The following is a 143,653-nucleotide window of genomic DNA, read 5'->3' on the forward strand; positions in this document are numbered from 1 at the left end:
AGAGCCAACCCCCCGTGGCCAACTCTCAGGTGCGCGACATTCACATTCGTGTTCTTAAATCTCCTTGATATATCTTGTGTGTTTGGACAATCTCTCCATATGAAGATCTGGCCTAGGGTAGTGGCCACAAAGCAAGGTCAGCACTGGCCTACTTGAGAACTCCAAAGCACTGATTTTTTTTTCTCATGGGTGAAGTAAAGTTTGACCGCTTGTTGATCCGTCTTAAGACGGTCGGAGCAAAGCTACTCCAAGTAACGTATCATTAACAGATATGTTTATTGACCGCGGCACATTGTGGATTGAATTGGCGGGGCACAATGGTGGGGTAGTTAAAGGGGCAGGGACACACAAAAAACCCCACTGGGAGAATACAGCCCCCGCTGATCAATGACCTCATCTGAAGTCAGTCGCTCCTTTCAAAGGCGGCGAGACCAAAGAGCAGAGGGAGTCCTTTCAGGGCACCGATAACAAACCAACACCAGACACCCAATAAAGAGACTTCCACTTCATTTAAAAGCAATTAATATTCTTGGCTGGCCGGCGTGATCCCTTTGGTGTGGCAGGTCCGTACACGCCCTCACCACGCCCTCCCCCACCACCACCACCACGCACTCCCCCCTGCACCTCCACCCCGCCCCCGCCCGCACTGTAATGGAGTTGACTGGTTAACTCTAAACTCCGTGGCCGGCGCGGCTGCCTGGGTGAGAGCGTTGATGCGCGGTGGGACACGGCACTTAGATCAGGCTGAATGGACCTGTCTCACAGCCCACTGCACCCCAAAGGAGCCCCCTCTCCGGCCCTTATAAATGTGTCTTTCCCCCTGCCTCTCTCTCTCTCTCTCTCTCTCTCTCTCTCTCTCTCTCTCTCTCTCTCGCTCTATCTCTATCTCTCGGCCCTTTACTTTCTCTGGCTATCTACCTCAGCTTTTGTGTCTCTCTCTCTCTCTCTCTCTCTCGCTCTTCTTTTTGGGATTCCCTTTCGCTCTCGTTTTTTGGTCCTCCTCTCGTCCTGTCGGTATGAATCGCCTTTGAATGTAAGCAAGGTGTTGAGATAGTTATCCTTTGTGATGTTTGGTAATGATTGTCTCATGAGGATGCTATCCTTGAAATCTATGAAACACCGGCTTTCGGGCATGCGGGGGGGGGGGCAGATTTTGTTCCTTCGAGCACTGACTGACGGGAGATTTAGAAAAACAATGCAATGATTTTGTTTTATGTGTATTAGAAGGCATCACTTTTGAAGAAAAGGGATTATTTAATAACCTGGTTAAAACTTTGACTGATCGCACAGACAAACCTATCAAGCAAGTATTTTCATTTCACTTTTGTCTCCAGGCAGTGGCTTAAATGGGAGGGAAAAAAAAGCTGCCTTTCCCAATTGAACAGCAAGAGAAAAAAGTAAAAAGGTGACATGGCAATGACATTGAGACTGGCAGACATAATACAACGCCCATGCACACACACACAACACACAAACACACACACACACACACACACACACACACACATACACACACACACACACACACACACACACACATACACAAACACAAAAAAAAATTCATGTCATTTTCTGTCTTTGAAAAGAAAAAAAAGCCTTGAGCATTTCCATATTAGCAGCCAAAGTTGAATGACCATGGTTGTTTATGGCATTATCATGTGTTGGAATTGTAGAGCAGTGTTTGTCAATGCAGCAACACACGTTACCCAAAGGCTTGCAAAGATGCTCTTTCCATAGTGAGTATTTACTTATTCTACCTTGGTTTTATTCCCATGTATATATAGCAATTCTTGGGGAATGTTGAGGGAAGTTGGTCTCTGGAGACCTTCTCTCTGGCCAGATAGAATAGTAATGACGAGTGCATTAGCAGTCCCCTGGTTGTTTAGTAGGCTGAGCGTAATGAGGAAATCAATGGGCCGCATTCAACACATCTTTAGCCACTGACGCAGCCAAAAAGGACAGAGAGCTCTCCATGCTGCCACGGCAGAGCTACCAGGCACACTGCTGGCCACACATTAAAGTCAAAGCGCCGGATTATGCAAATAAAAGCCTCACATATAACCCTAATAGATCACTAAAAACAACCCCACAATAGCGATGTGTCGACCAGTTAACCGTTACATCCATTTAGAGCGGCGCAAGCAGGCTGTCGATAGCAGCTTGGTGCAGCCTGTAGGCTCCAATTAAATCTATGCTTAAACCCACTGGCCGTTCGATGAGAAGTGGACCTGCTAATGCCTTTGTGTCTTTTAATCTTTTTTTTGTTCAATGTTTTTTGTTCCTCTTTCGGGAACTCCTTCACTTCCTGTGATACTGTTGCACCCTGCCATGAGACAGGTAGCGACCAGTCCCTTAAGCATAAGTGTCTGATTTAATTGTGTGATATTTCTCATATTTGTCTGACCAGATGTGTGTATTGTGTTAAGTGTACCAGCACTGGGCTCCTGGTCTACCTAGGGCGACCGTGCGTCTCTGTGACATGTTGAGACGCTGAGCTCGGCGTGTCGCCCTCTTTGTTTTGGTGCAGCGGAACACCTCGCTCCGATTGGAGCCGCGAGACGCGGTTTGAGACGTTGTTTTGTCCAACTCTGAGGAGACGCGTCCGATACGACCCGGGGAAGCCGCTTGCTATTTGCCTACCTTACCTTGAGTTATTATACACCTCAGCACAAAGACCTGACTAGGGATCTGGCTTGCAGGACAAACAACACACATTAGGGGTTTTCAGAAAACCGCGCAAATGAAAATTCATGCTCATTATTTGCCACATCAAACGGTGGCAGCGCAGGGGCCCGAAGCGGGCTCATTTGCAGCTGAATGGGGGGGCGGCAAGGACGATCGGCCTGTTTAGCATGTGTTTATGTTGCAGAGGTGCGGCGGGGACGGAGGGCATACCAGTAGGCCACAGCTGGTGTGCCACAGTGTCCTCCCTACTTGGCCCTGAACCTGAGAGGCCGGCTCCGGTCCGGCTCAGTCTCGGTTATGGTTCCACGCCACATCCTGTTACAGAACAAATTCGCAGCTCGCACTTGGATGCCACCCCTTTCGGTTATTTAATCTGTGGGAAACTTGTCAGGCCGTCTGTTCTGAGGCGTGGAACCCCATTTCAGTCTTTTTAGCGGCTGCTAGACTGCTAAAGAGTGAATGATGCAAGGCGTTTGTTTGGTCTGGTCCTTAATTAATATCCATAGCTATCATATGTCCTTATAGAAAGTATTTTTCCTTCTTTTACTGTACCGTTAAGAAAAACAAGTTGCCTTTCACACTCTCTGAATAGAAAAATGACAGAAGCAGAATGTTGAGATGAGATAGCAGACCCATGTACAGCACATGCCTGTCTGTCAACCTATACGTCTTTACCTCCTAGTAGACAATGATATTTCTTCCCTTTATTAGTGTGTTTTTATTTGTGTGGAGGCCAGGCACATAAACGTGTCTGCATCGTTATCTCTGTGCAGGTACCGTGTATCCAAATTCATGTTGGCTTACAATCAGTAGAACTGTATTTTCTGGTGCCTCCTGCCATGTTTGTGTGCAGATACAGTGTGTGTGTGTGTGTGTGTGTGTGTGAGACCAGTTGTGTATTGTGTTTAGTGTACCTGCGCTCAGCTCATGGTTTACCTGCACTGGTAGATCAAGCTGCCTGCAGCACGGCGGGCCCTTCACATCCACTGTCCCAGATGTCCATCACCATGAGCACATGTCTCCGTGAGATGGATGGTACCTCATTTAGGTCCTGGGATGCTGGAGCTCCCGCTTCACTAAGAAAGTCAACATTGGTTTGGAAAGGCAGTGATTTGATCAGAAGGGGTGGCTTGGCTGCTCGTGTGCCACTACGCGTGCTCATGCATCTGTGTGGGTTCTTGCCCTTTTCCAAGCTCTGTGCGACCAGTCGTGTGTTTATTTGCGTCACCTGCCCTCCTCTCCTAGTTCCCCTGATCTGTGAGAGCGCGTCGCCCACAGCGCAGCAGTTGCTTCCGATCCACTGTCCCCAAAAAGAAAAGATACTGAGGGACAGAGGTACTGAAACCAAAATATAGAATCTGAAACAGGCTTCAGTTCCTACAGGATACAGTAAAGTGAAAAAAATGCATACACATACAGTGAAAGTAAAAAATATATCCACTAAGTAGGGTCTATAATAATACACAGTATATAAAATAAGTGCAACAGGCAAACAGCATATGTAGGCTCTTTTTCACAGACATTCATCTTCTACATCGTATTCAAGCTCAATATCTACACAGCCAATCAAATTTTTCAACTGTTCAGACACAAACTGGGCGATGCGTTGATTTTCTTGTGCTAGTTCTGTCTTGGGTCTTGTAATTTTACTTAAATTAAAATGTGGTGGAGGCAGAATGTGGATGCTGGCCTTGAACAGACATTATGTTTAGTAGCGTAGGATCGTGCCGTTCTTGCCTCATTGTGGAGGGAGCAGGTGTTGCTTTATGTAGAACAGGTAATGATGGTACTGAACAGAGTCATCACCTCCCTGTTTCCATCTCCCATCATTCCATCAACAGGCCTTCACCAAAATGCGAGGCTAAGGAAATGATTTGGAAACAAAATTCCAAATAACTAGTAATTTTGCTCGTTATAAAGTTACATTTATTGTATATTTATATTGGTCAGTAAGGTGACGGCCACGCCACCCCTCCAATCAGCCCCCTGCAACAGCCAAGCCCGGCTACTCCTCCACCAGTCAGCACAGAAGCCCCACACTCTGGAGGGGAGGAGGGGGTAGTCTGTTTCGTTGCCCTGGGGGAGGGTTGCTGATGGACCGTGCTGTTCCGGTTTTCCAGAAAACGGGACCGTTTTTGTTGGACGCTTTTGTTTGTTTGAGGTATGGGAACCCTGTTTCAGAGTCCAGGCTTTATTGAATTGTTTTCTTTTTTTCTCTGCTTTGTGGGGGGAGTAGGTTTATCTGGTTTTTCAGTTTGGTGGTAAGGTATGTGGTGTGGGGGTGCTGTGGTTTAAGCAGCTACACCTGTCTTGTCTAGTTAATTGGGCCTTGGATCAGGGGTGGCTGTACACCTGTTACTCACCAGAGCAATCAACGAGCACAGGTTAAATCACCCATCCCCACACACACACGGGGGGAGCCCTGGTCACGACATGTTCCCATCTGCTACGGGCTTGTTCCATCTCCTCCACTCTCTTCAATTCACCGTTATGTTTCAACACCATCACCTGTGTCCCTATGTCGGAGGGCCTTGAAAAAGCCGCTAGGGTGGGTGTGGCAGGCGGAACTGCCTGAACAATATTCCTATTACGTTTTCGAGGTGAAATTTTTTGATGTATCTGGATATTTATCTCAATATCAGAAAAATATATATACGATTTTTTTTACATGCGCTGCTATGTGACTGAGTTTCTATGGTATCAGATTTGCTGTATATTCACCCCCAGAAATCTATTACTTGTTCTCTAATTTTTCGAACCTCCATCCAGGCATGATTTCCACCCCATAGGATACCTCCCCACCCGAGCCTCTCAAAATCCAAGCAAATCCTTGCACCTGTTCTTTTCTCCAAATTGATTTTGTGTGTGTGTGTGTGTGTGTGTGTGTGTGTGTGTGTGTGTGTGTGTGTGTGTATTTTATCTCTGTACGTCTGTGCCTGTGCTATTCTGTCTGTCACAGGCCATGCCCATGATCTTTCAGGGAAAGCAATAAACAAATATTTTGGGGCCATGGTCCTCATAAAATTGCTCTCCAGCATTCTGCAGGTGAGCCTCGGCCGACATATCTTTTGGTGGCGACTGGGGAATGAGCAGAGGTGCTCTTCAACTTCCTTTAAGTGGTCCAAACTGGCCAAGTGGCACAGCTGTGAATATGAAACAATCCACTCTTTTCATCACTACCACTCTCTGCTTATGTGGTAAGGTTACGTGGTAATAAAAAAAAAAGTTTGTGTCATTATTTACTCTGGCAACCTTGGTTGGAGGTCAAATTTTATACCAGTATGCACTACACTTATTTATCTGCAATGTCACCTTTCTCCACAATGACCATTTGCCCATTGCCCCCTTTCTACCATTCCCCCATTATCTCTAGTCCTCATAGCGTGGTGCAGCTTTTCTGTAAAATACAGGATTTTGAGAGTATTGACACGTAGTGGTTTCAGTCTCCACGCTAATTAAAAAACTGTAACTTGTGGCAAGACACCAAATGGGTGATAAAGGGAGAGTGTGTGTCTGCCATAAAAGGACTCGAGTGACAATTGTCAGAGTGCCTTATAAGAGGCACTCATTCAGAAATTTTCAAATACTACCATAGATGCTGGAAAATAAGGCTTTCTGCATGTTTTTACTTTCTGGCCGTCATCATTACCTGTTTAGTAGCCAAAGCTTCTCCGACAATGACAACTTTGAAGTCCACCAGTTTTCTGTGCCGGTCCATGAATCTTTCAGAACAAACCTGTGTGGAAGCTGTTCCAACAGCGCGCTGTCCTTCCTTCTTGCAAGGCCTCTTGGCAGAGGAAGCAGCACAAAGGCACTGTGAACAATGTTCTAATCGTCCAGAGGATGAAGAATCCCAAGGAAAGACATTCCAGTTGCCCTGGAAAGGAAATGTCACAAACCAAAGCGCCAGCATTTCTGTTTGCTGGCATCACTGGGAATCACCATCAAAATGTATCAAAGTAGTACATTTCCAACACGCCGACACATGGACACAGACAGACACAGACAGGTGCACACACACACACACACACACACACACACACACACACACACACACACACTTTCACACAAACACACGCAATCACACATGCCCTGAGACCTGAAATTGTTCTACATTGTCCTTTTTTTTAAATTTTGTAATGCATCTTGGCAGTTACCTCCACAACTCTGCTTGGAATTCGTCAGCAGAAGACAAGAGTTAATGGACAGAAAAAAGATCTATTTTATCAGATTATTATTATTATATTTTTTTTGCACAATGTATCTCCATAGCAGAGAAGCTGAATTCCCAGTGGCAAAAAATTAAGATTTCCAATCTTCATTTGAGGTAGAGTCCATACTAAAGTGCATCTCATTCATTTTACCATAAAAAGATGATACATGTAGAGATAATTTCAAAGCGAATCGGCTGAATGGGCCTGACCTTATCTTTGAGCCAATACACCGCATTTGTGATCGTCTAAGTACATTTTGCACCAATCAAAGTGAAACGCATTGATGGCATTACATTCATCTACCATGTCATCACAATTCTTGCATTGATGGTGGAATGTGAATTCAGTGAAAGCTCGGCAGTAAATGGAGGAAGTTAAGATTCACCGTGAGCACAGACCAACCTAATTTAGAAACCCTCTGAGTGTTCTTCACGAGACCACGGATCTAAAAAGCAGAGCACCTAGCAGACATTAATAGCTTCCAGGCGCTGTTGAATGAAGCGAATTCTTCATAATAACATGGCATTCTCTTTTTATTCATCAGCTGCACCTGACTGTATTGATATAGCTATTTATTTGCGTGATTAAAAGATGCATAGATGAGAATGAAGCACTACAAATCCTAAGCTAGATATATACTGAAGATATACCATAACTCATTCTATAGTCCTCTTCTTTGTGGTTCTCCTCAGCCTTGCAACCAGTCTGGCTGTTGTCTTGGCTGACAGGGACTGTTGGTCGGGTTATCTGAAGAAGACGTGGTTGAATGTTGATTGAATATGGCTTTGTAATGGCATTTTTGAACCGACAAAAAAAAACATGTAATGTCTGCAACAAAGAGAACGTTCTGCCACAACCTATGAGGGGCCTAGTTACTTATATCCGTATGCCTATTGGGAGATTACTTTCTTTCATATAATTAATTCCTGTGATGATACAGACCACCTAGCGCCATCCGTGTTTATACTAAGAATAGTTCAAAGTCCATGTAAAGCAAGCGGTCATTAGGGCAAGGACATGGATGATTTTTATCTGGTGTTTTACTCCTTTATTGATTGTTGAGTCCAAATTAAAGAAAAATAAACTGTCTTGATAGTTCTTGGTTAGTTTAATCTCATCCCGAAGCCATTATGAACCAAGGATACCTGCCACAGCCCAGAAAAGAATGAATCACGGCCCGGGAAACAAGTTAGCCTGGGTGGCAGGCCAGCAGAGTAGCGTCCGATCCTGGAAAAAAAAATGTTCTCGGCTTGGAGTCAAACTCTTGATCAAACTGTTTTTTCCCCTCGGTGTCCTCTCTAATGAACGGCACTAATTGATTTAAAACGCTGGTGGGAGGGGAATGGTATGGGGTGGTGCAGGGGGCCAGCGTTTTAGTGTATGAGAGTGCAGGGAACCGGACCGGTCCAGACGGATCTGCTGGGGATTAGAGGATATCTCCTCAGTAGTCAATTCCATCCATCCTGAGCTCATTAGGTCTTTAATTTAATTGTATTTTATTTTATTTTATTTTAAATTATTTTATTTTATTTTACATTGTAGGTTAGAATGTATGTAATAATCACGAGTTTATTTGAAATTACGATTTAATGTGCAATGTCAATTGCATTTATTTTCTCTAAACAATAATAAATATCATACCAATTAAATTTCAATTAAGGAAGCTATTCTCAGAGTTGCAAGATTTATTTATTTGTTTGTTTAAACAACAAAATGAACAGTTAAAAGTGCAACAGCACGTTATTTCCTGCAAACGCAGGAGGAAACGCATTGTATACCAACAATGAAAAATAACCACATACAGAAAAGACAAAGGATTGTTATAAATAAATGTGTATATATATATATATATATATATATATATATATATATATATATACTGTTGTTGTTCAATCGAGGTAATTCATTTTCATCTGTTAGGCAATTTTTTTATCGTGTTTTGATTTTTATTTCTTGTTGTGTCTTTTGTTTTTTTTTATTCAATGTAGACAGATTGTTCAAAATACAGTTTATTATTATTGCTTATTATTCGGTTTCACAACTGGTAATGAAAGGGAATGAATGTGTCGGCATAATGTATGTTGTGTCTTTAGACTTTGCACAAATGTAAATTATATACACACTCTATTGATTCACTCTAATAATTGGTACAAGTGTTGTAAAAGCTGAAAACTGCGCATTGAGCCTCGTTTCAAAATATAGCAATGTCTCGGACGTGGATTGGCATACAAGCACCCTGAGTTGTACGCACAGCCTGCTCACAGCACAGCTTAGTAAAAAGAAAGTGGAACTTCATTTTTTTATTTAGTGTGTGATTGTCCTTGCTGCGTTTTGTTTTGATACAATTAAATTGACCGAATCCTCTGAATAGAAACTCTCTACATATGTCAAAATATTTCACATTTTCCATTGACGAAACTAATCTTGGATGTGTGTTTTATGTGTGTTGTACTTTCAAACTTCTGATCGGTTTACTGTCATAAAACGATACCTCTTACTCCCTTTGTCGGGGAAAACGAACAGTTTTAAATAAAAAAAAAAAAAAGCCTAAACTAAGGCCAGGAATGTGAATAAGAATTAAAGCGGAAATGGAATCAAAGCAATTTGGAGACCTTGTTTAAAGGTAGCGGTGTTTTTTTTTCTTCTTTTCGTTCAATATAGAAACGGAGCGGCACGGGGACGCACGGGCGCGCCGAGGACACGTCCCTAATGAATATGCATGTCTTGCACAGAAAATCCGTTACCGAGAAAACCGTTCCTGATGAAAAGGGCGCCAGGGACATGGAGGGGCAAAGGAGAAGGTGCCCGGGCTCGGGCCCCCACCTGCACGTGCCCAAATATATATATATATATATATATATATATATATATATATATATATATATATATCAAAGGGAAAAAGTTAAATAAAGATAAGATACATAAAGGAATTCATTAACTCAAGTCCCACCTTTGTATTTAAATTATGTTTATTCAAAAACGAACAACCCAAACAACCCAATCAACAGGAAGAAAATATTGTCAAGGGACAATACCACTTATATAAACAGAACATATACAGTACTTCTCCACTGAACTGTGAAATATCATACTGTACACTTTTTTTACATACGCTTTAATGTAATTATTACACCACCACCACCACCCCCCCCCCCCCCACCCCCCATCCCCCGAAGCAGGACATTAAATTAAACTGGTACTGCTGGCTACTTCTCGCCAAGAAAGTGCAAAAAAAATAAAGTATAATGCTATTCAATGCGGATATGGAGCAGAGTAGTTCTTAAATGCATGAATGAAATGTACAACTGAGCTTTAAGTGTGTTGAAAATGAAATGCCTTTGTTGATTTAAAGTGCAGCTGCCGCAGCTGAGAAATATGCCCCCTCGCTCGTAACTTCTGTGACGTCAGCGCGTCACGTCTGCTGGAATGCGCTCCGCCGACGTCATCGGACAGTCCGATGACGTCAACAAAGTGCTCCCCGCGTCAGGGCTCTTGATGGGACGTACAGGCCCTAAAAATGTTTTTTTCACGATGAAAAAGAGAGTTCCATGAGCGTCGTTTAAAAAAAAAAAAAAAGACATGTTATCAGTCTCGAACGGACATACAAAACATTAATCGTTGTTTTTGCACGACTCCTGGTCGCTCTGGTCGTCGGTGAAGCACACGTCGACGTCGCTGTCGTTGTCGTCGTCTTCGCCGCTCTTCTGGCCGGCGTCCTCGAACAGCCCCCCCGCCTTGTCCTCGTGCTTCTTGACGGTCTGGCCCGGGTGCCGGGACTTGACGTGGCGCTCCAGGTCCCTGCGGCGGACGAGCACCTTGCCGCAGAACTCGCACCTGTACGGCGTGTTGCCCTCCGCGTGCAGCCGGATGTGCTTGTTGAGGTTGCTGGGGTCGCCGAAGGGCCGGAAGCACACCTTGCACTTGAGCGGCTTGTAGCCCGTGTGCGTCCGCATGTGGATCTTCAGCCCGTACTTCCGGGAGTAGAGCTTGCCGCAGTACAGGCACAGGTGGCCCTTCTTGGGCTTCCCCGGGTGGCCCGGGGCGCTGGGCGGCATGGACTCCAGCCGCGCCCGGTTCTTCTCCACGGCGATCTCGGAAAGCTGCTGCGTGTGCATGGCGATCTCCCGGTCTATGTTGGTGATGGACCCCAGGTCTTGGTTGAGGGATGGCGCGCCGAAGTACGAAGACACCGACTCCGGGTACTTGAGGAGGTTGCTGAAGTGGAACTTCAGCGGGTAGTACGGGGAGCTGTAGAGGAGCTCTCCGTTGTAGACCGTGAAGGGCATGAGGGGGATGTTACAGTCCGCGCCGTACGGCTTGACCCCGTCGAACTGGGGCAGAGAGAACCTTTCGAAGTGGAGTCCCGGCGGCATCTGCGGGTACCGGGAGGGGGACAGGGCGGTGTGCATCCGACTCTCCACGTGCTTGAAAGCGGAGCCCTCCTCCAGGTGCGGCATTAAGGGGAAACCGCGGATGGCGTTGGAGCACGGCATGATGGGGGACGACGGCTCGATCGAAGGCGCGCACTTGGAAGGATGGCTGCCGCCGTTTAACGAGTCGTTCAAGCTGACGCTGCGCACGGACTTCATGCTCCCGACCAGCTTGCCGAACCCGAGTCCGTTGAGCTTCCCGGTGGTTTCCTCCGCAGCGGGGCCCTTGGAGACACCCATAGGTTTGAACGCGGAGCGCACGCCCGGATGGAAGCCCATGCTGCTGAGCACCGACGATGTGGCCCCGAGGCCGAGGAAGTGTCCGTGATTTCTCGCTGAGGTAACGCTCATGTCCAGGGCCCGGTCCTGTTCCTCGGAGTTCGTTTTCCTCGGCAGCCCCACTTTGGTGAGAAAGGGCGAAGAGGTAGACACGGCCCGCCTGCCGGAGTCCGAGATGGATGTGCTGTGGCCGCTCCTCGGAGAGGTCGAGGTGTTGGGGATGTCTCCGGACTTGGGCGACCTGCTGAAGGTCTCCGAGCCTCTGGCCTGCTCGCTGCTTACGAACCCCCGGCCGCTGCTCAGAGCACAGTGGAAGTGGACGTGGGCCTTGAGTGTGTTCGGGTACTTGAATATTCTCCAGCAGTACCAGCAGATATAACGCTCCTCACCTGGGGGAACGAGGAGGAAACGGGACTTTAGTGGCGTGAAAGATTTGAAATGTGGGACAGCATTTCCACATGATGTGCAGAGAGACAAAAAATAAAAAATAAAAACATATAGGTTATAGAGTTTATATACATGTAAAAGCTCTGACCATTGCCCCTCAAAAATATAATATTGCAGTCTATTATACAACTTGTTATTTAAAAAAAAAAACTGTAATTAGGGTGCTCACTGCACCCAGCCCAGATAATGGCCCTGGTTTAGCAGAGGTTAATATAGTTGTAATGATTTTGTAATCCTCATACGGGCCATTGTTAATTACTGCCATCAAAAGAGCAAACGCCCATCCCAATCTGGCGCTCGGAAAAACACGCATTGAACGCCGGACTTTCCCCTCTCTGCGCTCTTTCCCGTGGAAGTGACAGCAGCTGCGGCTTGAAATCGCAAGTCTCCAGAAACAATGGCCCTGGTCCATCTGTTGACGCCGCATAATAGCGGAGCGTATGTCAAGGAGCGCGATGTGAGCACAGGAGAGCGGCACACAAAGTGTTCCGCCGCAAATCAGGGCAATATACATCCCACATAAAAGTTAGTATTCATTAGGTAACAATACCTCGCGCACCCAGCTAATTTGCCGTGAAGCACTTGTTTTCGGATTTATTTGCTTTTGAATGCATGAATATTAATGACGCGGTGACATTTGTTCACCCCTGCATCACCATCATCTTCTGTCCAGTCTGTCTGCTTTTAGTTGCTGCTTTAAGCCACGTTTTCACCCAATGAGTGCTCATTATTGGAAATTGTTATTTTAATGCAATTTTAATAATATATATATGTATTAAAATAATATACAAATTTTCAATTTTCAATTTGGAGCAAATGTGTGTGTGTATATATATATATATATATATATATATATATATATATATATACACACCCACATATTCATACAGCAATGCATACATACATTATATGCTTGTCTATAAACAATTCTCTTTACGCAGGAATTTCGTGAAGTGTATCCGTTAATAGTAATCATGTTTAAACCCTCTTAGTGTTTTTGAGCTGGTGTCCGAATAGGATTATCATTTGTCCCATTAATCCCCAAGCAAAGCACAAACGCCAAAATATAACAGCGCAAATAATGAGACGTGTTAAAACGCCCCCCCACGGAATACTAAATTGATTAAAATACTTATTTAATTAAGGAATAAATTAATATTGATGTGTTTTCATTTTGGAATAAGAAGAAATTCAAACTGGCAAATACCAAATAATTTAGGGGGAGGATCAGTTGGCTGTTTTAACACGGTGTTGTTTTTTAAGAAAAACATTATAATAATCGTTTGAACAAGTTTTTATTATAACATTATTATAAAATTGATATTGATATTCCAACATAACAACGCCTATTTTTAATTGTACTCTTTTAATTTACAGGATGTTATCATGTTTGATGTTATCTTACGTTTATGTATAAATCGAAATATTTGGGCTGGCTATCAGAAAGCATTAATGCAGCCCTACAAAATAAACAACATTGATTTCCATCGGTGGAGCATCACTGTATTGACAGTCACTTAACCGAAATGATGGACTCTCAGAATGTCGATTATATATAGTCCCAGGCATCTGTGGCCTGTAGGGCCTTCTCAGCACCACTGTAAACCCATTAAGGCGTTTTTTTTTTTCCAAGTACTTGTGTTTTTACCTTTTTCGTCGTGCGTCGGGGTGGCAGTGGTTGGAATGTCGTACCACTGAGCCAGAGGGTTGGAGTACCACACACTGAGCTCCTCTCCTGCAGGGATCTCCCTCAGCACCCGGTAGAAGATCTAAAGGGGGAAGGTCAACGATTAATGTCGCAGAAAATTAAATACAAGTAAAATAAATACAAAATAAAATGAAAAAATGAAAATGTAAAAAAAAAAGTTAAATAAACAAATACATAGATAAATACATACATATGGAAAACAATATGATTTACCTGTCCACCAGGTAAATCCGTGACAGCTTCTAGGTTTTGTTCTTGGCTGTTCCTGGCGGCGCGTATGAAACCAATCCAGTCTGGCACAGGACAACCCGATTCATCCACAAACTCTCCCCGGACGATGCGAATCTAATGGAGAAAAAAAGACACAACATGAAATTTATGTTAAATTATGAAACATCAGAATCATTAGTAACCATCATAAATTTCACAAGTTAACCTCAAAAACAATTTCACAACGAACAAATAATGAAGCAACGAATAAACAAATACAAATTCTAGAACTAGAACTCGTTTTCTTATATTATATGTATTACTTCATATTATTCGTTCACAAATTATTTTAATATATGCAAAATGGTCGGATATTATTTCATATGATTGAATATTTAATATTTGTTCTTTGATTAATTCATAACCGCCGCGTCTACCTGGTGCGCCCGCATCCAAGACTCGGTTAGTGCGTCTTTATCCGCCCTGTTAGGCCCGCACTGATAATAATCTATTACAGGGGATGACAAACAGGCCTAATTGAGTTGATATGGGAAACTGATTTGAGGAGTGTCAGAGCGTTTCTAAGCTGTTCAGGGAAATTAAAGACTGAAGCGTGACATTTGACACAGAGATTGCACCTGATGAACGCGCATCGCCCCCAGCAATGCATTTAGACGCATCCATCACACTCCCTGACAGCTGGGACAATACCAGGGCGTATTTATACAGTTATATAGACTACAAATAATAGATTCAGATTTATGCCTTTACAATTCATTAACTAAAAGTCCGGAGTTTCAAAAAATTTTTTCTACGTTGAAAATTTCAATTGGGCCCGCTATGCTATTGACAAAACATTCTTAATTAAAAAATTGAAAATTATTTTAATTATATATAATATAATATAACTATACTATTATAAAATATTTGATTGTATTTTACTTAGCTAAAGGGTGGATAACGTTAAAAATAAAATGACTAATTGGAATAACTAGCTTGGAAGACAGTAATATTTATGACTTATATCCCGCAGCATCCCTGGTCGCCCATTAGGGCGGTGAAGCAGCAGCTCAGACTCACAGAATTCGCTTCTTCCTCGAAGAACTCAATTATTTCCAATCTGACAGCGCAAACCAATTTATGCACAAAAGGCCCATTCGGCGTTGACAGCTCAGCTTTAACAAAACCAAACTTTTTCTGTAAAGTGTGAAGCATATAAATAATAATAATAATTATTATTATTATTATTATTATTATTATTATATATATAGTTATTATTATTATTATTATTATGTTTGATCTGACTTTTTAAATTGATGTGATTCTATTTGGTATTGCAGATTTTTTGTTCATTGTTAAATCGGTGAATTTTGATTATTTTGTTCAATTTATTTATATAAAAATGTTCAGCCTTAATATTACACAGGATAAAACAAAACAGATTACATTAATAGAACGCAATAGATAATGGCAATTAAATGAACTACTCGGTGTGCCTGCTCCAGTCAAGTCACAAATTAATCTATCAACTAAAAATAAAAAAATCTCAAATCTTGATTTCAAATTTTATTGGGAACAGGGATGAGGAATGTGACCCCAATAAATCATATGCAATGCAAAAAAAGTTGTTGTTTTTTCCCCGTACCTTTTTCTTGGCTCCGACTTCCTTGCGGTCCGACACGTACTTTCCCAGTTTGAAGACGCCCGGCACCGGTCCAATCCGCAGGCCGGCCGGGATGCAGCAGTCCGCAGACACCGTGACGCTGGAGGCCCGTGTGGTTTGCATGGCTGGCTGTGCGTGCAGCGCTGGGACCAGAACCATGTAGACCCCGCGCTGACTCTACTGGCCCGACCGATGGACTGAAAGGTGGAGGCGAGCGGGGCGAGAAGAGGAGGAGGAGGAGGAGGAGGAGGCAGCGAGAAGATGAGGACAGGCCAGTCACCACCCGAGAAGTGACGCGCCGGCGTATGTGATCCTGCTTTTCTAATGGAGCCAGCGAGGTATCCCCCCTCGGCGCGTTGACGCGCAAGTTGGGAGCGCGCGGCTGCGTGTGAGAGAGTTTGGCTTTTTCAACAGCTGTGAGCGGAGGGGGGAAACAGGCCGATGGTCACATGGAGACTTTCCCTCACCCCTGCAACATAATGAATTGCTCCTAAACGGTGGAAAAGACAATGGGGCCGGCCGACCTTCCCATCCCCAAAATCCAATTTGTCAAGGGCGAAGAAAAGAGGGCGCAGAACCAAAGGTCTGGAGCCATCATTAATCCTCAGCATGTGGCTTTGTGCGCCAATATTTGAACTGACAAATCCACTGTATAATTCATCCATAAATCCCCACTCCCTTCACTCTTCCCTTTCAGAGCACTTCTTAAAAATCAGTGGCTACTTTAAATCTACTTGGCTGGCTTTCTTTCTTCTTCTTTTTTTCCTTTTTTTTTTGGTTTTATACACCTCAAAGCACTTTATCCTCCTCTTTGTGTTCTCATTTCAACAAAAGGAGCAGGAATGTTTAGTGGACTTGTTAACTTGTATTGACTCCCGGCGTGTGCCGGGTGGAGATCAGGCAGGTACTCAGAGGGAAGAACCACCCGAATAAAATAGCGGCAGCTTGAAAATAACCACCACCATCTTCCCATTTCACACACGTGGTTTTCTTGTCGTCCACTGCCCCCCCCTTCATTCAAGACGGGCTCATTCTGCTGTGATGGCACATGTCCGGGATAACATAACCTTTTAATTTACTTTCCTTTATTATTTTCTCTAAGTGGGCAATTTACACCTTCCCCTTTTGTAAAAAATAAAATGAATCACTTTCTTTGATGTTTAGATAAAAAAAAATATATGTATATAATAAATGTTTTATTCAAGTTGATACAAACGTTTCACAATTTGCTCGAATTATTTCGTGCATAAACTCGCGTTTTGATGCGTATAGTCTGAATAATGAAGTTATTTAATTGATTATAGACTTTCTAATATAGAGTAAAAAAAACCCGCCATTTTTACTATCATAATCTGCGATTAGTGTTAAACCCTGTGGTTTAACATTTAACATATAACTGACAAAACGTGTCAAATCGACAACAAAAACGCATGAGTGGTGCTGAGTACACATATTTCGTGGGAGAATAAATCACGTAAAACAAAAAGGAAAATACTAATAATTAAATGCTGCGGACCCTGCAATTCCGAATTTCCGTATGGGAACCCCTGGCACTGAACCCAGTAGCTACAGAGAGAATATAGAGACAAAACAACAAACAACGTCAGAAAAACCCGTGAGCGTTAAATGTAGGCCATGGACACGTCTTCTTAACCTTTGACGGACTCACGCACGCACGCACTCGCGCGCGCGCGCGCACACACACACACACACACACACACACACACACACACACACACACACACACGCACGCAATTTCTCTCACGGAAAGAAATAAAACAATAAATACAATTTAAAAATCCAAATTTGTAAAATATATATTTCTTAGGTCCTCTGAACTTGAAATGGGGGGGAAAAAAAAAATTGAGACCAGTGACTCCAAGCCATTGTGTGTGTCTCCCTCCTCATAATAAAAGCACCCACTCACCCACTCACCCACTGCTTCCTTCTGTCCCCGCTTCACCAGTCAAAGAGCGTGCACGACACGCGAACAATCTCGTCAATAGGCGCACGTTAATGCCGGCTGTGCACACGGTTATTTATTAACGTGTTTCCATTCGTGGCTGGTTCCCATCCACCAGGAAGAAGGAATCGTCGCCAAACCGCCCACACTAGTAGACTTTATCGTGTCTCGCTCCCGTCCTGAATTTCTTTCTTTGATTATTTTTTTTTTAATCCCACTGTTCTTCCAGTGAAATTAATTATGCTCCAAAAAAGGGAACGGGTAGACGTTTCCTTTCTCTTCCCACCCCCCCCCCCCCCCCCCCCCAAAAAAAAATAAAAGTTAAAGGGTGACTTTTCTCCTAAGAGCGTAGTGAAAAAGTCAAAAGCTGGGTGTCAGAGCAGAAAGCTGTGTTCGGGCCAAATGGGATGGAAAATTAAATGAGATTAAATGGCCTGACCGGCGGCATTGTCCCTGACTGTTTTAGGGGCCACATTAATTACATGGTCCGGTCTTTTATTGGAGAACAGTGTTGCGGAGTCAATCGAAAGCATTCCTCAAGTCCCATTCTCTCAGATGGACTTCCATCTCTTTAATGAACTTAAATAAAGACTCATGGGAGAAGAGCCCGAGCGCACCGGGTCTTTTGGGGGGCCCCTCCTCCTCCTCCTCCTCCAGCACTAGGGTTTTATGATCCAAACTGCAGGGCCCCGACTTAACTTGTCAGGCCCTTAATGAGCCATGAATATAGAAGAGCAACCTGTCCAATGTGCCCCACCAGGGAGGGATCTCCATTCAGGCATACTCCGCACTACTTGGGGCGCCAGCCAAGGGTCCACCACCGCCTCCACCACCACCTCCACCACCACCTCTCGCCTGGTTCCGACTCAAAAGGCCTCAAAAGAATTTCCCAAGCTCAATAGAGACAGAGACATTTTTTATCCTGACCCGTAACTTTTTTTTCTTTCTTTTATTTCTTTTCGACGGGCCAAGTCCTTAATTGTCCCACTGAGCAACAAGAGTCGTTTCTTCAGATGCTCACATTGTATTCCTGTAATTCAGATTGTAATTTATTGTTCTTTATACGAATACCTACGTTTTTTTAAATGCAAGAACAAAGAAAATACATAAGAATTTTGATATATATATTTTTAATTTTACATGTTATATATTTATATGATTTTTTTATTTGTTTACTTATTTATTTCGTCTTGGAACCTTCCATTTAAAAATGATATCGACCTATTTAAATAGCCTATTTAATATTATCTTATTCTATTTTTTAAGGAGAGGCGGGTGGTTCATTGCTGCTGCGTCTGAATGCTAATGGTGCTTGTATGAGACTCCCACCAGATGACATGATTGGGATTTTAACCTAGACTAATATTCAAAATCGCATTAGAGACTCGGCCAATAAATGGCACCCGATTCAACGCCGCTCATGCGTGGCCTTATTCCCAATGCTTTCTTCCTCATTTCACTATTCAAAGTCTCTGCAAAGTTCTCTGCGGCTTTTCAAGCGCGTTCCCCCCGCTTGACAGGACACGGATAAAGGCGTGTAAAGTCGTCTAAATTGATATGTTTCGGTGTACCTTATAAATTCATACCTTTTTTCACCCGACTGCCCCGGAAAGAAGCTGTCACTCCATTGGATCTTTAGTACCAGCACCAGATCCATTCGAGGGAGTTCATTCCTAGGCAAATGTATGCGGGAAGGACTGCGCGTGAATAGAGCAGCGTGTCAGCCGACCCTAATTGGGATTTAGGCGTATGCAGGGTGACAGAACACCACCAGGTTTCAAAGAAGTCACAACTCTTGCCCTTCTCGCTCAGTTGAAGGGAAGGGATCTTTCTTTCCCCGCAAAGAAAAAACAGCATTTCTCTCATAGGACGGAGGTGAGTGACCCGACCGGCTGCGCGCCGTGCTCCCGCAGGAAAGTGGGATCAAAACATCCCAGTTGTAACCCCCGAGTGAAAGAAAACACGGCTTTAGCTTTCCAAGTCAAAGTTATGCTTATTACAACGACACAGATGTGGGGTCCCTTGTTTTACTTAGACATTTGCGGTTTTTTTTTAAAGGTTCCATCATTTTTTTTCGCATAGCTCATGTGTTATTTGCCTTAATTTACCCCAAGGGATTAATAAAGTCCTATTTTATCTTCTCGTATATTATCTTTATCGGTGTGTTATTCAGTCATATCTTATCATATTGTTATACGCGGGCCTACACTGAAAAAAAAAATTGCTTTAATTTATCAAACCTACATATTTTTAGGTTTAGGCTCCAGTCATGCCTCAAGTTAAAATGCGCATCTTAATTCCTCAATTTCAAGTCGAGGGCACCTAAGAAATAACAAATTGAAGTTGACCCAATTGTTGACCAATGTTTTTTTCCATGTATGTGACGTCATTTTCTCAACTTAACCCCCACTTGGTCTGAACTTAAAAAAAATGCCACACACCATTTTAAGGAAATCCCCTGAGTAGGCCTACAATCATTTATTTCAGAGCATTTCTATAAAAAAAACAAAACGAATGCTGAATTACAGGCAATGCCATTTTGATTCCAGACAAAGCCTTTGAATTCAAATTCAACACAGGCTTCTCAATGGAAATGTGCCGTAGATACATTTGTTTCTATCGCGTATAACCTGGGTCTCGTTCTCGTCGTCTCGCAAGGCTTCGCTGCGGCGTGCGCGCCCCCGCGGTCCGGACCAGCACCGCGGACAGCTCCCGGCCGCGCGCAGTGTGTCTATTAATTGCGTTGATAATGAATTCCGTCCCATTAGATCGATGAGCGGCCTTCTTTCACCGATTTCGTGGCCGTGGCCGGACCTGGGCGCGCAGCCTTCAGGCCGGACGCACGTTAACGAGAAGCAAAGGGAGATCCAAACGCAGGGAGCAAGGGAGCGTCCGACGGATCCTCATTATTCGAAAGAGAGACTGACATTTCCACATTTGGATAATTGCGCCTGCGTGCTCGGGCGGGAGGGGAGCTTGTGGAACTGATGTGCAGGAAAAAAATATTGATTATTTCAATTTGTATTGAAATGATCAACAAAACCATTGACGTCCCTTTCACTAAACGATACAACTCTGTAGGCTGTTTATATTTAACAATGTCTGTACCGATGACTGTTTCAGTGTCAGGAATTTATCACGGATGGGGAGTTTGTTATCATAATTTATTAAGTGATTTAATTTTAGCTACAAATAAGAGCAATCGATAAATATATTTAAATGGCTTCATCTGAGCTACAGTGTTCATTTAAATGTTTTTACACTACTGTGCTAAATATGTAGTTCACAATAGCAAGGCACATTCAAAGAAGTCATCCAAAATCTTGTACAAGCTAAATTTGACATTTAAGTTTGTATTATTCAAAATAAAATAGGAACAATAATGCTGTTTATGAAATGTTCATTTTGCAGACACAGCTGCTGCATTTCCCCAAACTGTCAAAATAAACATTGAGCACATAATAAATCCCTAAAAAGGACATTTTTCTCTTTAATTGCACATTTGAGTGTCATATATGCCCCACTTTTATCGCTTCCTCCATATATCTATCTGAGAGTGGCCCCTTTTCTTATCATCTTTGTAGTGTTGGTGTTGCATGCCTTGGCTCAGCCCCCCGGTGTCACCCGTCCCGCCTCTCCTGCCTCTGCCTGGGATACTGAGCATGTTTGGCATCTGCTGGCGAGATCCAATCCCTCTCAATCAGTGGTTGGAGGAAAAGGTGTGGAAGTGGATGGAATGAGGACAGGAAACGGCTGTGTGCCATCACTTTGCTGCAGGAGAAGATCTGACTGATGCTTCTCCGGACCCTCTAGAAAGTGTCAAGGCATCCCAGTCAACCCCTAGGTGACTCCCTAGCTCTCCGCATTTCTTGTCCCCCCCCTTCACCGCATTCTCTTTCGTCACTCTCTACTCAGTTCCTCATCATTCTGGGTCAAACACGAACTCCCTCTCCTGGCAAGTGAAAATGCCAGGAGAGGGAGTGTGTTCCACTGGGTGGACTGTGATCAAATCTCAAAGAGCAGACAGACAATGTTATTGAATGCTGATAGCTTTATTTGCACTGCGTAGGGAAAAGGGGAGTGCAAGCCGCCAAACAAAGGTATAGGTAACCTATTCAATGTTCCTGTGGGACACACTCGAGCCCACTTTGAGGATTTAAACTTGGTTGCAAGGGTCTCATTCATGGTCCGCATGTCCAGGTCAAAAGGCAAAGGTCATGCTCCAGACACGGGATGTGGTCAGTGGGAAGCTCAGAGGGGCGTTGCCGTTTAAGGGGGACAGAAGGTCAAATGGTAAATCAAGCTTGGTCATCTTCAGAGTCGTCAGCTGCACCGCTGATAGTATAGGTCTGCTCCTGGTGGTCTGTCTCCAGCACATCATCCTCATTTTTAACGGTCCTGTGGCACGATGGATGCAGGCAAATCACATGGTTGGGGTTATAATATCAATGTAAGTTGTTGTTGATGATTGCATTGAGATTGCATTTAAACATTATTTATGCTGTGTTATTTTCCTGGAAAAAGAAGCCTTTACCTAATGAGTACTGTCCTTCTCTCAGTCAGCTCCACAGCTTGACCTGCGTAGGTCTTGATAGTGGCGTCATATCCATGTGGTCCATACCGCATTCCTCCAGCAATCCCACCCCTTCCTCCGTCAGCAGCCACTCCCGCGGGGCCTGAACCAGCACCATCTCGGAAATCTACAACCAATCTTCCACCACCCCTCATTCCACCGTCGATCCCTCCGCTGCCTTCCATACCGCCACTAGCTCTGGTATTAGCTCCTCCGTAGCCTGTGGATTTGCTACCACCTACCCCTGCACCAACTCCACTGTTGACTGTCCCGGCAGAGCCTACATCTCGAACGAGACCAACTCCCGTTCCTCCTACACATTTCCCTTCTCCTGAGCTGCCACTTCTGCTTCCAGCAGCGATGCCACCTAATCCTGCAGAACCAGCTTTCCCTATCCCGGCAGAATCACTGGTACCAACCCCAACTGACACTTTGCCAACTCCACCTCTATCACCAGACGCTGCTCGTGCACCCGCAGCGCTGCTTCCCAAGACTCCACCGATGCCTCCATGTCCAGCCCCATGAACACCACCGCCCATTTCTCCAGTTCCACCTAGGTCCGCTACATCTGCCATACCCACTGTGCCTCTCTCCTTACCAGAACCAGCAGGACCCATTCTACCTCCCATTCCACCAGCATTGCTATCAAGTCCTGCCCCTACAGTGCCTGCAAAACCCCCACCACATGCCACTCCACTCGCCATGACTCTCACGCCTCCGCCACCAGCCATGCTTCCAGCCATGCCTCCACCCTTCTCACCTGAAGCCCCCACCCCTCTTCCACCCATGCCTATGCTCATCCCGGCACCAATGGCGCTCACGCTGCTGCTGCTAAATACAGACATGCTTTGCATCATGCCAGAGAGCCGCAGGTCCTCTCCCTCAATCAGTTTTCTAAAAAAAAGAATATATTGAAAGTGGAACCACTGCACATTATGCAATTCACCAATGCACCTGACAGCAGCTGGTTGCCTCCTCACCTGTAAGTTGTGATCTCAATCTCTAGAGCCATCTTCATGTTCAGGAGTTCCTGGTACTTACGCAGGTGCAGTGCAATTTTCTCCTTGGTGGATTTCAACTCAAGCTGCAGGGCTTCGATACATGCCTGTTGTATAAATAGCGCCACAAAGGGACTGTAACGTTGTCTATTGTGTTTTTCGTCTCGTGTAGACATCTACCTGTGCATATCCATGTGCAAGCATGCAGTTGATTCATGGGTTGGCGTATGTGTGTACGTGCACATGGTGTTCCTGAAGTAGGCGGTATAACACAAGAGAAGAAATTACTTTATGAATGTAAACCAGAGGTGGGTGTCTGCATACTGGTGAAATGTTTGAGCTGGAGGTCGACACACACCACCACAGACACGCTCAAAGCTCAGCTGTTTTGTTCGTTTGTGGCCATAAACAATCCGCTATGCCCTATTAGCTCCTTCTTACTGTGAATACTCTTGATCTTTACCTGCAAGGCTTCCAGTTCCTTCTTGTACGTTTCCTGCTTCTCCCGGACCTGGGCCTGGAGAGCATCGTTCTTGGTACTCAGGGCATCAAGGTCTCGTTCTTTGTTTTGAATCTTGAGAGGTTACACTGGATTATTGATGATTGACTTGACATTTCCATATATGTCTTAAAATCATGGGCTATCCTTTTATTCAAATATGTACATTCTATTACACTCACATCTTTTTTGGCACCGGCTATCCCTTTTCTGATACTGCAAACCATGTCCACATGCCTTGTTTTCTTTGTCGTTAGATCTTCAAACTTGTTTTTGTACCATGAATCCATTTCCTTACAAATAAAGAACGAACAAACCGTCTTGTACAATCTGTGCATATTTTTTGTTTGATCATTTGTTCTATGATAAATGTTGATGTGACGTAGTTTGGCTACTGTACCTGGAGGTTTTTGGCGGCAATATCATCATACTGGGTTTGGATTTGTTTTAAGGCAGCCGCCAGGTCAGGCAGTGCGAAAGCACTCTGAGACGTGCGATGAGCTGCGTGTATCTGTTTCATTAGCTCTTCGATTTCCTGGGATAAAGGGAAATATACAGCGTGATGGGAAACAAGGGTGTTTATCAAAGCCGAAGCCATCTTTTCACAACTGGGTCCCACCTGTTGATGAACCCTTTTCAGAAATTCAATCTCCACTTCCAGATGTTCCAGGTGCTTCTCCAAGGCGATGCGTGAAGAAGTGGCTTTGTCAACATCCTGAGGGGAGCAAAAGTGTTTCTATTAGGTCCTTTTGGGATTAATTCCAGACGATAGGGGATTTATCTTTTGAACTTAATGCTTTTTGACATACGGGGCGGAAGGCCTCAATGTCCATCTCGGCTTTCCTCCTCAGCTCCACTGCCTCCTCGTACTTGATTTTCATCGCCTCCAATTGAGCAGCTGTAGACTCCTTAGCGGCACAGGCGATGTTCTGAAATCAAGAGAGCACAAGTAACACGGACATATTAGATGTTTTTAATGGTGTGGGTAAGGAAGTGTGCAAATTGTGATCAGCCTCTTTTGCATAATACCCTCGTACTTGTTCATGTGTGTTTGCATAATGTGTGCACACGCAAAATGTGTGTGTGTGTGTGTGTGTGTGTGTGTGTGTGCACGCGTGTGCGTGCGTGCGTGCGTGCGTGTGTGTGTGTAATCAAGCCGACTAATCCATGCATAAGTCATAGCAAAAGACAGCTGTACTCCGGCGCACCTTAACCAACTGAGGCACCTCTCAATTTGCCCGCTAGAAATAGGCGTGTTACCAGGTAAGAAACCTTGAAAACACCAAGTTGATGTCTTGTACCGGGGCTTGGGTAAATCTCCCGGAGCTCAGTCAAGTGTAAACTTTGCCAGAAACAAAGAATTCCGCCTTTTACGCTCTGCTGATCATTTGAAATGTAAAAATGAATGAAAAAAAAATACATGTATATATTTGGAAGTGACGTTTTAACCCGGCTTGTTCCGCCTCACCCGCTGAGCCCTCATCTGTTCAGCAATCTTTCTCAGCTCCTTCAGCTGCTCCTCATACAGGAGGCGCAGGCCTGCCGGTTTCTGGAAACGGTTCTTGTAGGCCTCTATCTCCGTCTCCAGCAGCGTGTTCTGCTGCTCCAGCGATCTGACCTGTGAAACGCAGGGAGGGAGCTCTAAATATCACTGTCCCCACTGTGATATTTTTCAGCATGTATGAAGCAGACAACCTCAATACGCTCTCTGTCAATGTGTTTATAGAGGTGGGAATGACTGTTTTTTTTGCCTACACTTTATGGCACATTCAAGCAGCGTCAGACAACATATTGTTAAATTCTGCTGATGGAGGAGATCAAATGGGGCACGTACCTTGTCAATGTACAAGGCCAGCCTGTCGTTGAGGACGATCATTTCCTGTCTCTCGCTGGTGCGAGTGCTGAGGAATTCCTGGTTCTCGGCAGCAGCTGCATCCAGATCCATGGCGGCCGTTCCATCCAACCCCACGCAGGCCACGGTGCCCGCGCTCACACTGCAACGACTAAGTCAACGGATGCCACTTTATCCCAGAGAGTGATAAGAATCAAATTGTTAGGAGGAGACAAGAGCCAGAGAGGTCAGGCTTGCTTGTGTGCGGAATGACCAATGGCCCAGTAATGTGAGATTCACACTGTACCGTCTCAATGTGAAGTCATATAATCGAAGGTTACCTACTGTTTTGGAATTTGTTGATTGGAATTTGTGTATTTGTTTTTAATGTTGTCTTTGTTATGTAATGAATGGCATACAGTACGAGGACATAAAAAATTTCCCTTTCACATACAGGTAGTAGGCTGAATTATTTTAGATTATAATGACCATACCATTTTATAATGATCGTAGTTATTTGTCATGGTTTGTTGATTGGCTTTTGGTAGCTGCTAGTTTAAGGAAAATCGAAAATGTAAATAGGTTTGCATTTGAAACAAAAAGGGATAAATTACCACAACGATGCATAAAATAATGAAAGAGGGAAACAATAAAAAAAGGTTATGAATGGGTTATTACTTTGTTATCATATTTAATAAAGAGGAAAAAATAAAGTAAAGATAAAGAGTTGCAAAAAAAATGAAGTTAAGAAACAAAAAGTAAAATGCAAAAAAAAAAATGCAATGCAACACTGTATCTTTGCTTCTATAGCTCATAAATCTTGTGAAAATATTCAAAGCAATGTCCATTAAAGAATATTATTTCCCCCTCTATATTCTTTCTTGCTTATTAGAAGCTACAAGGTACATACATTCCACTCACTGTTAAAATAGTTGAATGTATTGAGAACACATTTAAAACATACTGTATTATCTCTGACATTGGATATGCAAGCGCCAGCTATGCTTGTGGTTTGTGCAGTCTACCTGGTTCCAGCAAAGTGGGATTTTCGAGCGGCAGAGACGGTCCTTCTTCCCGTCATCTGGATGCGTGCGTTGCCAGCTCCCGCGCTGCGGGAGGAAGCGACTGAGGCATAGCGGCCATTTCCCCTGGTTGGGGAGGGGCTGGAAACCCTGACTTGGAAGGATAAACTCCCACTGCTCTCAAAGTGTCGACGGTAGGATGAGATCCTCTCTGGGCTGCGGCTCATCGTGGCCTCTTTTGCTCTGTAGGGATGATGATGGGTGGGTGCACCTTGGCCTCCACGTGAACTTGCTCTGAAGGTTCCAGCTGGTCTTCAGTCCCAGATTTTATACCACCCAAGGCAGCAGTGCCGTGCGGCATTGGCCTGCAGACCGGTCCCAAACATGAGCCCACACCGGTGGAATCTCTAACCTCTGCACCAATAAGGGCTTGACCTGCCCCTCAGATATCTGTCAGCCTCTTGTGAGGATTCTGAGTTAGGTTGATGAGGCAGTTAGTTATTCTCAGGTATACAGAGCCGGCCTTCCTTCCTTCTCCTGCAATCCTCTCAGTCCTAAATTCCCATGTGCGTGGTGTAACCATAATGGGGTTTGGCAGAGGTGCAGTATGCCCACTGCCGGGGCTCCTACATCAACCACTGGGAGGCAGGCAGGAGGCAGCCAGTAGGTGAGCCGCTGATGTGATGGGCTCTGATGGGACCAAGGACGTTGATTGCGTCCCGAGCAGAAGATAAAGGTTGACCTGATGAGGCCACAGAGAGACAAAGAACCCCAGTGGGATTTGACATGAATTAGTACTTATTAGTCTGGTCTCCTCAGAAAGGAAGAAAAAAGGGAATTAGTCTGAGGTTTACGGTTGACAGGTCACAGAGATATGAGGGGAAAATACAGTTTGGCCAGTCCAGAGAGATACTCCAATTGATGCCCACATGGCACTCGCGGTCTAGTTAAAACCGTGCATTGTTGATAATATTTACATGCATCTATTGCGAATATTAACTAGCCCCAACTCTCCTCTGAAATAAATCCTGAATATAAGGTTTAAGGAACATGCTACCAGCCAAACACAGAAGAGGACCAGACAAAGGGTTGCTTTCCGTTGACCTCACTTCTTGCAGCAGTGTGGAACTCTTGTGGGAGGAGATTAAATGATTCACTGATGCGGACGGAAATGACTTTACGCACTCGCCAGTTATTTCCAACAGGCAGGCAAATAATAAATCAGTCAGTATTTCCAGTCCCTTACGATGTTCATACGACCCAACACACAAACAAAACCCTCTCTCAGTTCAATACCAGTCATTTGACCGGTATAAGAACTGGGAAACACTTTAAATGAAGTCCAAGGAAACTCTACAAGGCAAACAAGAGACACTTTTATTTCTTGTACAATTTGAATGAAAAAGAGCCAGCATTCTAAACACTTCCATTGATAATGGAAACAAATCCAGGAATCTGTGCTGTGATTTGTTTATTTTTAAAAGATTCTAAATGAATAATAACTCGTAAATTACTGAGGGTGAACTTAATATGACTTAATTAGAAATAGACTTGTCACATTCCTCAACGTGGATAACATAATAATCTAATATTATTCCTCGCAAGTCAGTGACAAATTCATACCCAAATGCATCAGCTATTAGAAACAACAATTAAACTTTGTAAATCTTTCATGCATGCTGATTTGGATTAAAAGTTACTACAGAATTGCTGCCTTTTCAGCTTATTTTCAACTTACCTTCCATTATGACACATGTTATCGCATTCATTTAACCTTCGCCAAGTGTGAAATAAAACCTTGTTGCAATCAAGGTGAAGTGGGGCAAACTTATTTCAGTTCCAAAAGCACATCACGACATAATCCATGGTGTACCTGAATGAGAAATGAAATCTACTATTTCAGCAATTCAATTTGAAAGGGGGTCAAATTGTATTTATTGTTAGGGATAATGGTGTAATTCCCATTGAATTTATGAAATAATGGCTTACATTTGCTCTGATATACTGTCTGTTATGACTTTAAATGTGTTTAAATTTGCCTTTAGAGCCATAAGTTGCTTGACATTCTAGTTAGTGGATTGGGAATATATACGATCATTTTCCAATGAAACTTCAAAAATAAAATGTGTTGATCAAGAATCCATGGAAAGTCTAAGATAGTCTGAGGAAACACTTTAAGAACGGTGCACCATTTAGCTTAGAGGAATAATAACCAAAAAAGAAAATCACATTCAATATTATCAACTTTTAATATTTAACTTTATTGATAATTCAATAATATTGGCAACAAGTGAACATAAAATATTATAATATTTACAATATGACAACTTGAAACGCTATATTCTTGGTTTGCGTAGAGGAGATTTCAGACTTCGGGATTAAACACAGTTAAGTAGTCCTTTGCATAGATTCCCTCTGGAAGGAAAACAGGTCATCCGATGCTTATTAGAATAAAATGCTGATATTATGGAGATATTCTCTGAAAATATTGACTCTATGTATGACCATAAACTTAATCATCACAATTACTTTTAATACCGTAAATAAACTCGGTGGCTGTCATTTGCAAAGTGGGGCTAAAGCAGCGTAACCAATTTTTTTTTTTTTTTAAGGAAATAATAAGCAGTAGTGTCGTGGGGTGTGCTTTAAGTATTGGAAGACCTCTTGTCTTTGGGCATAACGGGAAAGGAAATCAAAGTGAAATTACACTGTCGATTATAATAAATAAACTGCAAAATAAATTATCAGATACATCTTAAATAACCCTTGACAAGTGATCCTGGCGCTGTGGCGTGTTGTGGGGAACGGGGGAATCTTAAAAAGCCGTTTCCTCCGCATCAGATCAGCTGTTCATTTTTTGCCCAGTCCTGCCATCCACCAGGATAATGCAGAGCACTGAAACGAGGGAAGACAGGCAGACTGTGAGTGTATCGTGACATAGCATCAATAAATATCAAATGAGGCTCTACATCAGCAAACTCATGTCTGAAAGTTGTATTGTGACTAACCAAGCACACCTTCCCAGCATTATTTATTATAAGAAGTTGCTTAAGGAATGAGTGACAGCTGTGCGATGGGATAAGGTTTATCATTTGAATAGCTAAATTTATAACAAAACTTGCCGCGTTGAGCAAATTATTTTGAGCCAGGCGTCACAGAAACATAGTCAAATCATCCTCACTCTTCATATCCCAGTGATGTGGCTGCGTCAAGTGCTTTCTTGCTTCTGATTCCCGCCAGGCAGGAAAAGACAATGCTATCCGTTGGCTTGGGCATATCGCCGCCAAATTTCTCCTTAAACTCCTCCGGATCAAGTTGGAGGGCAACGTTCACTTGTCCCACTGTAAAGTACATTCAGAACACAGCAGAGGGACTGTCAGTACTAGTGGTATCAGTCAGCCAGCAACCATCTGAATCATTCCATCAGATGGCTGCCATTTGGCCTTTCTATTTTCCGAACTTTCAATAACAAATATAATGAATAAGAACGTATTTCTCTGACATTTCATTGTTCAATATACATGTTAATCTTCCCAGGAAACATATTTTCCCACCTTGGGTACAGGAGCCTTACTTTTATCATCCATTAAACATGCATTACTTATGAAGGGGTGGAAATGAAAATTTGGTCGTCACACAAAAAATATACTCGGGGTTAAATTTATTAGCTAATACTTAGCAGCAAATTTTTCTCCATGCATATCACAAATACTTGATTTGAAAACTGTTTTCCCAATCTCTTATCAGTGACAGGTGGATAGGTTATGCTTGACAAATTCGTCAAACATTATAAAACATCAAATTATTAGTAATAAATAATATAATTTACCAGCTTTGGAATTGAGCTCCTTTGAAGGCTTAAATGATGTCACTTTTTCTTTATCGTGTTCCTTAAGAGATCAGTTAATTATTTTAGGAGGGGAAATAAGTGGTGTGATGGGGGAAAGCAAAAGTGAGGGACAAATCAATTATCACATTTTAATTTAAAATAATGTTTTTATATTGTGTTAATATGTGCTGTGTGGATGGGGGAACAGATTTAATTCTGAAAATATCAAAATTGTGATGTAATACAATACAGTACAATACTTTTTATTCTGGCATATTTGTGATCCAACTTCCACGACTATAAACATACATGAAAATGAAATGTAGTCTTTTGAAGAAGTAAAAAATAAAATAAACAACAACATTATTATTATTCACTTTTAATAACATTTTCTATAGTTAGTTTGTTAATAATTAACTTTCAATTAATTGTTTTGAGCTTGCAAACATGTTGGCAGATTGTGTTTTATAGACTTCATTAAATGTTGTGGACACAAATGGCACTCCTTTCACAGAATAACAGTTCTTTACATTTAGACGGGCAAAGCACACTCACGAGGAACGTTGATGGACCCCGGGATGCTGCCATACTCTCGCAGCTCCCACGGCTCTCGGACGTCTATGACCATGGCCCTCCGCCCTGCGAGTACCTGCTTCAGCTGCTCATAGGTCACGTCCGTGCTGGATGGAGAGGAACTGAAATTGCGTAGCAACAATCCAGTCGTTGCAGCGTGGACATCTGTACAAACAGAATACTGCTTTGGTTTTATCTATGGAAAATTTAAATCCCCATGTTAGGACTTACTTTTCAACATCATTAAAGGGGACCTTTTATACTCCTTTTCAACACGTTAATACAGTATAGGTCTCTGAGGTCCCCAAAACATGTCTTGGAATGTTTTTTTTTTTTTTTTGCTGAAAGTACCACTCAGATTTTGCATTCTAGCCATTCTAACATGCCTAAAATCCCCTCCCGCTCCTGGTGCGCTGTTTAAGTGTGTGTCACCTTACCCCTGGGGCCCCTAGTTCTGTGAGCCAATGGGGTTTGGGCGTGAGCAGTTGTGTTCGTTGTATGAAGTACGTAAACTTTCACTTATTTCACCTTATCAGTCCACCAAAATCTATTTCTGAACAAATTTGAGGCAAGAAATAAGCAATCCAGTTGCTGAATCTTCACGGGCCATTTTTTGTTTCATTCATTTAGGAAACGTCTGAAAATAAATTAAATTTGTTTTTTAAAAAAAGGTTTTGTTTGGAGAAACGTGCAGTGTTTTTTTTTTTTTAGAGAGAAACACACAGCAGAATGACTTTTTTAAATACTTACATTTCCCTCGTCTGCAGTTTTGTCACAGACAGCTTGTATTAATTCCTCTTTCTTCTAAAAGATTTGTGCTGGTCTGTGAAGCCAACAGAGCAGTTCCCATGCTTAGAGGACCGGTAATGCTTGTGAATTCTCCAGCCGCGGGTGGAGTTACTCAGATGGGGGGCGGTTCTAATTCGAATGAGTCTCCATGCGACATAGGAAGGCGACAAATCTGAATGGCTTGTTGAATTATCACATATTTTCTGAAATAGACAGCTCGCTAAAAAACTGACTGGGTTGTTTTATTTCACAGTTTGTGTGGTAGTTGGCCCATCAGAGACCCAAAGGTTCTTTTCATAATGCGTCCCCTTTAATTCCTTCTTGCACCTTCTTCACCCCATGTTGAATGTATTGAAGCAAACACTATAGTCTGAGCTAATTTGCCAGAGGCCGAAAACCAAATTATTGTGCAAGAACTCCAGAAATCGTATTTCAGGGCAAACTATGGTACATTCAAACCCAGACACCCAGAACGATGAGAGGTGTTATTGGATAACTTACGACAGATCCAGAGTAAGTTTTCCGTAAAACATGATTGACATAATTAACGTAAGATGAAAAATCAGGCTAGTTCCAAATCAGCTCCATACCATTTCACTATTACGAAGAAAGAACAAAAACAAACTATGGCATATCGAAATTTTAATACATTTGGGTTTTTATTATTGAACATACATCATACAAATACATTAATTACAGACCTGCCAACCTTGGGAAAATATTTTGAGTGCCAAATTAGTGTATCAGGAAGTCTCAATGGCATTTGAGCTACTGCAGCTCAATGACTCAATCAGTTATTCACACCGCAGCCGTCTCCTAACGAGCCTCATCACATCGTATGTGAGCTACTACTGTTAACTATATACAGTATACTAATTAATCTCATTAGGATATATGCCTTGAAATGCATCATCTCATGAAGTTACCAAACATGTTTACCAACTAGAGCTGCACCCATTGCAATTTTCTTAGCCGATTCCTGTTTCAGATTTTTTTTTAAGTCTGACCTATAGATTCAGATTTCCGAACTGCTGTACATCGATAACAAATACATCTCGTGATCTGAACACACTCACGTGATAAGACAGCTGTACATATGTACTACCTTTGCAATTTTCAGTTACCACAATAGTGAGATTGCAGATTTTGACACTGTTTATCATTGTTCATTATTCACTATAGAACAATAATAGATCTTGAAACTGTCAAAGTTCCAATAAAATTGAATATGGGAATGTCACCAAGTTTCAGTATAATTCAACCTGTAACTCTCACTGAGTTGTATTAGGACACAACATATAACTAACATGGAAATGTCCAGTTCAAACTTCAAATCAAAGTCTCTTTCACTTTAAGAGCAAGTATACATTTATATTATATTTAAATGGTACTTTGCAAATAAATTCCAATCATTACAAAGAAAGAAACAAATAAAATAAATGGCCGACTCCTCTCACTCTCGTTCACTGGAAGTCCTCCTTCGCTCACCGTGCGTTAAACCAAGTGAATCAAATCGAACGACTTGTTTTACTGAGTGACTCGCCAAGAACCGAGTCTCAAAAAAAAAAGTCTAACTTTTCATTAAATCATGACGCAGTCTGCACAATGTTAGAATATCGTCAGGCATTGAATAGTTTATCTTGTCTTCTTTGTTTACCTTGGAGTACCTCCAAACAGCCGACATGTTCTTCCTCTCGTTCTCTCTTTAAAGCGTCAACTACGCAACTAAGTTACATTGCGTTGGTATCGTGTTTGAGTATCGGAGCATTTTTACGAGCACAGTACATGAGAAGAGCATCGGTGTGTACATCTAACCGGCACAGAATCTGAAAACACATCTGACACTCGATCGATCGGCCCATCTCGCGTTTTATATTGTGGCGGTCTGGCGCCGTGGGACGAACGAACTCAGTCAAGACGCAGCGTTCTTTTACGAGCCACTGCCCGCGTCCCATTCGCCGCACGACCAGCGGGGGAAGCTTGCGTTTATTTTTCACAGACTACAATACTACATAGAACCCCTGACGCTATAACCGGCTTCGTCGGTCAACGTCACGGTCCTGTCCTAGTCAACAACAACAGTCAACACAAACAACACCAACAGAATATCCCCAAAGATTGGAAACGCATCATAAAACACAATGGAGACACATAACATCTCCGGACCGATAATCCTTTGCATCAACATAACCAAAAAGCCTGGGCCCAGCCCCTTGGGTCGCTAGAAGATGTTAACATTCCGACACATTTTTGTGCTTTATTTTAAGTCTTTATATAAGTCTACATTTAGGACTGTCACACACACTAGGCCCCACTGTCTTACTGTACTGCATACAGTACAGCGTACTGTACTGAGTTACTGCATACTATATCACTCTACTGGTTATAGCATACTGTACTGCATGCTGTATCACTGTACTGTTATAGCATACTGTCCTGCATACTGTATCACTGTACTGTTATAGCATACTGTCCTGCATACTGTATCACTGTACTGGGTTATAGCATACTGTCCTGCATACTGTATCACTGTACTGGGTTATAGCATACTGTCCTGCATACTGTATCACTGTACTGGGTTATAGCATACTGTCCTGCATACTGTATCACTGTACTGTAATAGCATACTGTATCGCTGTACTAGGTTATAGCATACTGTCCTGCATACTGTATCACTGTACTGAGTTATAGCATAAAAATAAATATCTTGAATCTCTCCTACTTCCCATTTTACCTCAGCAATGCGGCCTCGGTTCCTCAGCGTGCTGCGTATCAGTGGATGACAAGCTGGAGGAGAGGGAGGGCTTACAGAACCACAGGTCGTAGCATCCGGTCCAGTCCGAGGGATGTAGTTTAAATACACAACAAATGTTGGCATTTCGTACCTGCGTATTTTGACTTAAGAACTCGCTGGTCGGGACACAAAATGCTTGCAGGTTGGCGGGTCTGCTAATTATCGTAAATCTGGCAACGCTGACGCTGTTTGCAGCGGTCATCTGCCTTTAATAGCTCGTTCAAAACCCTCGGATTTTACAGTGACGTACTGTCCCCGACAGACATGACGGTTGCACAGCTGAACTTAAATTAAAAACACAGGGTAAACGGTTCGGGCTTTGCGGTGATATTAAACAGCATTCGGAAACCCTCCGACCGATTTGTGAAACACCGTATTTTACTTGTGCGCCGTGGCGGAAAAAGGGAAACAGGGAAACACTGACGTCAACACGCACAAGGTCGCTGCGGCTGACTCACCTGGCGAAATGGAGCGAGTGCCGAGAAAGCTGGACACGACGCGTCTGCAGACCCGGGCGCCCCGGGGGTCACTGCCGCACAACAGCCTTGGAACCACGCTTGCGTACCTCCAACAACTCCTCAGAGCCATGGCCTCAACAATTTGGATATAACGGCGCTTATCTGTAAATGACCCAAACTACACCGACATGGTCCTGTACACCCTGGACGCTAACTGCGCAAGCACACTGCTACGGGCTCCAGTTAAGGACAAATGTAATAGGGCACAGGACAAACCAAATTTGAGGACCTATATCCGCACCAATGGAGCAATGAGAGGAATTATGATTCGTGATTGTGTTATTCGACATTTAATTTGTTTTCCAACAGCAGAAACCCCGTTTTTAATATTAAACCCTTTTTTTTGGTTACTCGTAGTTGCGGTGATAAATGCTGCATTCCACTGGTAGACGGAACTCGGGAAACCCAAGATCATATTTGGAAAAGTGCGAATAAACTTTTTTTTTAATAACTTTTAGGCCGGTTTTCCAAGACTTCCGAGGCGGGTCGCTCCAGCCGGGACTCACCGATATAACTGATCTGAAGTCACGGCAACATGGCAGCGCAAACGCCGTTCACCCATTCGATGGAAAGTTTGCACTCGAGCACACGCCCAACTTCGATCTGAACTACTCTCTAGTCTTGTGTTACGTTATCATACGTTTTGCAGCTGGTATTCAATTAACAAACTTTGCAAAACAAACAAACGTTCACCGCACGCGTCCAACAGAAGCCAGGGAATACATTTAGATCGGGAGTGGGGAAACAACTGCCTCGGTGTGACCCATCTCCGAGGTGCAATGGAATGCGGCATAAAGCCCAGACGAGCCACCGTATAGCGTCACGTGTTTACTGTGTTTTGACCACGTGACGGCCGATACCTCCAGAACCCGAACAGTTTAGTCAAGTCAACGCGCAACCGAAGGCGTATTCCATCCCATTGCATGTTATATCTGTGTGTGTTGTCTTTACCACGATGTTCAAGGCTCAAACCTAAACGCAAATGTGAACATTTTTCAATAGAAGCGCATGTTCGTGTCTGCTAAGCTGTGTTAGCTAGCCCACGGCTAGCTATAGCAACGAGATCAACACAGGTGGAAAAGTTCAGAGGTGAGTGGACGAGGAAACGTATGCACGCGTGATTCAAATGTGTGATTTGTTTTGTTGTGTATGGTGAGACAGGGCAGGCCGTCCCTCCTGTCTTACTCGGAAGAGGCTAACTGAGGCCTTGCCTGTGTGACTGGAGTCTAATGAAACGCTAGCTTTATAGATAGATACTATCCACCCCCGGAGGGGAAGTGCGGCACAAAATGAGCACAAATCAAAACTTGTGGAAATATTCAATAAAACTAGAAATTGGTTAAAAATAGACAAGTTTGTCAATATGTAATAAACCTACAAAACATACATTTTGGTCAATATACAACAGACTTAAGAAATAACAATAAACGCCTGTATCAACGTTTCACACAAAAATAAGGAATTGTGCAAGTTTGCATACATATAAAATAAATGTGTGTGAATCAGTGGAAAACAAAACGGTGACAACAATGTAATATATACAGTCCTGCCAAAGTCTAGGTATCACTATCCGCATCCATAAATAATAATTCAGCTATTTTTCCAACTAATGTATAAGCAATCTGTTTTTTCTTTCAGTGGTTTTCAACCACCGTGCAGTGGCATACTAGTGTGCTGTGGTAGCTTGGCAGGTGTGCCGGGAAAATGTTTCAAATTCAACGTAAAAAATAAATAATTAATGAAAATTGGCTCTTGTGGTGCAATATCAAAATTGCAAGGCTGTACCTACTCACATCATCGTTTTATTTTTGGAAAGTTATAACTATTTGTATGAGCTATTAGTAGGATCACATTTAAACATGTTTTGGAACTTTTGTGACATTGTTAACAATATAGTAGTGTGTTGTGGGATTGTTTCATTGTAAAAAAACCCCCCAAAAAACATGAGTTAATTTTTCTGTTATTTTTAATGCAACTCCTTTAATCCTACTATTCAAAGCTCCAGATGCGGCTGAAGGACCCCTTCTCCCTAAAAGCTGTCGACATGACTAAGCGGACTAACAAGCCTCGGAAGCCTCGGGATGATGAGTCATCAGATGAAGTCAGCGGTGAGATGATGATATTTCTTTGAATAACTCACTTCAGTTAACTAACCATGACAACAATAATCTCAGGGCAGGTGTACAGCTTCAGGTAGACAAGTCAATTAATAAGAACTTGACATTTGCTTACTTATATGCGAAGTGTTTCAAGAATTGCAGCGAACATAAACTTTTCCACCTTGACAAACCGTGCTAGAATAAAAATCCACCCATGAACCGATTCTTCTTACTCTCAATCATCGTTCATTAGATGTCCTCTATTGCTCTCGATGCATTAGACCAAATGAATCTAATCAAAATGACTCTTTTCACTGAGGGACTCATCAAGACTGATTCTTAAAAAAGAGCATCACGGATCTCTTTCGAGAATCTGTGTGTAATGGGTAGCTGCAGACAAACATGGTGCTGGAGCATGAGCGTGTCAACACAAATGGGCGTGTCGGCACAAGTAGGCGGGTTGACACCAAGCTGTGACTGGTCAGTCGAAACACGTTTTCATTGGTAAATTCCAAACCTTGTGAAAAATGGTCAGTTCTGCCAAGCTTTTTCCACGTGGAACTTCTGCCTCGCTTTAACAGAGTAAACTCAGAATCGTCTCTTTCTGCCAAATACTACTGTTAAAGCTAAGTTACGTTATCTATCAGTAATGTAACATAAGATATGGTAAACTCAAATTAGCACGGTTTTGGAGAGTAAATTAAGTGATAATATCAAGACAATTTGCACATTATTTTAAAGCATTCTCGAAAGTCACTTTACTATAATGGATTTATCAGTGAGCTTGCTGTGATAGCACATATGTGAGCCAACGCGTACTTTTGGGTCATTTGGCAGCTTTCCAGATTTTTCCGCATCATTTGAAAGTGGAGAATCAGAGCTTCCAAACAAGGTGTCACTTGTGCACATCAAGCAAATATTTTTAAAGCTATGAGTTGTTAATGACAAGGGTGTGGCAAACTGTGTTTCTGAGATAATCACCTCCAAAGTTTTACCCTCACCAGGTTCATTCAGCCGGCTCCCACAATGCAAATGAGTTGATGGACAAACAAAACCTCATGGCTAATTAACATACTGCTGAATGGGCCAATCACGAACAGCTCAACAACACACAACCCATTTTGTTTTTAAAAAAGCTTTTATTTAACAGTAAGAATATACATGTTTTATAAAGGTGGAATTATTTTGGAGATTAAAAGTACGGACAACACAACAAAATGTAGAGGCTATCAATATTATGAGTCTCAAAGTCTGAAATCTAAAAATCTGTCACCAACCTCAACGGTCTTCATCACGTCATCAACTTCCTCCGTTGTAACAACGGGCATGTCGTTGGTCTCCTTCGGTGGTTCTTGAAAATATTCAGTTTCATTGTCACATTAAGTTTGAAATCCACTGTTTGAAATGTTCTCCAAGTCGGAAATATTATCAGATTCAGAAGCGCTGTCGTTCTCCGTGTCGCTGTGGGAGAACTGACTATCATCGCGGAAAATAAAGTCCAGTACGCGCTGCTAAGACTGACTTGGATCTATCGCACTGGTCAGATTAAGGTCCGAAAAATGATTCAAAGCTTCCGCCACCCACTTCGCATAATCCATAATGATACGGAGAAGAACGTTTTCACAGACAAGTGAGACCGAAACACCCTCGTGCTGCACTTTAACCGTCTGTTTATAGAAGTGATGTAGGTGCGTGACGCGAAGGGTTCTTCTTCGCAGTTTCACAACAGGCTTCACAGGCTCCGTGTGTATAAGAGTAGTATGATTTAAAGGTTGAATTCTATTAAAACGGTTTTAACATTGTGACTTCACATCACATGGAATATGGAGGAATGATCTTCACCCGGACGCTCGCTTTAAAGGAAACCATCGCTCGGTGTTATTCAGCTCTGTTCCGTGTCTCAGTAAGTGAACTGCATTTCCCCATGTAATTTAACGGGAATATTTAACTCCACGGTTTAACATTTTTCTACTATTTATAAATCAAACTTGGTTTTGAAAATATATTGACAGATAAAAAAAAAACACAAGAAGGGTTTTTTCAACTTATTTGGCTGCTCCTGGCGATTTTAGAAATGCGCGACATGGCGGCTTTTGCTGTGGTGGGACACATATCTTCTGTGCTACTGTGGTAAATGTAATGTTTCCATGTACATAACAGTGTTCTAATACATAATGCAGTCTTGAAAACAGCTGATCATGACAAAGTGACAACTAGGTGTCTTGAAATGATACGGAAACACTATACATCGGTCAACTTGAAAATGCTGCAATCTTGGGTGGTTGGTCGTCTGAGATTTAGATTGTTTTTCAATCCCAAATCCTTGTAATAACCGATAGCACAGTGTAGCAAACGCTCATAGAGTGCGTCACTACGTTGCCAATTGATCAGGGAGTTAATGGATATTGTATGAGTCCCTGCACACTTGTGCCTGTGTAATAGAATTATTTTAATTTCATACTGTGCCTGTGACTATGAAAATAATTTATAAATAAAGACAATATTTTTGTGAAGGTGGTTTCATCTGTGAGTGCAACTGGCAACTCTCACTGGGCCATACTGTTTTTCAAAAGGTGGTGGATGCTGTACTTTATCCAGCAACCCAGTAACTATGCAGTAGCTACTGGTTGATAGCTTTGAATAACCTTCAGTGAATAATGAATATTTTTTGCTATGCATAATATCCCCCAGTGGCCTTGCCATTTTTTCCAAGAACTAAGTTGAGACACCCAAGCATACGTGTGCTATTACAGCTATTTGTCAAATGAAATTTAACATTGTTATATACACATGACATTGAAATAGGAGGAAGGAGGGGAAAAGTATATATTAAATATATTTAACAAATATGAAATATTTACAAGTGTCTTATCCTTTTAATACAGGCAGTCATGGCAATATCTGGGAATGCCATCAGGATAGTACCGGGAGAACTCGTGAAGCCAATGCAATCCTTGAACCGTTGCATTGTCCACATAACAGAATGGCAAAAGTTTACCGGCTTTCCTCCTTTAGTGCAGATGGGTAGTTCTTAGAGTTTATCTCACCTGTTCCAAAACACAAATGAAAAACAAAATACTTAATACTTACTTAAATTAATACTTACTCACAGATGTTCCAGCACATCCCAGAGATGCTCAATTGGATCGGACCCTAATTCCGGCTATCCACATGATGGAGAAGAAAACGTAATTCATCAGACCAGGCACCTTCTTCCATTTCTCTATGTTCCAGTTATGAAGCTCACGTGCCCATTGTAGGCGCTTCCGGCGGTGGACAGGGGTCAGCATGGGCGCTCTGAATGATCTGCAGCTACTCAGCCCCATACGCAGAAAGCTGTGATGCACTGTGTATTCTGATACCTTTCTATCTTAGCCAGAATGAACTTTTTCAGCAATTTGTGCTACAGTACCTCTTCTGTGGAAATGGGACTAGATGGGCTGGCCTTTGCTCCCCATGTGCATCAATGAACCCCTAGGCGGCCATGACCTTGTTGCCGGTTCACCGGTTGTCCTCCGTTGGACCACTTTTGGTAGGTACTAACCACTGCATACCGGGAACACCCCACAAGACCTGCTGTTTTGGAGATGCTCTGACCCAGTTGTCAGGCCAAATAATGTTGATTACCATCAATTTTGAATAATCAATTTTAAATTATTGCCCTTAACCTGTAAAATTGAAGGTGTGTCTATTGCCTTTTGGGGGACATTAAAAAAAATGTAAGGACCACAGGTAAAACATAGCTGACTAAAGGATAAAAACCTTTTTTATGCAACCTTTATTTTTTGACCATACATAATGATTGGATGAGACAAATTCAATGGTTATAACAATAGGGTAGGACTTAGCAATGGGGAACTTTTTCTTTTTCTTTTCTTTTTGGACATTGTACAATGTGCTGTAGAAGATAAAAAGGTGTTCTGATGCCTCCTCTTCCTCTTTATTTAAAAAAAACTGGTGGTACATTGTCCCTCAGTGTTGCTTCTCCTTCTGAAAAGTGCGCAAATTTTCTGTCATATCTGCAATTGTGGATTGACACAAGCTATCCAAAACCTAACACACCATAGTCCTTCAAGTTATATCTTGATGTTTTCCAATATAGGATTGTACCCCTTGAGCTGAAAGTTCTCCACAAGCACCACACACCACCATCTCCTTATTCCACCCATGTCACGCTGAAGTAAAAAGCATAATTAAAATATACTTCTAATGACTTGGTTTTCACTTTTTAAACATAGGGGTGTCACCAAAGCCACGATTTGATTTGACTTTCGATTTTAAGGTCATGTTAATGCCATTGTTAAACTATGGAGTCTTGATTTGTAAAGAAAAACACTTGTTTCTCAATAAGTAACTTTTATTGAATATTAAAAATGATAAATAATAACAAAAATATGAAAATATTTAAACAACACACCTAAACAGTTAAGAGCTTTATCAAAATTGTATATATATGTATATATTATTATATTACTTTGAAGTCACTCACCAAAATTAGCGAAGAAAAATGGATGCTATTTTTGGGGAACACTGGTAGTAAATTACAATAAGCAAATTACTACCTGCAGCTCTGATCAGAGTAGTCTGTTTTCCTAACAAAGCAAATTAAAAACTATAGATGTATCTGCTTTACTCCATTTCCTGCTGCTGCTCCGCTGTGGAGCAGATTGCTCCTGAAAAAAATCTCGCCCGCGTTCTCCCGGCCCGGTAGCAAATGCCCCGTCAGTAGTTGGGAACCTATGCATTAGAGGACATTCCCTCTGTGATAATCGGATCGCTGCAGGTACGCACACCGATACTCCATGCTGCCGGTGCGCCAGTGTATGCACCTGACCTTCCCGACTGGGAGTGGGGACCGCTGGCGAGTTTGGGGGTTTTCCACTGCGGTCCCCACACTCACAATATTCGGTCCTCCATACGGAAAAAAACTCAATAACTTCTGATTTTGGATTCAAAATGGGATATGAAATGATGGAATAATATATGGATATTCCTGTCTATTTATACACCAGCTTCCGGAATTGCAACACGTGTCGCATCGCGCAGGTAAAGGGGCCAAAATTAGCGGGGAGTCCCGGGTGTCCTGTTCATGTCAAGAGCCGATCGGAGGTGGAGCCGAAAAAAACCTGTGTTGATTGCCGGGTCATTTTACCCTGGACTGAGACCTGGGTTTTTCCTTTCCCACTGGTGACAAATGCCGATTGTTAGTTACTGGGTTTTTGGTACAGTGGGAAAGGGGTATTAGTCATAAATAACCAATGATGTGCCTGCCTATACAGGTTGCTATTCAGTAACATATGCACTTTGTCCCAAAGCATACACCCTGAGGTCCACTATCACCACATCCTTCGTAGCATCTGCCTCCTAATACAAGGGATTTATTGCATTGTTTAATTTGACTTTATCTGAATTCATCAATGTTACAACAGCAATTGAAACTTACTGAGAAAGTGAGTGGGTCACAATTGCTGGGTGGGAGCCATGTTGGTGGGACATGCAAATTGACCACGTTAATGGTTTTCCATTAAGCAGATAGGTGAGGGATAACAACTCTGTTCTTTATTTTTACTGACAAAGTTTTACTTTTATTTTTAATGACAAAAAATGTGCAGAACTGAAGAACAACTAAGTAAGCTCTGCAGCGATACTGTTTGTCCTATTCACGGTGAATGTGTGTTACGATGAAGTCTGATAGACATCTCCACATATAAATTGAGGAACACAATCCGTGTCGCAGTCCAAGCAGGAACATTGAAACAGTAATGACAGGTCAACAACACTGAGTAATATGACAGGCAAGCAATGTTATCTACCCGCCTGTGAGGCTTATAGCACTGCTGACTAAGCGCATGAGGCCAAAGTGAATGTCCCCAGAGACCAGTATAGCACACCATTCACATTAAAGTGGTAAAGTGCAAGTAAAGAAAGACTATAGTAAACATGTGCTTATCTCTATGCAGCACAGTCTGTGACTGGTATCCTTGGCACCAGGGCCACTTAATAAATTCTTCACTGTGATATGCTGTGAAACGAAAGGTGTGTGTGTGTGTGTGTGTGTGTGTGTGTGTGTGTGTGTGTGTGTGTGTGTGTGTGTGTGTGTGTGTGTGTGTGTGTGTGTGTGTGTGTGTGTGTGTGTGTGTGTGTGTGTGTGTGTGTGTGTGTGTTATAGTTTGAGAAGGTGCTACCCTGATAATGCAATATCTTCATTAGGTCTGACCTGCCAGCATGTGAGCAAGGCAATAGATCTGAGCTCAGTGAAGAAGTCGGTGAGCTCCAGTGTATGGTCCGTGTGCGCTGACTGTCTCAGGGACAGGGCCATGATCGATGGACAGCCCACCAGCTCCAGTGACACCCTGGTCTGCCTCAAGTGTGGATTTCAGGTAAAATATTATTTAAATGACGCCTGTTTATTAGATAGTATCAAGGGCATCTGTTGAGATGGAGAGTCCAAACATTAGCTGTTCATTGAGCTTATTGACCGACTTACATGTATTGACTGTAGTGACACATTACAAGCCTCTAATGCAGCCTGGAAATGCTGTTTCAATTGAATGACTCGACACTTTTCAACACCCATTTTATTGTTGCACTTTATATAACAGAAGCCTGACAATGAGTTGACTCTGAGTTTTCCTCTGCAAACCTTCTCAGTGGTATCCGCTGGTTTCTTTCTTTTCATTTGGTACCAAACTGTCCTCTATATATGCGCTTTGCTGGTGGACTGGATATTTGGGGGTCTAAAGACATTCTGCAATCACAAGTACAGTTTATTGTCATAAAATGTTTTAAATTAATATATATAATTCTATATATGTGTGTGTATGTGCGCGTGCGTGCTTGTCATTTTTGATTCCAGGGCTGTAACCAGTCAGGGATCCAGCACTCTGCTAAGCATCACCAAGCTCTACATCTTGAGTCTCACTGCATCACCATCAGCCTGAGCACCTGGAAGGCCTGGTGAGAGTCCCTGGAGCGGCAGGAGCGTTGATATGGAAATGAAAAAATTGCAGACGTGGATGGTCCGGGTTAAGAAAGTCAAAGTCTTCCCCACTATTTTCAGTCAGCCATCTAGATTTGCCAATTAGCACAACCAATAACAACCTTAAATGAGTGAAATGTGGTGCCTGGGGGAGCAACAACATGTCAGGATTCATACTCTCTGAACCGGGAATTGGCACCACCGGATTGTGAAACAAATAAAGCATGCCTTTACACACATAGTAACACAATTCATCTCCAAAATGTCCCTTATACAAACATAATACTACCATGTTTTTGGACCATGTAGTCGCTGCTGGAATAAATAGACTAGAAAATTTGTGTGAACATCTGTTTCATTGGTTAAGATCAGTGCCACTAATAGTATCTCTCTGTCTTTGTGTTTTTCTTAATCATTCAAACAGGTGTTTTGAATGTAATGAAGAGCTCTCCACTCATTGCAACAAGAAAGCCTTGGCCCAGACCCTGGACTTTCTACAAAAGCACTCTGTGAAGGCAACATCAGGTAGAGCTGTAGGCTTGTTTGGTGGCACCCCGCAGCTTAAGGAAACTACTGATAGAAAATCCGGCTTTTGTAAGACCTATGGCCTTAGTATACTCTATACAGGGGTGTCAAACTCATTTTCACCTGGCCAGATGTAACTTTGAGGCAGTATAAATGTAGCTTAATGTAATGTAAAATAAATGCAACTACTCCTTAATGTAAAATAGCTCTGGATTTTTATTATGCAACTTACAAATATTACGTATATATTTGCATAAATGTAAAAATAAATGTTTGCTTGTTGCTCTGTTATAACATAAATCCTTTTAATTTGTCAGTTTATGAAACCCACATTACTCTATCAATCAACAATCAAACTATCCAAGTGAATAGGGATAAATGACAAGTTATGACATTAACTTTGTTCAAAACTTTTTTGTCATAGTTGAGAGGGGCAGAATAACGGTCCAACCAACAATTGTGAGCTGCTAAGAACATGTGTGACAGGTGTAGCATTTTACATAAACAAATGGCTGCACACAGCCTTGCAAGGGGATACATCCAACTAATGAGAGATGGTTTGATTACAGTGAACATTTGTCTGCATAAACACATAAAACATGAAAACATCTGCTCGCACAGATAGGTGCTCCCAAACATAGACAGAACACGGGCAGCATGGGGTCGAAGCTGTGGCATCAAACCAGGGGCCAGTTGACGGTAAAAGTCCTGGATTGCATCATCCTGGAACTTTGCTCTCAGGCCACTATCGCTTTGAAGCTCTATTAACTCCATCTGAAGATGTTGGGGTGCAGTGAAAGGATTGGCAAAGATGGCAAAGCCTGAGTGCTGTGCTCTAAAGTCAGAGAAGCGTCGATAAAGCTCATTCATTAACCGGCTCAGTTTGGTAGCTAGCTGAGTACATGAAAAAGTACCAGGAATGCGTCTGAGATGCTCTGACAAACAGGAAAGTGGGCAAGATTGTCCTGTTTCACTTGGTACATCCATAGATCAAGTTCACGCTGGAAAGCCGTGATCATGTCGGACATCTGCGTGATGACTTGTTTGCGTCCCTGCAGCTTCTGATTCAGTTGGGCGAGATGCTCAGTTATGTCACACAAAATAGCAAAGTCACACAGCCAGTTTGGATCTGACAGTTTAGACAAGGGTTTTCCTTTACTCTGCATGAAAAGAGCAATATCTTCCCTAAGCTCAAAAAATCGTTTGAGGACTTTGCTCCTACTCAGCCACCGTACTTCTGTATGGTATGGCACGTCGCCGTGCTCCCAGCCCATCTCCTTCAAGAACAGCTGGAACTGACGACGATTTAGGCCACGCGCCCGAATGAAGTTCACTGTTTTCATGACTGTGGTCACTATATCATTCATACCCAGCACCTTCCCACACAAAGCTTCTCGATGGATAATGCAATGCTACGTTATCAGAGGCGTGTGACAGTTACTTTTTTGCATTTTCTCCTTCATTCGTCCAACAAAGCCCGTTTTTCCTCCACACATTGCAGGTGCACCGTCTGTAGTTAATCCCACCAACTTTTCCCAGGGCAATGCATTTTTACTTACGGATTTCTCCACCGCATCAAAAATGTCCCGTCCTGTTGTGGTCCGATGCATGGCAGCTACATCCAACAGCTCCTCAGTGACAGAAAGGTCTGACTTGACACCTCTGCGCTGCGCTGTATCCATGTTGTCTGTGCTTTCATCAAGAGCTAATGAAAAAGCTATGTAGCTGCGTGTCTCTTCGGCCAGCTGTGTTGCCAGGTTTTCTGCTAGTTCCTTAACTCGGTCCATGATGGTGTTTCTTGATAAAGTGACATTTTTAAAAGTCTGTATCTGGTCAGGACACACCTGTTCACAGACCTTCAGCATGCACTGCTTCAAAAATGCACCCTCTGAAAAAGACTTTGCAGCGCGGGCAATTTCTGGTGTCAAAAGGCCGACGTAGATTGTACTCTTTGACAACCGCCACTGCCTCATAACACAAAAGACATACCGGTTTTTCTCCTTGAAGCACAAACATATATTCGCCTTCCCATCTTTCTTGAAACAGCCTTCCATCTGCATACATTTTTCTCTTCCTGGACATTTTGGGATCATTGTTTGTATTTCTTAATTCGGAAAATGGCACTGATGTGGAAACACTGCAATCTAGTGGTGGGATGCAGTCACTTTACGGGTAACATGATCGGCATTATAAGATATCCGACCTTTTAAGCTCTCGCGGGCCACATAAAATGACGTGGCGGGCCACATTTGGCCCGCGGGCCTTGAGTTTGACACATATGCTGTATAATAAGCACAGTGGTGATTAGATCATTTTAGATTCATTTAATTCATAGTATTTAATTTCCTAACCTTGAGTAATATAAGCTCTAAGTGAAAAGCCTTAAAAAAAAATAGCGTATTATACCCGACACAATGTTTTCAGTTGTGTTTCTTAATTACATGTATTCATGATCAAGTAGTAGCATGCCTGTTTATCAATCTATAATACAGCTTACACTAGTAGGAGTTAAATGGGTTTGTGTTAGCAGTGTCCATCTTTTTGCTTTGATGCAAGAATTACAGTAATATTTGTGTATTGACTTTGGCAGTCTCTAGATCCCGTGTACAGTGGTGGATCACACTGATGTGCACACACTCAAAGCCCTCACTTTACGAGGATTAAAGTAGCTCCACAAGGCTTCCAAAGCGGCACTGGTTCAAAGTTATTATTGCTAGGAGGTGTCGGTCATTCACAGAAACACCGGGAATTGACCCCAGACAGTACACTTACTCCCCCTGCTGGCTAAGGCCATTTACTTTTTACCTGTAGCTCACAGCTTCAGAACCACCAGCCTCTGACCTTTCAGATGTGTCTTTTGTACTACTACATTGGGTTTAGTAAAACTTTTGTATGTGTGCTGTTCTGTATTTCTCTTATTTTGTTTGTTTTAAAACAAATGGCTATTTTGATGGCTTTCAGTAAGCAATTTGCCAGAAAGGTTAAAAAGCAAGTAAGAGGCTTCTCTCTCCATGGATATAATGCTTTAAGAGTTGCTAGAGACTGGGAGGGTCTTTGATTCTTCGTTTGTTGGGACCAGTATTAACAAACGTAGTTATATCCAAACTATCTTAACTTCCATAAAAGAGATATAAAGACCAAACAACCCATATTAAATAGTTCTGACCACCTGACCCCCCCACCCAACTGCCCCAACCATATCAGCTGACCATATATAGACCTGCACATTCCATAGCTACACCCCCCTTCTCAGTGCTGCCTGTGTTCTTGCTTCCTGGGCCCTCCTGTTTTGGCCTGGCATAATCTGCACCAAGAAATGTGTTTGGTCTGCATCCCATGTCCTCACTACTAGTCTCTACTCATCTTTCCCAGTGTGCCCTCCACAGTGGTCCCTGTCTTGGGCCTGGCCGGCACTGTCACCTATCAGCCAGACTGTGGAGTAGCCAAAACCCCCTATCCCCCGCCCACCACCAAACTACTGCATGGTTGCACACATTAGAGGAATTAGGCGCTTGAGCGACACTTCCCGGCTGGGTTCCCTGAAGAATGAGAGCAGCTGTGTGAAGTTCAGCCACTGCTCTGTATATCTCTTTCTCTTTGTCGTTCCGTCTCTGCTTTTCCCTCGCTTTTTTTTTTTTTTTTTCCCCCCTCTCCTTGCACTGCTATGTGTCTCGCCACCTCTGGGCCTGTGTGTTGCACTTGTGGGAGTCAGGGTTCTCAACAAGTGAAAGGCAATGGAGCCATACAGCTGGAGTGCGCTAACTTTTACTGGACACAGACAGACACACACAAAGTTTGTCAAAATATGCATTTGGCTTTAACATTATATTTTCAGGCTGAAACAAATTGGTTTTAATGGGAATAATTAATTATCTGCACATATTGAAAATAACAGTTTGAGTGAAAGATCTTTTATATACCATGTACTGAGAATGTTTTTTTTGCTATTCTTACATTTTGACTTGCCTTTTAAATTTGAGCTGCATTGGCTTAGAGAGTTTTTATTGGGACCTTTTATCTGTGTGTTTTACATTGATGTGTTTGTACATTTTGGGGCAGTATTTTAGTGACGACTTAGTAGATGAGGTCTTACTGCTGATATGGTACAGGGGGTTGAATCTGTTGGTCTGAGTGGACACTACTTAAACCATTCCGCTTTACAGCTTTCACCGCCACCTTTCTTACAATCTGATTGTTCCGCACCGGCTGGTTAAATAGGTAAAGAAGCGGGCTGCCATTGTCATAGCAAAATGGACCGTTGCTGTCTGTTGAGGAGCTTGTGAAATTGCATTTCAGGCTGAAGGACAGATTTTAGTCAGAATATGTTGTTGTGCTCTCCTTTTCCAATAGACCCCAAGTACAAAGAATCCCCAGCAAGGAATCAATAATAGTTTTGTACAACAACATCTTGGGAAAGAAAGAAAATCTATTAACTATGCTCTCTCACCATCAAGGCCTTCAGTTCAAGTACCGGAGTCCCAGTAGAAAGTGAATTGTCCTCTTGGAGCTAGGCTTCAGTACGTAACACAGCTGGGGTTTTTTGTGGAGGAAATTAAAACATTGGTTTTGAATAGGCATCAGAGATTGTTGATCGCTGTGTTCAGCCCCATGTTTTCCTCTCCAGTTGCCTCTATTACTTCTCATCACTCTAGATATTCTTTCTTTCTTCTTTTAAGAGTGTGAGTTCTCAGCCATAATTGGCATATATTTTCTAGTTAGATACTACAGAGATGTTTCAAAGGTTGATTTGAGCAAATCATAACATCAGCAATAAAATTTGGCTGTAAGTCTTTATCAGCATATATACCAAAGCGCATGCATATATATATATATATATATATATATATATATATATATATATATATATATATATATATATATATATATATATATATATATATATATATATATACATACACACACACACACACACACACACACACACACACACACACACACACACACACCACACACAGCGTTGAACACAAATATTATAGGTTAGTTATTTTTTTTATTGTATTTCTTGAGAAAGATATTACCAATGGTGTCTTTGACATTTTATTTAAGACCTTCAGCCTTTTTTGTTTCAGTTTACCGGAAACTATGTTTCTCTCAAATCAATGACCTTAGGATAAGAATTCTTCAATTTGTCTGAACTCTTGAATTTAATTCATAAAAATGTGACTTTTTTTTTTCCCCCTTTTCTGTCGAAGCCTATGCATACACCCTTTCTCTCAGCCTCTTCCTCTGTCCTGCTCTGTATACATAGCTTTGATTTTTCTTTTTTTATAATTAGCATTGTTACTCGTCTGACATTAGTATGTAAAGTAGGACTGTTCTATCACTGTTCCCGTCTTCATTTCCCTGGTGCATAGCTCTGTAATGTGTAATCCGATTGGGTTGTTGTACCAGAAAGTCGCTTGTCAGGGAGACCTCTTGTGAGTCAGTAAGGAGCTTGTCCCCTGGTGGTGTTTTCATGAGGTAATCAAGGGTGTATTAGTCTTTATTCCCACCACCGCACACGAAACTAGGCCACATCGTGAGCAGCTAGAACTCCATGTTCCTGTGTGTGTATGTGCGCGCATATGTGCACGTGCACACACATGCACATGGAGTTCTAGCATGTGTGTTTGCAAGTACCATGGCACAGGGCTCTCTTGGCCTCAGATGGCAAGGAAACAGGCTTTTCATGCCCTGAAGTCACAACAAATTAGCAAATTATTAAGACATTCCAGGCCTTCCTCTTGACTGCTTGCATGTGGGGATCTGGCCTTGGCCCTCTGCACTGCTGCAGTGTCAGTGAACATGCAGGCATGGAGTGCACTGGCCATACCATGTGACTGTCTCAGCTCTACAAGCTCCTCATAATAGGTGCTGCCAGCAGCTTTAAACAATATTTTTTTTCTGTAACTCATTCAACACATATCTGATAGATAATTTAGACTTGTCTTTTGCTTAAGCAATAATCTTTTTCGCAACCCGAAATCAAAGAACATCTATTGTTCTTCTGTATGTCTTGTGAAACAGAGCAGGGTGTATGTGACGCATTGTTCTATGTGTGTGTCTGTGTTTGTCCGTCCACATGCATATGGCCAAGCAAGCGTGAGCACTGCGATGTTTTCCTCTGCCCTGGGGATGAGCTCCACAGTGTCACTGCTGCCCATATTGGGTGGCTGAGCGAGGAGGGCCAGGTGGTGGTGCCCGGCGTGGCACAGTCAAGCGTGGACGCAGCTCGTGCTGACATTCTCCTGGCCCCGGACCGCTGCAGGGAGAGGAAAAATCTGCTTTTCCATATGCTTGTGCTCGTTCCGGCTCCACCCCCAATCCCCCAGCCCAGGCCAGATGGCTCCCTGAACAGTGTTTACCTTTGGGTGACGGTCCCAGATGCAGAGTGTGTCCATAGGCATCCCCATTCTGCCCAGCTTCTTTACCTTCTTTCCCAGCTCCCTCCCAGACCCCAGTGTCCGTCACCACTCTCTGGGCCTGCCGAGTTTGTGACACCCTCTCTTTGTCTACTTTTCACTCTTAACATATTAACACTTGCATAAACCATTTGTGTTAGACATTTTTACTATTTCAGTATTTTCCTTTTGGGCTACACAGTGCATGGGCTACACAATGCATGGAAAACAACTGAGCACATAGTGGTCCCTATGTGCTCAGTTGTTTTCCATGCATTGTGTGGGTGTTGACATATGGGTGCTCCCTTATGGCCACAACAGTGGAGATAGACACGGCCCCCCAGATGTTGCCGTGTAGTGGGCCAGATGCTTTTGGCACCACTGGATGGGCCGCCACGGCAGCCAGTCGCCCCTGCAAGCTGAACCTCATCCCCTGCCTTCCAAGCCTCTTATCAAGCTCAAAAAGCGCCCTCTAGCCGGGTGCAATCACATGTTTGTTCATTTACTGCCTAGCTTTTGGAACCTGATTTCCTGGTGTGATTTTTTTTTTTTTTTTTGCCACGCCTGGTCATAACTGACCAAATGAGCGTCTAGGACCAGAACCCCGGAATCAATTGTATCATGAGTGGATGGATGAGCTTTGTTGTTGATAAACTCTTTGTTTTTTTATATGTATATTAATAGAATTATGCTGTCTCTTCATCATCATGTTAAATAGTGCAGGAAAAAAAAACCAAGTTAAATAATTTGTTACAAATGTTTACCACCACATTCAGGAAAATTGTTAATAGTTGCGATCCAACATGAGCCATGGGTTGTGTTAAATTAATTTTTGTGTGTGTATGTATATGTGTGTGTGTATGTGTATGTGTGTGTGTGTGTGTGTGTGTGTATATATATATATATATATATATATATATATATATATATATATATATATATATATATATATATATATATATATATATATATATATGGCCTTGGGATAAAGTATCTGTAAAGGAACCATGAATTTCAAGTAAGCGTTTGAAAGGTGTGTGTGTGTGTGTGCGTGTTAGTGTTAAAGTTCATGTGGCTCTTTCTTCTTCCTCTCACCCCTTGCTAATACATACAAAGGCATTTCTTTGTGAGATGTCTGCAAGGAAATGGAATCAAATTATGTGCTTAAGTATTAGGTGTCGGCTGATAAGCAGAAGCTTAAAAAAATATTAAATAAAAGAAAGCCAAGGGTTCACATCATTGGGGGGGGGGGGCACTGTCAGGGTCCTTGGCCTTGAAGAGGCTTGCTTGATAGCGGCCAGTCGTGGGCTGAGCACTGTTATTGGATGAATCGGTTTTTTTTGTGTTTTTTAGTGTGTTCTAGATAAGGAGTGGTTCCTTGAATTGAGGTCAAAGCGTGCAAGGAGCAAGGCCATGTTGGTTTTGAGAGCCAAGGGCCAGGTTGACTTGATTATGATGGCTCATGGCTGGGTTCAGGTTTCTTGGATTGGGTATAAATGGGTCAGGCTAGTGTCCTAAACAGCAAATCTGAGCTCTTGACTGGTTCATCGAGAGCCCCTTTCCCATCAAAAGGAATCCATAAAAATCCATAAGAATCCATAAAAAATATCCAGCAAATGCAGAAGGTAGTCATTCACACATTGGCCTCCTTTACGGAGAAGTTCCGTATTAAGTCTGTCCCCACATTAGATGACTGTTAGGGATACAGTACGTAATGGGTTAGGGTTAGTACGTTATTTCTAGTGTAGATGCGATCGTTTTGGCAATCTGTCGGTAATGGACGTAAAATCAGAATCGGTTTTGTTTCTTCCGGATGAACTCGGTCATCCCCGCTGAGCCCCTTCCCCGGACGCAATAACACTAACCCAAATGTTATTAAATCAGTGTGATCTTTTTTTCAACCTGTCCTACATGCTCTGCCTCGAGAGAAGGAAAATTCTCCACCTGTTTTTTTTTCTTCACGTAAACCTCATTCGCTCTGTGCAGAGTTGAGGACGGCTGTCAAAACGCAACACTTTATGTTACGCATCAAAGTCATTGATGCTGCTTAGTGTCTAGCCAATCAGTGCCAAATTTCAGTACATGACTATTGATCCGTTTCACTTATTTTCTTTTTTTTTTAAGGCTATGCAGAAGCTTTTTTATTTTATTATTATTTTCATTTGATTTAAAACATCTGATCGTTAACAGAGTATTTCTGGTGTAAAAAGGGAAAATTGGGCAGGCACCAGTATCAGTACTGAAAATTTTCAAACTTTTCCCAGCCCTATTTATGAATCAGCCTGGGACAGCTCACTCTTAGAGGTAATGGTTATTGGAGCGGTGAGATCTCATTTCTATATTTCTATATAAAGTTCTTGACCCTTAACGGTTGCCCGGGGCAATAAAATCGATACTTGGGCAATTGGAATGTGTCTTATGGCTGCCTGACAACGTGATGCCTCAATGTCATGAAGATGTGATGTGACATTTTGCGCCATGTAGCTGGCCATGTTTCCAAAAAGTGACATTTTCAAACCAGACATTAAATATATTGCAAAACTTTGATACAAATAATTAGTGTGTAACCTGTCACAAAATGTCACATTTTCACATGTCACATTTTGTGCAGTAAAACTTTTGATTGCAGCAGAAACCTGTTCTCCGTGCACACATTAACCCTTGAATAAGATGTTTTGTCTGATTGATATAAATTAATCAGCGTAATAATCAACTGATTAATCGATAAACAAAATAGTTGTTAGTTGCTGTCCTCATACTATAACATAGTAACACACTATTTTTGTGACGCTCTATCAGGTAAGATATAAAATCAACAAAACATTTTTATCTAGTCCTATTAATCATGTAGTGATGATTAATAATAATCAGATAGATTGCGATGTGAACCCTGGGGGGGTGGGCTGGTGTGTGTGTGTGTGTGTGTGTGTGTGTGTGTGTGTGTGTGTGTGTGTGTGTGTGTGTGTGTGTGTGTGTGTGTGTGTGTGTGTGTGTGTGGGCACTAGGCGGTTAGGCAGCTTGCAGTGTCTTGGAGCATGAAAGACATGCTAAGTAGTGTAAAATGTGTACATTTTCAGTTCTTTTGGGGCAGGGGGGGGTGCTAACTCTCCAGTCATCTCTGCAGAGCCTTGGGTCTTCTCACTTGTTCTGCTTATAAATGCCTAATGTGACGGGACACAACTTGCCTCTTTCTCCACTAACCGGACTGACGACTATTCAATTAGAAGGGATGAGCTGGGTGAATTTGTTAATCAGTGATTGCATGTCCCATACCATGCCTTGTTTGCATACCTAAGGCCAACCTGTATACTGGTAAACTGTACACTCCTTTTGGTTGGCTAGGTATGCATTAGATTAAGTTTACAATATAAATTTGGGTTATTTTAATGACAGTGTACTGATTTTAACGGTCCTTCAGGGTTTTCCATAGTTAATAATTATTTTTGTCATGCCTGGCGGTGTGCATGGAAATACCCACTTAACTGAAGCCAAATTGTTTATTGATGCTTCTGCTTTGGTATATCTCTGATTTGATATTATCGCTGAGTGCAGCAATCAGTGTAGAATCACTATGTGATTGATCCCCTGTCACCACCGTCCTTGCTCAATCCTATACAGTGAACACTGGAAAAAGGTCCTGAAGTGTGTAATGCCATCCATTGCTGGGACTTGGACTTTTGACATATTCGTACAGCTGCTACGCGTTAGATATGTTGGAAACCACTGCAAACATTTGACTTTGTCTTGAGAGAAAGGAATCACCAGTTTCTAGAGATATGCAGGATGAACTGAGAACGTCTAGTAGGTGTGGGGTGTCATTCTCTGTAGCCTCTCTCAGTAGCCCTCATACAACTAACTAGCAGTCCATCTCCCCGTTCAGTTGTGTTTTCTGTCCTCTTCCCTTTTTGCCTCAGTGGGGTCTAGCAGTTGTGTACGCAGTGGTTTGTGGGCATTGCAGGTTCTTTTCAACATTTATGATTCTGAGGGAATCATATTGAAATGTTATTAAACTACAACTTGTGAAATGTTGCAGACTGAGATGTCTGTGCAGATGATATGGATTTTGATTTGATTACTTAATGAATAGGTGTTTGCTGTTATTATGGCATTCAAAAAACGTAATCAATCTCTTTATGGATGTCAGATAATACATTTTTGCTTATATTATCACGTTATAGTTGTAGTTTCTATCTATTGAAGGTTAACTGTAAAGATGTAATTTTTAGATGATGATGATGATGATGATGATGATGATGATGAAGAAGAAGAAAATTCTTTATTCATCACACAGCACGCATACCATAATACATGAACCCATGTGGTAATGGCAACCAATACACACACACATGCTACAAACGGTGGCCGGTGAAACTCTGCTTTTAACCCATCCCGGATTGTCCTTCCTCTGGGGGGCAGGGGGTAGCATACAATGATGCTCCCGGGGGGGACTAATTCCAAACGTCCAACCCTAGTCAGACAACAATCTTTTTTGCATGGTTTTTGGTGGGGGTCCTTACTGATGTTATATGGAGGAAACCCCATGTAAGCACGGGGAGGACATGCAAACTCCATACAGAAAGGTCCCTAATCGAGAGATAACCCACCAGAGCACGGTGCCAACAGCACCTCAGGCGGGAATCGAATCAAGGAATGTGTTCCTGCGAGGAAGCAGTGCAAGCACTGTGCCACCGTGCTTAAAAAAAAAAAGAGCGCTGGTGGGATTTGATTTTAATGTGGGTTGATTATACTAATATAAAAATATTAAGCAGGAGTGATAACAATTTAAGAAATATAAAATTAGAAATTATAATAGCAATTAACACAAAGGAATGAAATGGTACTTGGAATAATATAAATTATATTAATTAATGCTGTCAGATGCTTACTTACCCCACCACTAGATAAAGTGTATGTGTACAGTCAATTATATCTCCTTCGCTATGTTAGATTCTGACCATCTGTAGTTGCTGATTTTTCTGTTTTGGGTTAGTTTTCAGTGGTGATCAGGATTAACAGCTGGCTCCAGAGACTCATCTTTCCCATTCACCCCTGCAACCTCTGCCCCTCCCTAACCAGAGGAAATATCTCCAGCTGTCATCTGCTTCCACAGATGACCTAGCTCTCCTTCCAGCTGCCACCCCAGCACCATGCTCCCAGCCAGTCTCTGGCTTTTTCAGCTACTAGTTTCCATCCCAACTTCAAGGCAGGCTCTCCGTTCCAGCTCTTAGGCCAAAACTTTAACCTCAACTCCCAAAAAAGGTGCACTTACCAGCACCTGGCTAAATCCCACCCGTCACCCTCAATTCCATCTTGCAGTCTTGACTAAGGCCTGAAGTCCACAACAGCAGCATCTCTGTGTAATATGTAGTTTAACATGCGGTTCTGCAGTTCCACCAGGCATCTCTGACTCATGCTTCTGTTGTTTAGGAACGTCACCCAAATTAATTAAGCTGCGAGAGGATCCTACTGACAATGCCGAGCAAGCCAGAGGGAAGAGCACCATCAACAGCACATTGGTTCCTGTCAAAGGCATCAACAACCTGGGGAATACCTGCTTTTTTAACGCTGTGATGCAGGTTGGTGTTGCGGTGATAAACGGTGTGTATGCACGATGCAGGAGGATGTGGTAAAAATCGGAATCAGACTAGACATTGAGAACGTTCCCCGACTCATGAAGTTTCACCGATGATGAAATCCATCCCTTGGTATGGAATACAGAGTGCTTACTGTGAACCAATAGTTAATGTCATACCATGAAATATTAATAGCACAAACACAAGGTGGTCGCAGGTCTCAGCACAGGTTCGCTTGCTGTAAAAGTGGTTTTCCACTTCTCGGTTGTTTCCACTTGCCACTAAAACACACAACCCATTTACAGAGCCACTCTAGTCCTCCTCTGGTTGTGTCAGGGTGACTGCAAACTGACATTCTTCTCAAACAATGTAGCTGTTATGGTGGGGAAAAAACACCATTTTGTTAATCACCCTCAGGGCCTTTCTCTTGATTGAAATGCGAGTGAGCGTGCTTTAAGCGCTTCTTCCCCCTTCTCTCGGTGTCTTTGTATTGTCTCCCCGAAAATTGCAATCTTTCTGTCAAACACATAATTATCAGTGGATGAGCCATGTCTGTGTTTACAAAGCCGGTCCATTGTGTGTTTTCCATAGCAACTGTCTTCATTGCCAGGATGTGACAAAACAAATATCCCTTGAAAGGAAAGAGAAAGATGCTCGTGTAAATTGATGGGACAATAGCTGCTCTGGGCTACAGCCCAGGATCAAGGATCTTCTATCTACGTTTCAGTCTCACAGATTTAAGAATTAAGAATCTTTATTTGTCACATGCATATATATATATACACACACACACACACACGCTTTTTGGGGTGGTGGCCAGTGAAATGTAGACTCTGCATTTTTCCCATCCTGGCTTGTTCTTCCTCCGGGGGGGAGCCAGAAGCAGTGGGCAGCATTCGTTGACGCGCCCGGGGACCTGGTACCAAGTGTCCATCGCTGGTCAGACGATGGTGATGTGTGCATGTTTTTGGTGGGGGTCCTTACTGATGGTAGGTGGAGGAAACACCATGTGAGCACGGGGAGAACATGCAAACTCCACACGGAAAGGCTCCTATTTGGGAGATAACCCACAGGAGCATGGTGCCAACAGCACCCCAGGCGGGAATTGAATCCAGGACCTTCTTGAAATGGAGACTACATTTAACAAGGGTATTTTTAATTGACCACCCTGCTTTGCCACCAGCTGCATATGAACGCCGTTTCATTTTTCTTTTGTCTGGGCAAGGGCGGATTTATCTTTTAAATGCCTGGCGCACCATACAGAACACATTCGTGTGTGTGCACCTTTTTGACTGAATTAATTACTTTTTTTTAATATAAAACACATTTAAATTGTAATTGTAAATAAAAAATAAACAAGCAACGTGACTGAACATAACTATCCTTTCTGAACAGAACTTGTCCCAGACACACATGCTTATCGACCTTGTCCAGGAAGTGAAGGAGAGGGGCTACAAACTGAAGATCTGCCCCCCTGCAGAGACAAAACTGGTAAAGTCTACATGATCCTAAAGAGTGTAGTCCAGATCAGACAACTTTACCCTCCTCATGCAAAATATTATACTTAAGCAAGTTTAAATAAATACTTTTAAAATGGGGAACTGAAAATGCACTCAATTTGCTTTAATGTCATATACTGTAAATAAAGAGTAGAACTGGAGCCTGTTTAATACTATCTTCCCATTCCGCCATGCATCTAATCTAGAATGTATCCTAATGTATCTTATACTTTTACTGTTTTCCAGAGTACGCTGACCGTGGTGCTACCCAGCCCAGAGCCACTGACCTCAGCAATGTTCCTCCTGCTTCATAGCATGAAGGAGCCAGTGAAAGGGCCTGTTAGCCCCAAGATCCTCTTCAACCAGCTCTGCCAGAAGTAAGACACACAGCACCCTTCCTAGTTAGTCAGAATGAGAATGCTGTTGAGTGCTGTAAAGGCTCCACATCCTGCAATTTGTTAACTGGGACATTTTCTTCCTGATGGCGTGGCCTTTGGGGTGCCCTTGACCTGTGGAGACCCAGCCTTGTGTCTATTATGAGCTTTTCCTTTCTGCTTTGTTCGCTCCCGCAGTGTGTTTGGGTTTGCAGAAAGGTTAATGTGACTATTTAACTCTGGGTTCTCATGTACAAGTGTATTTTTGATTTCTGCTACGTTAAAGAGCAACTTTATTATTATTATTATTTTTTTTTTTTATAAATTCATCATCTTTGACTTATGGAGAACATGGTTTGAGGAAAAAACACAAATTTTTTGTAGGCAAAAAGAGCTAAACTAAAGTGCCTTAAATGCCTTGTTTTTAAAAAAATGTATTTTTTTTTTTCTTTACATCGCTGCCAGTGACGTTACATAAGGCAGTCGTCCTCTTGCTGCCAAAGCGCAGTAGCAGGGTGGTAGTCAGTCACTTAGTGTCACAGCTATTTGGGATGGTGAAGTACTGTGTTTAGTATTTCAAGATTCAAGATTCAAGATTTTTATTTGTCACATACATATACATACTTCCATACATATATGCAGTGAAATGTAATGCAACGCACCCGGTGATAGCACACAATAAGTCCTAGGAAAAAATAAAAAAATAAAATAAAATAAAAAGTAGAAAATTCCTTTCTAATAGACCGACTAACTGACTCCTAAAACGTAATACAGTAAGTGGAATACTTATAGAATAAGATAAAAAAATATATAAAATACAATAAAAATAAATTGAAATAAAATGGAATAGGTAGAAGGAATATGCCTATGTATATACAGATATGTGCATTTAAAGTGGCATGTGAATTAAAGTGGCATATTTATTGGCATAGTTATTAAATATTTATTATTTACACACAAAATGTTTTTCCATATTTTCCAAAATCCCGCTCGGCTGCACCGCAGACAGGCTCCACAGCGTCCAGAAGTAGTTATGTTCACGTTTTTTAAATTCATACAATAGGGAACTGGGCAATAAATATAGATCTACAAATAAAACACACTCCGAATGTCTCTCTCCAAGTTGCCATTCACTGTAGCGTTAGCTCTGTCCCGTCTACTTTATGTGACGTTCAAGTTTGCGGGCAATGTTTGATTTTTTTTGGCAGGCGTAGATAATTGTATCGCAAAAATTAGACCAGCTGTAATTCTAAGTAGAAAAAATAATAATGATGAAAATCGTTCTTAAATCTAATTGCTACATCATTTCCAAACACATTCATTCACTGGGTAATGGTTTGTCAATCTGCCCTTTAAGAAGAAACTAGCCTAGCCTAGAGTGGTTGCTCTGTCGGGATTTCTCTTTACCTCCTCTATGCCTCTTTAATTTGTTTGTTGCCTTTAGCTTGAATGCTTTTTGGCTCTGCTCTCTACCCTCTATTGAAAAGCGCCTTTTATCTCCTCTAATTGTCTTTATAGGTTTTTTGTTATCCAAGGCTGATTGTTTGAAAACACCTTCACCTTTTTTGGATGGTACAGTAGTTCCTCACAGAGTTTTACCTTGCCACCTCATCTACAGTTTCATTCTGAAAGAACACTATTCAAAGTGTTACGATAATAGTAATGATAAAAAAAAATTGTGGTGCGTGTGCAAATGTGCGCGTGTGTGTGGGTGGCCGCGCACGCATGCTGCTGGTCATTTTTTATTTTTTGTTCTCCCTCTTGCCATCCTGCTGCACCACCTGTGTCACGATTGATCCTGAACAGGGCTTGTATGGCGTTGTGAGAGGCGAACGTGCTGACCCACATTGGCCAACGCTACAAGCTGAACGGATGGCTGGCTCTTTCATGAACAAACGGCGTAAATGTTGTCTGGCTGGTTGACTTCTTGTTGTTCGAACATGGTGCACTGCTGGTTGAGTGTGTTTGGAGGGGTCCTGCACTGTTCAGTCGTGCAGGTGGGTGGCTGCGGCATCTGATTGTCGGACCACTTGTTCCGTCGCTGATGCGGCTTTGACTAGTAATCAGGTGCTGCACACTTTGTGTGTGCTAGTCTGTGTAAGCGACCACCTCACCTGGTACCACCTCACTCTGCGGCACACACGCAGCCAGTCATGCACACAGCCAGACAAGCATTATACACACACACACACAACCTGTACACACAACTTTATGCGCTCATGCAGACCCAATTTCATTTTCTTCCATCCTGCTGATATGGATTAGAACCATCGATGCCTAAGTACTCATTACCAGTAGGTGGCCAGATCTCAAACTGTCTTCAGATTTATGTGCTAGTCACATTGGAAAAGTGCACGTACATGGATGAATCTGCCTGAATGTGATCTATCTATCTATCCATCTATCTATTTTTCAAGGAAAAGTAGTGAAGTGGTTTCCAAACCAATTCATGCTGTCTTCCAAATATCTGCTCAGTCGACATGTCTAAACTGGAGTGTATTTTTGCTTGTGTGTGCGTGATTGTGCGTGGACTTGCGTTCATGTGTACTGTAAATGGCCATGCATTGCCCCGCTACCATCTGTGTACCCCGAGCCAGCCACCACAGGTCCAGGCCAGACCTCCCTCGTCATGCCAGCTGGAGCGGTCTGATGAGGACTCGGACCGACGCCAAGCCCAGTGGTTGGGGTGGTCAGCACCACACACTCTCTGGTGCCAGGGAGGGTCCCAGCTTGTACCCAGGCCACATTTGATCACAGGATCAGGGTTATCCCTGTTTCTTTTGTAGGCGTGGTGGTGGCATGATGTGGGCAATTTGTACCCTTTTGTATGGTTTTTCACTTGTGTTATGACAGATCTTGCGTTGTGTTATTACAAATCTCAATGACATTACGGGCTTAGCCCAAGGTGAACCTCAGATAGTGAAAATACATCTAAAATAAAACCACAATGTTTTTATTTGCTCTATTTAGAGAAGCGGGGCACGGAGACGTGCAGTGGAGCGGAAATTGTGGGCGCAAACAAGCCCTGCAACTGGTTCTCTCTCTCTCTCTCTCTCTCGACACAGAGAAAATGGCAGAAAAATAGATCCGGGGCTATTTTTTTTTTTATTATTCTTATTTTTGTAATTCTTTTTTTTTTTTTGATCCAGGGCTATTCATTCATTCTATACCGGAATGAACCAAGAAAAAATACATGTTTGAAAGAAACTTTATTTTAATGCCTGGATCAATGCTTCCTTACATGATAGTTTTCTCTGAACCATGAAACATATGTGGTGATTCTGTGGACATCAAGACTTTGAACATGGCCGAGTCATCTTCAGGTGCATCTGGTGTATATTACTCCAATACAAAGGTTTAAAGGTTTGGCCAGGGTCTATTGTCAACTTGTCATGTTCGTCGGCATGGGAGGTATATTCTGAACCGAAAGGAGTGTCTGCATTTCAGATCGTGCCCCAAAAATTTACTTTCTGTTTCTCGATGTTCGTATGTCAAGCAACGTGAGTGGAATAGTTGTTCTGCCTTTTCTGCCAGTCCCCTCCTTATATAAAGCAGGTGAGGGGCATACAGAATGTGCTTTATTTCAAGACTTGTCGTGGATAACTTTAAGCATAAGTCTTGATCTTACAGCAGTGTTCTGTTCATCCTCCAAGGAAAACCATCCCTATATTTGCAAGTAACATGGAAGTCCAAGTGTTAATCACATATTTTTTTTAGTAATATCAATTCTATCGTCATTTATGATGGAATTAATTTTTCGGTGCACACAAAGTAGGAAATAAATATTCAAATTTATCATCATCAATAATGGGGGGGTTGCAGAATTGGTGTTTGTTTTCATTCGTCACCATTTCCCTGACATTGGGGAAATTACTCATATTTGCTCATCATAAATCCTTTTCCATCTGTGTTGCTCCAAATGGAAGATTGTGCATTAAGTTAAGCAGCAGTTTGTGATGGTCATGTTCAGTGAGAGCCGCCTTGAACACACACGCGCTATGCATGCATGCACATGCATTTTGTGTGTGCGCATGCCCTCCGTCGTAAGTGCGTCTCACTCCGTGTATTGAGTTCAGATAAATTTTAGATCATTTGTGTAAACATCTATAATGCACACAAAAATAATTTAGCAATGAAGTTGCCCAGTGTTTTTTTTTTTTTTTTTTTTATTAATTAGTCTCTTATTTCCCATTATTCTTAGATGAGGATTGAATGGTATTTCTGTTTGGATTTTTTTTTTTAGGCATTGCCGAGATGCATTCAATGATAATCTTTGAAATGTATTAAATAAATAAATTCAAAAATAAATAAATAGATGAATGTGTAGTACATTTGCATAAACTATAGGTGCATTACAGGCTTTGTTATGTAAATAACATGAGTAAGCCATATATAAGTAAGCCCAGTGAATCCCATTTTCTAGTGTGGTTGTCACTTGAGTTGCTGTGGCCATGTACGGGTACATTTTTTTTATTTTATTTTTTCCCTGTGTGCGTGTTCGTTGGGGGGTGGGGGGTGTTACCTTGTGTCTGGTACTAACTCATCCGGCTATTAATTGTGTTAGCACCGCAGCTGTTTGCATTGGCCAAGGCCAGATTGGGAACAGTGCTACAGGGCCCTTCTGCGTCTCTCTTCCACTGGGATGAGCTTCCAGACTGCTCCTTTCCCAGTGATCCCATTTCAGCTTCTCATTCCCTCTCTTTGTCCCTCCCCAGTCTCTCTCTCTCTCTCTCTCTCTCTCTCTCTCTCTCTCTCTCTCTCTCTCTCTCTCTCTCACTCTCTCTCTCTCTCTCTCTCTCTCTCTCTCTCTCTCTCTCTCCTCTCTCTCTCTCTCTCTCTCTCTCTCTCTCTCTCTCTCTCTCTCTCTCTCTCTCTCTCTCTCTCTCTCTCTCTCTCTCTCTCTCTCTCTCTCTCTCTCTCTCTCTCTCTCTCTCTCTCTCATTGCTCCCAGCATACCAAGACTCTGTCACAGTTTAACATTCTGCTCATCACTGCATGCTGACTGGATACCAGTCCAACCCCATTGTGTGTTTACGCTGCTAGATTTAAGTTGTGAGAAACCGTGGCAAGACAAGCAAATGCTCTAATGATCAAAACAGATTTTTGGTCCTTAACATTAAAGCTACATTGAATGTATTCATAATAAATAAGTAAATAACCTTATCTGAGATCAAGAATGCATAATGAGCCAGGTAAACATAATCAATAGTTTTTTGCTTTGTATGCTTTGCTAAACCCACTGAAATGTGTTCTACAAAATACTCAAAGGAGACATTCCTTCATGTGCCTTCTTTTTTAGCTGCTAAATAAGTGACATATGTTCTCTCCTCAGCAAAAGGGCAAAATGTGTGTGTGTGTGTGTGTGTGTGTGGGTGTGTGTGTGTGTGTGTGTGTGTGTGTGTGTGTGTGTGTGTGTGTGTGTGTGTGTGTGTGTGTGTGTGTGTGTGTGTGTGTGTGTGTGTGTGTGTGTGTGTGTGTGTGTGTGTGTGTGTGTGTCCTCCAGACCTCCTGTCAGTGACCTGTGTTTGGGGCAGGTGGTGACCAATTTCTCCCCAAGCCTCTGTCGGACAGTCTCGGTCCAAATGCCATCTTTTCAGCACATTGCATGAATGAACCAGCGTTGGTTCATCCAACTCTGAGAGCACAAGGTTATTGATTTCAAAATATTTCCTTTTTGTGTCTAACAGGCAGCAATGAAAATGTCTTAAATAACAGATGGTAACTACAATATTTTCTTAGCTGAGCAAATAATTAAGGATACATAGGATGGAATGTCTACAGCTTATCAAACTGAAAGCGTGTTTGAGGTGATTTGCAGACATTTTTCAAAAGCACTATGCATTTAACCACCAAGGAAAAGGGAGCTAGACCTAAAAAATGTTCCATAGTCCCCATCAAACATACACGTCTAACATACAATTACAAGGAATTGTAATATTGAATAGCAATACAAAAATATAATGCACAATGAATTTGCAGCTACTGTAGATAAAATATCCGTCTGAAATATATCAGCATTTTGTGGTCCATTCAGAATGTCAAACCACCAATATTAAGATTTCTGCCTCTTTCTTTGTTAAAACTGTCTGAAACTCGTCCCAACCACACACCCCACCCCCGTTCATTTTTCAAATGACCATTTGACCGATCGTCACCCGAGCCAGGACACGTCTTCTTCGCACGCGTGGTGCTTGTCAGCCCAACCTGTTCTGCAGTTGTGTAGATGGCGTTGAGCAACAGGTTGCCTGGCTACAGCTCTGACTGTCCCATCTGCCCCCAACATCTGTCCCCCACATGTGTCTCACCACGGACAGCCAAGGAGATAGGCTCAAGGAGAGAAATCCCCCTTTGACCGGTCAGGCGTTAATGTCCCATCTCATTTAGACTGTGATCGTTGTATTAGACTTCTTGTTTTGTGTTGGTGTGTGTCATAATTTTAATATTGTAAACAGGGGTTACATAACAAGACAGAAACATCCATGAATGTAGGGTTGGTTTGATTTTGCTGTGGAAATGTTTGAATATTCAAATATCTGTAGATACATTTTATTTTACTTTTGATAGTATGGGGGGGAAAAAAAGTGTCCTGTTCACAAACTGACATTATTCTAATGTTTTCAGGAATTGACTGTGCGTGTCTGTGTTTGGACAAGGTACTCGTGGAATCAAATGAAATCTGAAATGTCTGCATATAAGCACCACGAAGCTATTAAGTCCTACAACGATGTGACGATGATGAAAAGTCCTTGAAAAGAATAATGGCCTTTTTCCTTCTCCCCATTGATGTATCTGTGTGCATTTTGATTGCCTTGTGTGTGGCTGATAGCTCGCTCCTCTTTTAGTGGTGGATGTAATTTTAAATGTTCTGTATCAACACATTATTCTTCTTAGAAAGGACAGAGGCCGTCATTACTCTGGGAGCGTTGTGGCACATTGTCAACACTCGTTAAATGGTCGTTTGAAAAAATATATAAAATTTAAAATTGATATAAATCTCCAGGTTATAATAAGATTTTCTGTATTCCCCAACTCACTTGCTCAAGGTTGCTTCTTTGTTTCTTATTTTCTTTAGGGCTCCTCGTTTCAAGGGCTACCAGCAGCAGGACAGCCAGGAGCTCCTACACTATTTACTAGACGCTATACGGGAAGAGGAAACTAAAGTGAGCCTCTACATTACACACATATTCCTTTCACCATCCCTCACAAATAGGAGGTAATGTCCCCTAGTAAGATGTATAGTCTTTCTGACCTAAGGCATACACCATGATTATAAAAAGTGTGCAGGCCTCTGTAACTAACTGGAATAGAATCAGACCTCCCAAACTCAATAGAATAAGATGAGGTGAGAAATATGTACTCTTAATGGCCAAATATATACTGTATATCACAATACTGTACATCAGCAGGGAACTCAGGTCATATTGGCACTGAGCTGCTCACCCATTATATTGGACATTCAATTATTTGTTTGCATTTGAGAATTTAGTTGCATGCCCAAGGTCCTCTGTTTGCTCAGCCAGATAGTTTTATTTTTATTTTTTGTCATTTTACCTTATGGTGCCATGTTTTTTGGCAAGTGCAGGATGTCTTGACCCCCACCCCCTGCTCCCCCTCCCTTTGCAGGGCAATTAGGGGACCCCGGAGCGGCCCTTTGCAAGGCAAAGCTGGCCCCCATGGCCCCACCAGTGGTTCAGTGAACCCAGGAAGAGAAGTTAGCGGGTGTATGCAATGGTCAGCCCGGGGCCTAGGAGGGGGCGTGACCTAGCCTCCTGCAGTCCCATTCAAACTTGTGAACATTGACAGTTGTGCCACTTAGGGGACTTGCAAGTGGCACAACCAGCATCATTGTGTGATCTTGGGAAACCCACAGCTGCTGAATGAGCTGCCAGGCCGTTCCCATTGTGCTAGAGGGTCCCCCTCTTCCCCCCTAGTATATGCAAACACACACACACACACAGCCCTCCCCTCCCTGATCCAATCAAGGAGGTAAAGAGGGAGGAGGTGAAGACTGCCCGCTTCGTGCATTAAGTCATTCCCATTTATACAGCCATGTACATTCAGTAATAAACCCACACTTGGTGTTTGGATTTACCACTACCACAACACCAAACCCTAACCCATATTTTCACAGGAGCCATTATGTTTCAGCATTTCCGATTCAAGAAATGATGTTAATTACAAACGCATACATGACACACTCACATTTTAGTTTGTTGCAAACAGTGTTTAATCCATATAGAGATACCTCTATACCTAATAACCTAACCTATTTCAATGTAAATAATTGCATTTAAAGGAACAGGAAGACACCAATGATCTATGGCTGTTGGCTCACCATTGGGTCACCAACCTTAGAGCCCCTAAGTGTTTGTGTTGATTGGCCATTAGTATCAGGGGTCTAAATATGTTAATTTGACCACAGTCAATTATCACCAATTAGCTGAGATGGTAGATTTTACTCTCTCAGGGCATGGCCTGTCCTTCTTGCCCCGTCTTCATTTTAGTTTCCACTCCTCTACCCTTCTACCACCAACCCTCTCAACCCACTCAGCCCTCCCCAGCCACCCCCCCACCCCCCATCCACCCATCCAGACATGTTCCCCCCTTTCAGTTCTGCGTGGGACAGCGCCCGCTGCTACTTTAGGGAGGGTGGGGAGTATATGTGGGATGTAAGGGGGTGGGGTGCACTGGTAATTAATTAGTAGGGGGGGTCCTCTGCATGGTCTGAATGGAATGGCTGGACTGGGGTGCACACTGGCTGGGCTGGGATTAACAAGGCATTTTTGACCTAAATAGCCAGTCCAGTGCGTGGGTCTCGGGATAATGGGATGTTTGGGCTGTGGGGGCAGGGGGACTGGTTCGGGGCTGCAGACACAGACCACGGCCAATTATCTATTGATTGGCGCTTTACTGTGGCTGAGCCTCTTCACAGTTCTCTTGCCAACAGACTCACTGACCATGTCACCTTCAATAAGAGCCTTGCACAGCAAGGGTGCACACACTAAAACACACTCATTTGCAGTGCACGGCTACGTACACATACTGTACATATTTAATCTGCATGTTGATGTTACTAGACAGGCACAATGATTATTTTAGTCTAATGATGCTTTGACTAGGTGGACTTGTCAAATTGAGCATTAGCATAGATTAGGGTGATTTCACTCATAGATGTAATGGAGATAATTCATCAGATTTAGCACATTGTTCCTGCAGCACTTTTGTGTATATATATATTTTTTCGTGCATCAAAAGTACATTTCAAAAATGCATAAGTATTTTTTGGGATTGATATTCACAGAGAGTCAAAGCCAGCATTCTGAAAGCTTTTAATAATCCCAAAGAGAAGACGGCAGATGAGGAGACCAAGCGGCAAGTCAAAGGTGAAAATGCAGTACGCACACACACACACACACACACACACACACACACACCTCTCCTCTACATGTGAGGCTTGGATCAACAGCCCCATCTGTTGGCAGTTATGTTATTGGAAACAGGTCTTAAATAAATGCCAAATACACCTAGTGCCTTTCTAAGTGTATTTGGCATGAATTCAATTTAAGCTTTTAAGTAAAGCAATTGAGTTTCTTCTTTTTTTAACAGTTGTGTGTATATTTAGTGTAATGGGATATTGTTTTTGTGAACAGGATTATGTAAATATGAGAATTCTTTGTAGCCAATAGACCTATAGATACGTCAATTGAAGACTGTGGAGAACTCAAATTCCATTTAAGTATATGGAGAAAGTTTGTAGGGCTTCAGTCTGCTTCACGGAGAACTAAATTGGATTTCTCCTCAACAGCATATGGCAAGGAAGGTGTGAAGATGAACTTTGTCGACCGCATCTTTGTTGGGGAGTTGACAAGCACCATTATGTGTGAGGAGTGTGAGCACGTAAGTCTATAAGGTGTAAAGATGATCCTGATAAACCGTGATATGAATCACAGTGCTGAATTGTTACCACCCTCCCCCTCGCTCAAACATATATTTTGCTAACTTAAGTATTAGGTACAGGCAGTAATGGCTTTCCTACATCAGTCAAGACCTAGGAGAACTATATTTAGAAAATAAACATATGCAGTAGAAAAGGGACTGTTGATTTCATACTGTATGATGTCAGTTGCAGTGAATGAAATACTTTTTTACCTCCTGGGTGTTTTCATCCATCTTTCTCTCTTCAAGATCTCAACAGTAAAAGAGGCCTTCATGGACATCTCTCTCCCCATCATAGAGGAAAGAGTGAGCCAAATATTTATATCTAGATTTTTGCAACAATTTTCCCTTTACTATTGAGCACGGAAAATAATTAGCACAAGTAAATTGTTTTGATATTATGCTTCTATTTTGTATGTTGACTGATTATTTTAGAATAACACCACATTCAGGTGGCTTCCATTCAACTGATTCCATTTCCATTTCTTCATCCTCCTCACCATAAAAATGATGTCATGCTCAGATCTCGAAACCAGTCAACCCTGGGAGGCAGAGTAAGGGCCCCCGAAAGCAGGAAGTCCACTTTGCTCAGAGTGACCAGGTTCACACTGCGACCCCGTCTTTCAACAAGAACACCAAGAAGCAGAGTGGACAGGTAGATCCGTGTCTGTGTGGGTCTCTGTGGGATGGTTTAGTTGACCCTTTTGTTTTCATGCCACTCCGGACCCTCATCGTTTGTTGTTGGTATAAGAATGGCATTAAAGATGCATCAAAACATGTGCATAGCTTCTGACAGTTTACCCTGCTCCTTCATCACAGAAGCAGCAGGGCAGAAGGTCTTCGGGATCGGTGGACGACAGAGGAGCGGCCAGCAGAACCGGCCGGCCGGAGGAGGAAGAGGAGGCGCAGGCGTCGTCGGTGGCCGTTTGCATCCCAGGTATCCGGACGGGCTCCGCTGGCAGCCTTTCGGACTGCAGCGACAAGGACTCGGGCCCCCAGGACAGCAGCAACGATGCAGACAGTGAAGCCTCCGAGAGTGAGTGGACTCCACGGCCGTCCTCAAGCCTGGGCCGCGGGCAAGTGTCCAGCCCAACGTCTGCCTCCATCTCAACGCTCGTGCCTTCCTCCAAGTCCCCGAACCCCCGGCAAGGAGGCGCCGTAGAGCAGCTTGTCAGCGCCGTTTCCAAGATGAACCTTAGCACCGCGCTCCCCGGGGAGCCATGCACTTCCCAGGCACACTGCTCCACCGAGGAGACGGGAGAAAAAACGCCCCCGCATCCCCGGGACAACCTCCACCACCACCTCCACCAGGGGGCATTCCAGGCCCTGTCTCACAGCTACACACCCTGCTCAAAGGAGTGCTCCGTGCAGTCCTGCCTGCACCAGTTCACCTCCGTGGAGCTGCTGATGGGAAACAACAAGCTGCTCTGTGAGAGCTGCACCGAGCGCAGACACAAGCAGCTGCGCAAGAGCAGCGGGGCTGGTAAGAGAGCCAGTCCAGGGTCACTGTTTAGGTGATGCGGGCAAAACACAACCCAAAGAAACTAGGGATTCACCAAGATTAAAATCCTTGGCTGAGTAATGAATTCCAAGTAACAGTATTTTTAAAAATCTTAAATACAATCATTACTATTTCATGAAATGAAGGTAGTAAAAACCTCCTTATTGAACAGTCCTTTGGGAGCAGGACGTCCGTCCTTCTCGTCTTTTGGAACAAAGACAGAATTCCAACTAGCGAAATGTCATCTCCATGCATTCTGCTCTGTAGAAAGTTTGATTGGCAAACATAGCACTAGTTGTGGCAGCTATTTAACATTCTGCATGTTGGATACTCAATGGGCTCGCATTCGAAGAGGATCTTACGATCAATACAAGATTTCCATGGCATACGTGAGAAAGAATGTGTAGTATACAAATACATTGACTTTAAGGGTGCAATATGAATGGACTTTTTTTCAGTTTTCATCACTCTAGAACACACTATTGTCTTATTATTATTGTACTTTTTGAGTATTTTTAAGCTATACCTTTCATATAGTACTCAGAGTTTGTGAGTTTATTCAAAGGTTTATTGCTGGAAATTGGTTCCATATTGCTGGCTAGCTGTTAAAAATGGCTGCATTCACAGAGCAGGAGGAAGGTATAAACAGAATGGTTGCGCCCGTTGTTTGAATGCATCGCTGGTAACTGCAATGAAAAGAGCATCATATATTGGGTCAAAACATTTGCCCTTTTTGATCATTTGACCAAACACCAAATACACAATTTTTTGTTTTGGGGTGGTAGCTCAGGAGGTAGAGCTGGTGGTCTAGTGATCTAAAGGTTGCTGGTTCGATCCCAGGCTCCTCCTGCTAGCATGCTGTAGTGTCCTTGAGCAAGACACTTAACCCCTAATTGCTCCTGATGGCTGCGTCCGTCTGTGTTTGAATAATTGTAAGTCGCTTTGGATAAGAGCGTCTGCTAAATGACTAAATGTAAATGTAAATGTAAATGTTTTCACAAGAATATTTAATATAACGGACACAAACGTTCCCTAAAGCATTGAGCTCTCTACCTGGCCCCTTTGTTGGAAGACTGTAGCCACTTTTATACAGAGATGCCGCAATATTGCTGGGAAGAAGATCAGTCTCTGACACGGCTTTGCCTTTTTACACAGAACAGAGGCGGCATAATAGCGCCGCGGTGGGATTTTAGATAGATGCCAGCTTTCCGGCATAACTCCGTTATCAAAGGTGACGTGTAACCCAACCGCGTCGGCCTCTAGGGTGACGTATAACATACGGTTGAGGAGACTGACCCCAATTTAATAAACACATTATTTAAATTATACAATTATTTAAAATGATTTTATTTAATAAATGCTGTAGTTTCAAGTGAGGAGGGTGCTGACTTACTGACAGTGTAGAATTGAGTGGCTGGCGGTGCGTCGTCACCAGCTGCACCAGATGCTCCAGGCTCTGACGGGACTTTATACGTTTTTTGGAATGTTTTTCCATGTGGGAACGTCTCCGTGAAGGAGGCAAATGTGCAAAGCTTCTGCGGAGCTGCAGCAGAACAGTGTGCGTAATGCCCGCCCCAGTTCTAAATTTGAGCGTTAAAATTTTGAATATTAAAAATAATAAAGCATTCAAATTTCAAATGGGATTACAGAGGAAAATCTGTAGCCCCAATAGGTTAATTTTGGCATGGTGCAGCTCCCGAATGGAGTTTATTTCTTTTTCTGCGGCCAATCGCCAATGAAAAACTCTGTCATCCAAACGTCCCGGCGTGCCAGCTGTGCCTTTTACCCAGATGGCGTTTTGGCCCTCTTTTGCCTCTGACTACCTCTGCTGCCGGCTCAGAGGCGGATCAACAATGCCCCCCCCCCCCCCCCCCCATTCCGTGTTCATACCTTTTCACAGAACGGCGAGGCGGAATAAAGACGCAACATTCCACCTTGAACAGGCTCTGTCAAATTGGGATTGTTTTTTTTTTTTTCCACAGATAAGAAGGCAGAGAAGGTGTATACTAGTGCTAGAAAGCAGATGCTGATCTCCTCACTGCCCCCAGTCGTCACACTGCATCTGAAACGTTTTCACCAGGTATGCAGTGTCTTGCAACTATGTCTTTGTGTTGCATTTGGGAATTCAATTTCCTCCTCAGCCTATTAAGGGACAGGGGTTGGAAATTGTCCCTTGCTCTGTATTGCATCTGTTCCTTATATAATATTAATGATATAATAATAGTGATGTTTATTTGCATTGATCCCAAACAACTGACTCTTAATCATCTGGTTTGGGAGAATTGAGCTCCATTCCCATGTAGACCTAGTCATGTTTTGAATATTCTTGTCCAGTTTCCAGACTTTCAGAATTTTGTCCTCCCAGATGAATGAGTAGTATCTGTGGCTGTGGCTTTGCAAGACTCAGTCCTGTGTATTGTGGTTGTATTTTTTGTGTCCCAAGGCAGGGATGAACCTTCGAAAGGTGAACCGCCACGTTGACTTCCCTCTGGTCTTGGACCTGGCTCCATTCTGCTCTGCAACCTGCAAGGTAGCCCACCTAGTCACACACACTGCCGACCCTACTGTGTAAGCCAGGGATACATCTTAGAATGGACAGAAGAGTTTAATATGTCTCCCAAACTGCAGGAATACTGTGTCAACATGAGGGAAGAAAATGAGAAAATTCAAAGAACAGAATACCTGTAAGAAGCAAAATAATCTGCCTGTGCATTAAGCTACTAGTTAGGATCTAGCTAAGATCAAGATGAGATAAGGTCACATGTTGACTTTTAATTCTGATATGTTAAATGACCAAACCTAGAAATGGAGTAGACAAAGCATGTTCATTGAGACCCTTTTAAGTGATTTGAAGTACGTTTTGGTTGTAACTGGCCACAAAATATCATGCCAGTAGCTGCTTTAAGCAAAGAGGAGCTGAGTGTTTTATTGCATCGCAAGCAATCCTCTCTCTCTTTGCTTATGTTTCCTTCTTCTTCTCTGTTTGCGTGTGTTGGGATAGAACCTGGCAGCGGGGGAGCGCGTTCTCTACAGTCTGTACGGCATCGTAGAGCACAGCGGCTCAATGCGTGGGGGCCACTACACCGCATATGTGAAGGTTCGCTCTCCTCAGAGGAGAGGTGAACATCCTCGCAGGAACTTGTCAGGTAAAGCGAACACAACGCTCCTGAGCTGTTTGAAAAGACCCACGCTGCTTTTTGAGTCCTTTATTTTGCTGTAGCAGCACACACCGATCAGCCACAACATTCAAACCACTGACAGGTGAAGTGAATAACATTGCTCATCTCGTTCCAATGGCGACATTCAAGAAGTGGTATATATGAGGCATCAAGTGAACAGTCAGTCATTGAAGTTGATGTGTTGGAAGCAGGAAAAACGGTCAAGTGTAAGGATCTGAGCAACTTTGACAGGGGCCAAATTGTGAAGACTTGACGACTGGGTCAGAGAATCTCCAAAAGTCTTATGAGGTGTTCCCGATATGCAGTGGTTGGTACCTACCAAAAGTGGTCCAAGGAAGGACAACCGGTGAACCGGCGATAGGGTCATGAGCGCCCAAGGCTCGTTGATTCATATGGGGAGCGAAGTCTAGCCCATCTGGTGTTCTGGTGTATGTGTTCTGAATTTGTCACACCACCGAAAAATGTGTTATTAACCACCCAGCCAAATATGAATGATTAAAAAAAAAAAAAAAAATCACCAAGCATATAAGATTAGATTTCAAAATCATGAGAAAAAAGACAGCACTCGATGCTCTGAGACGGTGGGGGCATGTCCGCTGAAGAAGCTGAAACCACGGCCAATCGCGGCAGAGATGTAGCCTCTCTCAAGTGCCAAATACCACCATACATATCTATACAAATCCAAAATCAGAAAACCAATAACAGGCTGTTTTTTGTTGTTTTGATTTTGTTCTGAAGTTAAAAATAGAACATGAGAAAATGGGATATTAGTTGTGGGGAGCCACACAATCAGAATGGAGTGGAAATTGAAATAATGAGACCGAGCCATTATGTCAATTTTGGAATCCAGGGAAGATGCATTTGACGAACGAAGGCACCAACTAAGCTGTAGTAATTTGTCGGGATTTAACGAGAGAACCACTGACGAATGCGGTCTTCTCTTATATAGTGTTCGGAGAGGGGCCATGCCAGATAGGAACGTGGTACCTTACGCCACCCTGATGAGTTCAGTCTTTTTACATGTTTTAAGCAATTACTTTGCAATATTTTACATATTGTGTAGAATGTGTTAAGGAACAAATCTCGGAATTGACTTTACAGGGGCTTTAAAGGATCTGCTGCTAAAGTCTTGGTATCAGATACCACAGGACACTTTCAGAGGTCTTGTGGAGTCCATGCCTTGACGGGTCAGAGCTGTTTTGACGGGTCAGAGGTGTTTTGGCAGCACAAGGGTGACCTACACAATATTAGGCAGGTGTTTTTTTGTTTTGTTTTGTTTTGACCTGTTAGTTGCTGTTAGCAGGCTTGGCATACAACAGAGGGTATTTGTATGCCATTGCATCCAAGACAGAGTTCATCAGCAAGTGGAGTTTAAATTCTCAACCTGCAATGCCACTCTTTATTTATCATCAAGAACTGCTGCAATAACTGTCCTGTGGACAACCTGTGGGTTGACAAGAGCACAGCTTACTTGTTATACAACACCGCCACCAATCACCCTCTTTGGAGAACGATCTCACCGTGTTTTGATGTATAAACAACTAATCATCATTACATCTTCGGGGGGGGGGGGTGACCAGAGATGAGACAGAGAAACATATTGTAGAGAAAAACAACAATATGTACTTGACAAAAACAAACATAAACATCAGATGACAACATGTATTTGGAACAGCTATTATGGCATGTGGCCTCTTCCTGTGGGGAGAAGGGTGTAATCAGGAGGGTGTTCGGGGGCGTGTGCGTGTGTGTGACTCGTCCCAATTAGTTCTGGTGTCCGGGGTCAGATCTATATCATAGCACCTCCGAGCAGTGGAAAAGGCCTCGCAGCCACCCATGAGTCCCACACGAGCCGTATAAACCATATACGTATACCCCATGACCTCAAGAAATCTCCGAGCACAATGCACCGCAGCCACGGAAGACCCCCCAACCCACAAAAGCTTGGAGCCCACGGAGCAACACCCACGCATGACCCTGAGAGGCACAAACAAGTCTCAGAGAGCATGAAGTGACTCTGCATCCCGGAGGCACACACATACAACCCACCCCCATTCATGAGAGGCACCCGGAAGCGCAGAACTCAGGCCGTGGACGCCAGGCATGGACCATAGGCCGGTTCCATACCCCTGCCGGCCCCGCGCCTGACAGACCCCTGAGCCACACCTTCAGCATCACGTCAGCGACCCAAAAGTGTCGTGTCATTTGACGAACCGTCAACTTCTTCCGGGTCCGTCTACAGCGCGTTCGCGTAAACAGCGCTAGAGACTTTGAACTTCAAATTGTGAAATTTCTCAACATTCAACGGGTAAATGAATTAAGTGAATCTTTGCTTTTGTTTTCAACCTTTTGCTTTCATTTTATAAGCATTTGGAGTATTTTTGTTTATGAACGTAGTTGGATAGTTTGCGAGTTTAGCGTGTGTGTGTGTGAGAGAGAGAGAGATGCATACCAGGCTTGGTAATTAAATATTTGCACTAAATACATCTATTGAATGGACCTCTATGGGAATCTACGCTCCAGTTTACGCTTTGGTAGGCAAGGCCTACCATACTGCAACCGGCGAGATGCCCCACCCTGCCACAAGCCCCAAGCCCCAAGCGCTCACCCACATAGCCCATGGTGCGGGGCACCCCAATATCAACCCACTGGGCCTGCCATCGCTCGCAGACAGCCAAATATTCAGTCCCGCCGCAGAGAAGCCACGCAGCGGATGTGAGGCCGACCGTCGCCTCTCGCACCGCAACCCACATCCACTACGGCAAGCAGTCCCCAAGGGGGCCCTGGAAAGCACCCAGCAGCACGTTCTGTAGTCCCGCCAGGTCACAGCAGGACGGAAACCACCTGGCACCAGGGGCGAGCCGCCAGTACCCAAACACAGCCAGCAGGGGGCCCACCAGATTGCCCCCGGCCAACCACATCCCCACACCAACTCACCAGTGCCCTGCCTACCCTGGAAACCCCAGTGCTCCATGTGTGCTGTTTGCGGGGTGTGCGAGCCCTCTAAGCATATTGAACAAGTCACTCGCACCCCTCCTGCCCCACAGACCCTGGTCTGGTGGTGTGTTGTTTGTGAGTAAGATTTGCGTGGGTGTTTGTGTTCTAAGCTAGTATGAGTGTTGTTAAAATTGCAGGACACTTGTGAAGCATGCCAGGGCAGGAGTGTGACGGGCAAGATCGCAGCTGCCCTCCACATCTCTACCCACATAGCTTACCACCCACCCTGCAAACCCTAGGCCTATTGTGTGGTGTATGTACTGAGTATGTACCCTAACTCAGGGCAGGTGGTTTTAATGTTGTGGCTGATCTGTGTATGCACTGGATAAAGGTGATTTTTGCTTGTTGCAGCAGAGGCCTCACACCATCTAACCTTGGAGACAACATTGCATTTACAACAGAAAGAGCCGTACAGTTCTTTGTCATCTCTAGGTAGAATAGGATAGATGGATGTTTTTTTTCCCTTTTTCCCGCTGAAGGAGAGACCCCTCCTTTTCAAGCACAATTTGGAACTGTTATTAAAGGCCCAAGAGGAAGAGTGAGGCGGTTGTCCTTGCTGGTAAATAGCTAGCAAGGAACCTGTTGTGCTGTTATTTGGAGCAGAGAGGTCAAAGGTGGTGACAGTCTACAATTCCATTAAACCTCGTCTCCATCACCGAGCCCAACAAAGCCCCGTTGCTTCCACATTTCCATTCTATACAGAGCCAGCCGAGTGGTGTTAGTTGCTATGGCATCGCAAGGCAAGTATAGTGGAAATTAATAAAACCATTAAAAGACTGAACAAATCCCTGTTATTTTATTAAGATATGTGTTACAGTATACTTTCTCATCATTCGCACACGATGAACCCCCAGTGTTGTTCTCCTCATCGTCTCAAGATCATCGAATGCTTTCTAAATATTGGCCCATATTTAAAATGTTATTTTCTTTTGGAGGTTTGAGATGTAGACTGTAGACAAGTTGTCGGTCGATCTTCATGGTCTCACTCAAAAGACATCGATGACAACCTACATATTTTGATAATGTTGTGTTTAAGACCTGCTGCTTCCTAATTTAGGCCGCCTCTCTTCACCGTGTGTGTGTGTGTGTGTGTGCACGCTTTCAGGAGCGAGTAGTCCCACCCAGAGCCAGTGGGTCTACGTCAGCGACACCACCGTCCAGGTCGTACCTGAGTCCAGGGTTCTCAATTCTCAGGCCTACCTGCTGTTCTACGAGGAAATCATCTAATGGAACGGGCAAATCGAGAGCGTCTCCTTTTCGTCCTCCTCGGGTGGCGGTTTTGTTTTTTCCTCCCCTCCGCTCGGGCAACTGCACTCGTACCGTTCCACCGAAATGACTTTACACTCCATCACTTTAGGGCTTACAGGTTTTTCATCCCGCAGTTGTTACACAGCTGGAGGTGGATAAATACCCCGTATTGATGTCATTTTCAAAAAACCTTTAGCATTTTAAAATGTATGTATGTTAAAATTAATTTTTATTTAAAAGACAAAAAGAAAGCTGTATAATGTAAAAGAAAAATCCCTTTATTTTCCCTGCAAGTGTAGAAGACTGAGCAGGGACCAGTACATGCTGTAATCCAACTGACCAGACTGAAGAGAATGAATTTTGGAGGAGGAAAAAACTGTTTGTGAGCAGAGTACACACTTGCATGTCAGGGTTTGCTTACCAACATAAAAATCAAATATCTAAGACTATTGCATGCTCAAAACGTATTGAATTAATTACAGCTGTTCCTGCTGCCGCACTGTGTGCAGAAAGTTTTTTGGGTTTTTTTTAAATCTGTATCTGTATGTGTATGTTTGACAGAAAAACATATTTTCTTTGAGAAGCACAACATAGAAAAAGCTATTTCTGCTTTGTTGCCGATAACTGTTTTTGTAAATTGTAGCGTACGAATGTATGACTAACATGAACAATGATTGCCAAATATGAGTTTTGCAGCTGCACCACATAAACAAAATAAATACAAAGTTGTATTTCATATTTACGTTGTACATACATTTGCTCCGTCATGAAAATGGTTTGGGACATTGTGCGCCAACAAATACTGCAGACGAACAAAGCACTTTGTCTGCCGTGTAATATAAAAGTTCCATTATACTTCATAGAAATACACAAACGCATGAGTATTCATAAAACCACAACAACCGCTGCGTTAAATAAAATAAAGTCCCTCACAGATATCTCATGAAATCACATTCTGTGCAATGCATCAATACTAAGCAAGAAGGTATAAAAAAATAATATTGAAAGCGTAAAACGATGTTTCAACCATGTTTGGGCCTGTGTATTTAACTAAATGCAGCGCCATAGTAAGCTAGCACACATGATTAACACATGTACAAAAAAAAAGTCATGGAAAACAATATTATAAAACTAACACCAAGTAATTTCTTAACAACCTGCCACTTAGATTAATAAAACAAAATGCACGAATGGCATAACATTACACAGATAAACAAATTGTATGAAGAGGTCACATTTTCCACTGCCTCCCTTGATGAAACCAAATGAACTGGCTTTACAGTGACAGGAAGTGGCTGCAGTAATGTGCCTGCAGCAATTAAACAGAACCAAATGGACAGAGCGCCCTCTGGCGGCAACTTAAATTAAACACCTTCCTACATCTATATACTGTATACATGTATATGTGTATATCTATGCACACACACTGTATTTATTAAATTATTAGGGGTGCAACAATACATGGCTGATTGTATAATTTTTACGTATTATATATACATAATATACGTATATAAGCATAACAAGCACAAAACCTGTACTGTAGCCTATGTAATGGCTCAGCCATTGCGTGTGTGTGTGTGTAAGAAATCAAGTTGAACGGAAGCTACAACATCAATGCAGTAGGTAGGCTACAGCTGGCCTCCATACACTTTGTTCAATGTTCTTCCCGTCCTTTGGGAACAGAGTTTTGACAGTCATTGAGTTGACAATTTTCAACATTTCCCACAAAAGCACCACTCGCCAGCACGGACACTGAGGTGCACATGGCTCGCATCCAATCTTGATTCCCAGACTTTTAAATAAACACTCGTCGGGTCAATCAATCAACGGTTGTGATTTTCATCATTTATACTCTTGACCGGTGGTAGAATTCTCTGGTGCTACCGTGGGACAAAAAGCCACTGACTTGGAAGGGGAACTGCGAGGCGGTAACAGATTTAACCTCCGATTCTCGGACATGCCTCTTTGAAAGCTAAATTTGATATTTGATCCATTTAATCACCAAAAGCACACCTTGCAAATAACACAAATTAAAGTCATTAAACAAAACGAAGATGGTAGGAAAAATGGTTTATCTAAAAAAGAAAAAGTTTCAAATTTAAAAACTCCTTGACAAACTCAGAATTTCTATGAAATCCAGATTCAAAATGATATTTACATGCTCCATGTGACCTTGTGCTCAAAGAAAGCGAGTAGCAAATGCCTGAATTCATTCAAAATCCAACCTTTAGACCAAGGCGGACAGAAGACAACTAGTTCAGCGTTGGCGACGTTCATAGCAGAGGATTTGAGACGGGATTTGAGAACACGCTCTAAGCGCTCCGACCACGACGTGGAGACGGCCATCGGACGTAACCTGGAGCCTCGATGCGCCGGCTCTGATCTCCACGATCTCAGGCCTCGCTGCCGCTCTCAGAGGAAGCGCTATCATGGAACGGGCAAACCCAGAGAGGTTGTACCAGGTCGTCCGTGTCCCACACTGGGGAAATAAGGAAGTCGGCTTTTTGGTTTGGCTGCGGATCTAATGTCTTTCTCCATTTTATTATTTATTTATTTATTTATTTATTTTTACTCCGCGTAAAATGATGTCGGCCATTGGTCCTAGCTGTCACTGTGGATCCCATAGTGCCATATTCAGCCCTTCGCGGCTGGAAATGCGCCCTGACGGGTGCAAAGCAGTGCTGTTTCGGGACATGTCGCCAGCTGGTGAAGAGGAGGTGGGTGTGGAATCAGGAAAAGGGCAACGTCCAAAGCCATTGCATTGCCCGTCGTCCCGTCCCCACACGCTGTGACAGCCAGAGCCATGCTGTTAGGACATTTAAACAGGTTGTCAGGCCGCCACCAACAAGGGAGCAAATCTTTTTGAAGCGCCTACGTCTATTTTTAAAAACAAGCCCCCCCCTTTTTTTTGGCTCGGGGACATGCTGTTGAAGGATCAGATGTGATTTAATTGCAGTTAATGAAAGGCACCCGCCTCTTTGCATGTTCAGATTCCCGGGGAAAACTAACAAGTCTGTGAGGGCGCGGCTGCGTTGGCCACGTCTCTCTGTCGACCTGCAGTTCGAGCTTCCGTTTCCATACATTGGACGATAGAAAGCGGCCCTCTCCGCTGAGCGCACACCGGCGTTCGTGTCACCAAAGCTTCCTCGTTAGATGAGGAAACAACACCGCCTTCCTCACGGCGGCATTGCAGCCGAATATTTCTTTCTTCGGTGGAAACGGAACAACAGGACAACACAATATGATTGACTGCTCATGGCTTCTATCTTGGATGTTGGATCTTTGATGTAAACTTTGGTTTTTGGCCCAACAGAATATAAATTTCCATTTCCATTTCCATTTCCATTTAGTCATTTGGCAGAAGCTTTTATCCAAAGCGACTTACAAGGGAGAATAACATTCAGCTACATTGCGACAGAGATTAGTGTAACAATCTTTGATCAAATTTTAGTGGAGTTAATATTTTAACCACTCGAAAAAAACGCATACAATAACACGGCCCCCTACAGATTGTAGATATACACTTATAAACTCAGCCCGGGGTCGACTTTAGAAACGTCTTATCGGTACAGCGTGTAGAATTCCGTGGCATCTGCAGATGGAAAACCGACCGAAACACCCCTCCCCCATGGCGGTGCGACGCGGCGGCCTCCCTGGAAGCGACGGTGGCCACGAAACTCGCAAAACTCGTGAGAAACGCCCAAAGGCCCCCTTGTTTGTCCATTCTGGGCTACTGTACAAACATGGCGGCCTCCGTGAAGCGTACCCGCCCCCTTGTATAGGAACGTCTCATTCTAAGGTAACCAAAACGCGATTTTTCTTTTTCATGGAATTATACACTAATTAAAACATACTTACGAATATTAAATCCCATTTCTGCCAAGTCCGTTCTGTAAACTCTACACACTGCACCTTTTAAAGGGTTACATATACACAGTATATATTTATTTTTGTCCCTGTAAGCAGGACTCAGAGGAGTGGGTCAACACCTCTGTGTGCGCCCAGAACAGCGCTAACGGGCCTGCATGCCAACTGTTTTAGCTCAATGCAGGGCTGCAGATGGGATCAACTGGCCTAGCCAGAATGAAAAAAAACAAACCCCAAAACAGATTGGATTGGATTTTTCAGGAGAACCCTTCTTTCCCCTCTGTTACGCCAGCTCCCGTGGGACCTGGGGAGCACGCGGTACCACATTCCCAAGATCGGAGTGACTGAGGCGCACATTTTCAATCAAAACGAGATCTGATGCGGCTACGTTCGACGCGATTGTTTTCCACGCAGGGCCATTTATCAAAGCGCTGGCGAATCCCCTCCGTCCGAAGGTTCCGTTCCATCAAACCGAATAACGCATTAAAATAAAAAAAATAATCATCACTTCACACGAGAAAACCCCGATCGCGCTGCACCGCGCACAGGCAAGTGGCCGGCGGCGCATTCAAGCCGTATGGGAATTGCCGCCGTTGTCAATTAGAACGAATGACTTACTTAATCTTAACAGCAACTTGGGGAAAATTCCCGCGTTTTTCGTCGGTCCGGGAAAGAGCATTAAGGTCAAATAAAATATTAAAAAAAAAAAAAACCAAAAAAAACCCAAATTGAGTTCAGAGTCATCTCAGAATTCTGAGAGCACAGCCAGAAGGCGGGCGTTTCCAAGTTGGAAGAGCGGAAGTTTCCATTTCTCCCACGCGACGTGAACGCCGCAACAGACTTCCTTCCTCCCACCTTCCAGGCGGCTTCCTTCCAATGGTGAAGCCATTTTGCTTTTCCAGCCTGAGCGGGTGAAAGAATCTCGTCTGGAAAAAGGTGGGAACAGCCTAAGCTGGGTGTCCGAGAACACCCGCCTTTGGGTCCTTGGGTTAATATGCACATTTGCGTGCGGTTGCATGCCCAAGCACTTCTTGTGTGCGGTATTGACACATGAAACGATAGCGCCCCTGACTAGCAGGCTAACCGCTAGCTAGCAGGCTAACTGGTGGATTATTATACCTGGCTGGTCGCAAAACCAGTAGGTGGTGGGTGGGCGGTTCAGGGGCCCTGGTTTTCCTGTAAGTAGTGCCAATCGGAATTGCTGGGTTTTCGGTGGTGCTACATCTACTACTATAAAGAGATGGTTAATGGTGGAACATTGCTATTCGGCTAGCTAGCTCCACGTCCAGCTCACATGCCTGTTAAATGTACCGCTCGCTCTCCATATTTACGGCACTATTTATGATTAACGACACATTATTAGGATCGGGTAGCTTAGCAACGGCTTCGCTGGCTACATCACATTAACCCAAATAACCATCCAGATCCTGCTTTGCAGGCTAGGATAGGCCGATGTGGGACCAGGGGGGACAGCCCTGGCCTCAGTGGCCCTTGAGCCAGCAGCAATGGATGCAATCCTTTCAACACCAGCAAGACCCAGGTACAGTAGGTGCATGACAGGTTCTCACCATTCTAATGTGCATGCATTTTGGTGAGCATTGACAGTGACACGAAAACAGCACAAAAGTGCTACCAGAGCTGTGTTATCAATTTTATTCAAATTCTCTTCTTTGGTGTCGCAGGTCAGGTTGATTGGGCCGCCCTGGCACAGGCATGGATTGCCCAGAAAGAGTCAACGGGATCGGAGCAGCAGAACCTCCCTCCCAACGGGCAGGAGATCCCGGGCTTAGACCCCGCCCCGCCGAGCAACCATGGAGGCTTCCAGGGCGATCCATCTTTTGGCAGAATGTGGCAACCGGGTACATAGTGAAGCAGAGAGGATATTTGAAATATTCCAATGATTCATTTGATTGAAACATCACACATTGATTTACTTTTGTAGCCATACAATAACTATCTATATAACCCTTTTTCTCAAAAGACCAAGATACACGGTTACACAAGAAAGGCCATTATCAATCAAAGACTGAAGGTAACATAGTGAAGCAGGGCAGTAAAAACAATGGTGGTGCTGTTGAAATATAAATTAATAAGGAAAACTGTGTGTGACTGTGCTGGTGGACATTGATTTTGCAGAAAGCAGTAACTGGATGTAAAATATGGTTTGATGCATGCATGGATCGCACTGGCATGGCAGGGACACTGAAATCCTTAAAGTAGAGCTATGGCTTATGATATAAATTATGGCCAGTTTGATGTGAATGTTAATAAATACTATTCAGCTCATGGGGTAATGGCAGGTGCAATACAACTATATAAGCAGCTTTCAGTGTATTTATCGAAACTGATAAAATCTTACCCATGGATTCTAGCAAAGAAATCCCTGTTTCAGCTTGGATTTCATTCAACCTTCTACGTAATACTACATCCAACTCAACTTTCACTACAGCCCCATATAGTATAATATCCCACTCTTTGTTTACTGCGGAGATTCAGAGGGCAATGACGCAATAAGACAACCCCTTCTGCCCTGTAAAAAACAAGCTATTCACAATCATGCGAGTATTGTAGCTCTTTCAGAGCAATATCTGTTTACTATCCATTGTAAAGTTCTGTGAACTAAAGCTCCTCTATCACACATGCTAATTTCTTAGTGACACATTTGTTGCAGAAGAAGCTGTGAAAAGGGTTTTATGAAAGATGTATGCTTTTTTGTCATAAGGAATTTGGCAGCATATCAATGTATCACGTTATCTGTTAACACATTTAAATTCTTGTGTAAAAATAATCATATAAATACTGTGTATATATACATAAATTATCCAACTAAAGTAAAGCCCATTAAACTAGGAGCTAGTATCATAATTAGGAGATAAAAATAGATCAGATAAACCCTTAGTAAAAAAAACAACATTTTAAGACAGCATATTATTTTGTTGTTGTATCATAGAAAATATATTGTGAAACAACATAGCGCCTTAGAACTACAACTTCATCCAATTCAATGCTTTGGTGCAAGTCAGTGCTGCTTTGATCCCAGGAAGCCATTTTTGTGAGGCTCATCCTTCCTCAAGTTTGCTTGTTGTAACCAACAATCATACAAGTACGATTGACAAAAATGTTGACTCCCAGACAGATTTTTGTTTGTTTGTTTTTTTTTCCCCATCCACAGAATGGGGAATGCACGGCCAGCCCCCTCCTCCACCTCCTCCTCCTCCCCCTCCTCCCCCCGACCAGGCCTGGATCCCCCCAGGGTCGGGACCGATGGAAGTGGTGAACCCCAGCGAGGACAGCAACAGCCAGGACAGCCTGGAGTTCAGCTCTGAAGCCCACCACGGGGTTTACCCCCAGAACAGCCATGGGTATGGGGCACAGCCCGACAGCTACGCCATGGCCCCCATGGCCATGAACCAGTTTGATTATCAGGTATGCAGATGCCCCGGTAGAATTTGTTGAGTTTTGCGTTTTTAGTGTGCCAGCCAAGTAACCCAAAAAAAAGGTGGGAGCCGTTGTATAAGCCGTGCCGGGTACCAGCATATAGGGCAGTTCTAGATCAGTCAGTGCTCTCTTGGTGCTGTGCACAGATTGTACGCTTGTTGAGGATTCCAGCATGGCGTGGTAAAGTTTTTTTTTTTTTTGTTTTTTTTTTTCTTTTCCTGATTTATTTGATCCGTCACAGATTTTTCAAGTCCGCTAACAAGTAATGGATAAATATTTGCCGGCATGTTCCAGTACAAGGCACAAGAACGCCACATCAAGTGCTGTCTGTGGCCGTAGCAGATTCCACTGTGTGATGTAGTATACATTTTTTGCGTGTGATGTCTCTCCGCAGCATGGAGCGGCTCCGTCGTACGGCCCTGCACCATCGGGCTTCCACCCCCCGTACTGGCAGGGTCCTCCTCAGAACAGACGTGATAACAGACCCCCTGGTTTCAGGGACCGGCCCCGATCCCCCATGCAAATTCCTGCCAAACCTGAGGCCCCGGCAGCATTGGGTAAGTTGCTCAATGCGTTCCACTGACATCATGTGTGCTCGTCCATCTTCTATATTACAAATGTCAAATAAGCATTTATTGATGTGGAAGAAGCTATGTTGGCTGTCTCTGTTATTGACCCCCCCCAACATAGTTTACCTGCAGCCTTCATAATGTTGTATGAATTTATAAGCCATGCAAATGTTTTGGCTCTTTTTTCAGACTGATAACACAATTCATTTGATTTATTGGTATCAATAACAATACATTAGGTGTCTAGCGATTCACCGATACGAATCGGAGGGTGCGGGGATTGGGCCCCCTGCTACCATTGTAGATATCAGATGTGCTCGGTCTGGCAGATCGGCTTGCACACGCAAGTCAGAGGGTGTGTGTGTGTGTGTGTGTGTGTGTGTGTGTGTGTGTGTGTGTGTGTGTATGTGTGTGTGTGTGCGTGTGCGTGCGTGCGTGCGTGCGCGCAACTGAAGGCATGTCATTTTGGCACAAGTGATTGTAAACATGAGTTTGAAAGTCCAGAAAGTGAAAATATGTGTACCCCTTTCAACTTTACCTGCAGATGCGGTGAAAAGGCGCACACTGCCAGCATGGATCCGTGAGGGCCTTGAAAAGATGGACAGGGAAAAGCAAAAGAAGATGGAACGTGAAAGAATGGAGCGGGAGCGCGCTGAAATAGCAAAAGATGAAGATAATGAAGATGAGCCAGAGGATGGGGGCGACGGGCCTCGTGTACCTCGCAAGAGCAAATTTGTAAGCAACTCAATTATGGCCTTGACTGCGGGCCGCTTTGTGTTTGTTTTTTTTGTTGTTGTTTTAACGGTCTTTGACAATGCTGCATTGTTGTTGCCAAAGGTCCATTCAGCGTTGGCAAAATGCCCTTTCCTTTTGCGTGTAGAGCTATGACGGTATGATGATTATTATTATTCTTTTTTTTCTTTCTTTCCGCAGTGGAAAAGCAACGTAGTGGGATTGCAGTGTTTTTGTCAGTGTGCATTACAATAACAGGATCAGTGCTTCACTTTAAGCAAGATATTTTGCTTGACTGATAGCCAAATGTACTTGTCCAAAATAGAAAATCTCGGTCTATTAAATCATTTATTCTCTGTTTAGAAATTTTAAAATTGAATTATTGATGTTAGAATTACATTTTGATTAAAGATTTTCCTGTTTTCATCATCATGAGCCACACTCATCATCTTGAGTGTGGCTCAGCATCTGATGGAGCTTTAAAATAATATAACCTTTAGACTTTCTGCAAGCAATACAGACAAAGTTACGTGAATAAACTTTTATAAAAGAGGGGGCACATTTTATTTAAGATATTTAAACGTTTATAAATCAGTTTAATAACAATGTCTCCTCTATTCAAACAATGGTTTCCTTCTTGAAAGTTGTGTCTGTCCTTGGTGTGCAGGGGTGGATTTATTGATTTGGAGGCCTCAGGCAATAATATTTTAGGCCCCTTCTCCACCCTGCTTGGTGACGTAGGTTTAGTTTGAATATTGGAGGGAACCCATTAAGTGGGCGGCAGATTTTGAGCGTCATACACTTAATTTTCTGCATTCTGTTGAATTTTTATGCACTAGTTTGTGTCTTTTCTGCATCCATTTTTGCAGTCAGTTGAATCATCAGTCCGAAACCTGTTAGTCGACTGAGATTCTTCCAAGTTGGGCAGTTTTTTTTTTTTTTATCCTTTTTGGTCAGTCAGTGTGCATTGCAGTAACAGGATAAAACAGATAGAAGCTGGGATAACGGGGACAATACGGGGCTAACGTTAAAATTAGGAATTATAAATAAGGAGAATCATAAATATATTTTTATGTGTGAATCGTCCGGACACAGACGATTCACAACGGGGCACAGAAACGGGACACGACTCAGACTCGTTAAGATTATGCTTTCAGTATAATTGTTTAATTTAGAGAATGTTAATGGAGTCCAGTCACATTCAAATGTTATAAATAATGTAATTTTTTTTTTGGAGTGAAATAAACAGAAAATATTTCATACAATCTTTACAGTGAGCCGGATTATCCGGCTCACTGTAAGGAGACAAATATTCAACCCTACTGCAGGTGCGTGTCTCTTCTCCTCCGCCCACCACGTCCGTGTCCGCTCTTCTCTAATCTTGACTTTTTTCCTAATTCTACTCATCATATCACAGCATAATTTTAAACGTCCCTTTAACATTATTATCTTTGATAGCACAATTCAAATCATATCTGTAACCTTAACTTCTCTTTTGGAGCGCGTACAGGTGCATACCGGCACTTATCACAAGCTGCTAGTACACTGTACTGCCCTCTCAAGTGGACATATTGTAAAATATATCATATATTTTATTGAATCAAAGCACATTTTTTCTTTAATTATTAGTATGTATATTAGTATGTGTATATATGTGTGTGTGTGTGTATGTGTATATATATATATGTGTGTGTGTGTGTGTGTGTGTGTGTGTGTGTGTGTGTGTGTGTGTGTGTGTGTGTGTATATATGTATATATGTGTGTGTGTGTGTGTATATGTGTGTATATATGTGTGTGTGTATATGTGTGTGTATATGTGTGTATATATATGTGTGTGTATATGTGTGTATATATATGTGTGTGCGTATGTATGTATCTATATATATGTGTGTGTGTGTGTGTATATATATGTGTGTGTGTGTGTGTGTGTGTGTATATGTGTATATATATGTGTGTGTGTATATATGTGTGTGCGTATGTATGTATGTATGTGTATATATATATGTATATATAGTGTGTGTGTATATATATGTGTGTGTACATATAATTAGCTCCTGGGCCTTGGGCTTCACCCCCCTCACGCAAAAAGCTTCGCTTTAGCGAAATAGTAGTTTGTCAGATAAATATTATTATAAGTATGTATTGTCCGGACATGAACACAGCTCTCCATGTGCCCCGATCACGGAGAGCCGTGGCCCGTTCCTCCAAATAAAACAACTAAAAAGACACGGTTTTTAGTTGTTTTATTTGAAGGAACAGGGACGGGGCACGGAGGAACGGGGCACAAGCCATCCGTTCCTCCTTGCGGTGATGACGGTAATTAGCTCAAGCCAGCGGTGATGTCACGTGACCGCGCTTATCGTCACAGCCCTATGGGCGTATGTCAAAAAGGTGTGTCTTTGCACTGCTTTATTGTGAAGATTATCTTATTATTATGAGTATTAGGACTAAAAGTTTAAGAGAAATTATGAATGAAAATCAATCTCTGGGTAATTATTGTGATCCTTCAGTGTCTCTGAAAAGGAAAATTAGCAATCATTACTTATTTTTATTCCATGCATTTTGCTTGTTATTACTATTGGCTTGTCTTCTATTAATGTGAAGCAGGTTGAGTTAAATATTTCTGTATGAAAGGCTCTACACAAATAAAGGAGATTATTATTATGTGCAATAGGACAGTGACGATGAGGAGGTGGTTGAAGAGGAGGTGGAGGAAGAGGAGGAGAAGGAAGAAAAGCCCTCCGTGAAGAAGGAGTTCATCGGCCGGAGTCCGTCACCACCCCCGGTGGACAGCGAGCCGGAGATGACGGAGGAGGAGCGAGAGTTCCAGCTGGTCAGTTGGAATTCTAGTCGAACTCTGGTCCCGCCAATCCCCCCGCGGGTCTCTGATCTGGCAGATCTGACAATAAAGCGTCTTTTCCTTAGATGGTCCTCACAAAGACGCTGCTGACGGAGATCCTGCTCGAGGTCACAAATGAGGAGATCCAGCACGTTGCCAGGGAGACTCATCGCAAGGCCACCAAAGGTCTGATCCCATCCTTCTTCGCTCACGCAGCAGCTAAGCACGTCCGTCCCGTCCATGTCTTCCTACGATAGACATGTTAAACTACGCCCTGTTAACCAGCGGGATTAAGAGACGTATTTTCGGTTTGCATTCTCAACCATCCTCTGCTAATGCATCGGACAGGAAGCAGTACGAAGCATAACATTCGTGACCAACACGCTCTTCTGGTTAATGGCTAAATTACATCATGTCTGACTATTCTTACCGCAGTGTGACCAGCTCCTCACTATACCAAGTGCGTGGCTGCATTATTGTAGTCTGGTTCTTTCCCACCTGCCTGACTTGTTTGACTTGGATTGTGTGACAAACTCTTGTTTGTTAACTCTCTCTCTTTTCTCCATTTTCTTTTTTTTTTTCTCTTGTTACCAACAACAGCTCTTGTGAATAGTGCATTGTCTGTGACATCCCGCTCCCCTTCCTCTAGCGACTCTTGCCTTTGAGAAAATGGTGGCTGTATGTGTTTTAACATGTTGTTCCTGTTGTTGATGTGAATCAAAGCTCCTGCAAAACAGCTGGCACAGTCAAGTGCACTGGCTTCTCTGACCGGCCTCAGTGAGTATCCCTTTTTCTGTCAACCGGTGGGGGGAGGGTGGGTGGGTGGGGTTGGAACGAAGGGTGGGCGGTGAAAAAGGTGGAAAAGGCTGATTGGGCCTCAGGATGACTTTTATACCTGACTGCCTTAGTGTTTAGATCAAAGGAGGCGGAATGTTTACACGCATGCTCTTGAACAACAAGTTGGAGGGTTCTTTTGTTTGTTTTAAGTGGGTGTGTCAGCTAGAGATCATCCAAACTAATATAAGGAGGTGGGTGGGTTCTGATAGTGATTCAAAAGTGGAAGCTGACTGTGAGAAGAGCCCTCTCTCTGCCGGTTTGCACTTCAACCCTCTCGGGGGGCTCTGTTTGCGGCAGGTGGACTCGGTGACTACGGCTCGGACGCGAGCTCGGACGAGGAGGAACGTAGCGTGCGAGGCTCAGAGTCGTCCGACACAGACGAGGAGGAGCTACGTCACCGCATCCGCGAGAAGCAGGACGCCTTCCGCCGCAAGGAGCGGGAGCTGCAGGAGAAGCAGACGCAAGAGGCTTCGCTGGCACGCGGTGAGGGCCGAGGTTGGCATCATGCCACACATTGGTGCACGGTTGCTGCTTGGTTGTAACCCGGGTCTTGTGGTTTTCTGTCCACAGATGAGGCGGCCAAGGAGAAACTGAGCAGAGAAAGGGGGGATTTTGGTGAGGGTGAGATAGAGAGTTCACACAAGCAGGAAGTGAGGGAGAGGGAGGCAGAGCCCCCGGCAGAACGGCGGCGCTCCCGTAGCGAGAAGGAGGGCAGCGAGGGCAGGCAGAGCAGGGCATCGGGACGGGGGAGGGAGCGCCCGGGGCGCGGTGGCAGCGACTCACCGGCCAATGGCCACAGCAGCAGCTCCAGCTCCAGCCCCAGCAGCAGCAGCCGCTCTTCGTCTTCCTCTTCGTCGTCCTCAGCTTCCTCGCGCAGTTCCTCAAGGTCTTCCTCCCCACGCAGGAAAAGGAGGCGGAGTCGCTCCTCATCCCGCAAGGCTCGCCGGCGGAGCCGCAGCCGGAGCTCACGCAGGCGTCATGCCGACCGCGGTGAAAAGACGAGGGGGAGGAGGAGCAGCGCTGAGCGCTCCGGCCGCCGCAAGAATGACCGCAGTAACTCCAGAGAGCGCCGCAACCGCCGGAGCAGGTCCAGGGACAGAGCCAGGGAGAGAGTGAGAGACAGCCGTAGTCGTAGCCGAGATAAGGAGAAAGAGAGGAAGAGGAGCAGGGAGCGCAGGGATGGCAGTCACAGCCGTAGTAGCAAACACAAGCAGAAGGCCTCCAGCAAGGATAGGGAGAGAAGGAAGGATAGGAGCCGCAGCCACGATAAAGACAAGAGAAAGAAAGACAAAGATCGGGAGAAAGAGAGGGAGTCCGATAGAAAGAAGGAAAAGCCCAAGGCCAAAGAGAGGGAAAAGGAGAAGGGCAGCGCCGCCTCGGCGGAGGAGAATGGAAAATCAAAAAAAAGGAAAGAGAGCGACTCTCGCGCAGACTCTCAGAATGACAAGCGCTCCCGACAGGATAGCAAAGCCAGCAAGAAGGGCTCGGCAAAGGCTAACAAGAAACGCTCCGACTCTAGTAGGTCCCCCACCCCCGAGGTTAGCAAGGAAAAGAAATCTAAGAAATCAAAACGTAGTCGCTCAAGGTCAACGGAAAAATCTCACAAGTCTGGTAAGAAGGCAAGCCGCAAACACAAGTCTAAGTCACGATCAAGGTAGTATTCGTTTTTTTCTATTGAATGTTTTCATTGTATGTCTCACTGTGATTCTTTATTTTTTTTTTGAGGATGACCTATTAACCAGTCATCTCGATAGAGCCTGAAATCATTTTTCAGAGCTCAGGGATGGCTGTGAAAATGGTTGAATTCATTTAGTTTGTCCATGTTTTGAGAATTGGTATTGATTGTAGTTTCTTTCCCGAACTCAATCATAACATTTCTCATTCTTCAACAAGAAACCGTTGTCTCCGTGTCCACTTCAGCCTTTGTGCAGCATAAATCCTTGACAAGTTTTGATAAGGTCTTGGTAATCTTGAATGGGTGCATGACAAATGACCGCTCTAGTGTCTGGTAGTGTTTCTATGTCAAGGTGTGTGTGTGTGTGTGTGTGTGTGTGTGTGTGTGTGTGTGTGTGTCTCCATAAGTGCCGTACTGACGCTCTGTCCATGTCTCTTTCAGGTCAACGTCTCCGTCGCGCCACAGCAGGCGCTGATGATGAGTGTACCGCTTGATCCGTGCACTTTTCAATTTTAAATTCCATGAGTTAAGCAGGCTTGTCTCATTATAGAGGCAAAGGTGTAGGTGAACTCTTCCGCTTGTCCCCCGTTCCTTTAACTTCTTTCGTTGTAAATATGCTGTTTTTTAAATGTTGACTGCGCAAACACAAGACATTTCGAATGCTTATGCACAGCTAAAGACTTTGTGGAAGTAAAAAAAAAAAAAAAAAAATACTCTTGAAGTTGTATCGTTTTAAAACCATGAGAGGATTAACATTTTCTGAACATTAATGTAAACTGTCCAATAAAACTAATTGTCCCATCTTGCTTCATTGCATATCTGAATTCTCTGCCTGGTAGAGTTGCTGCAGTTAAATGTGGAATCATTGATTGCATATTATCACATTAGATCAATTTTAGTTTAAATGCCCAGGACCAGTTTGGTGGCAATTGCACTAATATTGTGTATCAGGCTATACAATATTTAACCTGCTCTTTCCAAGTGTGGTGCAAAAATGTCCGTTTCAAGTGTATAAGACATCAACAAATATCTGCGTGAAGAAGGCATCATTTTTGAAAAGCCGTGCCGATACCCAACCACTTCAAGCGGGAAGAAGCTACATGGACACGGAACTTGTTGCTCTTGCCTCGTTCTTCATAAATGATACCACAGTTAACCAAAATGAACTGCAACAACGACAGAGTTGGTATCAATGCGCATAAAGACCATTCGCGTGGTTTCTACGTAAACAGGAAACGCTGCATTAGGAACTTCCCAGCAAGCGATTAGTTCCTAGTGGGAACCTTAACGCGTCGGCCGTGTTTCCACCCGGCCGGATGAGCCGGTGGCAATCGGTGACATTGACCGAAGTACTATGTAATCAATGCAACTTGCTGCGTGTGTACTAAGAGATGTACACGAATCAGATCGGGAGTGTTGTACGCGGGGTTTATGCTCGTAACGCGGCGCTGGCCTCCAGTGTGGTCCGACCTCCGTCCAGGCGCTTCAGCGTGACTTCGGGACGTAAACAACGCAGGCTGAGGACGGACGGCGCGGGGGTCTGCCAGCATGTCCTGCCCGGTCCCACCAGGTACACGGGTTATAAGACGCGGAGGCGTCCCGTGGTTACTTCTGCTACTTACCGCCAGTTGTGCCATGGTAACGTTTTAAGTTGGCCATTACTAGTATGGCGGTTTTGCTGCCCCCGATTCCATTAAATGTCGAAAACTGTACTGAAAATATTTACAGGTTTTGGAAGCCGGTTTGTAACGCTGAAAATCAGGAATTATACGTGTGCTAACTTGCACAAATTCCTGTTGTCGACAGTGTCAATTGTTGAAACGGAGGTTTATAATTTTTAGGTTAACATTGCCAGTTCTTTCTATTATTTTTGAAAGTGTTTTCAATGATTTTATATTTGCAAATGTTCTACATTTTGGTTATTAATTATATTTATTGTATATTGCCAGATTTTCTTTTTGCTTTGGTACATTTTTAGATGTATATTGCCAATCTTTCTATATTTTCTTCGTGTTTAGGCTTATTGCCATTTTTTGAATCCTATTTTTATTTTACATTGCATTTGTTATGTTTTAATGTATGCTGCTGTAACACTGCAATCTATATTTTATTTTTATTTGTATTGTTTTTAACAGCTCTCGGTCAGCTTCGCACAGCACGGTGGACAGTGATGAGGTGAAGAGGTTCAAGGCGCTAGCCAGCAAGTGGTGGGACGAGCAGGGAGAGTTCGCTGCTCTCCACGCCATGAATGACCTAAGAGTGCCTTTCATAAGGTGTGGATCTATTCACATTGTTGGCTGGAACGCCCAACATGTCACATTTCCTTTGAATCAGTCATTGTTAAAACATTTGTCCAGAGGTGGCCAGTCCTGGGTGTTATGCCCTTGTTCCGACGGCCCATTATTCCGAAGCCCCAATAGTCCTAAAAATCTCCCATTGGACATGGACGACACCCGAACCCTCACTATAACCCTAACCATCTCTAACCTTATTCCGAAATGTAACCATCTTTAACCTTATACCTAAACTGAACCATCTCTAACCCAACTTTTCCGGACTATTGGGCAGTCCCCCTATACTGCAGATGTTAAAGACATCAAACCTCATGGTGTTACAAGAAATGTAAAGTGACAGTATTCCTCTTCACACCCATTGCCCATCTCTACACTCTACACGTGTGGGGGTTGTTTGGGGCTCAGACTAAATCTTGATTGGTAAGATTACATCACATTAACCATCTACTGTAGCCATCACTGCACCCTCCCCCACAGTCTTGGGGAAGACGACGACGATGATGATGATGGTGATGATGAGTGTCTATGGTGACAGTGTGACAAATCTTCTGTCGCTGTGTGTCTGAGTCCGGCTGATTTGGCTGATATGGCCCTGCCCTGAGGCTGGCTAACAATGAGGCACAGCAGCACCACAGCTGCCACCGCTGCTTTTTATCATATGTTGCTAGAGCCACTGCTTCCTCCCGCATTTGTCCAGCGAGCCTTTTCCACTATAGATAACCATAAGCCCATTATCAAAATACTCATTATACTATACTGCATTAGATAGATACTTTATTCATCCCTGAAGGGAAATTGCAGAGTCAGCAACAGCTTACATAAATGAATAGGCAATAATAATAAAGCAATGGAAGAAAAATAAAATAAGAAAATGGCAATATATGGAAAATGTGGAAATAAAACCAGATGACTGTACACCTTAAAATACAACAATATACACTAAACATAATGATATACACATTTTACAACCAAAAACAAAAATACTATTTAGAATATAAAAAATATTATTTTAGTATAGTTGTTATGTAGTTTCTCTATAATATAATATATATATCTCAAAAACGCTATCTTTGCTTGATCTTGGTTTGTTAAGGTTCAATAAACACACACGCTATATGCCAGCACTACAAGCGAACTTTAACAAGGAACACTCGTGCACAGATCTCTTCCTGTGCATCCGTGTTCCTTGCGCCTGAGGCGGGAAACTGTCACTGTAGTGTGGCAGTTGAGGCCAGGATAGAGGGATGAAGTTGGGGGTTAGGCAAAAAGGAGAAATACCCCGAGAGTAAGACAGAATTTGCTGCTATGATTTTAGCCCGAGGATGATTTGCCATTTGGTGCGGTGCGCTGAGTAGCTCAGGGAGAGACGGGCACGGCTTTGAGACTCCTAAGGGCGCCAGCAGCTCTGCAACATTCCCTCTTATCCTGAGGTGTATTTTGGATTAAAGCTCCCTCGAGACCAATTGCATCATTAGCCCTTATTGAGTGATGGGATGGAGTGGGGTGTGTCCTCACTTTGACCCATTTTTGTACTGTTGGCCTGATCTCTTGACGATTCAACCACATGTCTGTGTGCGTTCAGGGATAATCTCTTGAGCGTGCACGAAGGGTGCCAGCCAGGAAAACCTCTCAAAGGACTCAGGATACTTGACGTGGGCTGTGGAGGAGGCCTACTCACAGAGGTATTGTGTGTGTGTGTGTGTGTGTGTGTGTGTGTGTGTGTGTGTGTGTGTGTGTGTGTGTGTGTGTGTGTGTGTGTGTGTGTGTGTGTGTGTGTGTGTGTGTGTGTGTGTGTGTGTTTTTGTCCTTCCAATCATGTCAATTGCCACACTTCAAATCAGATCTAGGCTGTACTGCTAAGGTCGGGTCTGCTGCAATATAATTCTTTTTGCAACGTGGTCTGAAAGCTAGTCTTTCCACATGTCTACCGGTGGCTAACGAGAACATTTAAATGTCAGCCCGATTCTGGTTCCTTTTGGGCTTTGACTGGTCATGGTATGGTGGAACAGACAGTTGGTAGTTTACAGTTGTTTATCTGTTTGTTAGTGTTGATAGCTTGCCAACAAGGACAGGCTCTCTCGACCTCGACTCTAATTTGATGTGAAGACATACCAGCAGTCATGTGTTATGCGGGCAGACAAAATCAGGTCCTGTATTGTATGGCTCTGTCACACAGTATAACATTTTTTTTGTACACACGCACACACCAATGTTTTTCTCTCTCGACACGCCAGTCTGTAACTATTTCCACCAACATTTGTGTCCTTGAGAATCCTCGTTATCGCCACTCCCATCAGAAGGGATCAGCTGCTGGAGGAGGGAGACTGGCCTTTGGGCAAAGAGGCACCGCTCTCCACCAACAGGCATGCCCGTCAGTTCAGCCATGTCCAACAGAGGGCGCTGGAATCACAGTGTCTTAAGTCAAAGCATAGCTTTGAGAACATCTCTCCCTCTCTTTTCCTAAACATTGATCCATGATGATAATGTGATTGCTCCTCCCCTTGCGTCCTCTCCCCTCTCGCTAGCCTCTGGCCCGCCTGGGAGCCAATGTGCTGGGCATCGATCCCGTAGAGGAAAGCATCGGCACGGCGCGGCTGCACTCGTCCTGCGATCCGGACCTCCGTGAGCAGCTCCGCTACTGCGCCTGTACCCTGGAGGAGCTGTCCGGGCGCCAGGAGATTGGGGTGGAGGAGGAGGAGGAGGAAGAAGGGGGAGCAGGCCAGTTTGACGCGGTGGTTGCGTCTGAGGTGGTGGAGCATCTGGCCGACCTGGAAACATTTGCCTTCTGCTGCAATCACATGCTCAAGGTGGTGTGTGTATGTGTGTGCGTGTGTGTGAACGTAGGACTTGTCCTCAGTCATTTCATTGAATCATTAGATGTGTTGTTTGTGTCCGTTGCGGGGAAATGATCCAGCTTCAGGTGACGGTGGTGTGAATGTAGGACTTGGCACTGAAGCTTGGTGTGCTCCAGCGAAGGTTGAGCATGTGAGCGGGAGCCAGGTGAGCGCAATCCCCTGGGTCAGCGGCTTTGAGGACAAACCAATTGAGGAAAACGCCAAAGTGCCCTCATCTCCACTTAACGCCGCTGGATTCAGTGGAGGAATGGGCAGGAATCCGTCTCTCTGTCCCTCTCCTTTTGTGTATTTAAAGTGCTAAAATAACTGTTGAAACATCTCTCTGGAACATCCTTGCAGGGGCGCTTTCACTTGAGACTTGCCCAGTGCATTGTGGGAGCGGTTCATTGTCCAGCACTCACTCTGAGTTTTCAATTCCCCTCTGTCCCCATTCTTTACCTCTTTTCTGTATCACTCTATCACCCAGTCATGTTCACCTCCTCTCTGATTTTATCCCCTCACGATAAACTGTAAACCGTGACTGACGGTGTTCCCAAGCTGTTTGGCCTCGCTCAGATCTGTGCTCGCGTGTACTGGAGGTTGTCCAATAAAAGCCTTTAATCCTCCTGTATAGAATAATAGAAACGTCTGTGGGAGTCTGTGCAAGCACCTCGCTCTGTACGAGGTGTGCCCGAGTACAGCTTGCACCCGGAGCCAAACAACAGCCAAGAAAGAGCAACGTTTACAACAAGGAAATGCCGTTCAAACAAGGTTTTTATCCCCGACACATTTCCTCTGCCTAAAACTGTGTGTGTGTGTGTGTGTGTGTGTGTGTGTGTGTGTGTGTGTGTGTGTGTGTGTGTGTGTGTGTGTGTGTGTGTGTGTGTGTGTGTGTGTGTGTGTTTGCAGCCAGGTGGGTCCCTCTTCATTACAACCATCAATAAGACCAGGCTTTCTTACTTGCTGGGCATTGTGGTAGCAGAACAGATATTGCGTATTGTGCCCAGCGGGACCCACGACTGGAACAAGTTTATCAGTCCCACGGAGCTCGAGCGCCTTCTAGAGTCCAGTAAGCTTGGTTTTTTATTGCCCTTATAATGTCAACAGTATGGTTCCGAGGATAAAATCCGTCATCTCCGGTCTCTTCAGACGGGTTCCTGGCGCGCTCCGTCCGAGGAATGCTCTACAACCCGATGATGGGACGATGGAGCTGGAGCGACAGCACCGACATCAACTACGCCCTGCACGCCGTCAAACGAGGCGACGAGCCGCGGCATGAGCGGGCGGAGGCCAGCGGCCCCGAGCAGCAGCAGCAGTGCCAGGTCCGCAGGACCGCGGCCGCACACAACTGACCCCCACTTCAGCACCAAAGAGATGGGAATGGGACAAACGGGATCTCCGCGCCCACGGTGTGCTCGCTGTGAATTGGGGAGGCTGGTGGTGTCAGGAAGGACCGCAGGGTTTGGTGGAATGGTGCCCTACACGCTGTTATGGGAGGTGGTTGATGAGCAGGTATAGATGAGGTCGAGTGTAGGCACCACGTTCTTTATTTGATGGGCTAGAGCTTTGCTGTTGTCATAAATGCAGAAAAACACCAGAGTTTTAATGTTCACCGTTCAAAGCAAGAGAAAATCCTCCCAAGAAATATTAAACATCTGTGTAAATCTCTCATTAAATTTAAAATCCCCTTATTCATTTTCCTTTTTAATCTTTTGTGCACTGTTCGGCATGCTATTTTGAGTTTGGGTGTTGTGGCCCTCGTATCCTGTGTTGAAATGAGCCTCTGGAGAGCCTGGTGTTATGGCAGTGAAACATCTTTTTAGTCATTACATCTTGTGTTAATGTCTTAAAGTGATTCACTTTTTTTTTTTTTTTTTTGTGAAAATGTCAAAGTTGGGCCCATACAGCTCTGAAATGTATGAGATAGCAGCACCTTAAAACACTGGGATTATTACCGCTGTCATCTGGAAGTGTTACATAATACAGAACAAGCCCCTGGCAGAGCATAAATCATGCTTGCACAACCATAATGGGGCTGAAAACACGTTTTTGAGCTCCATATAGCTCATATAAAATTATATTCAATTTAATATGATTTAAACTTTTGTTTCAAATTAATCTAAAGTACGATTGACGGATGCCACAGTCAAAGCAGGCGTTCATCCCCAATTAAGAGCCTTCCCAGTCAGCATGGTGCATGTATGGGATGCCAATGTTTCCACTGATCAGTAAATAAAAACTGACAAGTCGATCTACCTGCTACCTCACGGGTGCGCGCTCTCGCCGACGGCGCTTGGTCTTCAGCACCTGTGGCCCCAAAATACTTTGATCAACCCTTGTACAAACAACCCTTGGAAAAGTGTATATATATTTTTTTCCATGGCTTATTATGAGAGTCCCCAAAATACGTAGTTTCTCAATACAAATTAGTTGTTACTGGATGTGTTCTGCAACATAAGGTGTCGAATAAGTAGCCGTGGGTTTATCTACCTTTCTGCCTTATTATTATTATGATGATGATGATTATTATTATTATTATATTACTACAATCATCCAGACAGTCACGCAAAATGTGATTATGGTTAATTATAGTTTTATGTCTAACTCAGAAGTTAAACATAAAGGCCATGGTCTGTTATTAGCCTCAAACAAATTGATATCAGGTTCGTTTTCATGAATTCGTTTTAATTCAGGCACACTACAGTGTGGGTACAGCCTATTGCAAATGAAATGATTGGACGTTTTGTTTACAGTCGCTCCTATTATGCTGATTTCTCTTTTCTTAAAAAAAAAATATCGAAGTGGTTTTCGCCAGTTTGATTTGAATTGTTTGACTTTATTTTTATTTATTTTTTAATCGAACGCAATGATGCAGTAAATAATAATAAAACGATACATGAGCTCGGGGGGGGGGGCGTTGTGACGTCACTGCTTCCTATTGGCGCAGACAAAGGCCCGAGCGTGTGCGCGCGGAGGACAGAGGGCTGGGCGCGCGCTCCAGCCGGGGCGCTCAACATGTCCGTTCGTTGTCTTCGGCGACTCGGTCGAACATCCCCGGCCCGTGGAGCGGAGGCGGCGGCCGGGACAGTTTGATGAGGCCGGGAAAGGGCTGCCGGCGGCGGGGGGGAGCAGCAGGGTAGGGCGGCGACGGGGGGGGGGGGAGGGAGAGCGGAGGATGCGCTGGGGCGCCGCTGGCCTCGCCCCGTCCGGGCCGTACGTGGTGGAACTGGGCCGGAACCGCAGCCTGCCGCCGGCGCTGTGCGGCTCCGAGGAGCGCCTCTCCCTGTATGGATACGTCGCCGCCTTTCCGTCGCAGGTCTACGGCGGGATCATGGCGGTGCTGGGGTCGGACTCCTGGTGGAAGAAGACTCTGTACATCACCGGCGGTGCCCTGCTGGCCGCTGCGGCTTATCTGCTGCACGAACTGCTCGCCATCAGGTTGGGCCAACCCGCTGTTTGTACTGCTTTGGTCACATACAATCATATCAACACATACAATTTCATGTGTTTATGTATGTTTGTATTTGTTTGTTTGTTTGTTCGTTCGGTATTTTTTTGTAATGTTTATTTGTAATTATTTTATTTCCATTTTTATTTTATTTTTACAATGTTATTATTATTATTATTATCATTATTATTATTATTATTATTATTATCATTATTATTATTATCATTATTATTATTATTATTATTATTATTATTATTATTATTATTATCATTATTATTATTATTATTATCATTATTATTATTATTATTATTATTATTATTATTATTATTATTATTATTATTATTAGTCGTGGTATTCATTCCAAGGGCACAGGCTGCTTCCCGTTCAGGCAACACGAGACCCATGGTTGGGGAAAAAAAAACAACAAAAAAACCAAAAAAAAAAAAAAAAAAAAAAATGTATCACGCGCCCGCTCGTGCAGCCTCCGCGGCCGCTCGAGCGTAAACAAAAGCGGAGCTCGGGCGCTGCGGCGTCAGGTGGGGCCGCGGGTGGAGCCGCGGGCGGAGCTCTGCTTTTAAGACAGGCGCCGTGTCTGTTCTCGGGGACTGCGTTAACAGCACGCTGTCACGTGGAGTGCACCGATCCCGAATGTAGAAACCCATTCCGCGTTAGCCACGGTTTGTTTACATGTCAGAAATCAACGCAGGGTTTTGTTTTTGGTTTCCTTCTCACCCGTCAAATTTTTCTTTTTTTGGGGGGGGGGGGGGTTAAGCGTGTCCATAATCCCTGGATCCTGCATTTCATGCGGAAATATTAGACAACTGGATCACGTGCAGCCACCCGCTGTGCAGCCTCGCTCGCGCTGCGGCCATGTGACGTGTTGACTTTGACTCAGCATGTGCACAATCTCTGGCTTTTTATGATCCAGCGCTTTATATTTGGGTATATTTTTTTCCCCCTCTCGTTATTCGTTGGTCTCTGGTGCAGTGGGAAGTTAAAAAAAACAACCAAAAAAACAGTTTGGTGGTGGTTTTGTTAATCCGATGCGGAAAAAAAGAAAAAAAGACCTCAGGACGGATTCAGCACCACAACAATGGACAGCGACACGTGATGCTGTGCCGTTTAGTTTGCTCAGGCGACCTTTTCTTTTCCCGAGCCCGCACAACCAAAGGAGAGACCACGGACCTCCATATTACAATTTGATTTGCTGCATTGTTGACCTGCTAAAAAAAATCATTAGGTAATCCACATTGCAACGAGAGTTATTTATAGAGCATTTTGTCTTTGAATACATTTTTATTAAATGGTCCGTCCTGAATAAGATGTGCATGAGCCTATATATATAATTGAAAATTATATGAGTTAGCATAAGGAGCAGCAAGAGAGACCTGTAAAGTGCAGCCAGCCACAAAAGGGGCTTCCCCTTGTTGGCTGCAGGACAAACGTTGTGGCCGTGGCCCAGTTGGAGTTAATACCTTCAAGATCTAAAGTTGATTATAACAAAGGGAAAGCTAAGCAAATGACTACAGTAAGTCCACATATTTGTACAGTGCATGATTTATTTCTCCTTGTGGAAGTAAGTTGAAACGTTCAGGTCGGGGTAGTTTGAGTCTTGACACAGTGGTCTCCTGTATGAAGACTATCCATTGCCGGGAAGAACCATTTTCGATTCCATTCTTCACTGATAAGTTTCTTAATAGTGGTTTTTTTTGTGTTTTAGGAAAGAGCAGGAGCTGGATTCAAAGGATGCCATCATCCTCCATCAGTTTTCCAGGCCAAAGAATGGGGTACCCAGCCTCTCACCCTTCTGCCTCAAGCTCGAGACTTACCTACGCATGGCAGATCTGCCCTACCAGGTACAAAAAGGAGCCAAAAAAGGAGCCATGATGATGATAATGATGCTTATTATTATTATTATTATTATTTTGAGAAAAAGCCACATAAAAACAGACATTAAAGACATAAACAAAGACCTAATAGAGAGATTGAAAGGAACAGAAAATGTCCACTAAGAGCGAAAAAAGGAGCAAAAAGCCTCTTGGTTTTCTCCCTGGTAATCAGATTTCCCCGTTTACATCCCTCCCCCAGAACTACTTTGACGGGAAGCTGTCGCCACAGGGCAAGATGCCCTGGATTGAGTACAACCATGAGCAGGTATCGGGCTCAGAGTTCATCGTCGACTTCCTGGAGGAGAAGCTGGGGATCAACCTCAACAAGAACCTCAGTCCGCAGGAGAGAGCCATGTCTCGCGCCGTCACCAAAATGGTAGAAGAACACCTCTACTGGTGAGGGGGTCTCTCTCTTTATACCTTTCTGTTTCCTTCTCCCTTTCTCTCCCCCTCTTTTAGTGCCTTTACAGTGACACTACGGTATACTCAACCAGAAGCCAGTGTTCCTGGCCAGTGTTCCAATTATCAGTGTTCCTGATAATTCTTTTGTTGCATTTTTTTCACATGTACTTCTGGTGGTTTGCCAAATACCTCGATTTGAATTGATTTGAATTGAGGAACCAAATATCGACTATGATTTCATTGGCAACTTTTATTTATTTATTAGTTAGTTTGTTTGTTTGTTTGTTTGTTTGTTTGTTTGTTTATTTATTCAATCCAATCATCTAAGACACATTCCCTTTGGGGAAATTGAAACAGGGTTCTTACCAGGTCCTTGAGGTGCTTGAATATTGTCCTCAGAAATGTAAGTGCTGCAATGCTTGAAAAGTCCTTGAAAAAAAACATGATAAATGAAAATCTGTGATATTCCCCCCGTGTTTTGTTAAGGAAATAGATACTTAGTTATAATAGTAGATGACAATGAGATCAACAATAAATATATATAGATACAATAGATGTACTAATATAAATAATTAGCAATGAGGCTAAGATTATATTATATTTTTGTTAATAAAATATTTGATTATATTTGTTTTGCGTGGAAAAAATTCGAATTTAAAATGAAATAATAGTACTTAAAAAATAACTTGAATTTCATTTTTGTAATTCAAGTATGAGCCCTGTTGAAATGATCTTCCATTCTACGCCAGTATATGCTACTTAATTTTGTTACACATCATTTCATTTCACCCTGACCGGCAGATGTTACCAGCAGTAGTGTTAGCCCTCCTGTGTTGGAAGTGATGAGTCAGTCCACAAGGCTCTGGTTGAGGAATGCTGGTGCTAGGCTTTCCATTACCGAAAAGCACTTTCCATCACCCGGCGCTGCCACGCCCTGCTCCAACACAGTTTATCCGGCTGCATCCAGCTTGTTGACAGTTTGAACTTTTACTCTTCGCATCTCACTCAGTCAGTTGTTTTTGCTTTGGGGTTTTGTTTTGCTGGAAGACAATAACGAAGCAAAGGATATCTGTGACATCCGCTGACTGCGGCATGGAAAACATGGACGTCACACATTCTAATTGAAGCCAACGGGGGCTGTTTGTAGCGGCTCAGCTGTTGAAAATGTTCCACCCAGTGCCTGTGGAGCAGAATAGACTAAACCAGTTCACACTTATGCAGAGAGAAGCGGAGCAGTGCGATACCAGCAAATATCACTATAAATATATCTTCAAATATCTTTAATTTAGTACATTTCAGCAGCTTTGGTACACAAAGAACAATGAGTAAGGAGGGTGTGGTCGATTCCATATGGGATGATCAAACTGTGGAGGTCGTTGATGTGACCTGCATCGCTCTTCCTCCCTCCCATTATTTCCCTCCCGCTGGGCTCGCCTCCTTTCTCCCCTTTCCCCTAGTTTTCATTCTCCTCCACTTATGCTTCTGCTGGCCCTCCTGTGCTATGTTTAGGGCTGGGGATTGAATTATTTATCTCAGAGAAGGGCAGTGTGGCAGTTATCTGTATGACCAGCTGTAAGAGGAGTCCATGGTTCAATGAGATCATACACACCGCTCCTCAGGCCCATCAATTAGAGGGATGATTCATTGACAACAGTCCGTCTCATCTCTTGTCACTCACCGGTCGTTCAAAAAGTGTTATATATAATTCAGAAGATATTCTTTGATGGTAATAGATCAATCACTGAAGAATATGGTCGATAGCTCCATTGTACTATCTATTGCTGCTAGACGCTTGTCAGTCTGCGGAAGCTGTTCTGTCAATACTGGATCAAGTTAAAAGAGTCCCTTGTGTTGACTCTCAATGATCAAAAAATAAGGTTTAGGTTAAAAAATAAATAAAAAATACCAGAGTTTCCCCTTTTAGTACAGCCACAGGGCCACCTACACGGAATGCATGAAAAAGGAAAATCAACCATCAGGATGCATGACATTTGTTGTGTCCACCATCTCATGAGGCCATGGACCATTACTGTGTCTTTACCTTTACAAATCATGAACAACGAGTCCCCTCGAGGGTCAACAGATCAATCGACTGGAAGGAATGGAGTGTTGTGTTCCATAACATTATGTGTCATTTGTCAGACACTGTACTTACTGACATACATTTGTCATTAGTAGTCGAACCAAATGAGCACCATCGTCTCGGTCAGCAAAGCCTTCAATGAGTAATTCAATAGTTTTACGGTCAAAAGGTGAGGTGGAGAGGTCAGTGTAGGATAGGGTCTCAGTGTGACTTGAAGAGATTGGTCTTAGATGTACAGTGATTCTGCCATCATTACACTAGGTAGGGAAAGAAGAATCACTATAACTTTTCCTCTACATTTAAACTGGTTGGGAGTAGTGGGCAGTCAAAGCACAGCACCCGGGGATTAGCTCCGGTTTAAGAGCCAGTGCCTTGATCAAGGGCATCAGCAGGAGCACGTGGGTGTCTTCTAGGGTGGGAGGAAACCCACATGAACATGGGGGAGAACATGCAAACTCCGCCCAAAAAAAAAAAGGTACAAACCACTGAGCCACAGCGGCACCTAAGCTTGTTCCGCCATTGTCTCCGTCGAGAAGAGTCACGGCCGTTACGAACGACTTCTGAGGCCCCGCGGCGATGGTGGCGCTTGGCGACCAGCGAGGGTGGAGGAGCTGAGCGAAAATAGTAGAGTTTGGAATCGGACCAATTATTCCCACTGAGATGTAGACCAGATGCTCTTATTTGAAAGTGTGTGAGGGCAGCCCTCTAATGGTTCATGGCCATAAACACAAACCCCCACCCTGTCAGAGCCAGCTCCTCGCAACAGAAACCAGAACACCTTCAGGCTGTTAGGCAGAAGAGAAAAGTCCAGTGGGTCTAATAGATAACTGGATTAGATTGCACCTTATTCCCCTGTGGGTAAATTGCAATTTTCGGGCTAATTCTGTAGGTGAAATGACTACATAATGCTGGGTAAGGGTTGCATACGGTATATACAAAGTGCATCATGGCACGGATTCACTACAAATGATGAAAAAAGCGAGAGACAGGGCGAGTTATTCGAGGTATATAGCAAGTTTGCTGATTAATGTTAAGGCTCACAGAGAGATGGAATGCTATCCACAAAAATTTGTGATTTAACTTATAGTTTCAGAGACAGAATTGAAAATGCAGTAGGAAAAGGATTATTCCTAAATGACCCAAAACCTAATGTTCATAGACAACTATTTTCATGGCGATAACAACCTGGCAGGTTGAAAGGGGTAATGTATGATATTTGTTTCAGGCAGTGAAGGGATTGCAGCACCGGTGATTTATGGCTATTTTTCAGAAGGCAAGGGGAGGCAGTTCTGCACTTTCATTGATCAGAATCTTGGCTTGTGATCAAAACACTCAGAATTGAGACCAAGAGCCATTAGTGACAGCGATGGTGCTGAAGCCCTCCATCTGTTGTGCTAACTTACTGTACTTTCTTCTCCAGTGCAGCCTGACTCTGTTTACACGGATTGTATCTTTGTTTTCTGTCTACAAGGCATTGGGTTTTTGTCTTGTTGACATAAGAAAGCTGCTGCAAGTATCATCTCTACCAGCACACGTCGCATGCTCAAACAGAGCAATGTTTGCAAACTGTATTGCAATCCTGCCTTTTTTTTCGTCACTCATCCTTCGATGAAAAATGGAAATATTGAATTGGAGCTGCCTGCTCGGAATCTTTAGAGGTTCTTTGCTACCCAACATGATAGAATATAGAGGCCAAATATAAGACAATCAAGGTCTTTTATAGCTCACTAGCTCATTAATTTATGAAGTTTGAATACAAATTTATTAGCTTCACAGCCTCCGTCAAGAGAACTGTATGAATTTTCACATGTATCCACATCATGCACATTAATGGAATTTTTAGGAGGAATTGTCGCCAGCGTTTCCCTGTTTTTCCAACATGATGTGATGGGGTCAACGCTAGACAGATGTCGGGCTTGGTGGAGTCCACAAGATTCCACGTCTCAACAACACTCCTGATTCATTTCCGCAGGGCGATAGCCTACTGCCAGTGGGTGGACAACCTGGAGGAGACCAGGAACCTGCTGGCGATGAGTGGCCCTCTCAGCGACACCCTCAAGTGGCTGCTCAGCCACCTCAACGGCAGCATGGTGCGCAGGGAGATGTACGGCCACGGGATCGGGCGCTTCTCCAAAGAAGACGTCTACGCCCTGATGGAGAAGGACATGAGGACCCTGGCCACCCTCTTGGGTAGGTATTGTAGATACCCCCGGGAAGTCCATTTTGCGTTACCAAAATACAGTTTCCAAGTTTGACAACCCATTGGGCTGCAGGGAACATGTTTTATTTCATCTCGGCCCCTGCGCTTCCTGGAGGCTTCCTGGGATTCTTCTGCCATTCACTGACCTCATGAAAATGTCAGTGGAAGTAATACAGCAACACAGACAGCATTGGCAAAAAATTGTGGACATTTTAGACATACCACTTATTCATGGGAATAAGGTTAAAAATCTGAAAATGATTTTAAATTAGTCTCCAAAGGGACGAGACAATAATAATAATTAACCGAGGAAGTTAAACATTAGTTCAACATTTTGTAGGTTGGTTTTATCTTGTCAACAAAAGAACATGATATAAAGTGTTCTGTAAAATCCAGTTCCAAGTTCAAGTTCAAGAGATTATTTGTCAAAGTGTTCCGGTTGTGTAAAATCAACATAAATACACATGTTTCTCGCCCTTTTTTTCACTAGGTGATAAGAAGTACTTCATGGGTGCCAAGATATCGACATTAGATGCCACTGTGTTTGGGCATCTAGCCCAGGCGATGTGGACCTTGCCCGGTACGCGACTAGAGCAACTCATCAAAGGTCAGTTCTGCCCTTCACATTATTTACAAACAGCTGAATTGTGTATTTATACTTATTCATAAAGTATGCTTAGCTAGTATTTTATTAAAATGTTGTGAATGTTGTTAATGTTATTAATTGTATTACTATGTTATTAAAATGTTCAGTGAAGTGGTCTATCTTTTGCCCACTAGATGGCAGAATTACACCACTGCAATGCCGTGTTACGGACAGTTTTGATCCTGTTTTTTTATGTTTTCAAGGACATTTTCATGGCAAGAAGCACATATACGTGTTTTGTTTTCAGTAAACGAGACAGGTTGAGATGTAATGTCAGGTCAAAGCCTAATATATCACAAATTATGTTCTTCAAGCCCCTTTTCTTTACGACCGTGCTTGTGTCACAACTTGTCTTGTACTGGAAGAGATCATAGCAAGCAGAAAATAAGCGAGAGATCACGTCACAACTTGACCCCCCCCAACGTCAGAGACAGAGAACCTCATCAGCTTATAGTGGGAAAATCTGCAGGACGTCGACATGACGTGACGTCAGCAAAAACTGGCCACACCTGGATGTTGTAAATCATTCGTTTGTCAGCGGCATTGTTAAGTGGGAAGGCGTTTTCGTGTCCTTTGGAACAACAATTAACATTCTATTGTTTAAAAAAAAATCCTTTGTTTGTCTAAATTTGAAAATGCTAATTCTGATGTGTGTGACGGAACTGAGGATATCGACGGCTCCCCGCCGAACGACACAGTAGTTTGGCCACAAACCTACTGCCAGGCAACATCATCAAGGTGGCACGAGGGCAAACCCACCTCTCTTAAAGTGGCTGAGTGCTTAGTGCTCACTTACTGCGGGACGACTGCGGTGTGACCTGTAGCCGGGGCTGAGCCTGGTTCTAAGTCGCTGCCTCCTGTTTTCATCCGCAGGCGAGCTGATCAACCTGGCCATGTTCTGCGACCGCATGAGGAGGAAGTTCTGGCCCGAGTGGTTCGTGGACGCGGAAGACCTATACTACGAGGGGGACAGCGAGAGCAGCTCCGGGGGCTCCTCCGGGGGCCTGCTGGACTTTGGCCTGTTCTCCAGGACTGACACGCTGGAGGACAGCGACGCCAGCAGCCGCTCGGCCGGGCCCACGCGGTCGCCGGACTCGGACCACTCGCTCTTCGACTCGGACGTGGGCACGGGCTCCGACAACGACACGCAGCTGAAGGAGGGGGCGATCCCCGACCTGGATGTGTGACCTTGAGGATCGGGTGGCGGCGGCCGGACTGAGCTGAGCCGAGAAGCCCAGAGCCGGTGCTGCAGTTTTACAGGTGGAGGCGGACATCGGACGCAAGGATTTTAACATCCACTAAACTGTTCTCACGGACCGACCGGGTATTTATATGCAGAGCGTATGAATTGACTCTCATTCTTCCTTTCTCGATGGCTTGGTCCCATTCCTTACGTCACAGCTGTCACTGTGGCCTCTTCTCTTATGCCTTATTTGTCTTGTCCTAGAATACTAGAGATAGTGTGAGGGATGCAAACAACTCACTTTTCAGCGAATGCCGCTTTTTTCCACGTCAATTTTGGTGATTTGTGTGAATCGTCCAGATCCGAAGAGTTTTTTTTGTTTGTGTGTGTGGGGGGGGGGGGCGGGGGGGGGGGGGTGTGGCCGGGACCCATTTTAGCATTTTATTTTTTTATGTTTTTATCCGTCTGAGAGAACGACGCCATCGGCGATCGATTAACTGGTGGACTCGTGCTCTGGTGTTACATTAGAAGACGCAGATACGGCTCCCCGGTTGAAAGCTCTCCCAAAGCAGTAAGTGATGATGCGTTCACGGGAACTCAGAAAACTGTTATTCGTGTTGTTAGCCCCCCCCTCCTGTTTGCTACAAACACATGTATATTTCAGACCAGTGGGAAACACTTGGGGTGTATGGCAAATTCAGGTAGTTGTGTTTGCATCCCTGTAGTGTTAGGGGAAGTTGAAAAGAAACTCATATACATATGTGCACATGTACGCGCTGGGGATGGAGATGAAGAAGGTATCTAACAGTTGTAAATACTCTCTCTGACTCTTGTGGGGAAAGACAGGTGGCGCTCCACGACTCTCTGTGGAATGATGCAACAAAACCACCGCTCTGGCCTGTGTCTTAACACACAAACTCATTCCCTGACTTCAAGGTACGGCTACTATGCCTCATCATCCCTGTCCCGGCCCCGTCCATTCACCCAGGACTTTGGAGCAGACAACAATGGTTTGGATGAAATCTGCGGTCTTAATTGATGGACTGGGTTTTTATCATTATGTATGTAGGGAAAGTCTTTGCAGTAGGTGGGGAAAAAAGGTCCGTCACGCCCCCTTGAATCAATTTGAAAAAGTTCTGTCTGACAGAAATTTATATGTGAGTGAATACATGAATGAATGATGTAGTTGGACAGTATGTTTTCACAGCCGTCCAGTTAAAGTGGCTAGGTGCACTTAATGTATCTGGCCACTAGGGGTCAGTGTCCTATCCCCTCTGCAACCTCGAAGTTACTCCTCTTGAGGCCCTGGCAGTCCGCCTGTTTGTCTCGTGGAATGTGTATGAATACAAATATGAGGTCAGATAATATTTGTTTAGTCTACCTCCAAAATTGTATTTCCAACTCAATACTGACTGATTGTGTCCACCGTTATGTGTGTGTTAGTGCACTAGACTGGAAGAGTGGGCAAATCTGAATGCAGTTTAGTGTTCTAGCTATTTAAAGCTGCTATTAGTTCTAATTTTATTTAATTTCAGTGCCACTTTATCATGCAATCTTTATGTGTCAAAAGTTTTTTTTTCTGTAGCTCTTAAAGAAAGACTTTATTTTGCACTAGTGTGACTTTATTTTCATCTCGTTTTTATGCTGCGAGGGTATTGTGTAGGCCAAATGAATGGGAAAACACTCTTACCATATATCAGTGAAACAGGGTAAGGAGTGTTTTCATAGTAATGATCATTATAATGGTTGTGTGTGTGTGTGTGTGCGCGCGCGCACGCTTGTTGCCGAGTGTGTTGCCATCTGTCTCCACCTATCATCGAGAAAATCATTTTAGGGGGGAGAAGATAATAGTCTTCAGCAATAGGACAGGCCAAAGTACTAAATCTAATGGAGCTGTCAACGCAGTTAGTGTCAAGACCTGCACCTCTCGGGGTTGGCGTTAGAAAATGAACCAAAACATTTCACCGGGTGTTTGTTCTCGTCTTTAGTGTTGGTTCGTAGCCGTCATGTTGTTGTTCTTAGCCCACACAGGGGGCTTTCATACTTTAAACTAGGAGTGAGGGGTCTGTTAATAAGAGAACGGTGGATAGGTAAACCCTACTTATATCTAATGATATCTGGGCGGCATTTGATCGAATCAGTGGCAATCAGTCGTCAAGTCTGCTGGGACAGCAGGAACCATTTGGCCCCAGTACTTGGCTGTGCTGCTTAAGAATGGATTTTATACAGTCTCATCGCCACACCGAGGTGGACTGCTTTATCAAGCCATATTAAAATAACGCGGGAACTGATGCAGTCGTAATGTCGCAGCTGGAGTTGTGTAAATAAGTGTGACAGGATTGCGTCGCACCGGATGAGCGATTTCCCTACACTGCACCTATGCGGATCCGCGGGTGCCACCCGGAGCAAATGGATTACTCTCCACGGTTTCAATAAAGAATAGCTGTGACAATTTTAAACCAAGCCGTTGTCATATTTTCTATCCTACAGATTGATCAGTGTTCCCGTCCCCATTCATTAATAAGAAGGTGTCCGTAGCATGGCGCTGCGTTATGGATTGCATGTGCGTGCACTTTATTTTAGTATTCATTACGATGCGCAGATTTGGGTTGACATTTTTCAGATGGTGTGTTTATTTTGTGTGTGTGTGTGTGTGTCTGTGTGTGTGTGTGTGTGTGTGTGTGTGTGTGTGTTTTTTCAATCAGGCTAACGAGTCGTAGTCATCCAGGTGCGGAGGCATGTTGATTAAAGCTCAGCCAGCAAAGGAGGAAAGACGCTGATGGGAGGAGAGGGAGAGAGAGAGAGAGGGGAAGAGCACGGCGGAGGATTCCATGAGCAAGTAACGAGAGAGGGGTGAAAAGAAATTGAAGGCATGAGTCCAGGCGGAGGCATACTGCACTTTAAAAGCCAGATGAAGCCTGTCCCCTGCCGCGGTGCGAGGGGCCGTTTGGACCACTCGCCGACGAGGGGAGCTCTCAGAGCGAGGGAAAAGACAAGGTTTGCCTCGGGTGCTTGTGGCGGAAACACGCGTCATTTGGTCCTCCTCTTGTTCTGAACGTGTCTATTTGATCAAAACGTTCGACTCTTTGAGAATGCCTCCCGCCTTGAGAAGAAGAGATAAGGGCGAAGAAGAGCGGCGGGGCAGGTGAAGGAGGAAGAAGATGGAGTTGGAGGGGGAGGTGGACAATGGGGAGGAGAACAGAGGGGGAAGATGTAAAAAAACAACTGGAGAAAGCGGGCGGGGGTGAAAGCTGAAAGTCGGAGAGAGAGAGAGAGAGAGAGAGAGAGAGAGAGAGAGAGAGAGAGAGAGAGAGAGAGAGAGAGAGAGAGAGAGAGAGAGAGAGAGAGAGAGAGAGAGAGACAGGACCAAGGATCAGGAACCAGGATCCCGGGGGATGGAGCAGGTGCAGGCTGAGAGCGAGGCCTGAAGGGGCTGCCAGAGCTTAAAACAATCTGCTCTGCTCTTTTTTTATTTATTTATTTATTTATTTATTTATTTTTAATTTGGCTTCCTGAGCACCCCACCCTTCACACCAAACCTCTATCTCTATCTCTACCTCTCTCTCTCTCTCTCTCTCTCTCCCTCTCTCCGCTCTCCTTTCTCTCTCCCTCTATGCTTAACAGATCAGCGATCCACAAAGAGGGGTAAACACACACGGAGCTAAATTAAAATGGGAACTCCCCCCGGCACAGCAAAACAAATTAGAGCAAACAAATTACACAGAGTCAATACACAAACAGTGAAGCATCTGTGGCTGTCTGGACTACAGAGGAGCCGGTGGCCTCCTCCTCCTCCTCCTCCTCCTCCTCCTCCTGCCCCACCACCACCTCCCACACCACCGCCTCCTTGACGCCGCCACAAACACCGTCAATCCTATACCCTGTTCACTCGCCGTGACTCACTTTGATCGGGCTCGAGTTTCAGCACTTTTTAAGAATCCTCCCCGGTCGTGTTGCTCGCCGAGTGTTCTGTTGTGAGACACGTTTCCTGACGTCTATACTTTGAAGCTTTTTTTTTTTTTTTTTTTAAGACAACATCAACGACAGCAGATATTTGGTGGAGAAATGAATCATGCCCCGAAATGCGTCACGCCAGTCTTGTTTCTAGACTTTAGTGCTCCATTTCGATTTTTCTTTTCAGCCTGGATGTCTCTGTGATGTTTTTGTATTATTCTTCTGTGAATGTACATGTGTGGGCTCTGTGGACACCCGCCCCCCCCCCCCCAAACCACACACACACACACACACACACACACACACACTCCAGCCGCACAGTCTCGTGGCCCTCTCTGGCCCCCTCTGGCAGTGACTGCAGCTCCTCCATCTGCCTCCTACTCAGTGGGTCTGCTGAGACGGGGGGCCGCAGCACCCACCTTGGCCCCGACTGGCCCCCCCTCCAGATCCGGGACCAGCTGCTTCAGACCCCCGGAACCAGCCTCCTGCTGCCAGGTGGGCCCCAGGATACATAGTTGCACCCCTTCACACACATGTAATGAAGGAAAATTCAGATTTACACACACAACACGCACAAATGTGCACGCATACTTGCACAAAGACAAACTCGTGAGCTTTCATTCATCCTCGTACAAGTTGTTGACCTGCAGTTAACGCAATGTTAACACCTCACTTAAAAACTTAATGCAGTACACACACACACACACACACACACACACACCATGCGTGCACATAGAAGCTTTGTGGGGCTCAGGTGCCTCTCACAGCAGCAATAATGGTCTGGGTTCACAGTGCTCAGGCACCAACAGGTGCCGCTGTTTTCTTTACTCATTGCATTATCATTATATATTATTATTATTGCAATTATTCATTCATAGGCACGTGGAAGCTTCCAGGTGTTTTTGGCTGCCCCCTCTCTTTTACAGGAAAAGTGCCAGTGCGCCCGCTTGTGTGTGTGTGTGTGTGTGTGTGTGTGTGTGTGTTGTGTGAAGTGCTCCAATCTTCCTTTGAGATGCTACTGTTAAATCCTACACTTAATCGCAAAAAATAGATCTTTTATTTACGAGAAAATTCAATAAAACGAGAGCCCGAAGATTACAAGTGTCCCTTCACGAGCCCTTAGTGTCTGCCATTAGTCATAGACTGTACGAAGAATTGATGTATAGCGGGGCCGTTGGTTTCCGAAAAGACATTTTGAAGCCTCGGCTTTGGGTTCAGGCTTGCCCCCCCATCTCGTCAGGATATGGAGCCAGACCTTTATAGATTTAGGCAGCGGGGCAGAGCCTTGGTCTGCTGGGGGGGCGGGGCGAGGAAGAAAGGGACACGCCAACCTTGCTTTAATTGTAAGGAGAGACCTGTCAATCAGACAACCATGCCCCAGATCTTTGAAGCAACACTGTCACTTTTTTTTCCTTAAAATATATCTGCTTCCGAATCATTTTGATGGCACACTGACTTGTAATATGCAGAATGGCACCTCTTTCACCGCCCACCCACCCCCCGGAACGCCTGTTCTTGCACTATGTCACTTTACGGCACTGCCTTGATGTTCGGGTCCGGCAATTACCGTTTTTTCGCCTGGTAAAATGTATATTTAAAAAAGTAAAAAACGGTGTGTGACGTGAGGTCGGTGCAGGAGTTGCTGTAACCTGGGTTTACATTTTATCCGTGTTTGTAACGTACAGTAGACTGTTATTGAAATATGACCAATAAGGCTTAAATTTGTCCGGTAAAACAAATTCTTTACGGATACCGGACCGAGTTTTACGACAGTTGTGTAAAAGTGCAATTGCACTCAGAAACTGTAGGGCTGCAAATAGCAAAAGTTCCATAGTGCTGCTTTAAGTAGACCTTAGAAGTCGATCCCTAAGTCTGGCGAAAATATGTCGTTGACACTAAAAATTGACGATATTGACAATTTTTATTGTGAGAAGTTTCTTCTTTTTTCCATTGACTTCCATTAAGTCGGCGGTTTTCCGTACCGCTATCTAGGGGCCATTAGATGAACTGCAGTTGAGAGCACTTCCGCATTGGCCTCAACTAAACACTGACACCAAACGCTTATAGAAATGGAGCAGCATCAAGGTAAACTGATAGCTTTTTTCTCTTAGTGTGTAATGGAGATTTGAACGTCTATAGCACCTAGTCTTGCCGCTCCAACAATAAGGCCCATATATTGAAGTTTTCCTTCTTAAGTCCCCTGGATCCTTTTTGTGCTGTTTCTTTTTGGGAGGCACCTGCTATCATTCTGGGGAGTGTATGGCAGGGAGAAGGCGCACCGTGGTCCTGGTCCTATCAGGACTCCCCTTCTGTTGGCCCCTTATCTCTCTCCCCACGTTGCTCTCCATGTTCTTCCCTCTTCCCTCCGCCCTCCATCCCCTGGATGTTATCTGCAGCCTTATGCCCTAATACCCCAATTGTTGTGCTCTAAAAACAATAATTAGCAATCCCAAACGAGACTGAGGGCGAATCTAACAGCTTTCTTCTGGTGTTCTCCCCCCCCCCCCCCCCCCCCCCATTTTCCTAAGAGCAGGGGGGATATTGGCAAAGCCTCTTTAAACTCTCTGGTATTACCGGGGATTATTTTGTGCCCAGATCCTGGCTTGTGTGTCGGTTCCCCCCCTTTCTCTCTCTGGTTGTGGCAGTCACGCTAAGTAAACAGTTTGTGTCACACTTGATTGCGTTGAGAAATTAAAAAGCGGAGGTTGACAATGGGCCGGGGCTGGTGGGTGAGGACCGGAGGACGCGGAGCTCTTCGGGGACCCGGGGGCTCGCTGGGTGACACAACAATACAACAAGGCCTCGTCCTTCAGAGAGCCAGCCCAGCTCTCCCGGTCTGCACCGCTATCTATACTGCGCCATCTGCGTCTTTCTCTCTGCCCCCCCTTTCGCTGTCTCTCTCCCTCCCCCTTCTCCCCCTCCCTCCCTCTCTCTCTGTGTCCTTCGCCCCCCTCTCTATACTTCAACTCTGTTTGAAAAGTGTGAATTAGAATGTGGATAAATGATATCCAAGGAAAAACAAACACCCCGCAGCTGCTGCCGTGTGGAAGGTTGGAGGTGAGTGATTCCCCCGTGATTTGGTGTTTTCGTGCCCTCTGTATGCGTAACATATGTGCCGCGTGTTTTAGACATGTGGAATAAAACCCCTTTTACAGTTAACACTTCACAGTTGATCCTAAGTTGTGAAAACGCGAGCGCTCCATCCCCTTTGCCGCCTCGCCATGGTATTGCAACCTTGCCCTGTAGGGGGCGATGCGATACTACAAAAAGGCCAACGAGTTGGGAAAAGTTATGTTAACAAGGCAAATTTGTGTCGAATTCTTGTCTGTTTGGAAACTTATCGGAAAAGCAATCTGACTCGATAAATACAAGGAAAATCAAGACAAGCTCATTGGCTGTAGCCCGGCAACAGCTCAAATCTCAATGGGCAAAACCTTATGCGTATACTGTACATATCACCTCGATGGGAAACCCATGTCTGATCCGAAGAAAATAACAAGCTCACTTAGAAAACAGATACAACTTCAAAACCGAATCGAATACCCTAATTCAGAAAACATAGAAGCGCCGTAATTCAACTGAAAAGTTAGTGAGAAACTAAAGTAGACCTATTTTTGTGTTCTTTCTGCCTTGAGCTGTGAAAAAAAGCAAAAGCCATAACTACAATCCCAGCCCCTGGACACTTCATTGGGAACAAATGATTGGGGAGATCAACAACTACATGACCACTCTGTGTGTGTTTGTTGCATAGGGGGGGCGCATGGATTTCTGGACCATCTCGACAAAAGCCGGCCAGCATCGTTGTTTCTTCTTTGATTTTGGGCTTTCTGTGCTCCAAGCCCAAACGGACGTAATAAACTCAAGAACGAGAATTATTCTGACTTATCCACTGCCACTCATACTGAGTCATAACACAGTGTGTCCAACCTGAAGCCAGAACCTGAACTCAAATCTAAACTGCAAAAAGTAGACCCAAGCCCAAGTTTCACATCTTCAAATCTCAATCAAGATTAAAAAGAGTTTCCGGCGCCGCCTTGATAACGAGGCCTCGGAGGCCTGTGCTCTGGCGCCATTATTCATTTTGTTCCCCTTAGTCTTTATTTTGCGTGAAGCCATTACTCTGAGCGGGCCGGAGCCACCGAGGCCGCCGCTTAAAACCCAAACTCGGGTCCTTCCCTCATTCATCACCGCAGTCTTCCCTCGTCCTCCGCCTCCGCGCTCCTCCTGCGTCGCCATCAATCATGTTTTATTCACCTGAGGACGAATCAGATCTCCATCGTCTTCCTCGAGTTTCTTTGACTCGTGTTTACCCGCGTGACACGTTCGCCCGTTATATTATTTGCCTTCGACGATTCAGCGGGAGTCACCCTGAGACGGGTTACACCCTGGCAGTCACACCGCGCACCTCCGCCGAGGGACCGACACCGCGGTGCAGGCCTGCCTGGAGCGTCCTACCCCCCTGCCCCCACCCCTCCACCCCAGCATCCAATATATAATCTGTTGTTATACTGTCACCGCGAGGAGCACAGCACAACTCCGCCGAGACGACGGCGAAATTCATTAATCTAATTAAATATGTCGTATTGCCCAAATGAGACGGCGGTGCGGCTTCGCTGCGGGATAAGTGCAAAGCAGGGCAGGGTCCCACAAGAGCGGCGCGCAGCCGACGTGTGCTAACGCTACCACGCTTCATTAAACTCTTAATTACCTATTGTTTCTAAGTAGTTGGTGGCGTTTTAATGAGAATCTACAGGCAGTTAAATGTAATCTAAATTTTCTAATCTACTGGTCCATTACCAAGGAGTCAAAATGTTATTGGTTTTGTGAGTAATCAGACTTTTAAATGGCAGTGATATCACTCCCGGAGGGCTGGGAGCGGGTTTGTGGCTGTGTAATTGAATTCAGATTTTTATTTTTTATTTTTTTGTTCTTTTTTTTGGTCGTAGAGAGGAAGACTTTTTTTTTTGCACCAAGTCGCTCTGGTCAAAGCGTGTCTTTCGCTGGGGTCGGCTCACAAGGCTTCTGCACTTCACATTCTCTTGCTCATGGGTCACCATGGCGACCCCTGAGAGAGAGAAAGCGAGAGAGAGAGAGAGAGAGAGAGAGAGAGAGCCCGCTCATGATGGTGTGTGTGGATGCAGATGCAGACCTGTGACTGTTTGCTTGTTTGTGTGTGTGTGTGTGTGTGTGTGTGTGTGTGTGTGTGTGTGTGTGTGTGTGTGTGTTGCAGCCCGGTTGGACTCAATGCTCTGCTGCGCTGTCACCTGCAGCCAGATAAGGCAAAGGATTTATCACCCGGTGAATTGCCTTTGAGTGGTGGATAAAATGGCTCCAATACATTCTCATATGAGAACGCTGCGAGGTTAATGAGAGCCAAATTCACAGAGGGCTAAATCTATTAGGTTTTCATGGATGGAATCAATCAACATGCGCCACACTCGCTGATTTGTCATATTGAGGCATTGCCCGTTTGAATTCCAAAACACAATCCTCCTCACGGAATGATTCACTTTGATTTTGATTGCCTCTTCATCAAAAAGATGACAGCAATGAACTAATTTTCCTTTCTATCATGTTACACACTTATTAGCTCCGGCTGTCCTTGGCAGATGACTGATTCTCCTTCTTTTCCCAGACGCTTACGGTGGGATTTTCCTTAAGGTCTGTTCAAACTACGTGAACACAGCTAAGGATTCTCCTCCACAGAGAAGATAGTTTTCTGAGTTATTAACCCCCGGATCCATCCGCGGATCCAGCTTTTTTTGAAGAGGCCGAGTGATGCACCTCTTTGGAGATGGACACTTCATTCCACGGGGGGATCGGGGCAAGGGGGCAAGAATGAAAGAAAAGAGTAGTACCTAGGATGTCTTCAATTGGAAGTACTTCTCCTTTGTTGGATTTTTTTTGGGGGGGGGATTTGCATGCGGGTGGGGATCCCTGTGTGAGAACACGTCCATTCGTTGTTGAGAAGGTAAAAAAAAAGAAAAGAGCAGCAAGCCGCTCTCGCACCTCTGTCTCTCGGCTGTGATGGATGACAACCTTGGCGTTGTGCGTGTGCGTTTGCCTATCACCGCCTTGCAAAGTGACCAGGAAGGGGAGCAAACTGAAACAGACCCCGTCCCCCGGCTAATGAGCAGCATTATTCAAAGGGCGTCTTTGTTGTCAGTACACAGTCAGGGTGCAGGCCCTCCACGCCGCTCCTTCCTCCTACCCCGGCAGCGTCACTCCACCCATTGCCTCCGCCGTTTTTCGGACGTTCCGCCGGTTGACTTCCTTCCTGACGTCCGCTTGGCCAAAGTGCGGCGTGAAGTAGAACTGCCAGGCAGGTATCGCGATGAATGCAAATTTCACGCACGATACTCCATTCTCCAAGAAGACATATGTAGTGACAATTAATTTAATATTATATCAAAGAATCATACGTTGGCGGTGTTTGACAACTTCGGTAGAGTGGGATGAACGCTACATGGCGGGAGAATTACCGCCCCCGCACCACTAATACAGGGTGTCAGGACGGGATCAAACAGCTGGCGGGCAGGGGGGGCAACAAACAAAACAATGTCAACAAATAGGAGAATATCACCTGGTTTGTCTATCACGCCGGCACAGGTGAAGGCAAAGAAAAAAGTGGTAGAGAAAGGCCATCAAGAGCTGCGGCAGCTGTCAGGGAGGTGCAGTGGTGAGTAAACGGGGGTTGGTTGGCGGAGGGGTGGAGGGGGGGGGGGGCTGCGAAAGGGGGAGAAAATCGGCCTTGTAAGGGGAAGGACACAAAGACGGAGGAAAAAAAAAAAAGAAAAAAAAAAAAGGCAGAAGGGTGTCGGAAGAAGCTCCTCCGACCGAGCCCATCTCCAGCTGTCACAAATCATTTCTGCTCGGGAAGTGAGGGGAGGCGAAATGTCAAAATATTTGAATAAATTCCACTGGAGCCTGTTGAGAGCGAGGCGGGGGGTGCGGGGGAGGGTCGGCAAGAAGCGGGTATTGTTGGCGGCAATGGGGTGGAGAGGGGATGAGAGGGTTAGGGAATAAAGGGGGGTGGGGAGGGGGTGGAGGGGGCGGAGGGGGGTCCGTGGAGTGGGTTTTGCATGCGAAATAGTCCCTCGCCGGCTCGGCCCCGGGAGAAACACCAGCTAAATGGAAATCCGAGATTCGACCGCTCCAGCGACGCTTTCCCCTCCTTTGTATTAGCCATGCATTCCCGTGGCTTAAATGACTGGGGATGGATATTCAAAATGGCTTCGTGGCCTCGGTAAAAAAAAACACCAAAAAAACAAAAAAAAAAACACTGCTTAATCACACGGCCGTTACACTGCAGTGAAAGTCCCACCCCCGCCAGCAGAACCCCGGGGGTGGTTCGTCGGGGAGCTCTCAAACTTCGCACCGAGTGCGGTCTCTGGGCGGAGGGCACGGCCGTTCCGTCCCGCCGCGCCCTTTGAGTTCTCCCAAAGACGGGTCTGGGAGATGTGTTGGTGATGTGATGGGTCCTGGCAGGCGGGAGGGAGGGGGGTTAAGAACCAACTGCAGTTTCCTTGTTTCACTTGATCTATGTTGTAGGGATCACTTTTTCTATACAATGATACGGTAAGAAAACACGTTCTTGTTCCCCGTGGCCAAACGAAGATGTTAAAGCAGAAAAACACCGGGCCACTCAAGTGAGGGATGAGAAGTAAGATGCAAAGGAAAATAAAACACATGTAGCGCTATGATAACTACTGTAGTAAGCACAATATGGGCAGATGGCGGTTACGCTGAAGTACCTAGAACCAGAGTCAGGATTAGTGTATTCCGCCAGGTGCATTTACTTGTCATAGTGAGTTTTGGTGCATTTCTACAGATGATTTGCAGATTTTTTTTATATAAAAAGCTGAACAGTCTGAAAAGAAAAAAAAAATAATAATAAAATGTATTTTCTTAAAATATAATAAGAATTGCCAAATCTACACAAATAGCCGAATAATACAAAACACAAGTAGTCAAATAATACATAATAATATACACAATATACAAATAGTATAGGTTAGGGTTGGGAGGATAGTATAGGCAGTATAATTTTGTAATAGTATATAACAGTATAACATTTATAATATTCTGCAATGCACTTAAAGTTGTTAATGTGGCATCCTATACGCACTTTGGATATAGTTTTATTTATTGCTTCAGTGATGTGGTTCAGCAAGCATGAACCGTAATCATCATCATCGCACCGAGCAAATATTTATCTTTGTGCTTTATTCACCTCCAGCCCCGCATTAACATGGCGCTGCAAGGTGAAGACTGAATTAAAGGGACGGGGCCCGAGGCGATAAAGGTCTGACGACGCTTGTTTGTTCAAAGTCTCAGCGGCGCGGCTGCCGCGCCGCTATCGGAGCGCGTGCATCTGCGCGGCGCTGTTTTCGATGATCTCCGGGTCGCGCTGGAAGTCGCGGGGTCAGCGGCTCCCCTGCGCGCCTCTGAACTCACCAACACCGTATTTAATTAGGCCTCTAATCAGCCGCTAAACACACAATGCAATGAGACAATCTGTATCTGTTTACACCACACACACACACACACACACACACACACACACACACACACACACACGTGCGCGCATACACACATCATATTTGCATGGGGCGGGTAAAAAACAACAACAAAAAAACACATTTATCAGGGGAAAGATCAAGGTCATGACTCCTCATCACCGCTGATTCCCCGAAACCAATTAAACTGTCGGGCCGCTCGAAGTTCGGCTGGAGGACACGCGCCGGAAAACAATAGCAGAAGGAGATGACAGCTTCTGTCCGCTATCTCTCCGCCGGATTTTTCTTTCCTCTCGCCGCCGTTAATTATATTTGCAGATTCTGTCATTTGGACCAAAAAAAGGGCCGAAGAGGTTTCAACGCCCGGGGGTCGAGTGATGTTCTGACAAAAAGTAAAAAAATAAAATAACATTTAAAAAAACCCTCTTTTTCGTTTAGCGTTTCGGCGCCGGCCTCCATCAACTCCCTCTCGTAACAGAATCAAGTAGCGGAGGTGTGAAACGAAAATTATTTTGCGTTTGGGCGTCAGATGGGTTTTAATAATGGACGGTGGTCCTCCATTGGGGGGGGGGGGGGGGGGGGGGAGTAAAAAGCCCTTCAAAGAACAGAACATATCGTTATCGTCCGACGGGGTGGAAAATTGTCTTGGGCTCACCAAACATGAGAAACAACATCAAGACAGACAGTTTCGTAAACAGCAGTTAGTAAAACCAACACATAGATAGTCACACCACACATAAAAACAGCCACTTTGTAGAGTTAAGAATATTGACGGCACTTGGGATGAAGGACTTCTCAAACACATTTTCAGCTGCCAGAGGGACTCTATAGCGCCTCCCGGAGCTCAGAGGCTCAAACCGGCTGAAGAAGGGACGGGCGCCGTCCGCCAGGATACTGGTCGGCCTCTTCCTCGTCCTCCCTGTAAAAAGTTGAGTCAAGGGCTTTTGGGGTTTTTCGCTGGTCGGGGCTTGGGTTCCGCTTGCCGTTAACCCCGACCCGGGACGGTTTGTTCTGAAATCTACGGTTAAGGTGACGAAAAGACTTCTGTTAACTCGTTCTTAAAATCCGCCGACTACCACCGAGGCCGCTGAGGCTCCCGAGGAGATAAAGTGGCTTCAGCGCGTTGGCCGTCCAGTGGAACCGGCTCCGTTTTCAAATCTTCTTGTTTTTGTTTTTTTTTGTCGCAGATAATATCATTCCTTTGTCTCGGGCCACGTTGATTTTTCGCCGGCTCACGTGACGCCACGTTTGAAAGGGGCCTTAGTGTGCAGCCTCACCCAAAAAAAAGGGGGGGTCCGTTTCCTGTCGGAGGCCGAGTCATCAGCGTACCTCAGCAATCTGAAATGTTTCTCATTGATCATGAATTCGTCAGTGAAAGGAGAGAACGGCACAACACCGGGAAACACCGCCGTGCAGGCAGCACGTCTGACACCCCCCCCCCCCCCCCCCCCCCCCCCGGCGGCAGGCAAGAAAATCTCTGATCCAGAGAACTAACCCCCCCTTATTGATGTTGAGATCAATGAGCCTTTTCGGGGGAGAACCTGAGTCTTCATTGAATTAAAAGCGGAGCTAAAACCCGCCAATAGAACCCGGGCATATCCTTTTAGGATTCACAAGCTGTTTGGTGACTGCGTTCAGCGGAGTCGGCGCGGCGGCGTCCGTGCCTCTGTCGCTCTGGCGCTGCAAACCGGAGTGGATGTGGAGTGCCGGCCACAGTGGCGGTCACGTGAATCCCGATCGCTTTTTTTGTGTTTGTTGTTGTTGTTGTTTTTTTGTTTTTAGTTGAGGAGTTGAGGGCTCTTTAAGAAGATGGGCTTTCAGACCGCCTGGGCCGGTGGTCTCGGTCGGCTTTAAAAAAAAAAAAAAAAAAAAAAAGCCGTGTGCCACATCACACTCTTTAATAACTGTTGATGTCGCTACGGGGAAAATTTGGGGAGAATACGTAATTTACAAAGGTTTGACTGTTGCAGCACTATTACTCTTTTTACTTGATCCGCCCATTAAAGTGTTTAGACCCTCCCACGCCTGTCTTACGTTACCTGTTAAAATTGTACCTCTTTTATTTTTAAAATCAATTTTTGCCATTGAGATTTTCCTCCTTTAACTGTCTCTTTTTTTCCCAACACTTATTTCATGTCACCAGTGCAGAAAGCAACCTTTCTTTCATTGAGACAGCTTTTTTTTTTTTTTAGCAGTTTTGATAGCCAGGACTTATAATTTGGTTTAATAACAGATTTGGTTTCAGACATAGTGTCTTTTTAGTTACTTTATTAATTACTTGGAACATACATTATTCAAATTTTCCACAAACAGGCCTAATCTAACCAACGCACCAAACCGTACGAAAATCATGTCTTACCCGGTTTTCATAGATTCATGGATTTACTGCCTAATTATTTCATTGGTTGTGCTCAAATATAAAAACGGACTTATATATAATAGATATTTATTCATTATCGCTGTTTATTTATTTTGCATTTGAATGATTATGTGTGCTTGAATAATCGTTTTGCATCTACTTGGCTTCCCCCTACTCTCATTCAAAAATGGATCGTTCCAATCAAGGGCGGCGGTCAGCAGTGTATGTAAGAAGCTCATGCTGCTTGTAGGAGAGGGGTGGCTGTGTGTGCAGCTCGCTGTGAGGCGGCGTCTTTTCACATGTTGTCATTGTCGCACAACAAGGGCAACTAAGACAATGTTTTTGGATATATATTTACATTGTAAATAACTTAGTTGATTTTTGCGCTCCAACCTCTGTGTATGACCTCCAAGTCATTTTACCATCACCGCCACCACACGATCCCTAAATAGTAGGCTCACCCCTATGATCAGATATAATCATAAAAATCCTTTGGAAATCTGAATCACTGAGTGAACCCCTCTCATGCGTGAAACATCTTTTTTTTGTGAGTAATTCATTATAGGTTATGGGGAAAAATTTTAGTTGTGTCCCATAATATTTGCTCGACCCTGTTACCTGAACACATCTACTCCTATGGAAAATTTGGAATATTCCACAACCTCACATGTTCAACGAGAAGTCGTATCATCTGAATTCCCTGAACGCCGTGGGACTTTTTACTGTATTTTCACTCATTTAAGGCGTCGCCACCAAAGAAACCTCGTTAAAAATGGGATAGTATTACAGGAGATGGGGAAACACATTTGAATTGTAGTTTGAATTGTTAAATGCACGTTCGCTTAGATTCAATTTTGAAAAATGATTTAGAGAATAAAGTGTCATTTTCAAGATTCAAGATTCAAGAGGTTCATTGGTCACATACATATACATACTTTCATACATATATGCAGTGAAATGTAATGCAACATATTGTGATAACACACAATATGTCCTAGGAAAAATGTCTTTCTAATAGACCAACTAACTGACTCCTAAAACGTAATACAGTAAGTCGAATACTTATAGAATAGAATAAAAATATATAGAATAAAATAAAATACAATAAAATTAAATGAAATAAAATGGAATAGATAGAGGGAATATGCTTATGTATATGGAATAGGCAATTTCCCACCGAAGTGGGACATTTTTAAGAGTTACGAGGGGTAAACGGCAGCCTAACCGTGGAATCATCCGCATCGGTTTATTTCTAATTGACATTTATATGTTTCGCGGAGCAACATATATATTTTTTTTTATTTGACATCTTCATAACATGCACATTACAATCCAATTAAATTGAAAAAAGAAGGGACGCGATTGAGGTAATTCACGGGTGCGAATGTGGAATTTTTACATCCCCATTTGTCCATTTCTGTCCTCCCAGTTGGTCTAAACTTCTGCTCAGACTTCCTGTTCGTTGTCGCAGGTTGACAGTGTTCGCTGTTAATACCTGTGTCCGCTGTCACATGCACGTGCATAATAATGCCGTGCTACGTTACAGCACCGCGACCGCTTCACCATGTTGCACTGTCACTTTGACCGTGGAGCTGTTTAACTTCTCGTCGCCGGGTAATTAAGCCGCGGATCCATTCATAAGCCGCGGCTTTTTTTTGTGTGACACGATGACCTCGGCACGAGCCGGGGTCCTTGGCACGTCGTACGTACGAAATCAACCGAAACTGCGGTCAGAGGTCTGCCGGCGCACGGGCCGAGCCCCCGGGACACATGCGCAGGAGAGGAGCCCACTAGGGGGATGACACCTTTTTTGTACAGTGGGTTCAACTCTCTCTCTCTCTCTTTCTCTTTCTCTCTCTCTCTCTCTCTCTCTCTCTCACTCTCTCACTCTCTCCGGGCGGATGCTTCCTTTAACCGGCTTTTGACAGCTGGGGCGCAGCGGCGGAACCTGTGGTGTGGGTCACTGTGCACAAGTGTCCGTGTGTGCGGGTGAGAGAGAGAGAGAAAGTAGGCCGCGTTTTTTGTGTGTGTGTGTGTGTGTGTGTGTGTGTGTGTGTGTGTGTGTGTGTGTGTGTGTGTGCGTGTGCGTGCGTGCGTGGCACAGTGGAGCAGAACGGAGCACTGACAGTCGGCGGGAGCGTGGCTCGCTGACGCCGGGGCCGCAGGAGCTGACAGCGGCTTGGGCTGTCAATCACAGAGCAATGCCCACCGGCCCCCGAATTCACATCATCCCATCTTGTTAACTCTGACTCGGCGCTGTTTGAACTCTCTCTCTCTCGCTCTCTCTCTCTCTCTCTCTCTCTCTCTCTCTGTGGGAGGGGGGCCTTCTTCTCTAATGCTCTTCAGTGTATCCGTCTTTGTCGCATTTGTCCGCTTCAGCCGTGAATCACTGACCCTTCCCCTGGCTCCGACTCCAAACCCTCGGACGTCGGTGATGACACGCTAATAGCCAAAGGCTCGCCAAGAATCTGATCTTAGTTCTCGTATACTCGTGGCGTAGGTTTGACCATTTTCATCTTAGAACACTCCGACGAACGGCGGCAAAACCTAAATGGATACATTCCGGAGGGTTTTGTTTTTTTTACGTATAACATTGGAGAGAGAGAGAGAGAGAGAGAGAGACAGAGAGAGAGAGAGAGCGCTCCTCCTCTAGTGAGATGTAATTATCTGCTCTGGTCAGTGTCCCTTCTAATGAGAGCTGGACTCCCGATTGTCCGCCCGGAGTTTCCGTGAAGACCCCTCGCTCTTTCTTTTGGGATGACAACACAGTAATGAGCCTCGATGCCCCGGGAAGACAATTGCCAGCCAAAATATGACCAGCGCTCCATTTAGACTCTGCCGCATCATTGGATACATAGTGTGTGTGTGTGTGTGTGTGTGTGTGTGTGTGTGTGTGTGTGTGTGTGTGTGTGTGAGGACATTAGGGGTTCGCGTGTGCGTTTCTCTCGTAAAGCGAATCCAGTGATTTGTTTCTAAACACATTATACATTACACATTATTACACGTTATGAAGTAGTTGCTGAAAACACATGAAAAGACTGAAGGATGAAGTATTAAATTGTGGAGTTAGATCGTTAAACTGTATCTCACCATATTTGTGGTCCGGATTTTTTGGGGCGGGGCTAAATCACGACTCGATGAGGTAGGGTGGTCATACTTGGCATGGCCCCACTCCCCAACACTTTATAAACACCAGGTCGGAATCGGATCATCAGTGGTGAAATAAGCTAAGCTAACAGCCTGGAGTTTGGGATAAAACGCTGTTTTGGGGAATAAACATCTTGAGTAAAAGGTGTCTTCAGGAAGGCCGTCAACTCGTGCCGCACCCGGAACAAAAAAATAACCCTCCCATGGGTTTGACCGTGCAGGGTTTGGTTACGTAGGCATTAGCTGCATGCTAGCAGGCCGTGGAGCCCCGACCTGGCTTGCGGAGTAGCCAGCAGGGGGCACCGGAGAGCGGGGAGTCAGACAGACAGAGCGCTTTGAAGGGAGCAACAAGACACAAGGGACTGGGTTCAGCAGAACATTTAAACAGGGAAGTTACTCCAATATAAATGTTGAACATGATTATCGCGACTGGGCGTGGTTTCAGCGTCTTCAGCAGACACGACGCCTCAGCGTCTCCGAACAGGGCAGAACAGAACTGCCTTTTTTTTTTTTTCATCACGATTTTGAAACCAAATTTTATATGCTTGGCAATTTTTTTTATCATTCAAACTTGGCTGGGTGGTTTGAGGTTTTTCTGTGGTGTGACAAACTTAGAACACATTTATTTGTGCCTTACAGGCCCTTTACAGGTGCAGTGTGTACAATTTACAGAACAGACTTGGCAGAAATGGAAAATATATTATCCATAAGTTTTAATTAGTGTATAATCCCATGAAAATAAGAATTGTTGTGTTTTTCTTTACTTTAAAATGAGGCATTTTTATCTACATAGGGAGAGAGTATTTTTCACGGAGGCCGCGATGTTGCACCGCCATGTTTGTTCTACAGTAGCCCAGAATGCACGGACCAAACACTGGCTCTAGAGAGGGCCTTTCGCATTTTACGCAAGTTTCTTTCTTTGTTTCTTGTCTCTTCCACGGAGGCCATGGGGAGGGAAGTAGTGGAAGTAGTATAGTAGTAGCATAGTAGTAGGAGTAGTAGTAGTATAGTGGTAGAAGTACAGTAGTGGTAGTGGTAGTAGTAATAGTGTAGTAGATGTAGAAGTAGTAGTAATATTAGTAGTAGTTTTAGTCGGAGTAGTAGTTTGAGTAGGAGAAGAAGTAGTAGGAGGAGGAGGAGGAGGAGAAATGTAGCAAAATAGGAGTGATAATGATAATGGATTAATTTTATTAAAAACATTTGAAAACCGTAAGAGTGAATGACCGGATTAATAATTTAGCATCTCAACATTATGGTTTCAGGCAATCTTCTTTTTAAATAACTTAACTCGGAGCTAATAAATAACAAACCGAAATGAATCAACTAAAATGTGATGATCGCGGCGACGGCCCTAAATATTATTAGAGCACAAAAGACTTGTCGTTCCCGAAATGTACAAAACGTGGAAAATTGAGTAAAATAAACAGATCCATCTACTCACCTAAATCCTTACAATTGTATCGCATCGGTGATCGGCGGCGGCGAAGAACCACATTTCCCAGAAGCCCCTGCGCGGAGATGCCCTCTCCAGACCGGATGTTGACAGCGTGTGGGAGACGGAGCGGAGTCAAACACAACACAGAGAGTGGCCGTTTTATGGTTAGAAATATTCAACAAATGGAAAGACGACGCGCGAATTGCACGAATGGACACGTTGGCCTCCGTTTACCGTAAATCAAATTCATATCATTGTCTTTTGGTTGGGTTTTGTGACGCCTTTTCTCCTCCACTGTAGCTACGCCAAACGCTAGAGCCCGGCGTGTTGTGACAGCTCGGCTTGTCAGACTGAAAGCAACGATCGCTGATTTAACGACAGTAATCGATCGCGTGTTGCTGTGAAACCGGAGCCCGTTACACGTCGTAAAACGACAATTTATCAGGAGCGCCGGCGAATTTACTTTGACATTTTGCCAACTCAAATGTCTTCGATCTCATGTAGGATTTACCAGTCGGTCAGTTAGCTAGACAGCGACTTGTAGGCCCGCACCGGGGAGGCAGGGCAGGGGAGCCGGGGCGCGCTCTGGCCCGGGGAGGGTCCTGGCGACGTCAACTAACTATACCTTGTTCGGACAGTCTGACAGCAATGATTCCATATTCAGAGACGTTACCCATGTGTCTGTGAAAGGTGTCAAATGTCCGTGTGGGCGCTTAAAAGCTGCTGTGTAACTAGGAATCTTTAAAAATCCAAGAGGTTTAAGGTTTTTATGTCACACGCAGTCATACAAATAGTGTAGCGCAAGGGGCAAACTTTTCAAAATTGGAGGAAGGAATCTATAGAATTAATCTGAAAAAAATCTATATAAATATCAGCAGAAATCCATAATAAAAAAAAAATGTATATGTACTGTATGTACAGGTTGTATGTACAGTGTTTTAATGAGTCTAATAATAATGGACAGTGTGCAGCATTTTGTGCCAGGGGCGCAATGATGCAGAATATGGGGTGAATGCACACATTAGTCTTGCATCCACTGTACCTCTATTGTCATGTTATCGTTTGCATTTTTTCCATTAAAATAACTGAGCAATATCACTCATAACTCTCAATAATCAAAATATTTCTCTGGGTTGATCAAATCAAAGTTTACATGGGAGATTGTATTCTAGAAGAGTGTCAGTATGACAGAACGACACCCTTCAACCCTATAAAGCTGAGCACAAACACAGCATCAGCTTATTATTCAAGTATCTTTTACTAGTATGCAAATGTGTGTTGAATTGCATTTTTTTCCCTATCACTACTCATAACATCAGATTTTTACTCAACCCTCACAATATGCTAACAAATAACAATAATGCCTCATCAATATTAATGTACCATAGGACTGGACACAATTTGTAGTAATTTGTTTTTATCTTACACTGTAGCCTTATTGGCATGGGGATACCAATTTCACAAATTGAATAAGTCTTAAGAAGACCTGATAGACGACCATGCAGGAAACACTCCGCAAACGTACTGCTCCCACTAATAAATGCGTCTCTCTCTGTCTAACCAACAGGTCGTGCATGTGGCTGGGCCTCTAACCTGCGCTTTGTAGAGGCTTACCTTTGAGCCGGCGTGCTTTCCGCTTGGTGGAAGGTCTCGTCTTTCTCCTTTGAGCCTCCCTTCCCCTGCCCGGCCCCACAGCTCCCTATGCTAACCCTGCTGAGCATGTTTTACTATATCTGTCTGCGGCGGCGCTCCAGGAGTGGGACACGCGGAGAGGTGCTGAACAGTCGCCGGGCCGTGGAGTCCAGCCAGAGGGCCGTGCTCCCGGTTAGCGTGGAGGTGGAGCAGTATGCCAAGGAGGTCCTGGACTTTAGCTCCCACTATGGCAGCGAGAACAGCATGTCCTACACCATGTGGAACCTCGCGGGGGTCCCCAACGTCTACCCCAGCTCTGGGGACTTTACCCAGACCGCCGTGTTCCGGGCCTATGGGACCTGGTGGGAGCAGTGTGCTAGCGCCCCGCCACGCTTCCGCCGCACGCCCAAAGACTTCCGCAGCCAGGACTACATCGAGCTGGCTTTCGAGGAGCCCGTCTATCCCACTGCCGTGGAGGTGCTGGAGACCTACTACCCTGGGGCCATTGTGCAGATTCTGGCATGCTCCCTCAACCCCTTCTCCCAGAACCCCCCTAGTGATGTCAGGTAAAGGCAAAAACATCCATCTCGAAAAGAAAATGCCAATAATTCCCACTAGTATCAAAAGGCTGTTCTCAAAAGTCAGAATCTAAACGCACAATTCCAGCTAGTGAGCAAAAGTTAGTGCTTTGTTTTTTTTTTTTTTTTCCACATGGGTCGTTTTGTGTTTTTCGTGTGGCAAAGTGACATAGGAAGTACAGTTAGGAAGTACAACCTATGGCGTAATTTCATTTTGATCCAGAAACTAACGAAAGCACCTTGTAACAAAATTGGTTCAGTGGAACATTGGCAATAAATGGCAGGCAGTGTGAAATATGGAGGCATATAGAGCTCCATATTGGCTGTTGGATCACTATGCATTAGTGTCTGCTATGACCACCAACATCTCTATCAGTGGTGAGCCGATGACCCTGCATGTGCTACACTCAGACTCGGGCTTGGGAAATAAGTGTGGGAAATAATGAGTCAAAGCTCCTTCCTGTGGGTGGTAATGTAAATGGTAAATGTAATAATATTCCTGTCAATGCTAAATATGCAGACAATAACTACCCCCTGACTTGATGTTACTTTATTATTTTTAGTGCGTGTGTGAGGTTGCTCAATAGCACAGCTGGGAGTTAGAGCACAAAATGACTACTACACTTTAAGTGCCTATATGGAAAAATAATGTATTTAATATTCTATTCCTGTGTATGATATTTAGAATGCCTCTGCAGCCCAGCCTTTCCTATGTCTGTTTCCTCAGGTTTCGTACATGCTTTGACAGCAAAACCTATGATTACAGTAGAACTTGTGGCTACTTTGAAATGCAGTCTTATTATTATTATTGTCATGTCATTACAATATTTAGTCACACATACAAAGAAGACAAAACCTTGCCATGTTTTTTTGTTAATGTTAATGTTAACATAGTCAAAATTTGAATTTAAACTATAATGCAATAAACAATGACATTTAAGCATGTCTTTCTCGTGCAAAACTCTGTTGTTATAAAGCGTTACGCAATATGCATTTGTCGTAATCATGTCATCGGCAACATTATTATTTTTGGCATTGTTACGATTCTTAAACTCTGTATTTCAACTGTTAGATGTGGAATGAATACATCGTTACTGACAGTCCAGCTTTTTCAAAGCAGAGAGACTGTGTTAAGAGGTTTCTTTTCGACGTGACCTTCAGCTTCTGATAATGACAGGACTGTCTTAGGGTCAGTCTGAATATTCTCTGACTACCTGTTTCACTGGCTTTGTGATGTGATGAATGGAACAGACTCTACAGTAAGACAGCTACTTCGCCTGATGTGGTTGGGTGAGAAACATTGCATCACAAACACCAAATGTAGCTTCAGCAGGAATGACAGACACATATCTCTAAACTCATATACTGTGTGGGGAAGTGGTGCTGGTGTTATCTTGTATCCCTAATGTTGGGGAGGTGTTCATAAGTTACTTAGGGCAGGAGAGGGAAAGAGTTTATAAATGTTTGGTGGAGCCAGAGCCAAGACATACTGGGACTGGGAAACAATTTACAAAAATAATCCAAGAGAAAAAAAATCACAGGTAGAAGTAGTGAGATTTTGCTAATCGCCATGAGCGGAACATTTTGAGGTGACTCGTGGTTACATTCCACACACGACAGATCCATATATATATATGTATGCTAAGGCGTGCTTGTTCTCCCCACCCGGTCCCCCCAGGTGGGAGGTGTTGTGGTCAGGGGAGCCCACCAAGGTGCTGACCCCTCAGGCGCGTCAGTTCTCCCCCGGCATCAAGCAGCTCAGCTTCCCCACCAACCTGCTGCGCCTGGAGGTCAACAGCTCGCTGCTGGAGTACTACACGGAGCTGGATGCCGTCATCCTGCGCGGTGTGAGGGAGAGGCCCATCCTGGCGCTCTACAAGATGCCCATCATCGACATCAGTGACCTGAGCGACAGCGAAGAAGAGCTCTCCGACATGGCGGGCCCCTTCAGAACGGCCGGCGACGCCAAGCCCCTCAGCACGGGGAACGGTCACTTCGACCGACTCCCCTACGAGGTGCTAACGCCGCCCGATAACAGCACCTGCACACGAGCAACGTGTTTAGGCTATCACACAAGATGAACAGGCGTGCTGGCTGGAGCCCATTTGGACATTTGATCTTTTACTCACCGACAGAGCCATTTTCCTGTCATGAAGACAAGGTTGCGTTGTCTGAGCCTGAGCAGAAAAAAAAGGAAAAACACACACACGGTGTTGTTGATACTCTACGTATCATCTCCTCTCCAAACCACTGCCATTAAGCAGAGCTCTCCACAGCCGCCCTGTGCGTGTCTGTTTCAGGAACATGATACAGCTATTTTCCGTCAGCTGATATTCAGCTGAGCACTGCATGTGCAATGGACGCGCACACACACACACACACACACACACACACACACACACACACACACACACACACACACACACACACACACACACACACACACACACACACACACATAGCCTTGGAGAAAAAGGTGTGACTCTTCACACATAGTTGTACTATCAGGGTTTTGTTTGATGGATGGTCAGTGTTTGGACCTGCATGAAAGCCATGGACAGATTTCTCTGCAATTCTCTTATTTACTCCGTTCTCTTCCATTCTCCTCTTCCTCTGTTTTTAGCTGCACTCTGACACAATGCTGTTGCCTCCTTGCTTTCCTTGTGTGTCCCTGTATAGCTTATCTTTTTCTCTTTTTTTTAATCCTGTCATTTTCTCTCCTTAACCCCACCCCCCACCCCCCCATCCTCCAATTTGCCATCAATAGCTGATCCAACTGATCCTGAGCCACTTGACCCTGCCAGACCTGTGCCGTCTGGCCCAGAGCTGCAAGCTGCTGCACCAGCACTGCTGCGACCCGCTGCAGTACACCCAGCTGAGCCTGCAGCCGTACTGGGCCCAGCTGAGTGACGCCTCGCTAGGACACCTGCAGGGCCGCTGCGCCCTCCTCCAGAGGCTCAACCTGTCCTGGACGGGCAACCGCGGGGCCCTCACCCCGTCCGGCTTCAGCAGGTCAGTGACAGCAGGGTCGGGGCTGTTATCATAGCGATGCTCACAGGCTGAAAGGGAGGGGAAGTCACCTTGTAGAAATGGTGTGCCCCGATGATTATCATGTTTTTGTTTTTTTTAGCGGGGGGAGGATAACTCCTACCATATGCACATACACACAAAGAGACTTATAAAACAAGTACTGCCCAAAATGTTTGTTTATCAGGCCATTGCTCCAATGCATCCCCACCATGTGAGAATGCATTCAATGTCCGTTCAATGTCCTTTCCCTCTTTGCCCTCCGTCTCCTGCCGTCTGCCCCCGCAGCTTCACGAAGGCCTGCGGCCTCAGCCTGGTGTGTCTGGAGCTGTCCTGCTGCCACTTCCTGTCCGAGGCCTGCCTGGAGGTCATCTCCCAGACCTGCCCCGGGCTCCAGGAGCTCAACCTGTCCTCCTGCGACCGGCTCAACTCGCAGGCCTTCACACACATCTCCAAGCTGACGCGCCTCCGCCGCCTGGTGCTCTACCGCACCAAGATAGAGGTATAGTTTTAATAATAATGATAGTCTTACTCACTCAGACCCTTCTGAACGTGTCCAGGTCCTGTGCGGAGGTGGGTGAATGTTGAAAACCATTGAAAGTTGAGGGGGCCTGTGTGCTGCTTGAATATAAAACATAGAAAGCATGATACGTGGATCTTTTATTTACAAAAACACCATCAGGGACAAGATCTGGGTGTCATTTTGGATTCCCTTAGCAGAGATGGAGGTGTTTACTTTTCGGAAGAAAGAGGACCAGTCTACACATACATGCTGGAGCTAATTGAAGCCGCCAACGATATTGTTGCAAATCTGATTGGCTAACATCCCCCGCAGCTCCACCATTGACCATTGAGCCTCCACCATCCACAGCGATGTGGATGGTGGAGGCTCAATGGTCAGCCATGCCTTTGACTTGCTTCTTGTTGGACAGCAGAGGGCTTCCAACTGTTATCAGAGTGTCCTTTACACATCTAAACAGCTCCGGTTTCTGGAGTGGTTTTATCCTATGCCATGCCATGTTCCACCATAGCAATAAGCTCTTCCTTCTGCTCCATACAGACAGTGTTTAATGAGTTTTTGCTGCAACGCTAGCAGAAGGGAAAGCGTTCTACTCATTAAGATCTCCCATTAGCCTCTTTCTAGCCATTGCACCCAAAAGCGCTCTCGCATTTATGTCACAAGAGCTTCTGGGTTTGTCACATTAGCTCAATAGAAACCCTAATAATACTAATTATTAGTATGATTTTCCCCTTGTTGTGGAAGATTTCTTATAAAAGGCTCTGCGTTTGCCTTTTGCCCTTAAAATGTAGCACTTTTGTAAGCTGTTGCCTAGTTACAGTCTGCCCTTGTTTCCGTTGGCTCCTCAGTCTGTCCTTGTGGCTTTAGGTTTTAGTTTAGCCGGCACTGGCTCTTGATGCCCAGATAGGTAGATGTTGAATGTTGTAGATTGTTAGGAAATCATCCTTGCTGGAAGGTTCTTTGATATCCTATAGAAACTGTGCGTTGCCATTCCTTCTTCCTTCATTCTGTCCTTGTTTCCTTATGTACCTGTACATCTCTCCATGCTCATTTAATAAAGACACAACTCACTTTTTTTTAACTTTGTTTAGTTGTTGCTTCATGCAGACACAGAAATCAAAGTGTGGCTAAAATAAAGGTTGTATGGTTACCATATCTCTTTCTACCCATTTGCTCATTTGAGGCCTTGTAGTGTAGTATGTTGCGACGAAAGCTCGGTTGTTGTTATTTGTAATGAACTTGGTTAACTCGGGTCCCGGAGACACCGGGCCGTTCAGGTCCAGGCGTGCCTGCGTGGAAAAACAGCTGGGGTTTTCTTTCCCCCACCTTCCACCTCAGCGTTTCTCAAGTGTTTGTCATGGTTCAGGCTGCACGCAGGCAGCTGGCCTGGCAGCGGAGCCAGCGCTCGGAGAGAGAACAAGGTGTAGAATTTCTGAATTTCCAGGGAGCATGCTTTGGGTTGTTATTTGCCAAGATAGTGAGGTGTGTGTGTGTGTGTGTGTGTGTGTGTGTGTGTGTGTGTGTGTGTGTGTATTTGAGGGCCTAACATCTCAGCTGTCATTAGCCTGTCACGGCTCTAATTAAATAGCTCACGCACGGAAGAAAATTGCTTATAGAGATGCCAGCGAGAGGCCACAAACACACATGCACGCGCCATTTTACCCGCACACAAAACAGTCAACACAAGAAGCTTTCACTGAAGTGTCATGTCTCACACCTTCCCCTGCCATTGAGGTTCATGTGTCAGCAATTGCAAGCTGAATCCCCATATCTCTTATCCAAGTGCCAGTGAAGAGGTGCGTGCCCTTGGTGAGGCTGTGAGAGTAAAAAACGTGTAATTTTGTATTAAGTTACACTTATGAAATGAGTGTTTCGTGTGTGTGACGAGCAGTGGAGACTTATTTAAGTTATTCATTTTATACTTCATTTGTAACAGTGACCACTTGTACTGCAATTCGGCATGTATAAAACAAATAAATAATATATATAAATATATATATAAAATATTTTTATATATATATATATACTGTATGTATATATACGGTATGTTTGTGTGTGTATTATACTATTGACATTATGATATACTGTTATACTAATACTATTAGCATATATTGTTATATACAGTATATTAAACCTGTTAAAAAAAAGTGTATTTTAATTGTTTAAATGTATTAAGTTGATTGCTTCCCCCTGTTACATGAGTATGTTTTTATATTTTTTGAGGTTCATATCTCAGTTTCACACTTTTGTTCACCGCAGCAAACGGCACTGTTGAGCATCCTGACCTTCTGTATAGAGCTGAGACATCTCAACTTGGGGAGCTGCGTGCGGGTGGGTTAACATGCATTCACACACGCTTTGGTTTGCCCAAGATGTCGCTCTCTAGAATGTTGGCCCAAATTCAATATTACAACCGTGTTATGCCTCCAGGTTGAAGACTATGACGTGGTGGCCAGCATGCTGAGCACACGGTGCCGCTCGCTGCGCTCCGTGGACCTGTGGCGCTGCAGGAACCTCACAGAGCGAGGCCTGGCTGAGCTGGTCTCTGGCTGCAGGTGGGTCGGCCAAAATGCACAACGCGTACCATCTCTCGGGGCGACCCGGTGGTGCAGCCAGATACTGCACTGACCACAAAAGCGCCGCAGCGGCCCGGGTTCCAATCCGGCTTGAGGTCACTCCCCCTCTCTCTATCCCAATGTTTCCAGTCTCTCTCTCCACTGATCTATGAAAATAAAACGAAACGAAATTGCCCAAAAATATATCTTAAAACAAACAAAACGAAAAATATGGAACCTTCTGTCCAATTTGCCGTGTAATCTCCATTATCGGAAGTCAAAGTCAGGTCAAAGACAAATTCTGTGTGAGGTAAACTGCCGTGTCCCACGAGTGTAAATCTGAGAGCCGTAGCTCCACTCTGCTAACGATGCTGCATCGGGACCTTATCCCCCCGCCTCCCGGAATCCCACCCTCTGGGTTTAGGATGCTGGAAGAGTTGGACCTGGGCTGGTGCCCCACGCTGCAGAGCCGCTCCGGGTGCTTCCAGCACCTGGCCCGCAACCTGCCCCGCCTCCGCAAGCTCTTCCTCACCGCCAACCGCACCGTGTGCGACTCGGACCTGGAGGAGCTGGCAGCCAACTGCCCCTCCCTGCAGCACCTCGATATCCTGGGTAGGCTGCTGCTGCTGCTTTCTCGTATAAATACAATATTCAATTGATAATGATAGTGTTACTTCTGTTTTCATTCTGGTAAGTTTGGTCTGTTTGTATGTGAACAAAATATATGAAAAAGTATTCCAGGAATTTTCTTCAAAATGTCTGACCAGTTTCAAGATTTCATAAGGACGAAATGGAGCCTTTATGAAGCTTCACCACAATGACTATGTTAATCATTTAATTTCTTTGCATGCTGTTATACTGTACAACAAGGCATTGCAACGCTGGGGAGCTTAAGAGGCCATTTTAAACTTTGCGTCGTCACATTTTAAAGGTTGACAACATTGATATCCATTAAAGTACAGTATTTGCGGGGAGTAAGAATTACAGCCGTTGACCTACTTGGATGAGATGCGTCACACCTCAAAATAGAACACCATGTCAAAACTTGCGGTTTGCAATTCCATTCAACACAGAACCTTATACATTCTCATTTCTTCCTCAGAAATAAAAAGTATTTATGTACTATTTAGATACAGCACATATTCTTTCAGTGTGTTGGACCACATATGGTGAAGTTGATGACCAATATGACCGTATCTATATTAATAAAAACATCATCCTATCTTGTTTTTTTGTATGCACAAACCTGCCTTTTCCTCGCAACAAAACTGCCAAAATGTTATATTATTTCACAATGGATAAAATGGCATGTAACTGTGTTGGCAGGTACGCGGATGGTGAGCGCGCCCGCCTTAAAGAAGCTGCTGCAGGCGTGTCCCAAGCTGCTCCTCCTGGACGTCTCCTTCTGCTCGCAGGTTGACACCCGCGTGGTCCAGGAGCTTTCCGGCCTCTTCCCCAACGTGGCCATCAAGAAGAGCTTCACCCAGTGACCCCCCCCCCAAATCCAGAGGGAGGGAGAGTAGTTGACTCGAGGATGCCGTCCCCATGGAAAATGGCTCCGATTAGCTGCTCACCTGCCGGCGCAGGAGTCCGACACGGTCGTTATCAGTGACCCCCAGGTGGTAAGAACGGAGTCAGACTGACTGAGTCAGCTGGACGCGGCAAAGTCAACGACCGCCCAACTCCCCTTCAACAGACTGCTGAATGTGATCTCTTTTTTTTCCTTTTCTTCCGTTTGTTTTACATTTAAACGTTGAAATCAGGGTACCGCTAGATTTCCCCTTTTTATCGCCAGAACAAGAGCGGCCAGAACATTTTTCCCGGGTGTCTGAACGCAAGGCGCGGCATCATGAGTCAGGATCTGCGGACGGTCCTCTGTCCGCATCGTTCGCTTCTCTTCAACCAGTAAAGTGACCGTCCTTCCGTACTTTAAGCTTACGTTATAATTTGGCAGCACCGCAGAACACCCGACCGGTTTGACTTAGTCGCAGTAAAGTCCTTCCTGTAGCGTGGGCTTGCGCGGGAGACTCTAACGGAGAAAACACGACAAATTGGGTTGTTAAACGTGAATGGCAGGAGAGGAAACCCTGTTCAAATATTAGACCAACTGTGGCATTTACAGGGGGGCTCTGTCGACGAAATCACAACCAACTCGAAAAAACACGGCGACGCCTCTCAGGCTCGCAGGAGGCTATGCAAAGATTATCGCAATGTTTCTATCACATAAATATTTACAGAGACACGCAACTGTTTGAAAGTCATTGCAAACGGGGGGGGCGACGTCTTCATTTCGTCTGCAATGAAATGCACCCAACGTGACGCGGTTACGCCGCGGCAAAGGCATCCGTCATCTCAAATTAATCAACTTCCAGCAAATGTGCTAATGCATGAAGTGTGATCCAAGTCTAAAATCCACAGTGCACTGGCGCGCTTCGAGGCGCGCACGCACACGCGGGCGCACACAAGCACGCACACACACTCACACACACACACACACACACACACACACACACACACACACACACACACACACACACACACACACACACACACACACAAAGAGACTTGCAATTAAACTCGTGGCAGTTGGCTGTTCTTTTGTTTGATAGGACCTGTAGGTGCCAGAAGTCAATTAATTAGTCTAAAATATTGGTATTTCTGATGTGTGGCTGCTTTGCACAATTAGTGTTAGGCCCGAGACGATTCAAAGTTCCTTTCGAACATCGCCTCCACACACAGACGCCTAGTACAAACTCTCCGGTGCATTACAAGAAATGTAACTCTATCCTGAGCTCGGACGGAAGAAAACGAGGTTTTTTTAGGCAAGCTCTTGAGTTTGGAGGTTCCTCAGACCAAATCGACACGCACAGTGGTTTGACTTTGGCTAGATTGTGTAGATTGCCTTTGTTATTCTCTTTAGTGGGCGTGCGGCAGGCTGGGTGAGCCGGGCCACCCCCGTTCCAAAGCGTTCTAATGCAAGGCCGCCGCCATTGCCGCTGTAATGAAACCCTCAGTGTGGACTGTGGCTCTGAGCTACCGAACCCTGCTGTCACCGCCAGGATGACGGCGGTGGAGCGCATAGAACACTGTGAATTGACTTGAGATGGGTACGTCGACTTGACACGACATGTAAATACCTAGACCTCTATCCTTTTCCTGAAGCTCAGGGGTTATACTTGATTTTCAGTTTTATACATGTGGGTGGTTTTCCTCCGAGCACCTGTTCAGCCAGAGCAACAGTAGAGCGAGTCAGGTTTGAGTTTCACTGCCGTCAGGATAACACCAACACAAGATCCACCCTAGAACACACATATGACTTGGCACCGTTGTGACCGAAGGTTTTTTTCGTATTTTGATGTTGAATATTGACATAATTGTATAATGTAAAAGCAAAGGAAAGTGTATAAATGTCCTTAATTATTTATTGATCATTGTAATATATTAAGCCACATTTGAAGTGCTTGAGAGGAGTTATCTTTTGCAAAGACTTGAAGTTTGCTTTTTAGCACATGCTAGTTATTATGGGGAGTATAAATGTGCCTTATACACATGAATGAATGTGATGTGATGTCCACGTGTTGTCGATGTGTCATTTGCTTTTACGTTCTTCAACCAAAGCAGTCAGTAAAAATCCTGGACTTAAGTAACAGCTGTATTTATAAGATCACACCAATAGCCATTGTCATTTTTATGCAAAACTTTATTCATTCACCCCTATATAGAAATAATGCATTTAAAATACGTGATCCTTAAAATGGCAGCCATGTGGAAGTCTCCTGTTATTCTTTTTTTTTTTTAAAGCCATTTGTGTTTGACTGCATATCTTTGACAACCCAGCCAGCGGTGCAATAGAGGTGTTGATAGTACTGGTCTTCCCACTGAAGTGGTGCAGGCTTGAATTTCAGTGCGTGGAATTCTAGTACTTGAAGTGGAGGGCAATCACGTTTGTACAATTGAATATATTACTTTCTTCAAGGACGGAAGGATTTTTTTATTTTTTTTTGAAAGATATTACTGAAATTTATATTGCAGTCTCATTTCGATTTTTACTTAGGATGAATAAAGTGTCAACAACTAATTATCTATTTGGTAAAACAAACTATTTAATTTTTTTATGCACTTGCAACATTTTCCCAATGTGCATAACAAATTGGGGGTTACAGAAATCGCTGCCTGTTTATAGAATAAATTCATATGTTCCTGTCTATTTATACCTGGATATAATTATATTCTTTGATTTTACCTTCTGTTCTTTAGTGGATATGTATTTTCATTACCCCCTGGCAAGCTCGGGAAGTGCCACCAGCCTCCCTGCCATCCACGGAACGCCGCGTAACGCCCCTTGTACCGTAGTATGAAAGCTCTGTGGTGTGTTGTGTATCCAGTTGCTCCCCGAAAAGATGGCAACTGGCGAGTGTAAAGGTGGTGCCAGGAAGACACTGGGTGCTTTAATGTTTCCAGATTTTTTAATAAACGTAAGGCTTAAGACTGACGGTACCTTGTGTCTGTGTGAGTTGTGTAGTTCCCATTCAGCTGGAAAACGCCTGTTGGGGCGAGGGAAACCTGCTTTGAAGAAATGTGTTGATTTCCATTCGGTGCTTTTTATGCTGATACTCTGTGAGAATGTTCTTTTTTGGGGTTAAATGCAAAGTGGGTTTGTGTCAAGAGGGATGGACAGACAGATGGACCGACAGATGTATAGATAGCTAGACAGATAGATAGATAGATGGACAGACAGACAGATAGATAGATAGATAGATAGATAGATAGATAGATAGATAGATAGATGGACAGACAGACAGATAGATAGATAGATAGATAGATAGATGGACAGACAGACAGACAGATGGACAGATAGATAGATAGATGGACAGAGAGACAGATGGACAGATAGAAGGACAGAGATGGACAGGTAGATGGACAGATAGATAGATAGATAGATGAATAGATAGATAGATAGATAGATAGATGAATAGATAGATAGATAGATAGATAAATGTATATATAGATAGATAGATAGATAGATAGATGGATGGATGGATGGATGGATAGATAGATAGATGGATAGATAGATGTATAGATAGATAGATAGATAGATAGATAGATAGATAGATAGATAGATAGACGGATAGATAGATGTATAGATAGATAGATGGATGTATAGATACTTTATTAATCCACAGAGGGAAAGGACAGGTCTGAGGCTGTGCCGGCGTGTCCAAGTGATGTTCAGGGGTCCACCTGATTCCCGAGCACCCGGCAAAGCTGTTAGTGAGGATGACGTGACTTGCAAGGCGGTGCAGCCTGGTGGAATTAACCCCTTTTCCCGCGCCCCTCTCTAAACGCTTTACGGCCTATTAATACCCCAAGCAGACCTGACATCGGCTTGTCTTCTTAACGGCGTTTTAATTAATTGTTTATGCCGAGTTTAATGATGTATATTGTGGCCCTGTAATGTGCCCTAATGACGGAGAATGAGGCGGCCTTTGCGGAATTAATAATTTGGAGGACCCACCCACCCCCGCCCCCCTCCCCCACCCCCTCCCCAACCCCCACCCCCACTCCTGGATGCTCCTGAGCATCTGTAGGCCTGTTGTAGTACTAGGGGCCATTTCCTCTGTGCTTCGCTTCTCGCTGTCATGCTTTTGTATAATTTTGGGTGGTTTGGGGGCAATTAGTTGGCTTTCTTTTTATTTGTCTTTCGGGGACACGGGAGGGAAGGCTGGATGAGCCTTTTCCTCTGCCGGGGGAACGGATGGATGGAGACATTACAACTGAATAATATTAACCTTTAACATGTGGGATGCCGCTCCTTTTCCCTTTTTTTTTTTTTTTTTTTTCATGTTTTCCCTTCCCCCCCCCCACTCCCACTCCAAGCCACTTCACTCGCACCACAACATACCTCTGCAGAGATCCTGGTGGGGCGGCAGCGGTGGTGGTGCGGTAATGTTGTTCTCTTCCCGGGACAGACGTCTGCGCGGCATTGTTGTCTGGCTCGGCAGAGTTCCACCAACCCCCACCCCCACCCCCCACCCCCAGACCGGCTTTAGACAGGCCTCAGACCTGTGATACCCGTCATTATGTGGCAAGATGTTGCGTCTCCGGTTTCCCCCTGTCACGCGCACGCCCAGCGGAGACGTACATGCCTGACGCTCCTCTCGCCGTTCTGTCTAAAAGCATGTGAGAGAATCCCGGGCCCCCCCCACACACACACACACCCACCCACCCACCCTCCAAAAACAACAACAACAATGCCAACAATGTCATCTTTTGGAGGCAGCACATATGGCAGACGTTTACAGCCTTCAACCTAGACAAAGCTTGTCCAACAACCTGCCAATATATCCAAATGAAAGCTCCTTCACAGTTCAGTCTAAAGAATACAACGTTGTCAGATTGAACGCCCCCGCCCCCTCTCAAAACAACAACAACAACAACAACAACAACAACAACAGGCAACTTGTTGGGAAGACGTGACCTCTGCGAGCGATGCCGTATTGAAAGGGCTTCGGAGGGCTTCTCTTGCTGCTCTGAGCCAAGCACGGGCATGGAGCTGAGTGAAGCGTCCTCCAGAGAACAGCTGTCTTTCCGGTCAGGAGGGATGGTGCGCGGTTTTTGGAAATAAGCGGCGGAGGGCATCCTGCCAGGAAAACTATGGGAAGATCGCCCATATCAGGGGTTCCCCAAACTTACTAATGTATGGTTTTTTTAAGACCCCCTTGGCAGACCGAGCCCTGTCGTATAAGATCATTTTGGCTCACTAAATTAGGAAAAACTCTTTTTTTAGATTTTAGGAAATGATGCTACACACACATACACACACACACACACACACACACACACACAGCATTTCCTTTAAACCCCGCCATCATTAATGAAGGTACGTAGTTATGCTTTTATGAAAAAAAATAAATTTAATAAAGGACGCAAAGGGAAAACAAATCTTGCCGCGGACAACCTGTGGTTCCTTCACGGATTCCTTGGGAAACTCGCCGCCTTTATCTCTCTATCTGGCTGTTTTACCTGGCGTCTTACGGATTGAGTCTGTCAGCGGCCTGCTTTAGGAGCCTTATAAAGACGGCCTCACCGAGGGAGGAGCATGTCCCACAAACAGGCCCGGCAATTAGCCTCAATAATTACGCGCCGAAGGAGAGACACGACTCGCCCCGCTGATCAACAAAGTTCACGACAAAGTTCTAATTAAACAACAACTCGTTTACAAATGAACGCGCCAAAGCATTCGTGTCGGCTACTTAAGGGGGCGCGGGCTTATTACAGTCGCTGCGATTGCGGGCCGAGGCCGCCGAACGACGACGCGGCACGTGCTGGCGTTGCGGTCGGGGAGCCGTCCGGGATTCATTTTACGCGGTTTTGTAAATGCATCTCTTCTACAAAACCGCCGTTACAAGTCAAACTTTTTTTTTGCTTTTAACGTGAATATTTCGAAGAGTATTTTTATTTTATTTTCTTAACCCTCGCTTTTTTTCTCTTCGATCGCTCTCCGGGTGTGAAGGCGGAAAGTTCCACCCACCGACCGAATGTCTGCCTGACTTTCTGAGAGAGACAGCACAAAAAAGTCGATTAACCGTCCTGGGTTATTGATTTGGGAATCATCATCATCATCATTAATTGGGCCGCGCAGAAGTTCGGCGGAA

At 44.2% G+C, this 143,653-nt stretch overlaps 8 protein-coding genes across 9 annotated transcripts; 5 read left to right on the top strand and 3 right to left on the bottom strand.

Annotated features, from left to right (window-relative positions):
* Positions 1–10,510: 10,510 nt before the first annotated feature.
* Positions 10,511–15,795, bottom strand: prdm13 (PR domain containing 13; the record flags this gene model as incomplete). The annotated part of the gene is made up of 4 exons (XM_080006113.1): positions 10,511–11,997; positions 13,704–13,824; positions 13,977–14,108; positions 15,619–15,795. The coding sequence occupies 4 exons, from the start codon at positions 15,793–15,795 to the stop codon at positions 10,511–10,513; spliced, it is 1,917 nt and encodes a 638-aa protein (XP_079862239.1).
* A 6,102-nt stretch (positions 15,796–21,897) lies between these two features.
* LOC307233492 (desmin) lies at positions 21,898–26,749 on the bottom strand (the record flags this gene model as incomplete). The annotated part of the gene is made up of 12 exons (XM_080004828.1): positions 21,898–21,997; positions 22,134–22,275; positions 22,933–23,066; positions 23,153–23,277; positions 23,634–23,744; positions 23,852–23,962; positions 24,070–24,204; positions 24,289–24,384; positions 24,479–24,598; positions 25,138–25,287; positions 25,504–25,663; positions 26,526–26,749. 12 exons carry the CDS (start codon positions 26,747–26,749, stop codon positions 21,898–21,900), a joined length of 1,608 nt encoding a protein of 535 aa, XP_079860954.1.
* A 1,243-nt stretch (positions 26,750–27,992) lies between these two features.
* Positions 27,993–35,390, bottom strand: tstd3 (thiosulfate sulfurtransferase like domain containing 3). Its single transcript, XM_080006054.1, has 4 exons — positions 34,966–35,390; positions 30,907–31,089; positions 29,704–29,863; positions 27,993–29,417 (listed from the first exon to the last, which is right to left on the bottom strand). The coding sequence occupies exons 1-4, from the start codon at positions 35,093–35,095 to the stop codon at positions 29,360–29,362; spliced, it is 531 nt and encodes a 176-aa protein (XP_079862180.1). The 5' UTR covers positions 35,096–35,390; the 3' UTR covers positions 27,993–29,359.
* Positions 35,391–35,863: 473 nt separating this feature from the next.
* On the top strand, positions 35,864–78,394 carry usp45 (ubiquitin specific peptidase 45). The gene is made up of 18 exons (XM_080005714.1): positions 35,864–36,114; positions 37,025–37,133; positions 43,335–43,504; positions 43,981–44,081; positions 44,528–44,628; positions 56,457–56,605; positions 57,998–58,093; positions 58,348–58,478; positions 65,548–65,635; positions 67,777–67,858; positions 68,281–68,372; positions 68,661–68,717; positions 68,935–69,066; positions 69,231–69,894; positions 71,895–71,992; positions 72,356–72,442; positions 72,914–73,058; positions 77,194–78,394. Exons 2-18 carry the CDS (start codon positions 37,031–37,033, stop codon positions 77,313–77,315), a joined length of 2,418 nt encoding a protein of 805 aa, XP_079861840.1. The 5' UTR covers positions 35,864–36,114; positions 37,025–37,030; the 3' UTR covers positions 77,316–78,394.
* A 3,682-nt stretch (positions 78,395–82,076) lies between these two features.
* Positions 82,077–92,099, top strand: pnisr (PNN-interacting serine/arginine-rich protein). Of its 2 annotated transcripts, XM_080004947.1 has the most exons (13): positions 82,077–82,139; positions 82,642–82,743; positions 82,886–83,062; positions 83,185–83,235; positions 84,376–84,629; positions 85,036–85,198; positions 85,755–85,945; positions 88,617–88,775; positions 88,868–88,967; positions 89,505–89,558; positions 89,916–90,101; positions 90,189–91,272; positions 91,735–92,099. In XM_080004947.1, exons 2-13 carry the CDS (start codon positions 82,656–82,658, stop codon positions 91,766–91,768), a joined length of 2,541 nt encoding a protein of 846 aa, XP_079861073.1. In that variant the 5' UTR covers positions 82,077–82,139; positions 82,642–82,655; the 3' UTR covers positions 91,769–92,099. The 2 variants fall into 2 exon arrangements, with proteins under 2 accessions (XP_079861073.1, XP_079861074.1); XM_080004948.1 differs by lacking the exon at positions 83,185–83,235.
* A 514-nt stretch (positions 92,100–92,613) lies between these two features.
* Positions 92,614–98,116, top strand: coq3 (coenzyme Q3 methyltransferase). The gene is made up of 6 exons (XM_080005578.1): positions 92,614–92,863; positions 93,429–93,566; positions 95,170–95,269; positions 96,113–96,394; positions 97,331–97,490; positions 97,571–98,116. The coding sequence occupies exons 1-6, from the start codon at positions 92,685–92,687 to the stop codon at positions 97,771–97,773; spliced, it is 1,062 nt and encodes a 353-aa protein (XP_079861704.1). The 5' UTR covers positions 92,614–92,684; the 3' UTR covers positions 97,774–98,116.
* Positions 98,117–99,596: 1,480 nt separating this feature from the next.
* Positions 99,597–108,276, top strand: faxcb (failed axon connections homolog, metaxin like GST domain containing b; the record flags this gene model as incomplete). Its single annotated transcript, XM_080006034.1, has 6 exons — positions 99,597–99,859; positions 101,590–101,725; positions 101,958–102,154; positions 106,216–106,433; positions 106,934–107,050; positions 107,963–108,276. The coding sequence occupies 6 exons, from the start codon at positions 99,597–99,599 to the stop codon at positions 108,274–108,276; spliced, it is 1,245 nt and encodes a 414-aa protein (XP_079862160.1).
* Positions 108,277–129,387: 21,111 nt separating this feature from the next.
* On the top strand, positions 129,388–140,472 carry fbxl4 (F-box and leucine-rich repeat protein 4; the record flags this gene model as incomplete). The annotated part of the gene is made up of 8 exons (XM_080005205.1): positions 129,388–129,884; positions 131,575–131,911; positions 132,664–132,908; positions 133,212–133,425; positions 135,703–135,774; positions 135,874–135,998; positions 136,423–136,610; positions 137,325–140,472. The coding sequence occupies 8 exons, from the start codon at positions 129,388–129,390 to the stop codon at positions 137,486–137,488; spliced, it is 1,842 nt and encodes a 613-aa protein (XP_079861331.1). The 3' UTR covers positions 137,489–140,472.
* Between the last annotated feature and the right edge of the window lie 3,181 nt (positions 140,473–143,653).

The sequence above is a fragment of the Zeus faber genome (genome assembly GCF_960531495.2).
Source record: "Zeus faber genome assembly, chromosome: 8".
Lineage (NCBI taxonomy): Eukaryota > Metazoa > Chordata > Actinopteri > Zeiformes > Zeidae > Zeus > Zeus faber.

What these genes read in the sequence shown, in the direction of transcription:
- tstd3 (XM_080006054.1), bottom strand. Translation starts at nt 35,095, where the DNA reads ATGGCTCTGAGGAGTTGTTGGAGGTACGCAAGCGTGGTTCCAAGGCTG. An exon ending in CACTCGCTCCATTTCGCCAG is followed by an intron (nt 31,090 to 34,965) that starts GTGAGTCAGCCG and finishes CTGTTTGTACAG; the next exon opens with ATGTCCACGCTGCAACGACT. An exon ending in GGGGTCCATCAACGTTCCTC is followed by an intron (nt 29,864 to 30,906) that starts GTGAGTGTGCTT and finishes TGTACTTTACAG; the next exon opens with TGGGACAAGTGAACGTTGCC.
- usp45 (XM_080005714.1), top strand. Translation starts at nt 37,031, where the DNA reads ATGCGGCTGAAGGACCCCTTCTCCCTAAAAGCTGTCGACATGACTAAG. An exon ending in GCCTCAAGTGTGGATTTCAG is followed by an intron (nt 43,505 to 43,980) that starts GTAAAATATTAT and finishes TTTTGATTCCAG; the next exon opens with GGCTGTAACCAGTCAGGGAT. An exon ending in CCCCTGCAGAGACAAAACTG is followed by an intron (nt 58,094 to 58,347) that starts GTAAAGTCTACA and finishes ACTGTTTTCCAG; the next exon opens with AGTACGCTGACCGTGGTGCT.
- pnisr (XM_080004947.1), top strand. Translation starts at nt 82,656, where the DNA reads ATGTGGGACCAGGGGGGACAGCCCTGGCCTCAGTGGCCCTTGAGCCAG. An exon ending in AGGAGCGAGAGTTCCAGCTG is followed by an intron (nt 88,776 to 88,867) that starts GTCAGTTGGAAT and finishes TCTTTTCCTTAG; the next exon opens with ATGGTCCTCACAAAGACGCT. An exon ending in AGAGGCTTCGCTGGCACGCG is followed by an intron (nt 90,102 to 90,188) that starts GTGAGGGCCGAG and finishes TTCTGTCCACAG; the next exon opens with ATGAGGCGGCCAAGGAGAAA.
- coq3 (XM_080005578.1), top strand. Translation starts at nt 92,685, where the DNA reads ATGTACACGAATCAGATCGGGAGTGTTGTACGCGGGGTTTATGCTCGT. An exon ending in GAGGAGGCCTACTCACAGAG is followed by an intron (nt 95,270 to 96,112) that starts GTATTGTGTGTG and finishes CCCTCTCGCTAG; the next exon opens with CCTCTGGCCCGCCTGGGAGC. An exon ending in CGAGCGCCTTCTAGAGTCCA is followed by an intron (nt 97,491 to 97,570) that starts GTAAGCTTGGTT and finishes CGGTCTCTTCAG; the next exon opens with ACGGGTTCCTGGCGCGCTCC.